General features: G+C 40.4%; 4 protein-coding genes across 12 annotated transcripts; 1 reads left to right on the plus strand and 3 right to left on the minus strand.

Annotated features, from left to right (window-relative positions):
- Positions 1–2,374: 2,374 nt before the first annotated feature.
- On the minus strand, positions 2,375–7,955 carry zgc:103559 (Allantoinase, mitochondrial). Its single transcript, XM_068319617.1, has 11 exons — positions 7,485–7,955; positions 7,251–7,402; positions 5,970–6,084; positions 5,745–5,891; positions 5,620–5,665; positions 5,293–5,386; positions 4,945–5,131; positions 4,725–4,863; positions 3,310–3,482; positions 3,162–3,194; positions 2,375–3,070 (listed from the first exon to the last, which is right to left on the minus strand). The coding sequence occupies exons 1-11, from the start codon at positions 7,629–7,631 to the stop codon at positions 2,921–2,923; spliced, it is 1,383 nt and encodes a 460-aa protein (XP_068175718.1). The 5' UTR covers positions 7,632–7,955; the 3' UTR covers positions 2,375–2,920.
- A 1,213-nt stretch (positions 7,956–9,168) lies between these two features.
- Positions 9,169–23,497, minus strand: boka (BCL2 family apoptosis regulator BOK a). 3 transcript variants are annotated; one of them, XM_068320245.1, is made up of 5 exons: positions 23,342–23,497; positions 22,791–23,130; positions 19,338–19,466; positions 15,710–15,873; positions 9,169–13,237 (listed from the first exon to the last, which is right to left on the minus strand). In XM_068320245.1, the coding sequence occupies exons 2-5, from the start codon at positions 23,002–23,004 to the stop codon at positions 13,112–13,114; spliced, it is 633 nt and encodes a 210-aa protein (XP_068176346.1). In that variant the 5' UTR covers positions 23,005–23,130; positions 23,342–23,497; the 3' UTR covers positions 9,169–13,111. The 3 variants fall into 3 exon arrangements, with proteins under 3 accessions (XP_068176346.1, XP_068176347.1, XP_068176348.1); XM_068320246.1 differs by having other exon boundaries at positions 22,791–23,142; XM_068320247.1 differs by lacking the exon at positions 9,169–13,237 and adding an exon at positions 13,244–14,287.
- A 1,434-nt stretch (positions 23,498–24,931) lies between these two features.
- farp2 (FERM, RhoGEF and pleckstrin domain protein 2) lies at positions 24,932–66,159 on the minus strand. 7 transcript variants are annotated; one of them, XM_068320511.1, is made up of 28 exons: positions 66,053–66,158; positions 65,129–65,351; positions 54,967–55,071; positions 53,947–53,989; positions 53,782–53,860; positions 50,935–51,032; positions 50,537–50,651; positions 47,730–47,877; positions 47,537–47,632; positions 47,299–47,462; positions 47,116–47,184; positions 46,938–46,995; positions 46,532–46,793; positions 41,635–41,819; positions 41,415–41,504; positions 39,467–39,600; positions 39,306–39,387; positions 38,988–39,225; positions 35,552–35,682; positions 35,410–35,478; positions 35,242–35,331; positions 33,982–34,002; positions 33,024–33,106; positions 29,445–29,563; positions 29,085–29,248; positions 27,070–27,177; positions 26,830–26,981; positions 24,932–26,728 (listed from the first exon to the last, which is right to left on the minus strand). In XM_068320511.1, exons 2-28 carry the CDS (start codon positions 65,327–65,329, stop codon positions 26,635–26,637), a joined length of 3,198 nt encoding a protein of 1,065 aa, XP_068176612.1. In that variant the 5' UTR covers positions 65,330–65,351; positions 66,053–66,158; the 3' UTR covers positions 24,932–26,634. The 7 variants fall into 7 exon arrangements, 6 of the variants coding, with proteins under 6 accessions (XP_068176612.1, XP_068176611.1, XP_068176606.1 ...); XM_068320510.1 differs by lacking the exon at positions 29,085–29,248 and adding an exon at positions 28,547–28,686 and having other exon boundaries at positions 35,242–35,478; positions 66,053–66,159; XM_068320505.1 differs by having other exon boundaries at positions 35,242–35,478; positions 66,053–66,159.
- Positions 66,160–72,183: 6,024 nt separating this feature from the next.
- On the plus strand, positions 72,184–85,632 carry hdlbpa (high density lipoprotein binding protein a). The gene is made up of 28 exons (XM_068318992.1): positions 72,184–72,268; positions 73,729–73,800; positions 75,913–76,027; positions 76,106–76,272; positions 77,597–77,812; positions 77,901–78,107; positions 78,194–78,409; positions 78,512–78,718; positions 78,807–78,914; positions 79,005–79,109; positions 79,295–79,373; positions 79,466–79,605; positions 79,689–79,793; positions 79,897–80,010; positions 80,114–80,200; positions 80,280–80,411; positions 80,488–80,706; positions 80,988–81,209; positions 81,298–81,516; positions 81,620–81,758; positions 82,143–82,291; positions 82,491–82,595; positions 82,684–82,818; positions 83,001–83,144; positions 83,261–83,440; positions 83,826–83,942; positions 84,042–84,182; positions 84,267–85,632. Exons 3-28 carry the CDS (start codon positions 75,952–75,954, stop codon positions 84,354–84,356), a joined length of 3,819 nt encoding a protein of 1,272 aa, XP_068175093.1. The 5' UTR covers positions 72,184–72,268; positions 73,729–73,800; positions 75,913–75,951; the 3' UTR covers positions 84,357–85,632.
- The last annotated feature ends 58,547 nt before the right edge of the window (positions 85,633–144,179 follow it).

Raw genomic sequence — 144,179 nt, forward strand, 5'->3', positions numbered from 1 at the left:
AGAGTTTCCCAAAAGTTCCTATCTGAAAGACAAACCCGACAACAATCATCAGCATTTTAACTTATTAGAAAAAAAATACTATTCATAATATTACTTGTGGATGTTAGAGTTTCAGCAGATGCTGATTGAGCTGATGTGGAGGGCTGTTATTCAGAGACCTCGGGGATGGTGGTTTTGTTTCTTATACATTCGAAGCATTGTGCTGTCAGTCGCCTCACTGCTGCCTGGGCCTGTCCTTGATTGTAGAATCCAATAGTTTTAAATCTTGGATCCAGCAGCGTCGACATTGTCAGTGCCGTTTGGCTTTCCGCAGTCTCAAATTTATTTTGCATTATACACACTAAGTTTCGTCCCAGCTGTTTTGCTGTTTCATGGGTTGTTTTTCTCGTAGTGTCAAACAAATACAACATAAGCATTTTTACCATTGGGATCACTTTTGACACTGACTCTCTTTTCCTCAGAGAGTTCGACCGTTGCCTGGTGGTCTTGACTCACTACAGTGCCAGATAGTTCCCTCTTGTTCGGTAGTGTTATCCAGAGAATCTGCATCCTTGTGAGTACCTCTTGTTGTTCCCAGTGAGCAGCTGAACTAACTCTTATTTTTCTTGTTAACTGTAGTTCGGTGCCTCATCGCCTCCTGTGAGCACCAGCCTCTTGCCACCACCAGGATACCTCCGACTGTTTTTTGTGTCCCTGCACATTTCTTTTGTAAATAAACCCTCTGTACTTTTATCTGCCTGTCTCCTGCAATTTGGGTCCACAACAGTCTCCAGGCAGCCCTAACAGGAAGTGTATTCACAGGTGCCAGTTGTGTGATGGGAAGATGGAAAGAGTACTTTGAAGAGTTGATGAACGTGGAAAATGAGAGAGAGCAAAGACTAGAAGAGGTGACTGTTGTGGACCAGGAAGTAGCAAAGATTAGTCAGGATGAAGTGAGGGGGGCATTGAAGAGGATGAAGAGTGGAAAGGCAGTCGGTCCTGATGATATACCTGTAGAGGTATGGAAGTGTCTAGGAGAGGTGGCAGTAGAGTTTCTGACTGGGTTGTTCAACAGGATCTTCGATAGTGAGAAGATGCCTGAGGAATGGAGAAGTGTGCTGGTGCCCATTTTTAAGAACAAGGGAGATGTGCAGAGTTGTGGGAACTACAGAGGAATAAAGCTGATGAGCCATACAATGACGTTATGGGAGAGAGTAGTGGAAGCTAGACTAAGGGCAGAAGTGAACATTTGTGAGCAGCAGTACGTTTTCATGCCAAAACAAGAGTACTACAGAGGAATAAAGCTGATGGATTTGCTTTGAGGACGTTGATAGAGAAGTACAGAGAAGGGCAGAGGGAGCTAACTGTGTTTTTGTAGATGTGGAGACAGCTTATGACAGGGTGCCCAGAGAGGAACTGTGGTATTGTATGAGGAAGTCTGGACTGGCACAGAAGTATGTTAGAGCGGTGCAGGACATGTATGAGGACTGTAAGACAGTGGTGAGGTGTGCTGTAGGTGTGACAGAGGAGTTCAAGGTGGAGGTGGGACTGCATCAGGGATCAGCTCTGAGCCCCTTCTTCGCTATGGTGATGGACAGGCTGACAGACGAGGTTAGACAGGAATCTCCATGGACTAGGATGTTTGCAGATGACATTGTGATCTGTAGTGAGAGCAGGGAACAGGTGGAGGAGAAGCTAGAGAGGTGGAGGTTTGTCCTGGAAAGGAGAAGAATGAAGGTTAGCTGCAGTAAGACAGGGTATATGTGTGTGAATGAGAGGGACCCAAGTGGAAGAGTGAGGTTACAGGGAGAAGAGATCAAGAAGGTGGAGGATTTTAAGTACTTAGGGTCAACAGTCCAGAGCAATGGAGAGTGTGGAAAAGAGGTGAAGTGTGTACAGGCAGGATGGAACAGAGGGAAAAGCTGAAAGGAGAAGAAGATATGGGCCTGACTGATAAACTGAAGACCGTACTTTCTTTCTGCTGTCGAGGCCTCACGAGGTGCTTTCAGAGGTCAGGTTCTGTGGCTATGTGATGATTCAGATAGTGAGTCAAGTCTTTCCAAATAATAAAACTTTGATGACTCACGACTTTATTTTTAAGGTCAAAAAAATGTATTAAAGGCTGTGGATAACAGATCTTCAAAAACTGGATAATCTTCCTCTTGATATGTTTATATTTCCAATAATTATCTAAAAAAAAACCCCTGCAAGCATTTTATTAGTATTTCCCCATTCAGCATCTTTACACGTACTATATACTGTCAGCTTTCTACTCCCATATTTTCTTTGGTCGTGACCTCTGCTGTGAATGTTATGTTTTGGACGGATCAATGCTGGCTTGTGTTGTAAACTACTTTGAGTATTCACACAGACAACAAAGGAAGAAGAATGGGAGAGCAACATTCAGCATTTTAATACTATTAGTACAGAAACATTTTTGAAATTACCATTAAATACAAGATGCATACTGTAGATTGAAATACAGTTAATATACTGTAAACATACATTATTTTACTGATGGACAGTTCTAAACTTTATTTCTAACAAAATACTTTAATTCTAAAATATAAGATAATGTTAAGATACACAAATTGATTACCAATTGACAATTAATGACGATTTGCAGTGATATGTTTTACAATGCGGAAACCCAATATATTTTGGTAAAATCAGTATAGGGGAGCAGATTAAGGTTGGTTTTTAATTTTCTTTTGAACAGCTCTAGAGAAGGTATTTTTCAGCATTTTATCATGCTTACCCTCCATGAAGAGGAGCAGGTCCTGGGATAATAAAGCCATACGGTTGTTTAGCCTTGGCATGAACATGATGCCTATGTATCATGTGGTTTTTAAAGTGCTCTACCCATAACCAACAAGTGTTTCCAGTTCACATATCAATTTTCAGACATGTTAATACTGCAGAAAGTTATTGTTGTTATTCATCACAGATGGGCTTGATTTGTCCTCGGAGGGATGAGGAGATGCTTCCCCAGAGGCTCAGGGGAGAAGGAACCCTCTCTGTGCACCAGCCGTCCTCTGACGATGGTGGCACATACCACTCCTTGCAGGGTTACACCCAGGTAAGGAGTAAGCTGAGGAAACGCATGATCAAAATACAATAAAACATCCGTTATGTAGGATGTGGTCCAAGCATCATCCAAATGATCCATTTAAAGTATTTACCTTGTTTTTATGATGTATGCTTGCTTCTTTAATCTGTATGCATGACAGAAAACAGATTTAAATTATGCAAGTATATGGGCTACAGTGTAAGAAGCCCTAATTGTGCAGTCAAATGTCAATTGACGACTGGTGCCTTCCTCATACTAACTTTATGTTCTCTCTCTGGATCCCATATGACCAAATCAGCATCATGGCCAGGGGTCAGGCTGCCCTTCTGTTTGTCAAGACTACACAGCTGAGCTGTGTTCTGGCTCAGGAGTCTCACCACATCACACAACTGAAAACCCCTTTTCCTGGCTTCACTCCAGAACAGAGGCAAACCTACAGATGTAACATAGAGAAGATTAAGATGATTAAGCATTCAATTTCTTTGAACATAACAATTCTATTCTAAAGTCATATTAGGACCGTCATTGCCTGAGGAGATGAAGGTGATCCACTGGGGATCTGTCGACGTTATCCTGGACAGACTTTGACCATTCTCTGTGTGTCTGTCAAGTAAATGTTTGCTCTGTTTTTAAAGTGGCCCTCAGCTCTTGTTTACCTCTTTGTGAACTTTGCACATTGTGAGCAACAGGGTGAATATGGTAGGAAGATGTGAACAATTAATCCATCCAAAAACTAAATTTCACAAACAGTCAATAAACTGTCACAATATTAACACACTGATGGTGTGTTAATGTTGATATTAATATTCAGAGCCAAAAACCCTTAATCATGATCCATCTACATCTAGGGATTTAGTAAGATTAAATGTAAAACATGAGAGAAAATAAGAAGTAAAGAATAAAACACTTATTTTTAATGATTCATTTTATTTGCAGGTGTAGTGATATCTGCTAACATGTTAAAATAGTCATAAGAAACTTTTTAAACCCAGCTGATCCAGTTAGTCAATCTTTATTTGGTTTTGTGTTCTCTTTATCTCCTGAAAGTACAATATTTACTCTTCTGTTAGCTTGTTGATGTTAGTTGGACAGCCAGGTTTTCTTTTTGTGAACCGTTTCAACAACTACATCCCCTGTTAGACTGTCATGATATCATTCATCAACTGTGCTTGTTTAGCTGGCTTTCTGCTTTTGGCTCTGTTTGATCGTACCAATCCTATGCATTCTCCATGACTTGATTATGATGGGAATCTGTGCAAATGTATAAACAAGTGCTGAAAATATTGGCTCAGAAGCCAATACAATTGGGTGAATGTAAAATTCTAAAACACCTAATCTACTAAAAATTACGTAAATTTATCATTGATAAAATAGGCTTTTGAATGCTGAACAGCATCTGGTCATACCTCTTTCACCTTCAAAGATTCACAGCTTTGAAATACCCTGCCATCTGGATATAAGGATTTATTTATGTAAGAGTATTACAAAAAGAGAGATGATGTCCAATCATCTGCAAGTGAGTTCTGACAGAACTGTGGGTACTAATGGGCCCTGAACCCGTTAGAAACACATTATCTAGTGATATAACCACTATTGATTGTATTTGCCGTGGAATCCAGTCTACGCTTTAACCCCTCATAATAACTGGAGGCGTGTGCCACCACTCAGGTGTTACCAAATTGTAGGGAGGAAATTCCTCCCCATGCATCCAAGAAGTCTCCAGTGTCCAGTTTCTTCAGATCCGGCGTACAGGGGGAATGATCCGACACCACCATGTCAATCTGCCCAGCTTTCAGTGCAGACCATAACTCCTCCTGTGGAGATAAAATCAGATCAGAGAACGATAAGGTTAGAGCTGTGCAGTAAAAAGTTGCTGCATACCCTATACTATTTACCCGGTTGGTGGATCCTCTGATGGGGGGACAGCACTTGAATTGTGTGGCCCCTGCTGGTATGTTCTCTGCAGACAAGCTAAGGTAGTGGTGAGTCGTCTCCACAGTCAAGGGGGCTCCAGCCCTCCGTGCCTCCTGGATCAGGTTCAGTGGCTTTGCAGACGACAAGTGAACTATGTGACACCGTACCCTGGAGGAGAGAGAGTCAGAATCCTGATGTGTATGTGTGCCACACACACACACACACACACACACACACACACACACACACACACACACACACACCTGAACCCTCTCCAGATGCATCTACTGCTGTATTAAGGTTATCTGTTAGCACACTGATGGTCTTACTGGAATTTGAGGCAGAGTTCTGTCACAGTGCGAATTGCCTCGATCTCCATGATGTCAGGCCTGGACTGCAGAAAGGTGGAGTAGTGAGCAGGGTCTACATGGGGGGGGTGCAGAACAAACATGTTTGTTTTTAAAGTAATGCTTTTCAGAAAATACAGTATAACAAGGAGTATAATTGTGACTTTTCTTTCTTCTGACCTACTTTCAATATGTTGTCAAAAATCATCACAGTCCATCAAAAATATCACATGTCAGTTAATTCCAACCAACTTTAAAATACACTCTTATTTCATCACATTTGTGCCAGGGAATATAAAATATTATTACTGCTGTTCTCCTCTGTTGTCTGCTGAACTTCCTTCTCAGCATGAAACTACAAGAGACAATGCAGATTAGTGCATTTTATTTCAGTATAATCACAGCTGTTCTGGAAGATGCATTTGGTGAGTTACCAGCAGGACACTTCCTGTGCCCTTCAGCTCCCTCATGGCTGTGTGGAGATCACAGTCAGTCACATGGGGGAACTCATCCACCCCACTGTGGATGAGGAAGCACTTAAAGCCTGCCACTCCAGCCTGGATCATGGGCCGAAGTTCTAACTAGAAGGAGACACTAGTTGTTGGTCTATGCTGTGGACCGTCAGGCTGAGAATGTGATAATTTTGTCCAAGCTGTCACCTGATTGCCAGGAATTACTCCCCCCCAGAAGGCTGTATCCACAAAACACTTCCCTGTTGCCTCCTTAAGCTTCTCCTGAAAATTACTGAGCGTGGTGGTCGGAGGGATGCTGTTACTGTTGAACAAAAGACCCAAAATAATTCATGGCAATTCAAATGTCACAAAATTGTTATTTTTCTTTAACGTAATTGCAAAAAGTATCCCGAGCTTCGGATGATATTTGAGAAAGTTTTACTGCCTCAAGCGTTAACTACAGCATAAATTTAGGCTCAAGGACAGAGACCACAAATGTGTTACTTCAGTTTCCTTTGACATTGATTTGATGCTTTTATTTTGTTTCTGTACGGATCTGTTGTTTTTGTATCCTGTTTTGCAAAGTTTTACCTTATTGAACTTATTTTACTACTTGTGTGATAAATCCTTGCTAATGAGTCAACTTTTTGAACAGAGACCATCACAAGCTTGCTGAACGAGCTCATTCAATTAGCTTTATTAATGTATTTGTGATAAAAGTGTCCATACTTTTTTCAATATTGGCATTAAATAAATTTGCCATTTGTGTCATGATTTATGATGCTGAATGGTGTCTCAAAAGAAAACACTCAAGAAAAAAATATTAATTGTACGTTTTTTTTAAATTTTTTTATTTAATTGACTCTGATTTCTTTATCTTCCTTTGATTTCTTTTCCACCCAACCGGTCGAGGCGGATGGCCGCCCAAAAGAGTCTGGGTCCTGTCCGGAGTTTCTTCCTCATCGAGGGAGTTTTTCCCTGCCACTGTTGCTTTTGCTTGCTCTGGAGGGTTCAGTTGGGTTTCTCTGTCTGCTTTGAAATGTCTGCTGCCATGATTAAGCGCTATATAAATAAAACTTGATAAACTTGATGATAAATTAACTATTTTGATGAATTGTTTGCCCAGCCCATCAAGTTTTCACTGAACATGAAACTAGGCAAACTTAAAAGTATTATCCCTGGCTGTACCCAAGCAGTTGACTACAAAAATACATGAATAAAACCACTGCAGACGCAGACATGAAAATCACAGAATCAAAACCAAAATATGAAGTAATCTTAAGAACGTCAGTGTCAGATATTAAATTTTTCTCACGTCTTTTTGAGTTGCATGAAACTAACCACAGACCCTCAGTTTTAAACCAGACCTAAAAACTGAATTTGTCCATTTAGTCTTTACTTTGAACAAACTTGGACGATCTTATATTACAGTTTGTTTACTCTACAACCTTTTTCCAGTGATAGTGGGCAGTTTTTTTTCCTACATACAGTGGCATGTCCACAATTGTGGTCACCCCTCCAGCTGCAGCAGCCTTGGTGGCGGTCCAGAAACCCTCCCAGGAGGTCCGGCCTGGTTCATTCACGTGAACGTGGCAGTCCACAATGCCTGGCATCACCACGTTGTTTCCCGCATCCAACATCTGCCACCATAAGGCAGAAGAACATCACCCTGAGCCCACCAGGAAAGTCACCTGATACAGAGACCTCAGAAAGTGGGCTTACCTCACAGGATAACACCTCAGTAACGTCCCCAAATGGGAGGATCTCATGGATTTTTCCATCTTTTATTACTATCACAGCAGGACGGACATTGTCACCAACCAGGACCCTATGGCTCCTCACTGCACAGACGACTGATCCAAGCTCCATGCCTGTCTTCACTGCGAGTTGAAAAGTACTCTCCCCATTCTTTTCCTTAATGATCTACTTCTGAAGCACCACCTACTTTTTTCAGTGTTTCATTTGTGCCTCCTCTTCTGACAATGTTTGCTTTCTTGTGCTGACACAGGCAACAGCGATAGCCTCATCTCCTCATACATGTCATTCCAGAGCTGTGTCCTCCTGTTCTGTCAGGGTTGAAGCACTTATTCTAGACTTTTCTAGACATTTATCACCTAGATCTTGAGCGCATGAGGAACAAGATATCCAGTGTTGTATATGAAAATATGCAGAACCATACGTTTAAGTGATCTGATTCCATTGTTCTAGTTTACCAGTGAATAACCATTTAAAATATAGTTGTAGCGTACGTATATGAAATGATAACATGACTGAGTAAATATCTTAACAGTCCCTTTAGATTTAAGTCTGGACATAGGTACAGACAGAAGATAACCAACTGCCTAAAAAGTAAATCACTTGGGGTTGAATAGTATGAAATATATACAGGGCCCATGTCATAAACTGCTTTGCAGGTTGGTGATAAAATCTTAAATTATGTATTAAAAAACAAACATGAAACTGATGTAAAGACGTGTAAACAGGTGTAATATTAATCTGCACTTTAGTTCCAGTTGGATTTAAAACTTTTGTTTGGAAGTGGCTTAGTTCAGTTCTGTCAGGAACGACAGTACCTGCAGAAGGCACGATAAAAATATCCCAATCAAAAAAAATAAGTGGAGTGCATGGAGATGTGAGTGACTCTTATTTGTGAAACAGCGCCATCTTGTGGTTACTATGTGTTACTTGATTTATAAGCAGTTCAAAGCAAACGTCAAAAATTAATATCATCTCAAGAAACATCACGGATTGTGTGACACACACGTCCGGGTTTTTCATTTTTTGCCTAAAATGGCACTAAGAAACCACTACTTTACATCGACAGCAGGCAGAACATTGTAGAACAAAGAATGAAGACCTAAAGGAGTGAAACTCCTCCAGGCAGTTCATACTATGGGTGGTTCTAGAACAAATAGAACCAGAGATGCTCTGGAGAGATGCTCCAACACATATCAGATGAACAATGTGCAGACAAAACTAATACCCCGAAATCAGCCAATAGACATACAAAAACTGGCTTGTGCTTGACTTGGAACCCCAGGTGGGGTCGATTTCTTATGCTTTTGCGGGTCATGGGGGTTGCTGGAGCCAATCCTAATGAACGAGAGGCTGGGAGATGCTCTGGACACACTGCCACGGAGCCACACCACACAAACCTCGCACAGAAAGGACTTGAACCCAAAACTGCGTGGTGCTGTGTGTCAACAGCACTACCCACTGCACCACCGTGATGCCAATATGATTGATTATATTTTAACAATGTATCTGTACCTTTAATTAAATGATTAAATAAATATCTTAAATAAATTATAAGATTTAGTAAATATCTTAACAAACCCACTTTCCATATCATAAATAAAGTAAATACAACAAGCCAATGGAGTTTCATTAGCAATTTTCTTCGCTTTATTCATTCTTGTGTTAGTGATTTTCCTATTAAGAACTATCTTTAATAATTCCTCGTCTATCACAATATCATCCTCCTCCTCCTCCTTCTCCAGGAGAGACTTTACCACCCTGGCAGCTGTCTCTCTGGCCCCTTCAGCCTTCACCAGATCACTCTGTCCATCCTTTGTGCTGTTCTCCATGTCCTGCATGTTATTCTGTGGCTCCGGATTGGCAGCCGGCAACTGTTTATCCACCCTGGTCACCTTGCGCTGACCCAATCCGTGCCCACAAATAAGCACCTTATGACACAAATACGCTACATGTGTCAGTCAATATTTCCTCCTATAAAACATACTTAAATTTTCCATCCATCCATCTTCCCCCGTTATCCGTAGTCGGGTCGTGGGGGCAGCAGCTTCAACAAGGAGCCCCACACTTCCCTTTCCCCGACCACATCCACCAGCTCTGACTGGGGGATCGCAAGGCGTTCCCAGGCCAGTGTAGAGATATAATCCCTCCACCTGGTCCTGGGTCTACCCCGAGCGCTCCCAGCTGGACGTGCAAGGAACACTTCCCTAGGGAGGTGCCCTGGAGGTATCAACACCAGATGCACCCAGGTATCAGCGATCTTGTTCTTTCATCATGACCATAGATGATGAGGATAGGATTAAAGATTGAGATGGAGAGCTTTGCCTCTCAGCTTAGCCACTCCGGCTGCCCCGAATTCTCCGTCCAATCTCATGCTCCATTGTTCCCTCACTCGTGAACAGGAGCCCAAGATGCTTAAACTCACTCCTTTACTTTTGGAAGGACCTCATCCCCCACTTGGAGAAGGCAGTCCACCGGTTTCCTGCTGAGGACCATGGCCTCAGATTTGGAGGTGCTAATCCTCATCCCCGCCGCTTCACACTCAGCTGCAAACCAGACCAGTGATTGCTGCAGGTCACAGGCCGATGACGCAAACAGGACCACATCATCTGCAAAAAGAAGCGATCCTCAGCCCACCAAACTGAACCCTCCTCACCACTTCACCAACTCCTCCTCACTTTCATCCTATTCTCTCAAAAATATGTCTATGGTATTTCATTAAATGGTGCTCAAAACATTTAGTAATCAAAATCCAAACCATATCCAGTTTGTATTTGAAGTTTGCGCATGTGCAAGAACATCCCGCTTTTTTAGGATTTTGGTGCGCTGGTCACTCATTCCGGAGTCGGGACCCCCTGCAGGTGGATGTTCCTCTCATCACAGGCTGGATTTTGAATTATTTGGGTAACTCGACCATGTTTGTAAGCCCAATTTACTTTATTCAAATGATTACGGTATATACCTATGGAGCCATTTAATTCTGTAGGAAGAGAAGCTAAGGCTGAGGTCCACCATGGACACCGTGTCGTGTGTGGCGACCAGCATAGGCACCAGATGTGTGTGTGTGTGTGTGTGTGTGTGTGTGTGTATGTGTGTCTGTGTGTGTGTGGGGTTCTGTTACCTCCACGTTGGTCTCTCAGCGAACTACTTCCGACTCACTCACAATGGTGTCTGGATAGCTGCTGTTAATACTGCATACAAAAATAACTCAAAAATGAATTTTAAATAAACGTCTTGTGAGCATCGGCTCACTGTTCAGTAAATATGTTCTCCACAAAGGATGTTCCAACAACATATAATTTCAACATGGAACTTTATTTACTATATTTACTATCAACAAATTTCTTTAAATTCACCATTAAAATGTTAATAAGTTAAATGTAAATTTTTTAAATTCATAATTTATGCAAAAACTGAATGCTGTGAAATGATCTATAATATTTATAATAAGTGTAGTACATAGTAAGTAATCCAGTAGTGAATAAATAACATAGCATCTCTTTTCTTTCTCTAACTACATACATACATCAACTATGTATGTATGTGTGCATGGTTGAACACATACTGTATATGCATGTAACTGTATAAAGTGTGGAGTGAAAAGACCATTTCCTCCGTAGGGGATTAATAAAGTGGGCTTTCTTTTTCTTTCTTTCTAATCTGTCATCTGATGTATATTTCAGTTGAGATGTAGACGTTTTTACTTATGATTTCTTACTCAATAAACAAAATTATTTAGCTTAAAATTTCTTGACAGAAACAATGTTGATAACATGTATTATATATGATGTTTGTACCTGGCAGGTTTACACATCTGATTTTCCACCAAGCTTCGGACCTTTATATTCTTTAGGTAAGTCATGCAATGATTAGTTTAAATTTAAAATTCATTTCATCAATAAAACTGCCAATTGTGCCAAGGGAATACAATTGAATTCAGGTGTGTGTAAGTGTGTCGCATGTCTCTCAAGATCTCATCATGGTCATTAACAAAAGATGGTTCAATCCAAGAATACTGTGCCTTTTTAAAAGTTTTTGCAGGTTGCCAAGAAGGTTTACTCATGATTTCTCATAAACATGTAGTTCTGTGAAGTGCCTGTACTGTATAATTCATTGCTTTTCCCATGGGACAGTAACACCATATTAGCATGAACAGCCTTACAGTACTGTCTTTTGGGACAAAGGATTATAATATTATATTTTATGACATTAAGTATTGTACAAATTACAAACTTTTTTTTACAAGTGCTTTACAGTTACATTGCTGCTCTAACTTTCAACCCTACCTGAATTGTCTTCAGTCTCGGTGTTGGTGAACGTCTCCATGAACATAAATACATTGTGGGTTTGTTTCCAGCTCAGAAGTTCAGAGATGTGGAGAAAAGAAGGAAGGAACGCTGCAGATGACACCAACAGGTACGACAAAAAGACCACAAGAATTCTGGCATCAGAGCAAACTGTTCACTTAGTCTGAGATTTGCTAAGTCTTTATAACGTGATGGGAAATCTGAATCTACGTGGCGATAATGGTACGCTCCAGTGTGGGTTGTGGCAGAAAGGGGAACTTTTTACTGCAACTGTTTTTGCCGTTGGCGAACGGTTCATATCTACGAGTGTTCGTATCTTGAGGACTACCTGTACTTCTTTATATAATCCTATTCCAAATCCTGGGCCAGATATTCTACTTAAAAATCCAACATCCTGTTTTCGTAAAGTTTAATCGGTTGATGATTCTAATTAAAAAACAAAATAAAACAACGCAACCAGACTGGATTAGGTCTGGTTTCACCTCTTGTCCAGGAGGCTTCTTTAGGTCCAACAGAGCAGGTTGGGAAATGGGGATCTGGGATAGATGCTGGAACTTTATTGTAGGTGGGTGAAAGATGGATGACTTAGACCCCACCTCTGTTTAAAGATGATTCCAATTTGACAAAGAAAAAGTTGATCACTTTTTGTCATTATTTTGGATAATTAAAATATGGACAGTACATTTTTTGGCCTTCAGCACACACAGGCACGGACACACACACACACACACACACACACACACACACACACACACACACACACACACACACACACACACACACACACACACACACAACCCCCCTCCCCCTTTCAACTCCCCCATTATATTAGTATTTGTCATTTATAATACATTCCTTACAGCCGGTCAGGACACACATCATCATCCAGGTGAGAAGTGGATCAGGAATGGCCTCAGCATCCAGAGGAACGTTTGAAACTCATAACATACAGCGGTTACCATATTCCACCACTAGGGGCAGTCAAAGCTAACAAACAAGCACTAAAACGGGCAGTTCTGCAGTTTGTGAAAAGCTAAAAACTTAAAACTGTGATTCTATGCATTCACATCAAACTTGTGCTGCAATATAACCCTTTTCAATAAATAGTCTCCCACAGGAGGCAGAAGAAGCATGAAGAGTCTGTTTACTGTGAGGAGATCGGTGTTCATCAATGAAGGCTCAGTGCAAACGAGTGTAAACATAATCCAAAGCAGTGGCTGCTTCAGGAACGGTGCTGGTGTGGGTAGTGCACAGTGGTGGTCACAGTCCAGCGTGTGATGCCTACTGTCACTTCTCCCTGAGGAGGTATAACACGATGGCCTTCAGGTAGTGTCCAAAGGTACAGACAGCAGACACCAGCCAGTGGGAGCGGAAGCTGGGGTCGGTGTTCACCACACATTTTGTTACGTCCACCTGTAGCAGCAGAGGAGACAAAGTCATTGACCGACCTCAGCAGAAAATCTGTGATGTCAGTCACGACATCAACATCCATCCCCTGAACCACACGTAGAGACATGATGGCACTGCTTTAATTTAAAAGTAGCCCCCTACTACAAAATCCACAATCTCTCTACAAAGGGAGGCCAAATGACATCAACCCTGAAACTGTTAGGGCAACATTTCAATCAAATTTTAGTTTCTTCTTTTAAATTCAAATTGACATGACATCAGTTCCTCCCGACATGAGGGCAGCAGCCTGTTCACTCTGTCTCTAAACTGTTACCTGTCAACATTTAGCTGGATGATTTCACCATCCACAAAAAGGCAGGCATTTTGTTGACTGATTTTGTTGACTGATTGTAACTATGCGACAGTTTTCAAATACAGTAAAAAAGCAAATAATCCAGGTCACTCTTTGTTGCCCGTGGTGGTTAGTGATTTGTTGAGTTAAAGGATTATAAATGTTGTGTAATTCTGCTCACGACTAGTTTATTTGGACCTCCTTGTTGGCAACCAATATATAGTTATTAATTTCTTTGTCAAAAAACGAAAAAATGTGTATTTTCTTCCCACATGAAGCTGAGGGTGCGGTTATTGTTGGATGTTAACATCAGACGTTAACAATTAAAGCCACACTTGAGGTAAATGTGCAACAAAAACACGTGATAAATGTGTTCCAGATGTCAATATTCTGAGAATCTGAAGTCATTTGTCCTCAAATGTCACCGTGACGCCGTCTCAGAGACGACAGCTCTGACATCACGTCACACAATGTTGTTTAGGTTTCCGACTTGATGACGTCGTCTCCCTGTGTAGAAACACAGCAGACTGACTTCAGATGGCGGCTCGTTTGTGGATACCAGGTCAGTCACACAACTGAAGGCTTCATTCTGTCACACTCCACTTATCTTCTGGGTTGCCATGTCTCATGGGCGTTCATGTGTTCACCGGTTGTGCTGGACTCAGACGAGGGCACGCTGCCAGGCCTTGTTCCTTTCTGTGCCGAGTTCCACTTCATTGTTTCTGTTTATCAGAATTCTTCCATTAAAGGTGGGGTGAGTTTGAGTTTCCCAAGTTGTCAAATACAATTAAATGAAACTCAGTGATACACTATCTCTGTCCAAAATTGTTTGCCCCACCTTCAGAATTCTGCAGAAGACACGTTTACTATACATAAAAAGTGGTGACTCTGAATGTTGGCTTTAATCAAGTTTAATGCCTGATCCATAAAAGCACACGGTTGCAAACATTCCCAATCACAACCTGTAAAAGCCTTTTGTTTGACCTAATACAACATATGTATACTGAGTGAATAATACCTCTCTACTATCTAGATCTGTGTTATTACTTTATAATGATATTAACAAGTGTGTTTAAGACCACAGACTTCCAATCAGGTTGTGTGTTCTCTTCTCCTCACAGGTTATAATACAATTAATGACTGTGGTCTGCATTTCCTGTTCTGCTGGGTGCATTCTTCCTGAACCTTAGTCCCTTCTTCTCATACCAGACACTTGCTTCTGTTGAAAGATTTGTGTAAAGTTGTCTGACACATTTTGAGAGAAACCGCTTCCCTCAGGGTTCTCGTAATGTTCCAGAAAGATTGAAGAAAAGTAACAGGTCCATCTCTTAATCTTTAGCTCTGAACAACCGTGTTTCCTCCTGTTGAACAAACAGCCGGTCTTCAGTCCAGTTTAGTAGAAGTTTAACCACAAAAACATTCAAAAAAGAGGAAAAAAATCTGGAATGTGTTTCCTTATCTGGATTCACTCCAAGATTCACCAAGTTCTTCTTTGAGTTATACCCAGCCCTTCTATCGTGTTTCATATTGTTTTTTCATGTAGTTTTCATACATTCTGCCAACAGACAGACGAACAAAGTGATCACTCAGTAGCAGCATTCAAAACTTTTACAGAGATCGTCAGCGGTAATTATATTTTAAATCAGATAGTTTATTTGTATAATATTGTAAGACCAGCAGGCATCTAAGCCTCATATCTTGAAAATATATCAAAAGTGAGTGCAAGTTTTATGAATAATTTGTAAGTCAGTTGAAATGAAATGTTCTGTTCTTAGTAATAAATGTATGATTAAATATTTGATAGTTATGATTTGTTTTGACTGTGCAATTGTTCACATTTGGGAATCTACAGCCAATATCAAGAAAAACTTGAACTGTTTCATCATTCAATAGCTGTTCAATTTGCCAAAAAATAATCAATAGACAACATCCCAGGCAGAGAAAAAGTAACCTGTTCAGTGTGTGGTGTTTCTATTTATATGATTGACTTCTCAGTGTGTGAAAGTTTGAGTGATCTTGACACGCTGCCACACCCAAGTGGCCACGAGCCACGTTCACTATCCTGGTGGAGTTGGAGGCCTTCCGTTCTGTCACACACTCCACTCACAAACAGCTGATCAGGTAGAACAAGAACTTTCTCTTACCCAGCCCCCCCTCCTTTTCAACCAGGTGGTCAAACTCTTGCGGACGAACTCCCCCATGCAGTCGACAATGGTATGGACCATAGCTGGATGACCGTGGCGAACGCAGTCTACAGCCAAGGCGCCGGCGACAGCGTACAGAGACACAACCTTCCCCCATGTGACACCTGACAGGAGACAGTCACAGTGGGAACCACACGTTTGTGTCACGCTATAGCACACATCAACATTTTGTAAAATCGTGCAAATGCAGATAAATGACAGTTTAATGATTTTGCATTGGTTCTTGCAAAAGTCTAAATCGCTCAGACTAGAATCATTTGAAGAGGCCTCAGAAGCATCCAGGCAGGCCAGGAAACATAAACACCACAAATGAGGCCGCATGCAGCCGTTTCACTTCACTAGATTACTGAGAAAATCCTTTCTTCAGCCTCATGTTGACTAAACTTTCTGCCGCCACACAGTTTACTGTCAGAGCTTCATACTTTTACTTCTTTTCAGCTTCAGACTAGCAATGTTTACATGTTCAACACAGACTGAGCCTCAACAACCCATGTTCTGTAGCCGTCACCTGATTCCTAGAGTCCTGTCTAGCTCAGCGTGAGTTTAGATAATAGTTTCTGCTCTAGAGAGCCCAAAAAGAGAAGAAAAATAACCTTAACATCCCTAATTCTACTGGTGCGGAGCACACAGTAGAATTAGTAGCAGTATTACAGACCAAACACTGAAAATTATGCAGTACTACAACCTATCTAATAGAATTCTATACAGATAAGTAAAGTTAGGCTTTTACTTATAGCTGCGCGATATAAGACATCGTGATGTTTTATATAGTAATAATAATAATAATAATAATAATAATAATGTCAATGGGTGCCAACCAGGGTGTTCATGTGTAAAATCAATGCAGCACACCTTAACCTTTCATTGTGCAACCCTGTGTCATAAAATTGACCATAAATGAACCTTGATACCTTGTGGTCTACATGAGTTCCACAGCAGGAGTTCAGTTGCCTGGATGCACAATAACATAAACTGAGTCACGCTCCTCATAATGAGAGAACGACAACTTTCTAGCAGCTTTAAATTTGGTTTTTACCCATATCTATTTTTACCTATTATGCTGCTGCAAACAAAAACAAACAAACAAACAAACAAACAATCTAGACTGACACAGAGTCGTATTTACACCACCAGTCCTGTTCTGTATGCATTCAGCCATGACTGATTCTAAAGATGCTGGATGTGTCCTTTATCAGCATCCACAGAAAAATCTATCAATTTTGGCAACAGCAAGGCAAAAACAACACAATGTTTTTTTTAAACCCTCCAATGTAAAAGTCAAACTGGGAAATTTCTCAAACCGGCAACTTGAGATGACATGACAAACAGCCCTTAACCCAACAATGCCTACTGATGGATGTCAAAACAAGGGCAAAGTCAAATGCAGATAGTGTAGAGTAGAGAGAGTAGAGTAGAGAATAACTTAAGGAGGTTCCATCAGGGAAATTAATTTCCCCGTCGCACTACACACAGCACAGTGAGTACACAAAAACACAGAAAAAGCACACAGAAAGCACCAGCACATAGAAAGTAGTACCAACACCAAATAGAAAGAGTAATAAATAACCCATTAAGAAAATACAAATAGAAATGCATAAATAGACATAGGAATAAAAAGGCATAAATAAACAGAAATAATAACAGATAACATAAATAAGCAAATGAAACATAAATAGAAGAAATAACTGCATGTATAAACAAATGGCTTTATAACATGTGGTCATATAGAAGACAGATAACAACCTGATGTACAGCAGTTTGCTAGGAAAAATGATAAGGTCTTGAATTTAAAACCAGGAAGAAACCAGTAAGAATGCAATAACACTGTGTGTAGATTGAAAAACTGCATATACAATACTGTAACAGTACTAACACAATCTCTGTGTTATCTTCCCTAGAATAAATATCCTCGCTTTGGCCATAAAGGAGACACTCAAGTTTCCCATCAAGGAACCGTTTCAGGTGGAATGAGTGAGACTCCTGCAGCATCAAAGCAGGAAAACTCTTCATCATTTCTGCTGTCAGAGCAGCACTTTGGAAGAAAATAAAGCTAAGGGCAAAACTGTATACAAGCATTAACTCTGAGTACTAGGGAAAATGTTATAAACATAACATGTAGACTGTTTCCTGTCATTTTCTGCTATTTGTCACTGCACAGCAAGTTTAAAGCAGGTTTTAAACTGTTTCCACTGAAAACAGACAAAAAATCAAGGGGCTATGAAACTAAAACAATATGCTTAAAATACACAAAAACAGAGCTGAGAGGATCGAAGTCTTAATACTTTCAGCCAGGCATTGCACAACGATGGGTGGATGGACAGATGATAGATGGATAGTTACAGACAGACAGATAGAGAATCCCATTGATTCAGCTTGTTCAAACTGGACATCCAACGTGTGTTCTTAACATATGCAGCATTCTATAACAATAAGAAGGTGATGACAAGCTTAAAAGCAGGTATATTTAATTATCTCCCCTGTCCATTGCATTCACACAGAACAGTGGGGTGGAATAAAAGCTTCGGCAGGTTCAGGATGAAAACACTGTCTGGAAGGGACTCACGACAAATAAACAATAAAATATTAAATAATAATAATATAAATTAAAAAAATCTTCCAGGGTTTAACACACTATTCATTTGATCTCTTCTTAATGTGTGACTATTAAGACAGCTTTAAATGCAGGTTTAAATAAAAACAGACGTCCCTCTCCCATCCACTGTTTTCCCTGTGGTTTAACACAGCGTAGAATTAGTGACAGAGTGGACACAAACATTAGTGTTTGTGGTCATAATCTACTGCCGCCCATGACTTCCTCGTGCCACAGGGACGATTTCACGTTACGATAGGTCCACATTTACGCTGTGATCGTTAGGAACCACATTTATAACGTGTTAAGTGACAGCCTTAAACTTCCCTGCGATTAGCTTTTCCTCTCGTGAACTCAAAAACACAACTCTTATTTGCACCTTCAATGTTGTGACGTAATGCTTTTTTTGTGTGCATGTTTGAAATAATTAAATATACTGTGCACAAAAATGACTCGGGTACTTTCCGTGGGGAATATACCAGCTGAGCTTCATGTCTGAGCTGGTCGGGGTCCAAACTGTCTGTAATAATCACTCACTCTACAACAAGTTATCCTAATATGGACTGAATGTTTTCCCTGTGGTTCCTTTCCTCTAAGGGAATAATCACTACAAAAAAAAATAGCTTCTGCCCTGTGGTTGCCCAGTACAAGAGGTACTTACATGAAGAAAAGAGGCCATAATGTTTATTTTCACAAGGAAATACTTGATGTAGAAATCCAACAAAAAAGGTTTTCAAGGAGCGCCAACACTCAAACTTCATGTATATTTATTGCATTTGCCATAAGCTCTAAAGTTCCTCCTTCTGAACAAAAACAAAGTGACAAACCTCCCTAGAAGGGCCAAAGCTCTTTCTTTTCAATTCTAAGTGAGTGTAGCTGAGAGATGGACCTGATAAGAGCGCTGCAGCTGCTTGCAGTCAGACAGGCCTTCCTGTGTGGCCCCGTTCACAACACAACCCCACGCTGATGAGGACCTACCTGTGGAGAAAATGTCTGCGGCCACAGCCAGGAAAGCATCGGACACGATGCTCTCGGACGCCACGGTGATGTTGAGCTGTCGCGCTACGTTGCGGTAGACATTGGGTCGAAGGTACTCCAGCTCATCACCTGCCCAGAGAGAACAAAGCTGTTAGTTATGAGCTGTTACAACCACAAACCAGCAAAGTTGCAGCTGAAGGAGTGAGAACAAAATACAGTATTCATTCATTCATTAATTCGTCGTCCACCGCTTCATCCGCTGTCGCGAGTCGTGGGGTGCTAGAGCCTATCCCAGCTGCCTGGGGGCGTGAGGCAGGGGACACTCCATTTGTGACGCCAGTGCACCACGGAGCCACACATAGACAACACTCACAACTACGAGCAATGTGGGACCCGGAACCGCCTTGCTGTGTGGTACACGCTACCTACCATGCTGCTCAAATCAAAAACAAAAATATCCTCCCAAATAATCAGCAACAAAAGCACCACTGTGTTCTGGTGTCTTTCATGTGATTAAAACCACATCAAGTTTTTTTAAGGTACTTCACACAGAGAACAAATATGACCCGGCGAGACAGAAGACTTCTCTGAGCCATTGTAAATGAAACCATTCACCATCTGTGTTGTCCAAAACAGATGCAGTCTCAGAACTCCTGATGAAGACTGGGGAATTGAAGATTTATATCTGTGTTGGTTTGTTTGTTGTCAGTTAGTTTATTTCTTTCTTAACGTGAGTAAGCCAAAAGAGGTTCATCCACAAACAAAGGACGAGGCAGGGCCCAGACCCCATCTGTCTAGTGCAAATCTGAATTTGGGGACATGTCAGAATTCCTTCATAACTTTTTGTTGAACATTTTTAAATGAGGAACTCCAGTAACTTTGGGTTATGCAAAAATGTTGAGGAGAGGTTAGATGTGGGCCAGACAAACCCAACATTTGTGAAGACTTGTCAGGCCTCGGTTGGAGGCCTGAGCTCTGCTGAGCGCCATTCAGATGTCATTAGCGTGTACTATATGTCAAAGGATTGAAAATAGAGACACAGTTACACGACATCAGCTCATATCCTGCACAGACACACTCCAATACAGTCTGGGTGGGCTTTCCAGAATCACCAGACTGCTGCTTCTATTGATTATTGATTGGTTTTGCTTGCACTCGACCTCCTAATCCTGGAGCTCCAGGACCTGACATGAAGCCAGTGAATGTGACCTCTCTCTGGCTGCATACAACTCATTAGCTGCTGCAGTGTGTGCAGTTTCTGACTTGTTTAGTCTGCATTAAGTGTATTTTTATTCCTTTTTATTTAATGTGACAATATATCTGATGTAAATGTGCATATTTGATCATACTGACATGCATTCATATTGCTGTTGTTGTGTCTGTTTTTTCAGTGAAATGTTGGAGATGACACTTCCTTCTGGCTCATTTCTCCCTTGTGTAACGTCTCAGCCTCCAGGTTCTTGTAGCTCCTTTCAGCTAAAAGCTCTTTTATGAAGGCTTTTGACGAATACGTCTGTAAAGCAGCTTCGTTTAGGTCTCTTCTCTGTTTTACTACAATAACAAGAGCTTTACCTTTTAGCTGAAAGTTAACAAGAAGTTCTAGACTCATCCAGTAACTTCAGTAATGTAGATATACATTCTGATATACAGGTAGTCCTCAAGATATGAACATCTGACTTACTAAAATTCTACATCGTAGGAACCAATGTTCTTCGATTAGGTCTCTGCTCAGAAGCATTAACTGATGCTGAACTCTGAATGTTTTGCTATTTGATGTTAAATGTCATTCAAGTCAACTGGGAAACTTAATGGAAATAAACAAAAAAAATCAAAAATAAAGGAGCATTTCTGACTTTTGATGACCAGGAAGCACATCAGAGTGTCATTCAAGTCAGTGTGGTGGAATACCTCAGTAGATTAGAACTTGACTTAGCCTCTATACCCCCGTGCATTACCCTCTACTCCTTGTATACGTCATCTAAAGCGCTGAACTTGTATAGATCTGAGCAGCACATTGCTGACATTTCTGCAGCTGATGCCATTCAAGGTGGCTGTTATCTGGGGGGATCAATATGTATTTTGACCTGAGTATGTCTGAGTGTGTCCTGGGTAATGAACTCACTCTCTAATAAAGAGTTAGAGTAGAAGTCTGTTTCTGTCTGATGTCTGTTGGTTGAATATGTAGCTATAGTTTAGCTTAACATCAGTTGAGGTGAGTCTGTCAAAAAGCAACAGAGCAAACACGTTTTCTAGAGACCTTTTTTTTTTAGCACTAATTTCAACTGTTTAATTTTCAAGCTTTTTAAATTTAATTTACAGCTTCTTATCCAGCAGACTTCAAAAGGAACACAGGCCTATTGTGACTGAATGCCATCTCCATTTTCAAAGATTCTGCTGGAATGTTGTTTTTTAAAAAAACAACAACACATGATCTTTGTTGGAGTTTTTGTGGAACTGCATCATCTCTGCCTCAGCTGGAGGTAGGCTGATATCAGACTGGAGGAGCCATCTGCAGTCTATCAGATTTCAAACTGGGCTAACATCCAGGAAGAGAAATTTGACTTGATGAGACTTCGCCTTTGTTTATCTGGGGATTCCTGGGAACCTCCTCTTGAGGTCTTCTCGTGAAAATGAAAACTAGTTGTACAGCGTGTTTCTAAATGGTAGAATGCCTTCTAACATATGAGCACTAAATGACATGTGTTTTACAGAACAGATTATTTCTAAGATTAGAGATGCATTGATTCCTTCCTGCAGACTATAAACACCTGTGAATGTTTGGGGGCCGGGTCGATGTGTGTGCTCCTTACACTATGTGTAGTGGTGTCGTCCAGTGTCCACATGTCTTCAGTGTGAGGACTGATGTCCAGATGTCATTTCAAAATCATCTTTGTCTCTCCACATGTTCAAACTCTTTGAATGTTACACATTGCCTTGATTGTTGAACATCAACATCAGTGGTTTTAACCTCCGCCGGCTACTTAACACATTTAACTACATTTACAGAAACAGTAGAATATGACTAGTCACACTGTACATGACATACGGAACATCTTTATACACTTTGGAGTGTGATCCGTTCAGAGGAGGCTTTGATTCACTTTCTTTAAAGAGCATTTCTCAACATTTTGTATTGTCATTGATAATCTGTGTAGCTATTAAAGTAGAGCTGTTTATGTATAACTGTTGTAGCTTAAAAATATTTGTCAGATTTAAAATGTATTTGTCAGAAAAGCACTTCCATGAAGAAAAAAAATCCCCGCTTATTTCTTCACTGTAGTTAAGAACCAAGCTGAGGGGATGTTTGAGCCACAATAAAACGTTTCAACAAAAAAAAAAATCAAACAAACATTTTAAATGGATTTAAAGGTCTGTGAGAGCTTTATAGGAATCTCTTTACACTCTAGAGCTCGCATGTTCCATTCAGCAGCAGTCCATGCGGACCGGACTCACCCAGCCACAGCAGAACCGCAGAGATCTCCCCCAGGGTCCCTCCTGATGCCGCCAGTCCCTGTTCGGGTTTAGACCAGCCTAACCCGGCCCGGTTCAGTCTGGAGTGGATGTAGTCCCGGCACAGCGCCTTGGCCTGGGACACCAGCTCCTTGTCGGTCGGTGAGCGGTCGAACACCTCCGCCGCAAACACAGAGGAGCGGCGCAACATCTCCATGTCCCCGTGACGCGCCGCAGGCTGCGCCGCTCACCTCCCCGCCTCCAGCGCCTCGCTCGGCGGCCTCTTGTCCCAGACGCACGCCTCCCCCCTCCCGCTCTGGCAGAGAGGACCTGTGAGATGATCCTGCACAACAAACTGGATGAATATGTGGACAGTGTTTGATAGCGTGGATCAATTTGTAAAACCTGCAAAACCCAGACTTGAAGAGAAGACGCAGAGAAAACGTTTGACACCAGGCTACAGAAGCTTTACGCACAGTTCGGATCCACAAAGTGACTTTACTTTTTTCTTTTTTTTTCTTCAATAATGTTCACAATAATTACAGAACACTTACTAAGATTTGACAGGCTGATGCTGCGCAGAGAGACTCATCCTGCACACGGACTGGAGTACCCCGACATGTCACTGCGCGCAAAAGTGGTTGAAGTCATTGAATTTAATGGAGCGAAAGTGTTCTGCGTCGTAAAGCATTCTCTCCGTGAACACTGACAGGCTTTCCTTCTAAGGGCACCTATTGTGTGGCTCACAGGCGGAGATAAGCGGGCTAAGCACCGCCCCTTCAACATGACCCAGGGGGGTGTCAGCATTTATCCAGAGCTGGGTTTATTAATGTCCACTACTGTAGCACTGGAGGACATGTGAGACACATTAAATAAGGGACACCTGAACTGACAGCAGAGGTGCTTCAATGATATGTTTATGTTCAGTACTAGTCAGGCCAATACACTGAACTACATTTCCCATAATGCAGTTAATGTCAACCTGTCCATACCAGGTACGTTTCCGTAAACCTGTGCCCCTACTTCATATCAGGTGATCGCTGTTATGATTTAGCTTCATAACCCAAACTGAGGTAACTCTGATGACATCAGTATGACGTCATATGGCTTACCTTTTCACCTTAACAAAAACTTACACAAAACTATCCCACAACTTTTTAAAGATCCTGAGTTTAGATGAAATAAATAGTAATGAAACATGCTATTGAAACACTTTGTTGGGAGTGGTGGCTGGATCTGGTCACATCTGGACTGTCAGGGTCCACAGTACCTCCAGCTCATCTAGTTTCTGCTGATGTGACACGAAGAGGAGTTGGATGACTCATGTGGTGTGTCCTGGCCCAACCAGTGACTGTCGTCCTCTAATGAGTTAAAGAAAACACAGGTTGACGTGTTGATACTGTCACCACGTAGCTTTGATAGTACATACACAAGTTGAGCAGACTCACACCTTCTCCACACCCTAACTGAAAATTATGTGAAAAGATTTCCTTGGCAGATGAGCTGTCATGCCATTTATGGGGGAGCCACCACACCCACTGCTTACGCTGCTCAGACATGCCTGAGGAATGCCCTGCTGTCTGTATGCCAGGGAGAAGGAACACTTGATTACACTCCGAGACTGACCCAAATCCAGGATTAAATTAATTTAGATTTAAATTGACAGACAGGATGTAGTTTGACATCTAAGCAGCGCAGTGTGAACCCGCTTCTCTGTGGGGCCTCTGGATTCCATCAGCGGTGCAGAAACATGCAGTATAGCTGAAGAAGTGTGTGTAAAAACCCCTCAGGTATTAGTGAGTGGGAATAATGTGTGTGTTTCAGCCATCAGCTCACAACCTGCCCAGGGTGTGTCGCGACTCTCACCCAGTTTGAACTGGGACAGGCAGCAGCAACACAAACCCCGCCAGGAATCAGCACTCAGAGTCAAGATGTAAATTTATCTGCATTTAACATTTATAGGTGGGAAAAAAATTATACTGTCAACAGCTGCATCCCTAAAGCTGTAGAAATTTTAATTAGCTGATCATCTGTAAAACATGTTGTATAGCCTTAACCTGTAGTTATGGTGATCAAGTGTAGTTTTAAGATGAATATTGTACCTAAATGTGTTTGGAGCACAACAAATGGTCAGCACACAGTCACAGAAAGCCACTGATTTTTATTAGATTCTCAATGGAATAACATGAGGACTACATGAGGGCCTCCAAGAGCAGGGCCCGACAACATGCTACACAATAAATAGGAGAAATGCACACGCGCGCGCACACACACACACACACACACACACACACACGTACACACGTACACAGAGTAAAGATTCCAGTCTTATACAGAAACAATAATACCATGGTAGCATGTAGCACACTAACTAACCGCCAATAGGTGACATCAGGGTCCCCAAGGAATCAGATTCTGTGTCTCTAAACCGTCTGTTACGGAAATTCCATCAGATGTTCGTCAGGCTCGATCCCACAAGGAAAACCTGTGACTTCAACACAGACTACAGTGTTTCCTCAGCGTGTTGCTCCCTACATGAGAACAGCCTACATCTGATTACATTTGATATTACAGAGTGAAATGCAGAATCAATCTGGCCCTCGTGCCTCCTGTCTAAGCAGAAAACCTCCTGTTGAAATATTTCTGACATCCTTCCATTAACATGCAATAAAAGCCTTAGAGTTTAAAAAACAAATACAGCATATGAATAGCTCTTACAGGTTAATTCGTAACACAGTTAAAGTGTGGACTTTGCTAATTGTTTGAAACCAGATAGTTTTGTGTCGCTGTTCAAGCAGGTGCACAAATTTCTCTTTACTCCCCCTTTGTCTAAAACCCAATGAAAGACCTTTCCACGACCTTCCTGCACACCCCCATCCGACTCTTAAGAACCTGCCGCCCCGTACCTTCCTTCACTACGTACCGGTTATCATCTGTATCACAGCACAGCGCTGCTCCCACCACGCTTCAGTCAACACTTCAAACAAAGAAATCAAGCGTCATGTTTTTAGTCAGCAAGGAAAGAAACTTGTTTCTTAAAGTCAAAAATAATCAACACAGGAAATGACTCCAAGCAACCTGCAGGGCATGAATTAAATCTCCAGAAGCCCCTGAGAAGCTAAAGTGATTCCAAGCCTCTGAACTTAAGTGTCAGGTGTGGATAAATGTTGAAATCAGTGAGAACTCTCATCAGTATGTCAGAACTGCAACAAAAGAGAAAATGCAGACTCAGGTCTGACGGTCGGTGCAGCTCCAGGTAGACGTAGATCCTGTGAGCTCTCCCTTTACACGGCTCTGAACACTCGTCTGAGTTTGTGTACCTCCCTCAAGTAGGAAACACACCAACCTTTGAGCTGAAGAGTTCAGGTTTAAAAGAGGAAACACTTCCCGTTTGCGACTACATCTAAAAACAAGTCATCATTCTCCTCCTTCTCAGCTGGTGAACGCCGTCATGATGCTTCTCCAGGAAACTCCAGAAATGTTCTCAGGACTTTGTGTGACTTTCCATCTTCATGAACTTTCATTTTTGAGTGAACAGTTCCTTTATGCCTTTTGGTTCAGAATTGGTCCCACAGAAGGAGCATTTCCCATAAGCCCATACGAACAGACCGAACGAGCTACACAAGCAATAAAGCTGATTAAAGATGATTCTTTCATTAAATCCTGTTACGATTTACATCAGTGATGAAGAAAGAAACAGACTATAAGTTAAATCTGAGAAATGTTAGCACAGTCTAGTGCAGCCTCCAAATGCTGCCGCCTGAATGTCCACTTGAACATCAGTGAGGAGGAGACTGGACCGTCTTTGTTAAGTCCTGGAGGCCCAGCCTCGGGGTACACGTCCCATTCAGTTTCCGTTCATCTCCACGGGACCTCCTTTGGGTATCAGCAGACTCATCCGCCCCGTCGTGCTGGCTGCACTCTTGATCACCTCCATCCATCTGCAGAGACAAGACGGTACATTCAGGTTTACAACCACTGCAACATTTAAAGGCTGTGAAAAGTGCAATAGGCTCCCTGAAAGGATAGACAAGACCCACACCTTTCAAACGTGTACTCGCTCTCTGCCCGGAAAAAGTAAACATGGGACTTGAACTGCAGCTTGAAGACATAGTCCTTGTGGATGCTGTCGGACTCTTCCGGGGTGCTGACGGTGTAGCCGAGCAGGGGGAGGCTGGCCAGTGGGAAGTCGTCCTGAAACAGAGAAGGAAGCACTTAATACTGACGCTTCAGGATCTAGTCCTCCAGCAGAAACACTACGTCTCAGGATGGGTGTGCCGACCTGGTGGGTTTTGTAGAAGAACAAACAGAAGTTGGTGAAAACCACCCAGAGCTTCTGCCAGCCGTTACTGTTCTTAAACTTCCTCAGGAGGTAACCTGACAGCTGGTTCTACACAGAGGGACACAGCAGAGGAGATGAGGGTTAGATGGTGACATCACAGTCAGACACCGACGTATTGATGTGGATGTCTGGTTGTGTAGATTACCCAGAAGGAGTGTGTGTTCATCTATCAAACTGATGTTTGGTTTTATCTTTAACAGGAAAGTCAGTTGATCTGTTGTTCTGGTGTTGATTGTTTAAACGACATTTTGAAGTCACCAGTCTCCTGAGTGTGACAGAAGCCACGCCCACCACGACAACGCCCGCATGCAGTTAGATCAATGCGAACGTTAGCCAAACAGGATGGAGAATGCCTCCTTACAATCACTAAATCAAGGCTTTCATTAAATATTTATGTGATTCTCACCATTTCTGCGACTCGTCAGAACAAACCAGATCCCTGACGTTCTGACACGTGTCTGGAAAATCTTGTGCTACCAATTTGTCTTAAACATATGTATTAATCATATCCGGATAATGTTCCCCTGTGAGGGTTTATAGTTCCATGTTTATCAGGCACATCCAAACTGTTAGATTCCACATTTTAATTTTTTTTTTATATAACTTTTTAAGTCAGGAAGTGAAATTTTGTTCAGATGGATGCAATAACAATGCCTGTTTTCCACTGAACTTTTATGTGATTAAATAAAACCCGACTTGTTTTAAAGGAAAAAGGAAAACCATCATTAACTACTTTGGGATGGAATACAAGGTGACGTTTCATATTCAACAAAAAGCTTCTGGAGCTTCACAGAAAAAGACTATTGCAGCATTTGCCTTACAACACAGAAAAAAAAAATGCTTCCATACATCTGAAGCCAAAGTCTGCAGAAGCCGTTTGAAAAGACATTTGCTACACCATCAGAGCTGAAACCCTTAGCATAGCCTCTTAGCTAATAACATCTGAGCATGCACAGGCTTGAACATGTGTACATGTGACGATAGATGAGATCAACAAGTAGCTCAGCTTTCACCTTCTACCTGAATGTGGGATCTAACGTCACCTTTTTGGCTCACCCCCTCATTGGTCTCATCTGGAACACGTTCTTGTGTTTGGACTCAAGGACCCTCCTCAGACGGTGAGCACAACAACACTGTTAGCTAGAAAGCTAAAAAAAATCTTTTAAAAACCAATCTGCAATGCATCATGGGAGCTGTTCTCCAGTACGTTTGGTTAGGACAATGCTGCAAAGCTGTTTCATGTTAAGCTTCAGCACATTTTGTGAACAAAGAAACTTCCCCTGTCTTTCTATTGCTAAGAAAGTGAATTAACAGAATGAACGTTTTTGGCTGAACCTGATTTCAGTCTAGACTTCAAGGAGACTGGTGCAATGACTCGACCCAATCTGTAATCCATCATGGCTGGTTGTTCTAGTACCTGGTTCATGTGCAGGTAATCAGTGAGAGACAGGTTCTGGTTTCGGTACCAACAAACATGTGTGATGGTGTTTGGTCTTTGGCCCTGACCGAGGAGATAGCGAGGAGGAAGCTCTGGTGAGACAGCCGGAGAGCCGAACACTGAGAGAGTAAAGAGAACAGAGAAACAGTGTGTGGAGATGTTAGCATGTTAGCTAGAGGAGGGAGAAACAGGAAAGAACAGGAAGGAAGTCCAGATCTGTGGGCTCAGAGTGTTAGTGTCAGATATAATGGCTGAACCCGCCCCGCATGCACATTCTGTGAAACATTAAACAGTCTTCCAGTTGACAGAAGAAACACGAGACATCAAAAGTCACTGGGAGGACACAAACAAGAGGAAGGGGTGAGGAGGAGGACAAACGATGACAAGAGCACCTGGAGATTTTTCCTTTGTCTCATTTCCAGGTGCACAAAATAACTTGGGGTGTGTATGTGTGTGTGTCTGCTGGGATCGTGTGGACGTGTAAATGTGTGTTTAAATGTGGGCGGAGGAGGAATACCTCCACAGCCAGGCTGTGATCAGACATTGACACACTGGTGTTGCGGTGCCAGCACACGTGCATGGTGGTATTGGCACGGTGGTGCGTCTGCTTGTCCAGTGACGTACGAGAGGAGTTCATGTCATCCTCGGACTCCTGCTCCAGAGAAACCTCATCGGATGATCCTGAGGGTGGAGGAGGAGGAGCAAGAGGGGGTGGGGGGGCAGGAAGTTTGGAGGCAAGGGGTTAACTGTACATTAGAATCTGTGGTGTATCCCAAACCAATCACCTGAGGACATCACAACATGTAAAACACGAAGCACACATCAGTCAGACACTGGTTACTGTTCGTCTACATCAGAGGGTGGAGAGAAGCCTTACGGTTGGAGTGATCCACCAGCCCAGCCTCAAGGAAGATGCTGGATTTGTCTTTGGATTTCTTGGCCATATCTATCGCCATGTTTAGATCCTCAATCCACTTCCCCATCTCCACTTTAGAGCTGAAATGACAAATGTACACACACACACACCAAATAACATGATGTCATTTTTTTCAGTTGAATTCACTCTCACTGCCAAGGAGGTTCTGTTTTCTCGTGTGTTTTTCTTTTTTGGCTGTGAGCAGAATTACGCAAACTCTAATTATCTAATTGTCATAAAACTTTATGGGGGGGGGGGTCATGACAAGAAACCACCAAAGGCTGTTGGTGTCAGTCCCATTAGGTGGGCGTATCAAGCATTTTTGTATCATTATCTCTGTACAGGTTTCTAAAATAAAGGCCACACATAAAGGAATGCTTCATGCTAGAAAACATGAGATGATTTGAAAATTCATATAAATCCTAAATTATACACTTGTGGATGTATTATATTATTGCCAAGAAGTATCTGAAGATATTAAAATGGGTGCTGCTTTCTAAACCGAATGAGTTGTGCTGGATAAATAAATGACAGGAGGCTGTTAGATCACCGATCAGCAAAAACAACAGTCTTGGTTTGAGCATCCTTCTCTATCAGTGATGGGTAAACTGGACCAGTCACCACATCTTAACCCTTTAGAGACTCTAGGCCACATTTCACAGTCAAACAGGTTGGCAGACAGACCGAAGCGGTCAGATGGATGACATGAATGCTGAAGAACACTGCAAAACACTGTGGACCACAAACCATTTTCTGTAGAAAAAAACTTACCCTGGACATAGACAATAATACAATGTTGTGCAATTTTGTCACCCGTTTCAATTGTATCTGTTAATATAAAGTTAATTAAAAAATTTTAAATTGTGTTTGGTTCAGTTTTGTGTTCTGTTGATATGTTCGAAAAATGTTTCATGTCCGCCATGAATTTAACTTCTACAACAATAAAAGTGACTTGAAATTAGACCAGATCAGACTGAATGCTCTTATGACCATCGATTACAGAACTTTTCGCACTATAAGGCGCACCTAAAAGCCTATAATTTTCCCACAAACCCGTAGTGGGCCTTATAATCCGATGCATGTTATATATGGATTAAAATTCATCTTAATATTGGTTAAACACAAGATCGCTGAAAAGAAGCCTGCAGTCTGGCCATCATGCCGTGTTTATGACCCCAGGGGCACCCTCAGAAGGTACTCTACGCCCCCTAACAACGGTAGTCAAGGGGCGTCGCCGAATTACCGGCTCTCACAGACCTGCTGTCTGACGGCAGAGCAGCCTTCGGAGAGCACCGGTGCCTGGCTACGATAACAGAGGGAATTTTCAACAATTCTATTAATAAAGTTTGGCTGACTGACTGATCTCAGTATTTCCCAACTACTGTGGCACCGGAAATAACCCACTTTAATGTTAATTGGTCTAAAAAATGCCATTGTGCTGTCAACTGGAATCTAGTGACGGTCCATTCTATTAATCTGTGGAAACACACGGAGAAACTGGCATGAAGGTGAATGAAAAACCCTCAAAGCTGAACTTCCAGCCTTTTCTGAAATTTCGAGAGCAGAGTTACTGCTAGAGCAGTGGTTCTTAACCTGGGTTCGATCGAACCCTAGGGGTTCGGTGGGTCGGTCTCAAGGGTTCGGCGGAGATGGAGGTCAAGACAAAACACCCGGCACGATGTTTTGTCTTGACATGATGTGTCAGGTGTTTTTGAAAAAAGTTTAAAAATAGACCATTCATTGAAGATGAGTTCTCATATGCGCTTTATAATCCAGTGCGTTTATAATCCAGTGCGCTTTATAATCCAGTGCGTCATATGTATGAAATAAAATTTTTTTTAAAAGGCCATTCATTGAAGGTTCGCCTTATAATCCAGTGTGCCTTATAGTGCGGAAAATACTGTACTTATGTCTTATATTTGAAGTTTTTAAAAAAAAAATGTTTTCCTAAAGAAGGGTTCGGTGAGTGAGCATATGAAACCGGTAGGATTCGGTACCTCCAACAAGGTTAAGAACCACTGTGCTAGACAAAGATGCCTGGTGTACTGCATTGATTTGCAAATGTAGTTCATACCTGAAACAACACGTTGGGGGGGGGGGGCGCATTTTAGGCATGTGTATTCTGTCTGGCAGCGACGTGCTGTGAGATTCACGGTGGTGAGACACCCAAGTTAGTCAGTTCTATGAGTAAAACAGAGCTGAACCTCACCTCCGAGTGGACTACTGATCGATCGAAACAAAATGTAATAAATAAACAAAGACGAACGTCGGAGCTTAAATATCTGTTTCGAACTTCAGATCAGGAAATAATCCACCCTGTTCGAACTGAGTGGTCTATGACTTCTGTTAGGATTTGGCGCTATAAAAATAAAACCAAATTTGACTGTTTTTAGATAATTTTGAACTACAGTATTTATCAGTACTTTTATCTGTAAATCTCAGCAGCTAAGGAAAAAACCCATGCGTGTTGACTTCTTTCTAAAATTGCAAAGTGATCAGGTTTCCTTGATGAGGCTCAGAATGGCCTCATTGTCATAACAATAGCGGCCGTTCACAGCTGATCAGAGGTACTCACAGGCCCCGTCCATACGATGATGGAAATTTTTGAAAACGCAACTTTTTTGTTGTGTTTACACCTTCCGTCCACACGACAACGAAAATATCCGGAACGAAAATGCAACTTTTTGAAAACGCTGGGTCTGCGTTGTCGTGTGGATGCTGTATCCGCAACTTTTTTTTATCCGGGGGGCGTGTCCCTGGGACCAAAACTGCTGTGACGTCATGCATGTGACCCAAATCTTCATGTACAAACGGAGCTAAAGCCGGCTAGTTTCTGATGTATAACAGCTCCACGTCGAAGATGCGTTGATAAACATGCTTTGCGCTTAAATATTTGTTTGTCTGTCTATGTGTCATAAAGTATATATATGTATTTATTTATTCATTCATTCATGTTCCTTGCAAAAGACACCGACGCCAGTTCTGGGTCAGACCGGGATGCGCTGTCTGCTGGTGGGAGAACTCTGTGATGGAGGTTCTCCTCCAGGAGGAACACCGTGAATTTCCACACGTCCCGGTCCTCTCTCCTGTCGTTCTCAGAGTTGTTCTGCTTATAAACGTGTTGATAAACGCACTGATGCGTTTACGTGTGGATGGATAGCGCAAATACAGCTACTAGCTTTTTTTAATCTATTTTAATTTTTTTATTATATGCACCTTATAATCCAGTGCACCTTATATATGGAATAAATTATAAAATAAACAATTCATTAAAGGTGCGCCTTATAATCCAGCGCGCTTTATAGTGCAGAAAATACTGTAGTGACTTATTTTACTATATAAATTAGTCAAACACACTATTTTTTGTTTAACTTTTTTTTTTTTTCTAACATAGTTTTGCAATGAAAAATGACTTCAAAAGTCATTTTATATTCAATTACATCATTTAATATCTATACCCAACATTGACATTTCTACAAATCCCTATTCCTTGGAAACTGTTTGGACTAACACTTGTCGACTTTTTTTTTCTCTTCTCACCTGGCAGCCACGACGATGGTCCTCTGAGCAGAGTAAATGGTGAAGCAGTGGGGGACGGCCCACTCATTTTCACTCTCCTCCACCTACAAACAAAGACAAATCCCCAAATCATTAACCACAGAAGGGAAGCATTCAATCGCAGCACATTAGTTGAGGAATAATACTTGGATCCGAGGGCTGTGGGGAGAATCTAAGGCAGTGACTGACAGATAAAATCTAGAAACCCTGAGCCTTCATGAACTTCACCACTTTTAAGAGATCTTCCATCAATCAGGCCTTCTTGCACCTCATCTAACATGCCCATGGTTGTTTTGAATTGATTCACAGAACTACAAGCAGCTTCAAGTACAGGTTCTGAGTAATTTAGGTATGATTTTGGTGAGTTAGTGCAGTGGTCCCCAACCTTTTTTGCGCCACGGACCGGTTTCATCTAAGACAATATTTTCACGGACCGGCCTTCATTTGCTCTATAATCGTTAATGACGCCAGGACAGCTGTAGTCTAATAATAAATCATCCGCAGTGGTTTTATGTGAAATGCAGACATCAACAGACAATAAACAAACAAACAAATGCCGCTTCGCAAGGACAGGAGTTTGGAAATGGAAACAGGGTTTGTGATACTTTTTGGGCGATCTCAGGATAATCTGCCTTGATTTTAATCCAGTACACTGGACCGGTGGTGGGCGCTTAATTTAGGGGTAACCTGTCACATGACCGAGACCGGTCAAGTGTGACAGACGTCACTTTTCAAAATAAAACATCTTTCCGAATCCAAAGTAAATAAAACGGAAGTAATGTAAATCATTTTTTAATTCTGTGCGGCCCGATACCAAATGACCCACGGACCGGTAGCGGTCCGCAGCTCGTGGGCTGGGGACCACTGAGTTAGTGTACCAGTGGGGGGAAGGGATGGGGGAGGGTTGGTCATCCAGGCTAGCAAAGCTCAGAGGACTTACCGGAGTTTCCAGCACTATGAGCTGCAGCCAGGAGTAAAACAGAGATTTATGCATTACATTCCTTATTGTTATTAAGGTCTCTTGTGTTGTCAAAATTACCCCTAGCAGCATTCTCATTACCCAAAATGCCACTGTCAACAAGGAGGGAAGTTGTCAGAGAATAAGGTTTAAGGATAAATAGACTGTTTCCTATTTATTCTCAGAGAAACAGGAAAGCTGTGCACTTTCAGTGCTTGGGGAATAGAATATTCACAACCACCATGAGACGGTGGTGGCAATCATGGCAACAAATACAAGAGATTCAAGGATAAATATGAAGAGAGAAGATTAACTCGCTGTTATCAGCAGCCTGTTGTAACCTGTAGCTGACAGGTCAGTGAGGCAGCAGGGAAAGTTAGCCGCCTTGATAATAGTGACAGTGTGTTGGCATCAAAGCTTCACTTTGAAGGTATGTTTGTGAAGACATGCAGACTGAAAGGATTTAGAGGTGCTGATCCTCATCCCACTCGTGTCACACTCAGCTGCAAACCGTCCCAGTGTACACTGAAGGTCCAGTTTTGATGAGGCCAACAGGACAACATCGTCTGCAAAAAGCAGAGATGAAAACCTTTGGTGCCCAAACCGGACTCCCTCCGGATCCGGCTGCGCCTAGAAATTCTGTCCATTAATTAATTAATTAATTATTAAATTGTTTATTAGTAATGTTTTTATGTTCGTTTCTAAAAAATTGTTTGCATTCCTATTTATTGTTCAGTAACATGATATCATGTGCTTTTAATGGTTCATTAGTGATTTTCTAACTCCAATATTTATGGCAGACATGTTAAGTCGAGTAAAATGATGTACAGGTATACTTGATTTCGATTTTTATGTTTGTTTTTTTTCAAAACTGACGTATAATTGAGAATGGTGTAACTCGAAGCGATGTAAGCCGAAGTCTACCTGTACAGGAAAATACTAAATTTCTCTGTTAAAGATACCTATAACTGTACACCTGCAAAATTTTAAGTTAACAACTCATTCTTAATATTGTGAAATTGCCCTTAAGAGATTTCGGGTTGTTTATGATGCGATTAGTGAAAGTCCAGCTCACTGAATGTCAGACATGTTATTCTTTGCAAGAAAATAAAGTTAGGGTGAAGTCAGGTTGTGAGAGCATTTTTATCTGGACATGAAGCGTCCTATGTGTGGGGAAATCAGATTTTTCCTCATCTTGTCCAGCATTAGTTAACAACAGAACCCATTCAGAGTGATACTCACTATCATGCCATGAAGGGGGAGCTGCCCGTGCACTTTGAACTGATTGGTGGCGGTCACACCTTTGCTTGTGTAGAGCAGCATGTCCGAGAACTGAAAGACAACAGCAATAGTTACATCCAAGCACACTGACTTGTTACACCTGAAGTGACCGAGTAGTTCTGTGCCAACCAGGAAGAACATCCTCTGCTGCAGTCCTTTCTTGGTCAGCTTGTAAAGACATCCCTCTCGTATAAACTCCTGCAAACACAAGAAGTGTGTCAGACTCTGGGTTACAATTTCCCTGCCTCCTTCTCCCAGTCGCTGAGCTCACCCTTCCAGGCGATGTGAGGTTCTCGATGCCAATTAGGTCTCTCTGCAGCTCGGTCAGCTTCTGGAAGTTCTCCAACCGGATGAGACTACTCTGGAGCTGAGTGGCGATCTCAGCCACTTCCTTCAGAGCCTCTGTGGGAAAAATAGTATGAATCCTGAATGCTTCCATCAGGGTGTTACAGTCCTGAAACAGGACGTTTTCTGAAACGCATTCAGAGATTATAAAATTTGTAGATATTTGTAATATAAATTATCAAGAATAATCATTTGAAATTATAACTATAACCAGGTATCACTCCTGTGACCAAACAAGCACTGCATCTACATTTACAATGCATACCAATGTAGCCACAAGAGGACACAAGCCAGTGTCTTATTGTGCCGGTCCCAAACCCGGATAGAGGGTTTTTTAAGGAAGGGCATCCGACGTAAAACTTTTGCCAAATCAAACATGTGAATCAAACCTTCGACTTCCATTTTGGATTGGTCGAGGCCCGGGTTAACAACGACCGCCTTCGGTGCTGTAGACCTACAGGCTGCCAATGGCAATTGGACTACTGTTGGTCGAAGGAGACGAGAAAAGTGACAGGTGTGATGTGTGATAGAAGAGTTTCAGCTAAAATGAAAGGGGAGGTGTGCAAAACTGTGGTGAGACCAGCGATGTTGTTTGGTCTAAGACAGTGTCACTGAGGAAAAGACAGGAGACAGAGCTGGAGGTAGCAGAGATGAAGATGCTGAGGTTCTCTTTGGCAGTGACCAGGAAGGATAGGATCAGGAATGAGTACATCAGAGGGACAGCACATGTTAGAGGTTTTGGAGATAAAGTCAGAGAGGCCAGACTGAGATGGTTTGGACATGTCCAGAGGAGAGATGGTGAATATATTGGTAGAAGGAGTTTTGAACTGCCAGGCAGGAGGCCTAGAGGACGACCAAAGAGGAGGTTTATGGATGTAATGAGGGAGGACATGAAGGTAGTTGGTGTGAGAGAAGAGGATGCAGAAGACAGGGTTAGATCTGAGCTTGCGCTAGCCATTCGCCACGTCGCCATAGGCATGTAAATTCCAGATAGGCTACAAGGTTTTTAGCCTGTGTAGCCACAGTGGCGTTATTATTAGGAAAAAAAGCCTGAAACTTACAACTTTTTTGGACTTGCGAAAATTCCCGAGCGATAACAAACCTTTTCACTCGCTAGCGCCGCTATTTCCGTCGGCATGCGGCGAAGGAAATAGCCGACAGAAATAGCCGAAGCATGCTGACGGAAATAGCCGAAGTGATCCGCATGCTCCGGATCATTAAATATGCACTGGGGTCATGACCTCCTCTCGTCAAATGAAAAACAAAGATTCTATTTTTAAAAAGCTAAATCCCGCAAATTGGTGTACAACAAGGTGAGGACAATCAATCGAAAGAAATTAAGAATCCAGTGTTATATAGTAGAGTTTGTGTTAAAATTCTAATTGAACAACAAAAGGTGAATGCTGAGAGGGGGGAGGAGTGGTGACAGACCGATCAGAAGGTAAATGAAAGATATCATCAATACTTTTTTGTAGTCTTAGACTTTTGTTCCCTATGACCGGCAGGAATAACCAGTGATGCATGTAAATGTGTATTCACCTCGTATTCATGCCTTTTTAAATTGAAATGAAAAATCATATCGAATTAAAAAAATAAACTAAACTATGGCATACCAATGGTGTTGGTAGTGATGGTCAAAGTTAAAATGTCTTCTATTCCAAGTAAAACTTGCAAGTAAATATTGAGTAATATTTTATATGACTATCTTCACATAGTGAATGCAAGTTTTCAATTGTTGAATCTTACATTTATACCTGCATAAAGTAGGACAGAAATAAAGATAGTCAAGCTTGAACTGTTGACTTTAGTGTATTTTTATAGGTAAACTGAACAGAAGATTTTGCCGTCAGAATGCGTCAGAATGCACCAGAATGCAGGAAAAAACCCCATTTTCTAAAAAATTTCCCCGGGGGAGGGCCCCTGGACCCCCCTGTGGGGGGGTCTCCCCCCATGCCCCCTCGCGATGAGTGTTGGTCATCCACACACAGCGCCACTGTCTTGGACGCAGGGTGTGGCTTTTTGTTGCTTGCTCAATTCTTTTACAATGAGCCACAGTGGCTTGGTCATACTAGCTCCTCCTGTTCTTGAAGGAAACAGCCGAAAGGAAAAGAAGAAGACGGTGAGTAAATTTAAAAACTCTAAACCCACCTCCATATTTTAGTTAAGCTTTGCTCATAACTAAAATAACTTTAGACTACATGTCTGCTTTGGCACACAGACAGAACCTCCAATGACAGGAAGTGTTTCTCTCGTCTTGTGTCATAATGATCAATATTGGAGGCAGCCACTGAGAAAACTTCTGTCACATGTTCTGAGCTGTTAACCAAAGAGTTCAAAGCGCTCTTTACAGAACATCAGAGCACAGACCTCCACCATGGCAACTCAATATCCTCATGGCCCCTAAATGCAACAAACATACAACACAATAGTTTGATCTGCATAATGTTTTGGATATGAACCCCAGGTAAAGAGAAGGACAGCTCACGCTGTAACGACTGACAGAAGGGTGATTCAGTGGACCTGGTCTGGTTTCAGTAAACCAGTCGCTCTCTAGCATGGTCCCTTCGAGTTTGTATTTACTTAGTCACAATCAAAAGTTCATTATATTCATGTAAAACAACCTTATAGTCACAGCTCCTGTGTGTTCTGCCCTCCTTCACCCAGCCTCATGTTCAGTTGTAACAATGCCAACATTTGCTGTGCTGTCAGGTGGAACCGCTCTCTGATGAAAGTCACGGGTCAGTGGCAGCCCGCCAGTGTCAACATGAGCTACTGCTCTGTCTTAGTGCCACAGCATGCAGGTTCTAAGCATATCTAAGCATACATTTTACTTTTGTAGCGGGTCGAACACAGCAATACTCTGGCTGTCAGTTTTGTATTTTGACACAAAAACTAAGAATTTCATGAGATTTTTACAGAAAGGAGCATATCCGTGTGTCTTTAATATATCAGGAACCCTGAGGTCAGCCATTCTGATAACATGTCTTGTTGCAATCTGGGTCTGGATAACACTCTTAAAGGAAATGTTGGGTCACGCTAGTGGAATGCACTCTGCTGAGCTAACTTCCATAAAATCGTTTGTTATCCGTCTGACAGAGGGACACCTCCCCACAATTAAATAATTGGTGCACAATCTGCCTCTCCATTCTTTTGATGCTGCACATCACTCATGTCGGCAAGGTGTCAGTGTGTGAGCAGCCAGAAGTGTGGGCGTGTAGGACTGACAAACAGTATGAACTGTGTGAAACTTACAACAAAGGTCCAACATGTCTGTCATGTAACTTAGACTCTATGACAGAAACATCAACCAAACTGACAGACGATCTCGAGGCATTTCAATATGGGATCCTCATAAAACCCACCCTTGCAGTCGTCATGGTCGCGGTGGGTGGGAGAATAATGCTTGCAGAGTCTCTCCAGGATGAGCTTGTAGTGCATGAGGCGCTGGATGGGCTTCAGGAGGAAGGTGTTGAGGGGCAGGTAGCAGACCTTCTGCAGCTCAAACTCTTTGTAGACGGTCTCCAGCTTCTTCAGCCTCTTGGTGGCTTTCTCCAGCTCTGTCAGCACCTCGTCATGCTTCTGCAGGTAGCTGGTGAATTCCTGATGACAGTAACAAACATGAGATCAAGGGCATCCTGCTTAATCAAACACGTAGATGAAAGATCGTAAAGCATTGTTACCTTCAGAGCGCACATGTTCCTCAGCATCACATCACCAATCCTCTGGTAGTCCCCTTTGACGTGAGCATTAGAGCGCCCCTCCCTGGAGAAAAACACAGATTTGGTCTTCCTGCCATCTTATTACAGGCTTCTGCGATCTCATCACTGAGAGAAACAACTACCAGAGAGCCAGCCTCTGGTCCAGCTCCTTGAGGAAGCCTCGGTGGAATTCATAGATCGGGTCGATGTTGGAGAAGAGTAAGGTCATCAGGCCTTCGGGCATGGCATTTTCTTTGATCACAGCACTGCGGAACCACTGGGGGCACAAGAGGTACGGAAGACTACTGATGGGGGAGTACTCAAGGATGAATACGATTTAAAGTAAACAGAAAAATTACCATTGAGGACAAAATCAGTAATATTTGTTTTTGAGCATACATAAAATTCGATTTGTTCTACCTAGAGGTTCACAGTGATTGACTAAAAGTTGTAGAGTAAGCAAAACTTCCTTGGGACATTGATTATTTGAAGAAAAAGTGATAAATATTTCACATCTTCATTTACTTGCATCCTCTTCCTTCTGGTTTCATACTTCATATCTCATTGTTACATATATGAGATATGAAGTATGAAACCACTTACATATATCTGAGGTAAACTAATGATTTTTATCAATGACTCTTCTCTGGGTGAAGTTTTAGAGTCAAACAGTTGTTTTTAATTATTTCACTGTAAACACAACAAATCAAGCGTCAGCACAAAGAAACGTTGAAGCTTTAAGAAACCAAGCCTTAAACTAATTCATCAAAAACATGTGATGTGACACAACAAACCTAGATGGATCACAGACAAGGAATACAAGCGTTACAAAGTGTGATGGACTATAATAAATTAATAAAGAGAGGAGATTTACAAACAAAGTTCCTGTGGAAGATATAATAGATAATAGTCTATTCAAATTTGGAGCCACCGATTTTGATTCATGTCCTGCAAGACAAATAGTTGACTCGATATTTTCAGTGACTGATTAGGACATTTTTTACACTATCCTGTTAAAAACTCTATGTACTTGTTTTGTTTTACTATTTATCCAGCGGGCAGCCAATCACTGGCTGTAATGGCTGGGCTCAGCATCATAATGCTTCTTCTATCCAGAGCCCAACACGCAGTGTGAAATAAGACGTCTGCAGGCAACACTTCTTTACTTCCTCAGCAGATGGATAGAACACTTGGTTTACTGTAAGTCAGGTGTTTCTCTTCTTGTTCCCTGTGGTGGTGTTTTTTAGTTAACCAAGAAATGAACTGACTCTACAGGGGAAATTTCTGTTACACAACATCTCAACCTTTGCCAACGTTACAGGAACATTCCCAGAATCGGACCTAGGATCACTGTCAAGAAGCAGCAAAGCCTCCATCAGCTGAAGGTCGTAATATTGGTGCTAACACAATGATGGTGTCAGTGTTAAAAAGGGCGCAGTTGACGTCTGGGTGAATAAGTGTGTGAAATCACAGGCTCCAGAGGATACCTACAACACTGACAAATCTGGCACATTTTCCAAACAACGTCAACAAAGACATGTTTCTGAAAAGTGAAACCTGGCAAAAGATCATCTGAACCTTTACAGGAATAAGCGAGAAGCCAGTGATTTTATCAAGATGGCATTGTTGGTATGAGATCAATGTTTCCGGCAGGGAGTGTGGTTCCTGCGGGGCTAGGAGATGCGGATTTAGAGAAATTAGATGTCAGATTAAGATATATGATTGAAAATTAGTCTATTACAGTTCTAAGCCTTATGTTTAAAAGGTGTACAACAATTAAATTTTTTTAATTACCTCTTTATCTGAACAGTGCTTATAACACGGTAGTAAAACAACGCTGCAGTCTACAACATTTCACCATTGATTCATTGGTGCCAAACTTATGTGCAGCAGCTCTATTTCCTACTCCGACATCCAGACGGATTACCTTTAACTTAACAGCTGTGTCATAAGGCTTTCTTCCCATGTTTCCCATCATGAGGGGTGTATATGATATGCAAAATGTCTGTTCAAAACACAATCACACTACGGCAGCGTCTTCTACACATTCTCTCTTCCACTCTCTGCCAAAATGTTGAAACAAAAACTCACCACAGTTATGACCTCAAGGTCTTTCAGGTACGTCCGCTCTGTGGTCAGAATCTCTTTGGCAATGAAGTAGGCCTTGTCGGTGGGATAGCGCTGAGGTAGAGGAGGGACATATATTTGAACTATCCAAAGAGACACATGCAACAACACTGTGGAAGAAATTCAGTGATTTATATGCTTAAAAGGTGTTGTGAGGTGGAGGGGTGGCATTTGAGCAGTGTACCTTCCTCCTGCCCTCCTCCTCCTCCTCTAGCCTGGCATTGCTGCCCACCTCACTCAGGATGGGGCTTTGCAGAGGCGACAGGGCCTGTCCTGGGAGACTAAGGGTCGACATCTGGAAGGAGGGTGACATGCAGAGGGGACCTTTGGGGTTGAGAGGCGAGAGCTGAGGGCTGTCAACGGCTGAATCTGAAAAACAGAAACAAGTAACACAAATAAATAAAACTGGAGGAAGGGAAAATTTATTTTAAACTCTGAACAGGACAACGATGATAATTAGAAACAGGTGGAGCTCAAGTCACCAATGCTGACAACAAATGTGAAAATATTTAAAACAAGGCCACAAGATGCTGAATCCAGCAAACATACTGTGAGCTTTTTTCAAACTCTTTTCTCCAGAATAATCTCATTTCCTGTCAAAAAAGTGTTGCGCATTTGAAAGGAAAGAATTCGAATGGTCCATCCGTACACATTAGGACAAATGAGACAGTGGAGTAGAACAAGACATAACTAATGCTTCCCACATTTTCCTTCCGCCATTGTTTTCAAAGCCCTTAACAAGGAGGACAAATGATTTATTGCCAACTTCAATGAGCCCGTCTCATTTCTGAGAACTGGCTCTTCTGCTTTTCTTCTGCAAGTGAGCTGTGCTACAAAACAAACCAGCAGACAAAACAAGGAGAGGAAACGCCCGGCTATTCTTTTTGCTGAGTTGCAGGTCACCACAGCTGTTCTTCCACTTCTATTAAAGAGGAAAAAAAGTAGCGGGGGAAGGCTGGGAGAGAAAAAAAAGTCACTGCTCGACCCGGATATAATTGCTCAGGCAAAGACTTATCAGGAATGCGGCTTGTCTGGAGGGCAAGGGCTGCCTCTAGTTTATCTGACGTGCCCCACAGGGAATGACACCAGAGGGAATGCAGCAAACAGCAGCTCTGCAGCAGGAGAACCAGGGTTCGCACTGGAATGACTTGGCACAAAGCCTGTTCAAACAGGGAGAACACACTCGGCTGGAATTAAGCTGTGGAATCTTGTGTACAAGTGAGACCCCACCCCCAACAGCACATGAGTCTGTCGCCTCGAATGCTAACAGGAAAGCTGACTGTTGCATATGGATCTTCACTACAGAACACTGATCATTCAGATTATAACAGGACAGAAGTAGTAGTATGTGATTTTTCTGCGAGTGACACAATTCATGGAATATAGGAATGATTTGGGAAACTCTTCACACTGACAGCATTATGAGGCCCTCACCTCTCATGAATTGATAATACTATTACAAAATGATCGACTAAAAGGCAAATAACTGATCTAGATTCCGTACAATATTCCATTTTGGACAAGAAGACATCTCTAAGGTCTTGTTCAGGCAGGTTAACAATCACATCCCCATCTTTAATTTCAGTCTGCGTCCCAAAAATAATTTTAAGTCTGACATTCATGGTACCCAAAAGTGATTGCTTTATTCTTGAGAGTAAAAACATACAAACATGAAGTACAGGTTGTTTATAATGAGTCATATACATGTTCAGGATTAAGTGATGATTACTTCATTCCTAATTGCAGTTAGCTTAGCTGGTTATAATTGTCAGCCCGTTATTAATTAGTTAATTGTGATGTGGGAATAACAACAAGGCAGAAAAAGAAACTCTTGTGGCTGAAAGCCATCCTTCAAAATGACAATGAGAACCGGCGAGTTTTAAAGTAAATTCCTAAAGAGTAAATCTCTTAATTTTGATAACCAACTTTTCCATTTTGACATCTATTGAAAAACATCCCAACACGAGAGTAATGAGGAAAGTACGCCTGACATGACAATAATAGCACCCTGAATGCAAACAGCACAAGTAAGAGATTTAAGGCACTGAGGTGCAAGATTACCCGCCAAAAGCCAAGTGAGATGGTGTTCAGTGAGCTCAAAAGGAATTAAGACTGGACTCGGCAAATCAAGTCTATCTGGATGATAGAACATCAGCAAAGTAGCAAGAGACAAGTGATTAATTTGATATAAACATTATATAAACTGTTCATGTTAAGACACATCACACACATTCCACTGAGGAATAAAAGTTGAATAATTAAACAAGTTAACACTTTGTACATGCTCCGTTTTAAAGACTGACTGCATAACAGAATCTGTTATTCCTATACGACATTTAAAAAGAACATCACAAAAATCCAGCTATTATAAAAGAGAAATTCATTGCCGATGTGCAAAGACCCCTGTTTTCTTCCAAAAAACAGAATTCTGTGTAGTTGGTACCCTGAAGATAGCTAAAGTCAAAACCCCAAACCTTGCCAAGTGCCACATGTCAGAAAAGAAAGCGATATCGATATCAATGTCCAGTCTTTGTAGGGGATGCTTCGGTAAAGGTCTAAGCTGCTATGTCTAAAGGGTTCCTGGTGGTTCCAAACTGGACATTTACGAGTGTTGAAAAAAACAACATTCTAAATCTATTAATTAAAAAAAATTATTAAGACATAGCCCTGTGTCACACACAATTACATAAGCTTTAAGTGTTGCTCCTGAAGAACAAAGTCCTTCATCCACATCAGGCGATACATTCATTTTGTTTTAGTAAGTGGTGTTAACAGCATACTTCATGGCTCACTAGTACACTGCTTACATTCTTCAAATTAGCTCAAAATAAAATGTTAACGATGTTAGTCTTAAATCAATGGATTGATTCTTTTTTCATTTTTTTTTAGCCTTCACACATAAGGAATGAACTACGTGCCGACATCTCCTTCAGCCAGCAGATGTCAGTGAAGCACACAAATGCAACAAAAAAGTAGCTCCATGACAAGTCAGATGCCAGGAGGCCGGTAGGGACCACTGAACCTGTTAGTGACACTTCCTCCTTATATTGACCCTGAGATCAGAGAATAATGAAGCCCTACACTACAGTACCATCTAGAAGGACCCCGCAGATCATGAACACTTAAAGACAGAAACTAATTATTACTGCTAATATTACCTGCCATTAGGTACTTTGAAAATAAACACTTTTTTAAGATTGTTTGTTGGGAAAGTTAAAATATAGACTATAACACTATATTACTTACATATTTTACTTTAATTACATCTTATTTATTTAGTTTATCATTTTTCATTAAATTGAAACAAATAAGGTAGATAATCAAACTGGATGAAGGATGCGTAAGATTGTTGTTCTCTGCAATGAACAAAGTCAACTGGAGGAAGCACTTGAAGATGTTTTGCCTCTGACTCAAGAGTCTTCATCAGTGACTCCAGTTGATTCTATTCATAGATCTACCATGATCTGGACGACTGAGAACTTTCACACACTGTTGTTCTGACATTCTGTGTATGTTTTCAGCAAACAGACAAAAATTGATGAGATATTTCTATGCTTAAGAATACACATTCACTCTAAATACGCTTAAGAGTGTTATTAAGACAGCTGAACAAGAAAAAAGGAGGAATATTTCATTCTAGAATCTCGTAAAAATTATGTCTAAATGTTGATAAGCTTTGTTTCAATGAACTAACAGGGGTCATTAAAAGAGCACCACAACCTGACCATGGCATGGACACAGCAGGTCAAACACTGACGCACACAAAGAAAAATGTTTCTGCACAAATCCAACTGTTTACTGTAGAGCAGCAGATGTTCTCCTTCTCCTCCTAACTGAGAGGGTTGGAACTCAGACAGGTAACAAGTGTGCACCACAACCATGTCCATCAACCCAGATGGGAGTGCCCCATGTTGGATGTGAGGACAGCAAAACACCAGCGGTATGTGTTTTAGCTTTTGTGGCCTCATACCATGAAACTCGTCATTGGCTGCTTTTAATTTAAAAAAAGTGTGCATGTGAACATTTCAAACACCAAGATCAAGTTTTATGAATTAAAAATTGCAATTGTTGCTTATTTTTCATTATTAACTGCAAGGTAACAAAAAGTTTCCTCTTTTAGTTGGCCTACCTTGTATGAGGAAATCAAGTGCTAAATGTGATTTACATTTTGATATGGGGGGGTGCTGAGGGGTCTGCGAGTGCCAGAGCCTGCAGATTGTGGCACTGGAGGAGGAAACCCTCTATCCCACTGCTCCCAGTCAGTGGATTATTGTAAAACAGGTTCTGCTCGGGGGGAAGGACGCTGTCAGAACCCCAGTCTGAGTCTGAGTCTGAGCTGCCGTTCCCGGACCCCTCGGTGGCTGTGGGGGGGTAGCTGAGCTGCTCCAGCTGCTCTACCAGGTCACTGAACTGCACAGCAGAGCTGCTCTCAGATCGCACCGAGTACGCTGGGAAGTTGACCATTGAGCTGGCCTCTGACTGGATGTCAGACCCCGGCAGGCGAAGCGAGGAGGAGTCGTTTCCTCCGTAACCTAAAGACATAGACTCGCCCGCAGAACTCAGCCCCAGGTTGTCCAGGGAGCTGCATTCTGAGCGGTTGTTCACTAAAGAGCTGGTCTCAGAATGTCCGACAATACTATCAGGGAAGGGATTGGTATTCCCATTCAGGTCTTCAATGCCCACACTAAAAATCCTGTTTTTGCTGAGGTCAGCTTCCTCCACATAATCAAACTGAGCTACTTTATCGTGTAGCTCAAAAGAGAAGGCCTCAGCACCCCCACCATAGAAGGACATCTCAGTGGGATCATCATCTATGAACTCCTCAGTGACATGTAGCGGCAAGCTGGACATTGAAAACATGGGGTTTTGTTTCGTACGCAACAGCTCCACCTCAAACGCCTCAGGTGTAAGAACCCCCTTCCTCTTACCCCCACTCCCCACCACTGAACACCCAGTGCCTCTTCTCCCACCGTGCTCATTATCCTCATTGCCATTTTTGGAGGGCTGTAACTGGGAAGTGCCACTGTCTAAACACACAAATAAGGGGCTGCAGTGTCCTGCTGCCTGATTACTAGGGGCACCTTGAAAAGCGTAGTGAGACGGGGAAGCAGCCTTGACAGGTTCTTCCTTCGGAGGGCTGGGCGGTCTGGTAGCTTGCAGAGGGGACTGAAGTTGCTGCTGTTGCTGGGGAAGTGCTGGAGACTGGCTGAGTGCAGGCAAAGGCTGGGGCTGAAATTGGAGTTCTGTTCGCAGGGGATAGTTAGAGACGTGCGCTGGGTAGAAGGACACAGTGGGGGAGGAAGGAGAGCCGAGGGCCCTGAGACTTTCATTGAATGACAAGCTCTGAAACACAGACAGTACAAAGAACCGAGTGAGAGGAAATATTGAAAGTAAAAATGAAAAGAGACTTAGTCATCATTGTATAATATGTGGAATTCTTTTATGTCATCTGTCATACAAATGCACCAAGCCTGTAGCACCACTGACCTGTTTTGGCACATCTGTTGCTATGGAGCGAGCAGACATTCGTACTTTGCTGTTCCTCCTGGACAAATAATAAGGCTGAATTACTATCACGAATGCAGCGCTGAAACATTCCTCGTCAAAAGCAGTCGAGGCATTCCTAAGGCAAACAATTTGTCTCTGATAGTGTGCACACACACACCTCTGATACGGCGTTCTCTTTGCTCCGTTTTCCCTGACATACTCCACAAGCTGCTTCTGGGTCCTTCCACTGAGTTTAGAGTTAAAACAGAATAAAACACAACTGAAACATTTTCACTTTTTTGTACAAGAACAAAATGTTCCTTTAACAACATTTAAAAATGCCACCTTTAACATGAAATACCTGTATCTGAAGGACGAGCCTCTAGAAAAGAGGATAGCTTTGGATTTGGGTTGTGGTTGGTCGAATAAACGGAAAAATGAATGATACTCTACACAAATCTTCCAAAAGATTTTACACTGGTCTCGACTGGCCATCATAAACTCAAGCGTGTCCTGATGGGGACCCTGAAAAGAAAAAAGACAATAAAACAATAAGCATTCAGCTTCTCAAAGAAAACATCCTCTTCATTAATACATACATGAACTTCTGGGTGCAGCTTGATCAAGAACCGTTTTCTTTTGAAGCTCAGCTTGCGAATCTTGGACCAATTGAAGGTATTTATCTTTGTGTGGCCCTGATGCAAAGGAAAGTTGAAAGAAATAATCTTTATTAACACTGGTAAACAGAGGCTGCAGCGCCAAAAACACAGCTGGTATGAGAACTTTTGTCACCTGAAAAACCTGAAGCCCCATATGAGAAACAGCCAGATTAATTTTGGTGCCCTCTCGGTCGGCTGCCGGGTGGAAGCGGACGCCGTACATCTCCAATTTGCGGACAATCTCCAGGATTTGGAAATCTGATTCAGCTGGAGTGTGGCCCCTAGAGTAGAGAGCAACACACACCAACATGCATGAATTACATGTCCTTCTCATTCACAATGTCACTTAATAAAAAAGTGACTAACTTGTATGTTCTAATTTCCCAATTTCCTAAAACTAATTTCCCTTCGGGGATCAATACAGTATATAAAATAACATTTAAAAAAATAATAACAGTTCCAAAACAGAAAACTGTACGGTTGTATATTAATTGGAAACTTCCATCTACAAATGAATCAATTCCCTTTTATTCAACAAGGAATCCTAAGAGACAAATATGACATAGTTCCTCAAGGCTCAGTCCTCTGATATTTCTATTAAATCTTATCTATAAAAAGATCTTATAGTTCAATTTCTCTTGAGTAAACTTATTTGTATGATTTATTTTTTATGCCAATCTACGATTTTGCAAAACGACTTGTATTACCTTCATAAATGAAGTTTGATCGATTCATCAAATGACATTTATGTAAAGACTGCATAATTACATGTTTTCGGAATGTCTTTAAATCCCTTATAACTTTGAGGATTTGAAAGGCGTTCTATAAATCCATGTAATTACAACCAAACAGCGTGTTAGGAACACATATCCATCCAATCATCACCACATTCTAATTTTGTTTATCCGTTAAGTGGTGAAATCTCCTTATGCCCTCCTCTGCCCCACTGGCCTCATGGCTAATAGACCGGCCTGAGCAGGGGATTAGGCCAGAGAATTCAGCGCTTGTATTTCTATAGTGGAAACCAAAGGAAGAGATTAGCAAAGGTCCTTCATGCAGCCTAATACACTAGGTTGAAAAGAACCACTACTGGCCAAAGGATAGTACCACATTAACAAGGAGGCTGGTGGTGGGAAAAGTGCAGCAACTGTGTGACATTCAGCGCTGTGCAATAAAACAAAACCTCTCGTTGTGGTTGTTTAGCAGAAAACTTGGCTCAAACAATAAACATTTATTTTTAAGCCACATTATAACATGTGCTCAAATATGTATTCACAATCCCCCAAAACTGATTTATTAGATGTTATTTGTGGTAAACAAATATGATGTGTGTAAAAAGGTTGGCGGTAGCCTTACATACTTTATTCTTACAATCCACTTTTATTTCATTTAGCCAAAAGTCTTTAAAAATTAAACCACTGTGTCACATCAGTCAACTGGCTTCACATGTGGTCAGTAATATAAACTAATTACTCATTTCTACTCTGGCTACTGTGAACACAGATTGTCTACCCATAGGTTAAAAAAGGAGGACCTAAAGGAGGACCATTTCTGTTAGCTTCAGTAGCTTCCATGATTAAAAATAAAGCTGGGACAAGTAAGAACGACACTCAGATTAAAATCAGGTATGGGTAATTTTTTAAAATTCAAGAATAAAAATGATTACTGTAATATGTATGATTATTGTTTTGTCTGACTGGCTGATTCCTAGTTTTTATGCGACTTGTATAGTACTATCGCTAGCTGGTGGCGGTAACATGAGTACAAGATATTTGTAAGTGCAACAAATAAAGAATAACACACTGAATACAAAGCAGTTGAAAAGGGTGTGGTGCTATCACATTAGCAGAAACACCACAGCAGTCTAAAGGCTTGATGTGGGCTTTGTTTAATAAAGTCGATGACATTGAGGTGCAGTGCAAATGTTGCCTGGTAAGACTATCTTACCATAAGTCAGTGGTTCTCATACTTTTTCAGTTGGGCCCCCTTTGAAGGAAGAAGAGCATGGCAGCATGAGCTCCTCTGCGCTCTTGGAATGCGCAATTCTGTAAGCAACTTTGTAGGAAGCTATCTGCTTTCTGGTTTACACCAGCAGTTGTTTTTAACTACTTTTCTGCTTTCAGTATTCATCAAGGTCCCTCTTGAAAACCTCCGGTGGTTTACTCACGAAGCTCGGGTGAATGGTCTAAAGGTGTCTCTTCCATTGATTTGGTTTCATGCTGTCCTCTGCCAATGTTTTGAGACATTACACTAGAGGTCTTTCTTCATCCTCCCACATTCACAGTGAATCAAGAGATATGCATCTTTGTATTTTCTCGCCATGGGTTTTGGAGGTCGAGAATGATTGTTCACTAGGGTGACGCTGTCTTGCTGTTTGTGTCGGAAACATCACCCAGTTTTCTTTTATCCCCTATCAGAAACTTCTCCATTATTCAATTCTGTATTTTATTGTCGTGCATTGCTAAAATGAGACCGAATTACTGCAAGACCAAAACTTCAGCCTGCTAAATTCTAGTTCCAATTTGAAGAAAAAAAAATTGTGCAACCCCAACCCCCCTGAGAAAGGCTGCCTGAAGTCTATCACCACAATATACGTTAACTTGAGAACAAAGCAACGTGGAGAAGACAGACTATCCACAAAGCAACAATCAAATCAATAACTAGCTTTGTCTACAGACAGAGTAATGACAGATGTGCAGAACAAAGTACAACTTTTATTTCAAAGATGATAGCAGAAGACCCTTACTGTTTGTTGAGCTTAAATTTACAGATCTAAAAAAAAAGTCACTGCAAGACTGGAGGATTGATAAAAATAATGCAGTGTTGACTGCTAAGACAACCTACTTAAAATCCTGACTGTACATTATCTGACAGTTAGATTGAACCAATCACTGAATGAACACATACATGACATCACAGGTGAGGTGTCAATACACTTACACGTGTCTGCGGTGGAGCTCCATGATCTTCTCTTGCACATTCTCTTGATAAGGCATCAGCTTGTTTGTCCTCAGGAAGTCCCTGTCTGCTACATCATCGTAGTCTCCAATCTCCGCTGCAGGTTAAAGAGTCAGACAGGTCTGTTTGTACCAAGATTAAGTGTACAGTACAGTATGTTAGCAGCATGTGCGTGTGTGTAACTGACAAAAAAGAGGCAAAAAGCATTTCTTCCATTATTCTGTCTATTCTATCCACATCAATGATGACAGGCTAAAAGACCGAAACATCTCTTTATATAAAATTATCAAGTGAATGTTTGTTTCTGTTAGAGTTCATGTATTTACAGATTATTGCTCCCTAATGAACAAACAAATATAAAAATGACAGTTTAAACATACACTGGACGAGGTGAGAAGCCAGCAGGGCACCAGTATTTTCTGTGCAGATCAAGTTGCCTTCCATCAGATCTCTTTTCATCTGTAGTGAGAACAAGTACCTGGAAAAAACAAAAAGGACAGGAACCCATCTGTTAGTGTTCAGAAAAATATTGTGTTCTTAGGATTATGTATGACACAGAAATGTAGTTCATCAATTCATCTCAGTTTGATCGTGTATCTGTGAAAGATACCTTTTCAAAATGAAAGTAGGTGAAATTCTTAGAGAGTTCCTGCTCTATACATGATTTCTCTCCTGTGCCCAGAGCAAGGCTACAGGCCTGCCCATATGTCATTCTCTAACAATCTATAGTGCTTTTAGATATCCACATCATTTGTTGCTAAAAACTTCACATTCTGTGGTCTATCATGGCTGGAATTGATTACAAATACATCTAGTTCACCATGACTGTAGTTAACACTTGTCTGTAGAGTGATGTGAAGTATCACGCCTGCAGGTGGGATAAGGCAGGAAATGGTCAAACTCCACAGACATTAAATGGCACATCTTCTTTACATAGCAGATGTGTACATCAAGTTTTATGAGATAATACTTCAAATTTATGGCCTAGAAATCTTCACCTGAAAAATCTATGAATGAATTTAGTTTTAACTGTAATCAAGGGAAGTGGAAAAAAGAAATGTCAAAACTTTGAAGCCAGCAAAAGACACCTCTTCAGTTCTTGGATCAAACATGTGCGTGAGTTATGCTCTGGAAATGAAACATGAAGGACCAATAGTCCATTACCTTTTCCCCTTCATAACTTTATCTTCTTCTTTTCCTCTCGGCTTTTCCCTTCAGGGGTCGCCACAGCGAATCAATTGCCTCCATCTAACCCTGTCTTCTGCATCCTCTTCTCTCACACCAACTACCTTCATGTCCTCTTTCACTACATCCATAAACCCCCTCCTATTCTTCCTCTAGGCCTCCTGCCTGGCAGTTCAAAACTCAGCATCCTTCTACCAATATATTCACTATCTCTCCTCTGGACAGGTCCAAACCATTTCAGTGAAACCATCTCTGACTTTATCTCCAAAACCTCTAACATGTGCTGTCCCTCTGATGTACTCATGCCTGATCCTATCCTTCCTGGTCACTCCCAAAGAGAACCTCAGCATCTTCATCTCTGCTACCTTCAGCTCTGTCTCCTGTCTCCTGTCCTCAGTGACACTGTCTTAGACCAAACAACATTGCTGGTCTCACCGCAGTTTTGTACACCTTTCCTTTCATTTTAGCTGAAACTCTTCTATCACACATCACACATGTCACTTTTCTCCACCCGTTTCATCCTGCCTGTACACGCTTCTTCACCTCTTTTCCACACTCTCCATTGCTCTGGACTGTTGACCCTAAGTACTTAAAATCCTCCACCTTCTTGATCTCTTCTCCCTGTAACCTCACTCTTCCACTTGGGTCCCTCTCATTCACACACATGTACTCTGTCTTACTGCGGCTAACCTTCATTCCTCTCCTTTCCAGGACAAATCTCCACCTCTCTAGCTTCTCTTCCACCTGTTCCCTGCTCTCACTGCAGATCACAATGTCATCTGCAAACATCATAGTCCATGGAGATTCCTGTCTAACCTCGTCTGTCAGCCTGTCCATCACCATTGCTAACAAGAAGGGTCTCAGAGCTGATCCCTGATGCAGTCCCACCTCCACCTTGAAATCCTGTGTCACATCTACAGCACACCTCACCATTGTCTTACAGTCCTCATACATGTCTTGCACCACTCTAACATACTTCTCTGCCACTCCAGACTTCCTCATACAATACCACAATTCCTCTCTGGGCACCCTGTCATAAGCTTTCTCAAGATCTACAAAAACACAATGCAGCTCCGTCTGGCCTTCTCTGTACTTCTCTATTAACATCCTCAAAGCAAATACTGCATCTGCAGTACTCTTTTTTGGCATGAAACCATATATGACAGGAAAAATTAGGTTCCTCATTACTAGAAATGAAGGGGCTTTAAAAGGTGTAAAAGGTGCAAGTCATGCAGTCACTCTTAAAGAAATCTAAACCCTTGATACGGAGTCACATTATGAGTTTCTAGGTCTAAAAGTGGCAATTTATTATGTCTTTCAATTTTTCTCAGCAACTTCTGAGAATAAATTCAGCATCAGAATCTTGATCAAATATTTCTGTCTCAAACCAAAACATTCATAAGACAAAAGCTTGTTTTATTATTTAGTGACTACAAGACAAAATGTAGTTTAGATCCATGTATGTCAAGATTAATAATATATGTAGTGACTGATGGAGAGCGTCATCAAATTATGCAAAGACAATCACTAACTAACCAAAAGCAACAAGCGGAGGGTGGACTGAAATGTTTACGTAAAAACATCTTCAACCTGATAACATAAAAAAATCTATAAAATCAATGAATGGCCATCCAAGATTAGTATTACCAATTTATAATCTCATCCTGTGAAATCGATCAAATAGCATATTAGAACGTCTAATTAAATTAAATATTAATGTGATGTTTGAGTTATGCCTGAAATGTCACACAAATTCTTGCAGCACCCACTATGATAGCACCTGAATACATTATGCTGAGCTGGATTTCAAATGAATCTTAAGTTATCCTCTTTCAGGTAATGTACACCACCACTATGGAGTATAAACTGTGGACCTAAAACCTCTCCCAAAGTCCTCTAAAAAAAGCAAAAAATCATTCTATGGTGTGTCTTTAAAGGTCAATGTACAAATAGACAAACAATCTTTTCATGATAGTCTGTTTATTTTTTTCTTGAGATATGAGATAAAGAGTAATGTTTAGTAAAAAGTGAAGGTCACTGACCTCGTGTACTCCTCCTGAAGCTGACCGGGGTCTGGAGGGAAGAATTTCACTGATAATCTAAAAAGTGTATTTGCTGGTCCTGAAAAACATGAAAACAGATTATCAGCCAAACAAGACACATCTTCACCATGTTCTAACCTTAACCAAAATACTGAGCTCACATACTTCTGACTTGTTTTGCAATAGGTTTTGTGGGTTCCAGCCAAACCTGAAGAGATAATAAGAAAGTATCGGGGATTATCTTTATAAATAAAATAATGAGAACTACATCCCTCGTTTTACCTTTTCATATATGCATATACAGACATGTTAAGGCAAGTAACTTGAACATATTGACTAAAGTGAAAATCGCAGACAGAGCAAATACCATTAAGTGATTCCACAACTCTTTGATTTATATATAATATTAACTGTAGCTTCTAGACACAGCGATCTACTACTGATGATGGTTATCAAATAAAAACCAAACGTTTAACACAGCAGCAATTATCCTGTCTTCTTAAAACTACTGGATTTGGCTTGAACAAAAAAAAGTAAATATAAGCATGATTTAAAAATACAGAATTCAGTTATAATGACTCGTTCTTTGTCTTAATTACCTTTTTTACATTATTTCAGCTCATGCCAGCCTGACATGGTGCAAATCCACCAGGCTAAAAATATGTGAATGTTCCTTTACAGAGCAAATGAAGTACTACATTTATGCAGGAACTAATGAACTGTATGTGCTGTACAGCTTTTCACTGTTTGACACCATTAGCATTGTCTTTGAACAAGACATAGAGTTTGTTTTATCTCTCTTCTCAGCTGCTTTACAAAGAACATGTAGGTGGTCTTGAATTCCACTTATGTTTCTGGAAGAATATAACAGTGGAAAGTCTGACATTTGTGCATGGCCGGTTGAGCCGTTGAAGTTAAAAATATGCTTGGATTACATACTGCTCGTGTCCAGTAAAAACAATACTACATCACTGTTTGCGCTGCTGTAGAACGCTAATGGAGTTTGCAAGATGAACCGAGTTCATCTTGTAGCCTGAGACACGTCATGTTTTCATCTCAAATGCTGGCTGCCTTTGCTGATTCGGACATCAATGACATGCATCGTCAATGTGCATGTCAGATTCTCAATAGTCATGTGTGTCTGCTTTAAACAGCTAATAAATACACAGTTTATGGTGCACATACCCAGATCATCTGCATGTTCTGAAACTCGAGGCCAAAGTAATCACTCTCTATGAGGTTGCCTCTCAGGGAAACCTCAGAGAGGAGCGTCTGTCCAAGAGCTTTAGGCTGAAAGACAAACAGAGTAAAAGGAACCATTACTTGCATCACTTGGACCAAAATAAGGTCTTAAAACGCTTAAAATGGCATCATTTATACTCAATCAAGTTGTACTTGACTGTAGACATATGTAATTAACAGATCATAGTAAAATCTAATTTCTACTGAGGTGAAGAAGGACATGTTCTGTAGCAGAGAAAATATCTGGCATCTGCAAATAATCCACTTTATTGAATGTTTTATAGCCACCTACGTTCCATCTGTCATTTCAAGCGATTTTCTTGATTTGGTTGAACAAATAAACTGCAAATATACATCTTATTGCAAATTTCTACTTAAAAAAGCCTTAGCCAGCAAAATCCTAAACAGGAAATCTGCCGAAGTTTTACCTTCAACGGTCAGGGCTTTTATTTTTTTTCACTCAACAAAGAGCTAATTACTATGAACTAAGAACACACTGTACTTGAGGTTTGGAACCCCAGTCTACGACTTTCTGAGAAAATTATAGCCTAAGACATCTGGTTGTAATGTAAAATAGTATTTTTAAAAGCCTTATAAAAAGAGCTGCTTTGCATTGGCTAAAGGAAAGAATCAGAGCACCAGGAGATTTACTGTAGTCTTCTCATTACTTTGACACAATCATAAGGTCCATATTTACAAAATCTATGAAGCGCAGGTGAGACCTACTGACACAACATACATAAATTTTGGAATCTGCAGTAAAATGCCCTTTTTCTTGTATTTAAAGTGATTACACCAACTTTCTGGCTTGTGTTGACTCAAACATACGAGTCAGACAGTGTTAATAAGTATTCAGAGTGCATCAGAGGATGAAAGTCAGAAAAACGTCCAGGTAGTCTGTCTCGTCTTGACTTCTTCAGGGAGGTTAAAACGTTACAAATTAGACAAAAGCTCCTCACACACAGCTTGTTCAAGGTGGGACTGCAGCGCGTGTTCTGCACCTCACCCTCCTGCATAAATGTTTAAAAACGTGGAATGTGGCATTCGTTGCCCTGATGCCTCTGAGACAGCAGCAGAGGCAGCACAATGCAAAGTCTACGCCTATACAAATGGAGCGAGCTTGTAGCACAGGAAGCAGTGGGGACATTTTGACGATGATTTTGTACTACGTGTGCTACCCATAACCTACAGATGCATAACACACAAACCTCCACACACACACACACACACACACACACACTACATTTGCATGAATAAAATTTTTTAGTCATCTCCAAAACAGATCGAGGTATCCATGTTCAGTTGACAATACTTAGTTCATAAAACATAATTTAACAAATTATATGTGGTAGAAATTACCATTGCAGCAAATGGCAGATGTGCAGCTACAATTTTTTCAAGATCTAGAAACATTTTTAAGTAAAACTTTAGACAAACAGGCCCCACAATGCAATGGTGATACATCCAGGGTGTAGCCCACCTCTCACGTGTAGCCGGCTAGGATAGGGTCCAATGTGACCCGTGACCTGTGATGCAGACAATGAGCTGAAGAAAAGACGATAGTGATCATCTCATCTTCAAGAAGATTAATTAATGAAAACTCCAGACAAACAGATGACAAGTTCATAAACAGAAGAACAGTGACAACTAAGCTCCCTGCATTGTATGCCAGGAGGATGAAAGCAGTGAATACAGCCAGCAGCTAACTCAAAAAAAAAAAAGTTTTCAAATTGGGGATATAGTTTGAGGTCCGCTAGCTCAAAACTCAAAACAGACCTCTACCACCAGACGAGGCCACCCTCACGCTACAGGATTCAGATTGTAGAGTCTGGCTTCAAGCAAATAATGAAAATCTCCACAGATTATCTACTCTTGAATTAACATGCACACAATACACTATTAAACAAATAAGGCATACCACCACTGCAGGATTTCATTAAGCCCGTTGTTCATGATTGCACCAGCACTCATGAAATCTGGAGAGGCAGCAGTGTCATGATCAAAATGACTGGCAGCAATCAAGTCGCTTTTTTCTCACAGCGAGAAAACAGATGAAAGACTGTAGAGCGACTCTGTAAGTTTAAGAGCTGCCTGTCCTTCAGGAGGAAGTAGAGGTGAGAGCAATATCTTAGTAACATTCATCACCAGTATATTAGCCAACCTTAGCTGAGAACCCCTACTGTTGCTTGGCATCACCAGTTGTGGTTTTATTTTTAACACAATTTTCCATTTTGGGTGAAACAGTCATTATGTAAACTAACACTTAAAACAGTCTGGAACTTCAAGAAAATCAATATGTGATTGGTGCTCAGCACCATTTAACCACTACTATATTACATTGTCAAACCCTTTTCCAGCACCTGGAGGTTACAATGTGCTCTTTTGTTAATGGTGGAAGCAAACAGTCGATGGGTGTATAGGTCTGTGTTTTGGTCTTCCACATTTGAATTTACTTCAACTAGCTGATTGCCACCCTAAATTCTGGCATATGTGGTGTGAGCACATCTGTGATATGATCACATGCAATTTGTTCACACCCAACTTGTGGCATTGACTGCAGCCTCATCTCAGCTCTAACGGTAAGGCAGGTCATTAGGTCACCCAATCAATCTCTGAAAGCCGCAGGGATTATGACAAACAGATGTTTCTTGGGAAACAAATCTTCTGTGTGTGTGTGTGTGTGTGCGCGCGTGCGGTAGCGACATACAAAGGCAGGCTTTAAAAAGCTTCCAGCTACAAAAGAGGAGAGCCCTTCTAATACACTGAAAAAGAATAAGGAGAAAAAAAAAACTAAACAAGGGTAGTAGCCCAGATAGTACCCTGCCCTTTCAAGTCAAAGGCTTGGGCAAACCTTGCCTGACAGGTTAAACGCAGTTCCCAGCACCTGATGCTCCCCAACTATCAATAAATCAGTGAACTCTCGTAGAACCTGCTACTGACAACAAGGTTGTGTTGGGGCTTGTATGGAGTACAGTGGGCTGAACACTGTCGGTCTAGCTACCAGTTCTCCTGGGGATACACAATGAAAAGCTCTGCACACCTTCAACCAAGGTGTGTGGCTTGACATTTCAAAGATGAACAAACATGTTGACACCTGACTGATGACTTTAACTAGATTTCTTTTACTACTTGGCTTCAGGAGTCGCATATGGGACAGTTGGCCAGAGTGAATGTTGGCAGATGAACACAACATGTTGGTAATCAGGATCAGCTGTTTTTAGTTTGCCTTCTGCTCTGGTCACCTGTGCAACCCACATACTGTATTCTCCACGCTAAGCTCGTCATGCGAAGTAAGAAATAAATGAGTTAGGTCAGAAATCAGTATTATGTAGAGGTGAAATAAGCCCTTAAAGCAGGGCTCGAAATCTTTAATATTTAATAATAACTTTTTTTTCTTGGTGGAATTGGTGCTCCCAAATTTAGAAGTTAGTAGCACCAGCAAAGAGTTTAGGAGCACCTACCCAAAATCAAGGCAGTTACGGAGCGATAGAGACCACTCCATCCATCTCCGTTCCATGCACCTCTCTCCCTTGCCCAGGAAAGCAGCTGCAGCTGCGCTCATTGTATCCTGGCAGGACCGCGGTCCCGCTCAGACTGTTTTGCGCACATTCTCCAGCAGGTCCACACTCACGTGTTCGCATCAAACAAACTTTCGCGGTAGTGCGTTTGAGGGTGCACACTCAGGGCCTACATGTTTTCCCCACATCCACACAAAACTGTATGAGAGATGCTCATCTGAGGATGCTGCGTTGGTCCGCCTCCGGGTCAGAGGCCAAACCGAGGCACAGGTACCAGGCTGTCAGGCCAGCCCGGTACCTGGACTGAACCATTTTGGTCATTATTGGATTGTTTTGTATTTTAAAACATCACTAAAAGATGTTTTATGTTGCCCCAAACTCTACCATGCCTTTAGTGAACATTTGTTTGCATTTTTCTCGGTCATTTTGCCCTCAGCTCGGAATTCAGGAGATAATTCTGCGCAAAAGATCCGTGCTTTGTTTCGTAGTGGCGCTTCATGTTTCCACTTTTAATTCATGCTACATCTTCAGACCATATGAGGTAAAATGGTTTTGAACTGCCTGACGGAGGAATAAACAAATTTCGTCCACTCATTGTAAACCAGCGTTTTTCCTTGTTAACCTCCCTTCGTTTGAAGCTATGCTGTCTCCCTTTTTCTGTGCTCCGCTGTAGCGGTAAACTCACAGCGGTAGCGGCAGCGCGCTGTCTCACTTCCTGGTGCACTGACAGAGCAGGGTAGAGAAACGATCTGATTGGCTGAACTGAGTGGCGCTATTACCGGATTAACTGGAGGAGCAGCGCCCGCCGTCTGTAGCCGCGAACTACAAGTAAAAATGCGCCAAGAAAATCTACTCTCGTGAATTTATCATGGAGTGGTCATGGGTCCGGACAGAACCATTGCGGTTCGGATCCCGGACCGCGGTCCGCCATTTGGTGACCCCTGCTCTATGGAGAGAGAGAAAGAGCGAGAGAGAAGAGGAAAAAAAGGGCGCACCAGTCGCACTGATTAACATTTGGGCCCATATGCGACCAAAATGGTCGCAATTCCGAGCCCTGCCTTAAAGGAACAGCCATCACATTAACTACTAAGAGGCAAGTGCTCAGCTGTAGTGCTTACAATTTTTTACTTTTTTTTTTTATATTTTATTTTATTTTTATTTTATATACTGGTTTGATCCCCGAAGGTAAATTAACAACGCACACTCTAGCTAATGATTCAAATGCATACATAGATATTTGTGAGTACAGGCCCCTGTATCACACACACACACAAGGGGGCCTGAAGGCATGCAAGGGAGGTAGAGTGGCAGGCAGTTCTTTCTTGGTGCGCCTCAAATGAGCAATTTGTAAAGGGGACGGCACATTGCTCAAGGGTGCCTCGGCAGTGCTCCGTAGGAGAGCTGACACCTCCCACTGTCAGCTCACCTCCGGGTATTTTTTTTGGGGCGGGAGCAGGAATCGAACCGCCGATCTTAAATCATAGTACGACCCGCTCTACCGCCCGCTTTACCACTGCTGCCCAAATGAGGAATAATGAGGAATACTCTAAGAGTGCTCATGTTTGCATGCACAAAAACAAATGCCCAATTTAGCTCCATTACACATAATTACATTCCCCAAGAATCCTATGAATGAGCGCTGAAGACAACATTTACAAGACATAAAACACCAGCATTGTTTTCTTGGGCCCCGTCCACACGATGCCGGAACTTTTTGATAACGCAACTTTTTGTTGTGTTTACGCCTTCCGTCCACATGACAACGCAGATATCCGGAACGAAAACGCAACTTTTTGAAAACGCTGGCCGAGGTGGAATTTTTTTAAAACGCTGGGTCTGCATTGTTTAGTGGACGGTGTATCCGCAACTTTTTAAAAACGCTGACGTCTTGCCTGTGACGAAAACCGCTGTGACATCATATTTATGGGCCCATGTGTACAAACATGATGCATGTATGAAACTTTTTGATGGCAGCGTTCTTGCAGGCGTTTTGTGACAACAAAACACGGAGGATTCCTATTGGATAAAATTTGACTCAATACTGCCATCACATGGTTTGGCATGCTTATAGCAGTCTTTGAAAACGCACTGATGCGTTTACAGCGTTTTTTGAAAACGCTGTCGTGTGGACACAAATGCGTTTTCAAAGAGTTGCGTTTTCAAAAAAAATCTGTCATCGTGTGGACGGGGCCTTACTTTGCTCCAACAGGAATGCACTAAAACATTACCACCGAGTTACAGGAGTTTCATCAGTTTCAAGTGACAAAATCAAAAAGGGGCTACTGCTGGAGGCAAGTGGTTGAAATTCCAAACTTTTTGGCTGGGCTTCACTCCTGAGTGTGTCCCCTCCCCCATCACCCTGCCTCAGACTTTGTACTGGCCATAACTGTTCCCTCTGAACTGCTCTTATAACACCCTCAGCTCCCCCAACACACTTGGACGTCAACCTTTCTATTTACATGCTTGTTTGCTAACACTAAAGCAAAGCCAGCTCACATTCCCTCCTACCAGTGCCCCCCAACTGTATGCATTTTCAAACAGCTATGTTCAATAACCCACTCTCAGATTTGAGAGTTTTCAGCTGGAAGTTAAGGCCAGTAAAGGGGTTGGCTGAGCTTGATAAAAGGAGCCTGTGTTTCTCTGGCCTGCCGGCCCTGCCTCCATGTCCAGAAACCACACGGTTGAGCTTTCCCCTGTGCAGGCTGAGGGAGGGGCCTGTAGACAACAGCCCTGCAAGCAAATGTCTGCTGATGACATGCATGATACCTGCAGCAGATGAAGGCCACAGATCAAGGCAGTAATCCTCAGATTCAATTTGTCAGCTGTAGTTCCAGATGATAAAAATTGTTTGACCATAAATACACTTGTTCTATGACATTATGTTATCTTGGGTCTTCATTATCATGAAATAAAATCTGCAAGGTACTTCTGGTTACAAATAATGCAACATAAAAAAGCTAGGAACTTAAATATGCATAAAAGAATGTCGACACATGGCGGGTGAGGGTTATTTGGGATTCGCTGTAGAGTGTATAGTGACTGTATGATCCGAACAAATAAATGCCCCATTTTATTTGAGTAGCAAAGCTACCAAAATACCACAGCGAGTGGTGGCAAGTGCTTGAAGGCCACAAACATTTCAAACAGTAAACACTGTCCACAGGATTTTTTCTTGTAAACTGAGAATGAAAGCATGAAGTGGTGAAGTGACCATGTACAGGGATAATGTAGAAGTGTGTGTGTATGTGTTTTATGGAAATGCACAGAGCTACCCAAAGTCTATCAGAAATAATTTGCAAACTCAGAAAAAATGTGTTTGTGTATTTGTGCAGAAAACATTGAGCTAGTATTTAGCTACACTTACATGAAGTCACAAGAACAGAAATTTCAATCTAACTCAGATCCTGCACATAAACTTAATCAAATCACAGATTATAAGCCCTTCGGTCTTTCATGACAGAAAGACAAAATTATATATAAATTCAAAATTATACATAAATTATGACGGTAACTACAAGTTGTGTAACAACAGGTGTATGGTATTCAATAGTGAAACCCAAAGTGTAAGCAAGATATGACACATTACCCCATTTAGAAAAAGCCCTTGTATTTATTTTAGCATACGGAGTGAAGGAATGAAAACTATAATTACAATGTAGGTCAGGTTTAGCTGCATCAGTGAGTTTTTTCAAAGATTGTTCCAAACGAACATAAAATTAATAATATAGTACAATGATGTTTTAATGGACATTAATCACAAATTATCCAACACATATACAGTGGTACCTCTAACTTACGAAATTAATTGGTTCCGGAAGAAACTACGTAAGTAGAAAATTACGTAAGTAGAGACCCCTTTTCCATGCAAACACACTATTCCATTTCAAGCCCCCCAAAATTCCGACATAAATGTTTTATAAAGCATAAAAATGCATCAAAACATGTAACAAATACATATTACAATTAGATTATTACACAATACATGAGAGTTGTGCATAACATAAAAAACAAAAAAGAATAAAAATGATGGTCATTTAACCTTTTAACTGCTGTCCCCATTGTTTTTTGCCCTCTTTGGTTCGTGCGCTCCTATCTCACGATACCGAACAACAGAGTGAATTCCAGTCCTCCTTTTGAACTTCTCCAACCACCCACGCAATGCCTTAAACTCTTTAAACTTCCTTTTGTTTTAATAACGTGGCCATTGTAGATGCATTACGGCCATATTCTTTGGTGAGCTCAACCAAATGCATCCTTTTCTCATGCTTTTCTATGATCTCTTGTTTTGTTTGTACAGACAAAAAAAACTCTTTTCTTCGTCTTTTCTTTTCCTCTTTTCACTGTCACTTTCTTGGGGTCCATTGCGAATACGTACTCAAAAAGTTATTATATTTGCGCAAAACTATCAGAACACCTCACGGGTTGAGTGCCGATTGCCGAACACACTCCAGAAGCACCATTCTAGCTCCACGAAGAGGTGGAGTGGCATCACTCTTAGCCAGTGGGATACCAGGAATATACGTAATAAGTAATAGCCGATGGCAGAGCAGCTATGAGAATGCTGTGTTCAGGAACCTGTGGGAGATTTGAGTATCAGCCGATACTGTGTTTTTACATTACGTAAGTCGAACTTTCTTTCGTAAGTAGAGGTAATATTTTCCTGCTGAGAAATTTCGTACGTAGAGCTATCACTGTATAATGGTGCAGCCATCTTGCAAATAGACACAAGAACTACCCTATTGTTCTCAACAGCCAATATGGCCACAATATGTTAAGACTCTGCGGTGCACTGGTGTCGCCGCCGGAGTTTCCCCCGCCTCACTCCCTAAGCCTGTGTTAATTTACCGTACACTACATCTGTAAAAAGCACCACTTCTTCCTGCACTAACTAAAATTGAGGTCACTACTATTTCATTCATTATGCCAACTGTTTTTGCCTCATTTTGTATTTGTTTGCATTTTTAAGATCACTCAGAAAAGCCAATGTCCCTGTACTGCAATGTATCTGGGGAAATGGTAATCTATTCCATCTAATAGTTTTTTAATTTAAATCCAAGAGATATATAAAATTTAACTTGTAGCAATATAAATTAAAGAAATTACAGGAGTTTCTAAATAACTATAAGTGCCGCTTCAGCACTCTTTTTATTTTTAAAACATTTTTTTATTATTTTTTTATTTTTAATTAAAAATTAAAGCACTCTGTTCTTATGTGCAGAAAAAATTGTTATAAATACTGAACATTATTTGAGATCTGCTCTGGTAATCAGACCAACTAAACTGGAACCATGGAAACAGAAAATCACATAAACAAAATCCTTACATAGGAGTAGGCACCACCTTCAGTATGTGGTTGTTCTAAAAAAAACAAAACAAAAATGGCTTAAGAGATATATTTGAAAATAAAACAAATGAGAGTCCCATATTCTATCTTCACAGTCATGGCATGAGATAATTAAACTTGTGTCTGTCACATTCTATTAGCACTAAACTTTAAGACAACATATGGTGCATAAGATTATGAAACGTCTGACTCAGCTGTGCCTCCACTCTGCATCTGCCAGAATCATCATTGTGGTTACGTAAGGATTGAAGGCAGATGAATCCTTTGTAGTAGTTAAGTCATAATGTAAATTAAATTCTCATTCATCACTTAGTCAATTGCCTGGTCATTAACTTGATTGTTTACCCATTGTAGAAGCGGTCCTTTGATCAGTTGAACATTTCCCCTACTACAGACGGGACAGGAAACTAACTCTGATACAGTGACTTCCTTATTGTTTCCCCTTTGCCCTAAGAAGAGCTCCAGCAGCGGTAAACATAGGAAAGCAGGGAACCAGAGTGGATCTCGAAGTGTGAGCAGACCACTACCCATTTGTAGGGATTACCTTTCTGTAAAGTGGTTAAATGGAGAAAAAAACCAAACATCATTCTCATTCCTGAATATCTATTCACTCCAGCTAACTTCAAGATTATAATTTTAAAGTAACTCTGCAAAATTTCACTTTAAGAGTCTTGCTATTCATGATGTGTTCACATGTACTCATGGAAGTGATTATGGATGATGAAGACCTTAAAAACCTTCATTTTGGAAAAAAACAAATGAAAAATACCATAGCCTGCTGTCAACAATCACGAACCAAATATATCTGAACACAGCGCAACTTGAATATTCCATTATCCTTAGTCTGCATTGGGAAAAACACAGAAATCAACCATTTCGGTTGACAAATATGGAAACTTGAAAATACCTCAATTTCCATTAGTGTAAGCATAAGCCCTAGTCTAGACTGATCATGCTTTCCATTTTCTTCACTGTTCAAATTAAAAAAGCAGAAATACCACCTAAAATTTTATGCAGACCCTGGTAAGTTACACTTATTTACCTAAATAAGAAGCCTTAAGATGAAGGGATTTCAGCCAAAGCCATGTAGCAGCTGTCACAAACCCAAGCCACACCAGAGCAGGATATAACCTATATAAGGTAAGATGCAACCTGCTGAGCCCTAAACTGCAGATATATTCCAGTACAAACAGAACAGATGGGAAAAGAAAGAATACAAGAATCACTGATGAGGATGACTCACGTCTATGTCAAAGAACTCCAGGGAGTCGTCCAGACCCTGCACACGGATTTGTATTCCTCGGCCGTGGCTTCTGCTCCCGCTGACCATGTTGCCACTCAGACTCTGGCCCGGCTCCAAAGTGCTAATACCAGCATTGAACTGGGCTCCCAGCCTTGTGCCAGGGGTCTGCAGGACCCGATATGATCCCTCGATCTCCCCCATTGATGCTCCGAGCAGCTCCCTCCTGCAAACACAACCATCAACGCTGGCAAATGCTGAAACAAGTGGAAAATGTTTAAGCTATTGCAGCTTTTATTATTATTATTATATTATTATTATTATTATATTCTTATTATTTTTATTATATTATTATTATAATTATTATATTATTATTATCATTATTTCTGGGTGAATGTAGCATATTGACACCGAGTCATGACTGGTTTAACATGTTTCTGCATGTTGGATTAAAAAAAAAGTCGCCTGACTGTCTGAAAGCGGGTTGAGAACACCGTGGGCTCATTCAATACGCGGATGACGCACACATTTGTTTTAAGTGGGACCAACAGCTAATTCTCATTTTAGCTAGCGCTCTCTCTGTGGCTATGGACATGTGTGTGTACGACGAAGACTTCTAGAGATGAAATAAAACCACAGGAATAAACAGATTTAACGCACGAGTAAATGTGGTGGATGTGTAAGCCAAACTGGGTCAACAACTAGCAGAAGTATCAAAATTTTAAATGCGGGGGGAAAAAAACAAGGACAAAATTAACGAACCAGAACTAAAAAACAAGTTAAAGCCAGGTTTCTGTCGAGAAAGGCAGTTCAATAGTTGACGGACAAAAACCAGCTAAGGTTTAAAATGAATTAAACAGAGCTTTATCAACGAAAAAGCTGTCATGAATTAGAAGCTAAATAAACCCAAAAAGCACATAAACTTACCGTTTGAGCTGCTTCGAAACTACACGCTAAAAGTTTGTTCGCTGAAGGAGACGCTGCTCCAGTCCATGGTCGTCGTCGTCAGCCGCAGAGCGTGCGCACTCAGGTCGGCCTGTGATTGGTTAAAACGGTCGCGCTCGTACTGCCATTGGTTCAAATGTGCCTGAGGGTTGTAGGCTGACGAGGAAGATTTACCTTCCACTGCTTTAAATAGCTTAGAAAGAACTTGTCCACCCGAAAAATTACATGTTGTGGATTTTTTTCAGTAGCAAGGCCTCTTGAAAAGTAAAAAAACCAAAACAAAACAAAAAAAGGTTTAAGCGTGTTTATTTAGCAGGCCGATGGCTGTCAACGCATAAAATGCTTTTTTAAAATCCAGATAAATGGGAGAATTCAGGATTTCTTTCAACTATTTTTAACACTGAGAGATGGGACATTTTTCATGCACTCTTACTCTTATTATTCATAAACTTCATGACAGATTGCAATGAAATAGGTTAGAAGTCTGAGGTATCCATCATGAAAGAAATCATTAAGCTAAAGATTCAGATCCAGTAGATCCAGATTAATGAATTGAATCTATAAATGTTTTCCTTTCTTTAAACAATTTGACACAGGGCCCTTAAAACTTTTATTCTTAATTTTAGCCTCCTTTTTTCCAATTACATGTTGACACTTGACAGATTTTCACAGAACACCTGTGAAAAGGTACATGTATACCTATGCCTTAAGCAGAAACCTTTCAGTTTCGGAGTAAATGCAGATATATCTGCATCTCTTCCTCACATGCTGAGGTATAGAGCTTGGTTCCACATATGATTTTTAGTACCATGTATTTGCTTTTTAATTTTTTTCTTTCCATTAACAAATAAGACAGGTGTCTGTTCATGTTTCTCTGAGCATTTGTTAATCTCTCCATCAATTTTCAGTCACCGCTTATCTGTTGATGGAGAACCTATTGCAGCTGGGACATCCCGGACAAGTCGCAAGTTCAACACAAGACTTGTTGAGACAATGAATCAAAATTATTTATTTATTTTTTCTAGTTATGGGAGAGACATAGTGTCTAGAGTCGTTTTGCCCTCTTGAGGATGTATTGTTGAAATTTTTGTATGTTTTGTATATATCTCATTATATTACATATAATACTGTATATCCCCCATATCTATGTCATGATTTAGGTGCAGTTCATAACCATGAAGTCATTTTTTTAAACATTTAATCAATGACTCACCAGCGTTTTCTTTCACTACTTTTCAACATACTTCATCTTTCAGCAATTACAAGCAGTTAAGTTTCAAAGACTGAATGAACATAGACTGAATAAAGGGAATGAATTAAGAACTCAAAGAACTATGTACCCTGAACAATGAACAAGCGATATTGTTATTGATGATAATATTATAACAAGTGGGAATCATCGCCCACTGAATGTGTTCAAATTGCAGTGAGCCAGAATCAGTTTGAAAGATGAAACCTGATCCAACAACTTTTGACATGTGCTCAGTGTGAACAACAATACCAACTCCTGGATCATGACATTCCATAATAGTTTCAAGTGTGTGCACATCATTACCGACATACACCTGTGTCTCACAAAGGACCATATAATACAATTAACATTACTGTAAAACAAAAGATACTGCAAAAGACGGGACTTTGCATGAAGCCTGCCTACCTGCCTGTCTGTTTGTCTGTCTGAAGACAGACAAACCAAACGGGACAATCGTCATACATCTTGGATATGCTGGATATGGTGACGCATTCGCAGCTCAACTGACAGACAGACAAATGACAGACAGGCGGACAGACATACGGACGGACGAACAGAATAAGCAGGAAGACGGACACAAACCAACAGAGTACCCAAATAGACTAAACAGGAAAAAATACAATAAATCAGGTAAAAAACAAACTCAAACGGACTACAGTAACTCATTCAGGCGCTTCTGCAGCATTCTGCCACTAGGACGTCCGACTGCTACAGTATTTGGAACCCACAAAGCTGTACGCAAATAAAAGTGAATGGAACAGAACAATTATAAAAAATGTGCATCACAAAACTAAGAATTCAGAATTTCATCTGGGGTAAAAATGTACAGTACTCAAATCTGTTCCATAGCCGGGACAAGTGGGCGTGGTCTCAGCGACATTCGGATTAAACTCATGGAGACATTCCGTTCTATTTAGCCATCTTAATTCAGATTTATTGAAGGAGGGACAGGGGGTGGGTATGAGTGAAGAGGCGTTTGACTGAACGTTTATTCCGAACCGTTTCCTGCCTCAGCGCTCGACCGAGGCTCTCCAGTCTCAGCCTTCATTAAAACCACAACGTGTTCCGCCATCTGCTGGTCAGTGGCCGACATGTGACCCAGTACCCGCATGTGAACCACTGGCTCTTCTTCCACCTGAATACCTTATCTTATCGTGATTTGTGGAGTGCCTATTACAGTCCAGGCTGAGTGTTTAAATGTTTTTAAATGTAAGATGTCGACTCAGAACTTCGAATCGAAGCTCGACCAATCTTCTTTTTGTACTTCTAGCGCCCTCTGCTGATTCAGCTGAGCCCACGCAGACTGACCCACTGCACATTTGTAAGTCTGAAGGTATACCACACACACACATGCACGCACGCACGCACGCACACACACACACACACACACACACACACACACACACACACACACACACACACACACACACACACACACACACACCTTTGTAAGGCGATATTTCTCAGACATATATCCAGTATTCACACTTTTTAAAAAATGGATTAATGCTCCTTTCATACTTAAGGAATACAGAGTGAATTTCTAGCTGACGTCACCTCCAGCAGTGACAAAGCAGACAAAGCAGTGAGTAAACCTGTGTGTGTGTGTGTGTGTGTGTGTGTGTGTGTGTGTGTGTGTGTGTGTGTGTGTGTGTGTGTGTGTGTGTGTGTGTGTGTGTGTGTGTGTGTGTGTGTGTGTGTGTGTGTGTGTGTGTGCATGCTTGTCTGTGTCTCTGTGTGGCTCCGCAATGTACTCGTGTGGCGCCTGGAGTTTTCCCCGCCTCACGCCCTCAGTCAGCTGGAATAGGCTCCAGCTCCCCGTGACCCACAACAACAGATAAAGTAGTTGAAGATGGATGGATGGATGATGACAGCAATAAAGCCATTTGGCTTCAATGAATGAATGAATGAATGAATGAATGAGCTGTTAGTAACACCATTGGCTTAATGCAAGAAGGTTCAAACCTAAATGAGCTCCTGGGACTGCATGGATTCCCTCTGTCTTCTTTCCAGCAGTTCCAGGTGAACTGGTGAGTTGTTCAGAGGCATGTGAGTGATCGGCTCTTTGTCTTTTTGTGAGGACATGCAGGCGACAGGTGACTTGTCCAGGGTGTACACCCAAGAACGGACAGACTCAGTCTTTCTGTGACCCTAGAGCATATGTGTCAAACTCAAGGATGAGCCCTGTGGCCAAATGTGGCCCGCCATCATCATTTTATGTGGCCCGTAAGAGCATAAAAAGGTAAAAAATAAATAGATCAGAAGCGTGCCGTGAGGAGAAACTACATTTTCCACAATGCAGCAATTTGGCCCATTTTAACTCGAGACCAAAACATTTTGAACAAAGTTAACGTCCTAACTTGTGTTTGATGTTATTTTTCTTCATTCACTTGGATAGTATAGTCCTTCATTGATGGAGTTCTGTGGGTTTCATAACCTGACAGATTAAAAAGATTTATGTTATTACGCAGCAACAAGCAAAGATTTTTTTATTTAATATCAAGGATTACTATAGTTACATTCATTTTAAATTTCATTGAGTTACATTTATAAGTTACATCTGGCCCGATGTGGCCCTCGGTGAAAATGAGTTTGACACACAGAGAATAAAAAAGTTCAGAAAATTAATGAATAAATAAAAATTCCAACAGTCAAGTGGCTAACTACTAATAATGATAAAGAATTCCCAGGTTTGATAAAGTGTCAAGGATGGAGGCGCATGAGGTCAGGACTATGCTTTTTACTGTGCATTTGTCTTTTTCTTTTTTAATGTCAAACACACTTGTGCCCTTATGTTATATAACTTGTCAGTTTTACATTTCAGAGACTACCCCAGCTGACACTGGGCTGGAGGTATGGTTCACCCTGGGCTAGCCTCCAATTTGGCTCTTGCTGTTTATTCACACAAAAGAGATATACACTCAAATTTGGGCCTGTGGGTCATTATGTCACCAATTCTCCTATATTGAATATTTTGATGGCGGGAGGAAGGTGGAGAACCTGGGTAGAACATGCAAGCTCTGCACAGAAAAGTTTGAGGTTCTCAGTTGGCATCTGAACCTTCTTGTTGTGAGACAACAGTGCTGCTCAGTGCTCCACTGTGCTGCTAAGATTCAGTCAAAATATTTTAATTTAATAATGGGAATTAATTAACTGTGCTGACAAAAGGTTATGCTTCATTGTAGGTTTTTTTCTTACACTATTAATCTTTAATACAAACTAATCCATTGATGCTTTAACAATAATAATATAACATGCATGTTAACCACCAGCTATAAAGTGGGTAACAGATTAGTGACCTATTCTTATTTATCTTTATTTTGTTTGCATCCAACCAAAGAATTTCTGGAGGACTTCCTCCTGATAACTGACAATAAATTGACATTTGTACTAAACATAATCTAATGATTTTATGCGTTTGGGTCATCTACATTCAATCAGTACATTACACAAACTCACTGGAATGTCGTCTGTTAGCGATGCTTACATTCATGAACTCTCAGAAACTATTACATTAGACAGTATACAAAGTCCCATCATCTTATCAGTCAAGCATGAAAGGAAACACTGGGTATTCATAGATGGTAAAGATGACTCCTTCAACCTCCCCACTGAAATATTGTAAACATTTAAATTATTGTAATTTCTCAAGGGAATAAATTTCCCTTATGCTGCTGTACCTATTTATTTTGTTTGTTAAAACTGTGGACTTCGTGATGTTGTGCACTTCAGCTGAGGAATGACAAAGGCTAGAAAATGTAGCCCCTCTCATCTTTTTTTTTTTAGAGAATGCACCTCTGCCCTAAAACTGACTCAAATTCAAACAAAGTTAGATAACTTTCCATTTGCAACATATCCTTAAAAATAGAATAAATAGAACAGTAGAAAACAACAATATGACCTTAAAATGATTAGATCAGGGGAATTCAAAAACAAAATATAATACTAGTTTTTAAAATACTAATACTGGTGCCTGTTATGTACATCCATCCGTCCATCCATCCATCCATCCATCCATCCATCCTGGTTACTGTCATCCCCGTGTAGGGTCGTGCCACCTAGAAGTTAGAACAGGGGCGGCTCACAGGGTCACCAGTATCCATGTTGGTCAAAAAGTTTGGAGTGTGAACTGGCAGTAGGAGTTGTCAGGTCACCTCCCAAGCACTGCTGAGGTTACGGGCCTGTACCCACTATATATACATGCATGTGACTAACCACCACTGTGTGCTAGAGTGGACAAGCAATTTCCCATGGGATTGTTAAAGTTGATAACATTCACAACCTGTCCCAGCTGATGAAGGTGAGTGGTGGGTACATGATGGAAAGGTCACTGTGTCATTGCAGTTTAGAACTACTAATGTTGTGTGTTCACACAGGCCTCAGGTCAGAAGATGGAGCTGAACTGAAAACATTCTCGTTGTGAGACTGCTAACCACAAACTCAGTAAACGTGCAGGAATGTTTGGTATGTTCTTATTGCTTTCTGAGAGCCAATCACCGTGGCCTTTCTGGATTTGATTTTTTGCAGGAGTAGTTTGTCCTTTAAGGCAAGGCCAAAAACATGCAGAGAAACCACCCAAGACCTCTAGAAATCAATATAAACATTTTGCACAAGTTCTTTTTGTCTTTGTACATTCTCTCCTGTAAAATTGGTTCTGAACACATCCTGACTTTAGGACAGGTTTCTCATATCGGGGCAATACAACATTAATTACACTATGTCCTATATTTCTGTAGGCACCACGTGAAGTCAAAGTTCGGGAGTTACACAAGAGTTCGACGTGAAAATCAGTTGTGGATGTTTGTAATCGGACTCTCCGACGTGACGTCGGAGGATGTGATTGGTGGGCGGATCTGGTATATATCCGTCACACTTCGATCCCACCTTCTCGCCAGTGGAATCATCTCAGCTTCTGCACCTTCAGGGCAGACGAGTACAGAAAATAAGTGAGTAACACTGTCTTTTCTATGAGACGTGTGCGTGCTGGTATTAGAAACGACATATACGTGTTCTATATGTTTATCACATAACTGTACTTGTTAGAAATACACGCTGTCGTGGAGCCGTGGACGTTACAGTGTGTTGTGGCCTGACTCCGTGTCATCCGTCCGCGGCTCAGCTGTATGCCTACGTGGACTTGGCGAGCTAGTCTAACAAACTGCAAGCTAACATGAACTCGCTAGCTAAAGCTAAGGTTAAACTTTTTAAAGGCATTGTAGCCTTTGATGGTTTGTAAGAAAATGACGTTCAATTCAAGGTTATGAAAGATATTTTTAATTTACAATCCACTGCTAATGTCTTTTTTTTTTTTCCCTGTGGAATGTAGAAGGTACAGGCTGAAGTTGTGCGTGGGGCTGTAAAGTGAGCCCAGCTACGTGTTAGCCGAGCAGCTACGTGTCACAGCGGCAGACACCATAGGCAAAGTTTTTAGCAAGTTTGCTAACATGCTAGGGCTTCGGAGCTAATGGCAGTACAGTAATCCATGCTACAGGGATTGAGCTAACGAAGACACTACTGATGAGACGAGGCGCACACAATTACTTCGCAACCAACGTTGTCTGTGTGTCGCTGACATGTTAATCTTTTTAGACATTTGTATAGTTGAGATAGAAGCGAGCCCACATGACGACAGCTAGCATAAGTGTAATGTCTCGCTGGCAGCTACTAAGGTTAATTTGATACCATGTTAGCACTCACACTAACCAGACACTTAAATCTTAATCTGGGATTAGGTTTTCTATTCTGTAGGCCCTAAGGTTGTCCTCCTACAGCTAACGTAAATGCAAGTTTAGCTTGCTTAACCAGTCCATCAGCATTAATCTACTACCAGTCGGTCACCATAAATGAACTCCTGGGTTGGTCAATATAAAGTAAAACTACCATCAAATGTCGGTGGACTTCTTTCTTGGTTGTTTTTCAAAATTTTTCTTATTTGAAGCTCATTTTTTAAGCAGTAGTTTTAGTCACCAATATAAACTCATCCCGGCTCCCAGTAGTAGAAGAGAGTCCACCAAGGCTGCAATGAGTTGTAATTCACATATTGGCTGAGGAGGTATTACTTCATCTTCTGGGGTAAATAGAAGTAATCGGGCAAAAGTTGCCTCAATAATGTGGGGGGAAAGGTCAGAAGATATCTCTGCTTCAGCACAAAACCCAAAGTAGAACACTGTTAAACATTATTTGGTCCTTAATTCATAAATGCGTATAAAAAATTGCGTGAATGTTATCTGCCTCGAAATATCAAGCTAGTATTCAGAACAATATGCTGTAAGGAACAGCTGTGGTTACTTTAAACTGTGCCTGAGATCAATTGGAAATGAGATGAACTGGTGAGAGCAGTTTCATTTTAGAAATGGTATCAGTGGTTACTTCAGTATGACCTGATGTTTTTCATGTCGGTTTTTAGGCAAAAGCTGGCAGGCTGACGGGAACTTACATCTTTACAGGACGGATTATCTGGTAACTGACCATTTAGCTGGTAAGTACAATTATTAGTATTAAGGCCCTGACATGAGAGATGTGTAATGGCAAGAATCTGGCAAAACAGTGTATTACAATATAGTTGTATTGTAATACAATATTGTTTGATGTTGAAATTCAACATCAAACAATATAAGTTAAGTTGAAATGTGATCCAGTATTGTTTCATAGACCTCTGTTATTGTATTTACTCAAATATGCGTGCATTATCTTGTTGTAAATAACTAAAAGGTTGAAAGAAGAATAAAGCACTACTACCTAACCTTGGATATGTAACATCAACATGATCGAAAAAAGACAAACTTGTTTTGGGCTCATGGTCTTTTAAATCAGGCGTTCATCCTTGTTACTTTGACATGAAGGGTTTTCTAAAAGAAGCAGTCCTGAAGTGTGGTGGAAACATCATTTTCATAGTACTCTAGCTCCCTCTCAGTGTATTTAGCAGTGAGCACAAGGGGCATGATTTTATCTTCAGTCTCTAAAAAGATTTGGTTTTTAAAAAATACAAGTAGTTTTGTTATTATGCAGTAGAATTTAATGTAAATATTTGTAATTTATTTGATAAAAACACACATTCTTTTCTATTAAGATTTGGTTACCCCCCCCATCATGGATTTGTTGGTCATCTATTGCCAAACAGCTGGGTACAGCATGTTTCCAAAATTCATCCTGTGTATTGTGCTTCCGCAATTCATTTGTTCAAGTTCAATCCAAACAATGTAGTGTTTTCTTTTTTATAAAGGTTCTTTTTCAAATCTTTGTTAATATGAAGGAGATTCAGATTTACAGGGTCTGCAAACGGTAATTAGTGCTGGACAGAGCAGCCTTAAGATTATGAAGCCTGACAAGAAGGGGGCCAATAACGGGGTTTTATAAAACCGTAGGAGAAAAACAGCCTGTAAACCGACTACAAAAATATTAAAGCTTGAAGGGAATTTCCTTGAATTTAAATTTTTATGGAAAAAAAATATTTGAATAGCAACAAGTTCTGTTCTTTCAATAAATTTCAGGTTTGCTTAGGGGCGAAATCCACTATGAAACAATTCACATTCCTTTGTTTTTTTTAATCAACTGGGCAGACCATGGAAGTGGTGATTTGTGATTTACAGATGGATTCATATAATTTGTAATGAAGCGAAATCAAATTTCCATCCCAGTACCTTTTCAATTATTTCCTGTGTCAACCGGCAAAATAAATGACTGCCAATGAGTCAGTCAGCATTTTCAAGTATATTTAATCAAAAGATCAAAGTAGCTGGAGTTATCTTTTTTATAAACGTCATGGACAAGAAAGTTGGCTTTGTACAGGACATTTTAGATTTCTGTTGGTGGAGCTATACTTTAATCCAATCCAACATGGATGTTCAGCGGCGGAAAAATCCTCTTAACCTTGGTGCCTACTTACTACTCAAGTGCTGAATAGCACTGAGCAAAGACCGACAAACAGAATACAAACTGGTTTCTAACACTCAGACAAAATGCACCTTTGCCCCTCTATGTGGCCCCTACCCCAGTGGATTTTTTTTCTTTTCAGAGATTGTCATCATGTTAAAGTCGTCATATAGTCTGAGCTCACTGTCATTCAGTGCTGACGTTGAGGTTAGATGTGTGACAAGCTGTGATAGACATGGCCTCTATTGATCGTGGATTTAGATAGTGGGGAAAATCCATGCGACACTTCAGAGGGTGACTGTTTGCCATTGTTTAATTATTGAAGTACCGGTAGTTTTCAACACTCATGTATAATATTATGGTAAAATGGAATTTCTTGGTTAAATAGGGAATTTTTCAGATCCTGTACATTTACACATGAGCAGTGTTCATGTGTAAATGTACAGGCAGGAACAGACATGATGATCTGCGATAAAATTCATATAATTGGGCATCATTTAACACAAAATCTGCTGTTTTAATCTCTGGTCATTTAGATGAAAAATGGAAATGTAAAAACATGATAGATATTTTTAAAAAATATCTTTAACACAACCAAAATTGTTCCTACTTTCAAAATGTTGTAATAGTGCAAGAATCTTTCAGTCTAAATTTTCTATTTCTATAAATTTTTTTCTGTTTCTACTGTGAAATTTATTCACGTTAACTTTTCTTTCAGTGGCACACTCGGACTCTGTGTTGGCGTGGGATTTTAATCATGAGCTCAGTCGCTGTACTTACGCAGGAAAGCTTCAATGAGCACCGCAGTGGGCTCCTGACAGAGCAGAGCGGTGGTGAGTATTTGGATTTATAAGACTACACTTGATATGGAAATTCATTTGTTGCCATGAGCTGACATTTTTTGCTTTCAGCTGCTGTGGCAGGAACCGGTGCTGGAGAGGAGGAGGAATCCCTTCCTACGTACAAGGATGCCTTCCCACCTCTGCCTGAGAAGGCATCCTCACCTGAGGGGACCCAGGAAACCACCAACGCCTGGACATCCAAGATCCGTCCTCTCAAGTCTTCTATTATCACCCAGGTATAACATTTTCAAAGACAAAACCACGGCTTGGAACATTTACTACTTTTTTGTAAACACAGCAGGTAACTTAAAGACTGAGTTTTGCATCTATGCAGTTTTTCATGGAAGTTGGCATCCACTTCCTTGTTGTTCATGTGGTAGTTTCCTTCATTTCCACAAGTACATTTAACTTTTCCCTGTAAATATTAGATGACCTTTTGGTATTAAAATAGTAACATAAATGTTTGTTGATGATCAGAAAATGTTTAAATAGCAACAATTAACATTACCTTTGCTCATCTAATTTGTAACATTACACATATCAATTTTGCTATTTGATGGGTTTTAGGGAATACTCTAGGTCAGCAGCAACTGTGGGACAAAATCACAGGAATAAGTTTCCAAACACATGTTTTTAAAATATGTTTAGCAAAAGAAATGCCACAGATTTTCTTTTCCATGTTGTTCCCATGTTATGAATTAAAAGCTCACAAATGCAACAGCTTACCAACTCAGGAAAATGGGACGACCCCATGACCTTTTTAACTTTCTACAAAGGCTGAACTACATTGGATAGCGTCAAGCGAAAGTAAAGGGAGATTAAAAAAAAAAAAGTTCCACAGACAGCTGCCTTTTTGGTTACATGTAGGCACCTTAGTTTTTTGTATTACATTGCAGTAACTTCAATAACTCCAGGTGGTGGAGAAATGAAAATGTTTATGATGGATTTTTACTTCCTTAATGTTTAAAGCCAAAGTTGTGCCCTTTGTTCTCCCACAAGTATATTCATTTCATCAAGCTGAGGCAGAATGTGGGCTGTTGATACTATGAATTATCTGAGGTCATCAATATTGAACCTTATCCAAAAAGAAATCGGGTGCAAGCTGACCTGCCCTGACAGGCAGTGAACAGTATCTGTGCCCCCCCCCCCCAGATAAATTAAACGTGTTTCCAATTCCTTAAATACTGTCTTTGGTCAGTGATTGTACTTAAATGAATGTACAATTACCCAATGCCACTGTTTAATTAAAAAAATATTTTAAATTTTTCTGTGAATTAGTTTTGAATTTACAGTTAATATTTCAGGCCTATCATTAGTTTTTCTAAATGGTTATTAGTTGTTTTGTAGTGTCATTGTGGAAAACCACATTTCTTTTTTCCCACAGGCATTGAAAGATAATTTATATTGGAGGATTTTTACTTTTCATATTTTGGTCTTTTCAGGTGTAGTTTCGACTTGGTGTTTTTGTTTTAATATGATAAAGATCTCAAAACAGTCCCGATGGTAACAATAATTTGTTCTATTAAATTAATATCTTTTTTGTTTTTCCACATGAATCAGGTTTTCCATGTGCCTCTGGAGGAGCGCAAGTACAAGGACATCAACCAGTTTGGGGAAGGAGACCAAGCGAAGGTTTGTGTCGACATCATGCACAAGACCGGAGCTCACCTGGAACTCTCCTTGGCTAAAGATCAGGGTCTCTCCATCATGGTTTCTGGAAAGTTAGAGGCTGTGATGAAGGCCCGCAAGGAGATTGTATCCCGACTGCAGACTCAGGTCGAGAGAACTATCTTCAGTAGAAAATATGTCTGGCATAATTAGTTTGAAATGTGACGGGGACATTTTATATTTAATCCCCTATCAGGCTTCAGCTACTGTTGCCATCCCCAAAGAACACCATCGTTTTGTCATTGGCAAAAATGGGGAGAAGCTTCAGGAGTTGGAACTCAAGACAGCCACCAAAATTCAGATTCCACGACCTGACGACCCCAGCAACCAGATCAAGATCTCTGGTACCAAGGAGGGCCTTGAGAAGGCAAAGCATGAGATCCTGTTGATCTCTGCTGAGCAGGTAATGAGAGACGACTAGCTTACTTCAGAGATATGGCAGCTTTAGGATACACTTTCACTGCTTTCTTCTGAACCCCTTACCCTTAGGACAAACGTGCTGTGGAACGAGTGAACATCGACAAAGTGTATCACCCATTCATCACCGGTGCCTACAATAAGCTGGTAGGAGAGATGATGCAGGAGACTGGTGCCCGCATTAATGTCCCCCCTCAAAGTGTGAACAAGACAGAGATTGTCATCACTGGGGAAAAGGAGCAGGTGGCCCTTGCTGTGGCTATGATCAAGAAGATTATTGAAGACAAGGTATGAAAACCTCAAACACATTGGTTAACATTGTTAGTAGATCGTGGTTGTGAGGGAGGTTTAAATGTGTTAAATGCTAACATTCTATCCTTTGTGATGCAGAAGAAGAATGCCACTACTATTGCTGTGGAAGTGAAGAAATCTCAGCACAAGTATGTGATTGGCCCCAAGGGAAACACCCTGCAGGAAATCTTGGATAAAACTGGCGTCTCAGTTGAAATCCCACCAACCGACAGCAGCTCAGAAACTGTCATCCTCCGTGGGGAACCGGACCGTCTGGGTCAGGCCCTCACTGAAGTTTATGCCAAGGTGTGGTAGAAATTTCAGGGGATCTTTTTCCTCGGTAATTTGAAATTGCTTTGAAGGAGTAATTTTAAAAATGTATTTCCCTTTGCAGGCAAACAGCTACACTGTTTCCTCGGTTTCAGCTCCTTCTTGGCTTCATCGTTTCATTATTGGCAAGAAAGGGCAAAACTTGGCCAAGATTACACAACAAATGCCCAAGGTGTGTTGGAAGAAAATTTTTTGGCCATGCTTCTTTAAAATGCTCTTAAAATATCAGTTGTGACTATATTTTCATGCTAATTTCATTCAGGTGCATATTGAGTTCACCGAGGGAGAAGAAAAAATTACCCTGGAAGGTCCCACCAAAGACGTGCAGATGGTTCAGACCCAGATTGAAGCCGTTGTTACGGATTTGGTGAGTATTTTTTTTTCCCTGTACCATTGGGTGTCGATAAAATGCCAGTTTTTCTATAGTTAAGGGTTTTGAGCATTGAAATGGTTTTAAAGGAGTGCTTTAAAGTAGACTAGGTTCTACATAAGAAGATTCACACAGTAAAGCAGCAGTTAAGATTCCTGATTTTCTCTACTTCCACCCAAAAGATAAGCCGCATGGACTATACAGAGATCAGCGTGGATCCCAAATTCCACAGACATCTGATTGGAAAAGGAGGTGTTAACAGTAAGTACAGAGTTAATGTGAAAGACCACGGTAGTGAATGGCAACAAAACCTGGACTTGTCTCAGTCTATACTTACTGATTTTGATTTCTAGTCAACCGAATCAAGGAGCTGCACAAAGTGACAGTTCGCATCCCTCCTGACAATGAGAAGAGCAACCTGATCCGCATTGAGGGGGATCCCCAGGGTGTGCAGGAAGCCAAGAAGGAGCTGCTTGAGCTTGCGTCACGCATGGTTGGCACAAGCTTTAGTTCAGAGGCATGATGCTACAAATTAGGTCTTGTTGTGTTTCTACTAAAAGATGCGGTCTCTTACAGGAGAACGAGCGTACAAAGGACCTGATCATTGAACAACGTTTTCACAGAGCCATCATTGGCCAAAAAGGAGAGAAGATTAAAGAAGTTCGTGACAAATTCCCAGAGGTGAGTTTGAAACAGTTGGTATTTGTTGAATGAAGTGTTGTTGATATGCGGTATGTTTCTACAAAGCTCACAATCTATTAATTGTACTTAATATTTGTTGCAGGTTATCATCAATTTCCCTGACCCAGCACAAAAAAGTGACATTGTTCAACTTAGGGGCCCACGAACTGAAGTGGAAAAATGTTCCAAGTTCATGCAGAAGATAGTGGCTGAAATGGTACATCGCTACTCAAAAATTGACATATCCAAACATAAATGTGTTAATTCTTTACTAGGCTTCCTCAGCTACGAAGTCTTAAATTTTCGTGCTTCCTTTTCAGGTGGAGAACAGTTTCTCTGTCTCAGTCCCCATCTTCAAGCAGTTCCACAGAAACATAATTGGAAAGGGAGGGTCAAACATCAAGAAGGTACCTACAGAAAAATTGTAGTTAAAAGATGTTTTGTGTGGATTGGATTTTACTTTTTTGTCTTACTTTTGCTTTCTAGATTCGGGAAGAAACAAACACAAAAATCGATCTACCTGCTGAGAACAGCAACTCTGAGATGATTCTCATCACAGGAAAGAAGGCTAACTGTGAACTTGCACGAAATCGCATCTTGGCAATTCAGAAGGAGCTGGTGAGTTTTTTAGGCTCTTAAAATCTTGGGGTCTATGTCTAGCTGCTATGTTTAATTAATGTTTCGTTTCCTCCAGGCAAACATCACTGAGGTAGAAGTATCCATTCCCTCCAAGCTACACAACTCCCTGATTGGGTCAAAGGGTCGCTTTGTGCGCTCCATCATGGAGGAGTGTGGTGGTGTGCACATCCACTTTCCCACTGAAGGCTCAGGGATCGATAAAGTCACCATCCGAGGCCCTGTAGAGGAGGTGGAGAAGGCCAAGCAGCAGCTGCTGGCTTTGGCAGAGGAAAAGGTGTGTGTGTGTGTGTGTGTGTGTGTGTCCCTCAATTGGGAGGAGTAAAATGGCAAAAACGCTTACTGTGGCTTTTTCTTCATGCATCTTGAAAAACCCTTTTCACTGTTACATATACAGTATCTCTATTTAAAGCTGGACTTTGTGTTTGTAGCTTCAGTTTCACGTTTAGTAAACGGTAGAATACAGGTGTCTTCATTGGTCATCATTGAGTTATCATTTTGCTGACCAATGCCTGATGTTGTTCTGTCACTAATGTTTTCAAAAACAATTTTCCACAGCAAACAAAGAGCCACACTGCTGAGCTGCGTGCAAAGCCAGAATACCACAAATTCCTCATTGGGAAAGGCGGTGGAAACATTCGCAAAGTTCGTGACAACACCGGAGCCAGGATCATCTTCCCCACCGCAGAAGACAAAGATCAAGAGCTCATCACTGTGATTGGCACTGAAGAAGCAGTGCGGGAGGCTCAGAAAGAGCTGGAGGAGCTCATCAAGAGTTTGGTAAGGGGTAACCTATGAGATGTGTGATGAGAAGGTTCTGGGTCTTACAGATAAATGAATGTCAAAGATATTTACTCTGTGTTGACAGGACAATGTTATTGAAGACACTATGAGCGTCGATCCAAAGCACCACCGCTACTTTGTGGCCCGCCGTGGTCAAGTCCTCCGGGACCTCGCTGATGAATATGGAGGTGTGATGGTGAGCTTCCCTCGTACTGGTTCTCAGAGCGAGAAGGTCACCCTCAAAGGAGCCAAAGAATGTGTTGAAGCAGCCAAAAAGCGCATGCAGGAGATTGTTGAGGACTTGGTCAGTAGAGACGCTTTTCGTTTGCTGAATTTTTTTTTTAGCATCTCCCACGTTCTGGTTCAAAATATTAACAATACCCATATGTGAACGTTTTTTTGTCCAGGATGCTCAAGTGACCACTGAGTGTGTGATTCCTCAGAAGTTTCACCGTTCTATCATGGGCCCCAAGGGCTCTCGAATCCAGCAGATCACCAGAGATCACAATGTACAGATCAAGTTCCCAGAGCGTGAGGACCCGCAAGGTAAACAAGTGATGATTGGAATGATGACTTTGGAACAAAAGGTTGTTTTTTTTTGTTGTGTTTTTTGTCAGTGTGTAGGACAAAAAACAAACAAACTCACAGCAATCACCGATAGCTGTGTAGCCGTTGCTCATGGCTATCGGTGATTGTACATCTGTATGTAACAAGGTCCAGTCTGTTAAATCAAAAACCTCTAGACAGAATTAAGAGGAATTACCCACAAGTTTTTTATAAGTCCTAAAGGTGAAAATTATTTTTTTCAGTTTGCTTGTTGACATTTTGGAACTTAACTAAATTTTATGTCAGGTGCATCTATACATGTTTTCTCTTTCCTTTAACAAAAAAAGTTCTCACCAAGCTAAATCTCATTCACTCTTTCTACAGCACCCTCTGCAGAAGCCCCTGTTCAGGAGAATGGAGAGGCTAATGGAGAAATAAAGGAGCCTATTGATCCAAATGCACCCAAGAAGTGTGATGTGATTGTGATTTCTGGTCGGAAAGAGCGGTGTGAGGCTGCTGTGGAGGCATTGAAGGTATTTTATAATCTAATAAAGGAAAGAATGAAAAATCTTCTGATACTGAAGTCACAAAAATATTGCCTTGAGGTTGGGGGTGTTGTGAATGAGCCGTGACTTTGACCATGGACATTTGATTCACGATTTCACGCAATTTCAGAATTTTTAGATGTCTCCGTGAATTTGATCCTGAAACTCCTGACTGTCTTTTTGTTAGGCTTTGGTTCCCGTCACTATTGAGGTGGAAGTGCCTTTTGAGCTTCATCGCTACATCATTGGACAGAAAGGAAGCGGAATTCGCAAGATGATGGATGAATTTGAGGTGCATATCACAGATTTAGTGTTGGCACAGTGATGCATGATATTTCCCTGTCATGCTAATTTCTAGTGATCTCACTGTTTACCTCCAGGTTAATATTCAAGTGCCTGCTCCTGAAATGCTGTCTGATAAGATTGCTGTCACTGGTTTGGCCAATCACCTCGACCGCGCCAAAGACGGCCTCTTGGAGCGGGTCAAAGAGCTGCAGGCCGAGCAGGAGGACCGGGTTAGTGTTACGTGAACCTTGACTTTTGTGCCAGTGTACTGAGAGTTGGTGTGTACTTGGGCAGCTCTTATGACTGATGGCAGTTATCTGAGGTTGCTCTGAAGAACACCGGCACAATAACCTTGAATAAGGAAATGATTGTTAACTTTCCTGGTGATGTTTTCTGCCAACTTCCTCTACAGGCACTCAGGAGCTTTAAACTGACCATCACTGTGGACCCCAAGTATCACCCCAAAATCATTGGCCGCAAGGGTGCGATTATAACAAACATCCGCACTGAGCATGATGTCAACATCCAGTTCCCAGAAAAGAATGATGAAAATCAGGTACGACATTTCTGTGGAATCAACAACTAGTGTGACGATCATCGTACAAATTGTTCTGAGGGATGAGACATTGCTTGTTTTGACCTTTTTCTCATATTGAATTTGTTTCTCCATAGGATCAGATTACAATAACAGGGTATGAGCACAAAGCCATAGCAGCACGAGATGCCATCCAGGCCATTGTGGATGAGCTTGAGGAGATGGTCTCTGAGGACATCAACCTGGACAGTCGGGTCCATGCCCGTATCATTGGAGCCCGTGGCAAGGGAATCCGCAAGATCATGGATGAGTTTAAGGTATGTCTGCAGTAACACACAATATTAAAGAGATGGAAAAGAAATTCTGAGTTTTTCCCTTCATCTGAATTAGTATCAAAATTCCCTGTTGTTCCCTTTTCCATTCTTCCAAGTTTTGTTGAAATCTACATATTTTCTGTAATTCTGGTAAAAAATAAACAAGCATGGGTTGTTGTTTTTAATTAATGCTGGCTTTTCCCTGCAAGTCTTGGTGTACGAGGTGAGGGTTGGACTCATCTAATGTGTTTAGGGTCAGCTTAAAAGTCGAGTTAACAAAGCAGACTATTTAATTTACTTTTTGACTTCGTTGTTGCATAAATTAATTTTAAGAAAAAGTCGGTCTTTCATGTGGTTTAGGATTCCTTTTTTTTTTTTTTCCCTCTAGGTTGATCTCAGGTTTCCCCAGAGTGGAGCTGCAGACCCGAACCTTGTAACAGTCACAGGTCGCCCTGAGCTTGTGGATGAAGCCATCGACCACCTTCTTAACCTGGAAGAAGAATACGTAAGTTGGTTGAAACTTAAAATTTGGTGCAGATACTACAAAAAAATTCTGCAGTCTTTAAAATTTGCATATTTGTCTAATATGTGCCACTTCTGTCAGATGGCAGATGTTGTGGAAAATGAGGCAAAGATGGCTTACATGAGGCCTCCCGGGGGTAGCGTTGCTGCCATGGATGAAAATCGAGGTCCATCCAAAGGTTTTGTGGTGAGGGAGGCTCCTTGGACCACTGCCAACGAGAAGGTGAGGACTTGCATCTGTTCTCACTGAATGGAATTGAAAATTGATCACAAATTTTGTTAAAAACATTTTTTTTTCTCTTTTCAGGCCCCTGATATGAGTAGCTCTGAAGATTTTCCCAGCTTTGGAGCCCCAGTGGCAACCAAAACCTCTCCCTGGGGGCCCAAGCGCTTCTAAGCCATGCTGCTACAGATGGCAATCACCTTAACCGGGCACAATCTTCTCCTTCATTGTCCCCCAGCTGACCTGGTCTGACTGCTGACCATATAAGTCTTCAGTTCTGAGAATGCTATCCTCTGTCTACTTAATTCTGGCCTGCTCTTGCAGATTCATCAGTCTAAAAGTGCTTTCACATCCTGTAATTGATCTGTGAGCTTTGTATCTGCATTAAAAGATACTGTTTTACAACAGAATTGAATAATGTTTGGTTAAGTCTGCGGTCTGCATTAGACTGACGAGTGTTTATAAGACCTGGCATTTCATTGTGATTTGAACTTTTATACCAAATTAGGTGGTGGCCAAACATCAGTTTTTTGCGCTGCCCTTATCTTAGTTGCCTTCACAGGGTCGGGTAATGGAATTGAGTTACTGCTGGTCATGACGTGCATCAGACATGATACCTGACCAATGATGGACCAGCTGTTTCAGTAACCCACCCCTCTCCTGCTTTAATCATGTAGCTGCGTGGAAGTTGTCGGTTAGCGCTCAGGCACTCTGTAATGGTTGTTCTGTCACATCACCTTTTGCTCTCTAGTTGCTGTGCTTCTGTGGATGTGGTCAACTAGTGGCACGCACCTTTTAGCCTTATGAATTGGTAAACTTTACTAAAGGACGGGATGCAGTCTCGGCCACTTCAGAATGGCACCCACTCAAACTGCCAGATGCTTGGAGGTTATGCCAGAACTAAAACTCCTTACAACACTAGGCCTAAGCTCCAATGTATCAAACCTCACACTAGCTATCAAATGAACTATTCAAAAGTACATCACTCCATGAAATCTGTGAGTAAAACAGAACATCTTGTGCCATATCTGTCGAGTGATGTCACGTGTTATTCATTGTTTGTACTGGGTCAGTGTCCAGACCTTTTGTCTTCCTCTTGCTATGCAGATTGTTCTGTTAAATAGCAATGGCCCTTTTTTTTATCAGCCTTACAACTAGAAAGATACAAACCAGGAAGAGATGATGTCTAGGTACATTTCTAATGGACAGCTGGATGTTAACTGTTCCTCTGAAAAGTCATGGAACATGGCTGACCCCCAGCTATTGTAATGAGTATAATTTGAAGAGTGCAGATTTAGCTTGCTAGCTGCTAATTCAACATCTACCATCAGCCTACCTTGGTTTATATCCTCCTAGAATTGAATGAAAGTTTATGCAAATACCATTGAAGTGAACGGTTATGGATGACACTGGAAAAATTGTCCAAAAAGTAAATAAAAATTGAAAATCTCGTGTGTCTGTCTGATTTGTAAAGATATATTTTATTTACTTGACGGTAGTACAATGCAGAATGAACAGTCTGAAAATGTCTAGTTCAGTTGGTGACTAAATGACTAGATGGATGTTGTTCTGAGGTTAGCACTAAAATCAGTCATCAGAATTTGTATTTTTTTTGTAGGCCTGAGGCATCAGAAGAAAACATGCAAGGTGACCTAAATGGTTTAACAATTTTTCCCTGCCAAACGATTGCATCAATTTTCTTGAACTCCTCATCCTGTGCAGGGTTAGAGGATGAGCTGGAATCCAACCTAGCTGACATTAGGTAAGAGATGGAGTACAGCCAGTAGAACTTATTTGCTGTATCTGGATGCCTAATCAGTTCAGCTGACTTAGAAAGTAGCTTCATGGTTACCGTAGAAAAATATAGTTCATCCATCTTCCACCGCTTATCCGTAGCCGTGTCGCGGGGGCAGCAGCTTCAACAGGGAGCCCCAAACTTCCCTTTCCCTGGTCACTTCCGCCAGCTCTGACTGGGGGATCCCAGGCCAGTGTTGAGACATAATCCCTCCACCTGGTCCTGGGTCTGCCCCGAGGTCTCCTCCCAGCTGGACGTGCCAGAAACACCTCCCTAGGGAGGCGTCCCGGAGGCATCCGTAAAATGTGCCCAAACCACCTCAACTGACTCCTTTCCACACAAAGGAGCAGCGGCTCTACTCTGAGCCCCTCGTGAACAGCAGTGTTTCTCACCTTATCTCTAAGGGAGACAGAGGGTAGGAACAAGGATTGAACGGTAGATGGAGAACTTTGCCTCTCGACTTAGCTCCCTCTTTGTGACAACACTGCGGTAAAGCGACTGCAATCATGCTCCTACTGCCCCAATTCTCCGTCCAATCTCACGCTCCATTGTTCCCTCACTCGTGAACAGGACCCCGAGATACTTAAACTTCTTTACTTGTGGAAGGACCTCACCCCCCACTTGGAGAAGGCAGTCCACCGGTTTCCTGCTTAGGACCATGGCCTCAGATTTGGAGGTGCTAATCCTCATCCTCGCCGCTTCACACTCGGCTGCAAACCTGACCAGTGATTGCTGCAGGTCACAGGCCGATGACGCAAACAGGACCACATCATCTGCAAAAAGCAGTGATGCAATCCTCAGGCCACCAAACTGTAAAGCCTCCTCACCACGACTACGCATCGATATCCTGTCCATGAAAATCACGAACAGAATTGGTGATAAAGCGCAGCCCTGGCGAAGGCCAACAGCTACTCGGAACAAGTCCGACTTACTGCCGAGAACCCAAACACAGCTCTCACTTTGGGTGTACAGGGATTGGATGGCCCTGAGAAGAGGCCCCCTCACCACATACTCCCTGCAGTACCTCCCACAGTACAGTATACCCTCGGGGACCTGATTGTACGCCTTCTCCAAGTCCACAAAACACATGTAGACTGGATGGGCATACTCCTAAGCCCCCTCTAGGATCCCTGCGAGATTAAAAAGCTGGTCCATTTTTCCACAACCAGGACGGAACCCACATTGTACCTCCTCAATCTGAGGTTCGACAATCCGCCTGACCCTCCTTTCCAGGAGTAAACTTTCCCAGGGAGGCTGAGGAGTGTGGCGATATGTTGTCGTCACTGCCACCTTTATGGCAGCACACCCAACCCCATCGGTCTGCCCTGCGGGTGGTGGGTCCACAGGGGTAAAAAGACAGTTATATGATGAAAAATAAGAGTGAAATACTCAATAACAAAGTTACAAAAGTAAAATCATCCAGAGCAGATGGCACAGGGCCACAGGTGTAGCAGGTGTTGACAGAGGGGGCTATGTGAAATTAATTTTAAAATGTATATGGGACTTTTAAACAGTCCCAGTAGAAAATTGAAATAAGTGAATGTAAATAAAAAAACAGGATCCTAAAATAGGATGAAGATATTCAATATATACTGTATAACTATCATTAAATAGGACTGACTCAAACAGTGAATTTACTGTTTGCTATTGTTGTCTACATTTTTAATACCTTGTGTTTTGTCTGTCTACTTTCATCCTAGTGATATAAACACACCAGCAGTTCTGTGCTCTTTTCTTCATCTGTTTAATCGCAACTGCTGTATGAGCCCAGAGTGTGATCCTGGCTCTCTGTAATGTCTACACTGCAAATGAAGTCTGATGATAAGTGGAAATGAGTCCTGCTTTATGTGAATGCTGCAGGCACAATTCTGTTGTGTGTTTTAGGCTTCCTCACATGGACATGGCAACAGCAAAAAGGTTTTACACACACACACACACACACACACACACACACACACACACACACACACACACACACACACACACACACACACACACACACACACACACACACACACACACACACACACACACACACACACACACACACACACACACACACACACACACACACACCTGCCCTACTTCTGGGGGCAGACCCAAAGGTCTGACCCTAACTTTAAATAGCATGTTGCTAAGGAATTTTAGAATGAGGCACCAACTGTTTAAGTGTAAAAGCTAACGCTGGTAGACATGTTCAGCGAGTACCTCTCCTTCCACTGGTATGTTATCAGAGCTTCAATAAACACACTCTGATCCTCCTTCCCTGAGCTTCTTCAGACGCACACACAGATTCTCAAAGTCCTCCAGACAACCAGAGTAACTCTCATTGTGAAGATTGTGTTACCTGAAGTGTGTTAGTTACAGTTTGCTGTAGTTTTCCACTGATACTAATAGCCTTCTTTGTCTGAGGGTTGGAGTGTCAGTACTGGTACTTTGGATGAAACATGTTTTTTTTCCCCAGCCTCTCGCTGCACACCTCTGCCTCATCACTAGTTCTCCTCTTCTCTACTGCCACCTGCTGCTTGTTGGGCTTGGAAGTACCCTATGAATGAAATAAACTGAAGGAACATTCTGAAAGCATGCCCTTAATTTACAATTCCATCAAACGTGACAACAATAATGTTTCATAATATTCGTAGTGTATTTTCAGCTATATACTCTAGCTGCACAGTAAAGTGTTGATACATTAGCTGAGGTTAGCATTCCACCACTAGATAATGTTACAAAAGATTAACACATCCATGATTATAATTCCACATTTCATTAATTTTTTTCTATCAAATGACAGTTTGTTGTATAACTAATTAAAATATCTACAGTTTGCATACCTAGACTTTTAGCTTCGTTTAGTTTGATTAAATTTAGGGTTTATTTTAGTAAATTACACAGGTTTTTGTTCAGTTCAGACAGATCAATAGATCAACAGATGCAAAGAGATCAAGTGCAGAAGCTAGCTATTTTACTAAACATGGCAGGAAGAGATGTCTCTGCCACTAAGACGCTGAAACAAAAGAAAGTAATTTTACACAAGAAACATCGGAGATCTTATATCATAGATCTCATATCAACCACTGTGTTTATCAACTACAGTACTTCATGAAAATCTGAGATGAAAAGAGAAGCTAGAGTGGGGGAAGAAGGGACAGCTTCTTCAATTTCATATTCACATATGCACAATAATTGACAATAAAAGATGTCGTAACATTTAGTCATAATCAGTAACAAAATGCAACAGGGAAAACCATGACATTTAAATTATTGTAATGCCTTTATTTTCACAGCTTCGTCTTAAAAACAATCATGTAAAGTTTCAGGATTAGATGTCATCTGTAGTAAAATTGATCTCATGGATAAATAACCAGACAGAGATGATTCAAGTGTCAGGCAGCCATCATACCTGGTGTCTCCCTGATCACATTAGCTGTAGTTATCCAGTCTCCTTGCCACCCAGAGCCTGTCTCAACTCCTTCCTAAAAGTCATGCAACACTCGTCCCTTTTTAGCTTCCACCATTTCATCCCCTGCACTGCCTTTGCGCTCTTCATCATCGTCACCGCCAAAGTCATCCTACACACCACCATCCTATGCTGTTTGGCTACACTCTCGCCCACCACTGCTTTGCAGTCACTGATCTCCTTCAGGTTACACCGTCTACACAAGATGTAGTCTACCTGTGTGCTCCTACCACCACTCTTATAGGTCACCCTATGTTCCTGCCTCTTCTAGAAAAAAGTATACACTATAGCCATTTCCATCCTTTTTGCAAAGTCAACTACCATCTGTCCTTCTGTATTCCTCTCCTGGATACCAAATCTGCCCTTCACCTCCTCATCACCTCTTTTTCCTGCACCAACATGTCCACTGAAGTCTGCACCAATTACAACTCTCACTTCTAATGTGGATCACGCACTCCAAACGTTAGCGGAACAAATCACGAACATTGAAAAAACACACCCGGACTCATTTTTAATCATCCTGGGGGACTTCAACAGAGCAAAATTAAACCACGAGTTCCCTAAATACAGACAGCATGTCACCTGTCCGACGAGGGACAACAACACGTTGGATCACTGCTACACTGTAATTAAGTACACTTATCGCTCGGTCCCCCACGCAGCTTTGCGACACTCTGATCACTGTCTCGTCCATCTCATCCCAGCCTACAGGCAGAGACTGAAAACATCTCGGCCTGTGGTGAAAATGGTCAAGAAATGGACCAATGAGGACAAACAGGAACTACAGGAATGTTTTGACTGCACCGATTGGAGTGTTTTTGAAGCTGCTACGGACAACCTAGACGATTACACGGACACTGTGACAACCTACATTAGCTTCTGTGAGGACCTGTGTGTGTCAACCAAGACGATTACACGGACACTGTGACAGCCTACATTAGCTTCTGTGAGGACCTGTGTGTGTCAACCAAGGCCTTCCGCACATACAGCAACAACAAGCCATGGTTCACAGCCAAGCTGAAACAACTGCGCTTGGCTAAGGAGGAGGCCTACAGATCTGGGGACAGGGCTCTGTACCAGGAACACACTGACAAAGGAGATCAGAGTAGCTACAAGGAGTTACTCTGACAAGCTGGAAAAAAACTTTTCAGCCAACAACCCCTTTTCGATGTGGAGAGGTCTGCAGGACATCACCGGCTACAGACGCCCCCCCCCCCCCCCCCCCCCCGCTGAGGCCAACAAGAACCTGGCTGACGACCTCAACAGATTCTACTGTAGGTTTGAAAAAGACTTCACACCCACCATCCCCCATTCCACTACCTGCAGCCCAGATCACACCACCATTCACACCTCCACTCCCCTCATCAAAGACTGTCTGCATCCCATCCCCTTCATACCCCATGCCCGCCCCACCCCCAACCCCCCTCAGTGTGACTGTCCAGGAGGTGAGCCGACAGTTCCACAGACAAAAGATCAGGAAGGCGCCAGGCCCTGATGGTGTCTCCCCCTCCTGCCTCAAGGTCTGTGCAGATCAGCTGGCTCCAGTCTTCACACAGATCTTCAACAGATCCCTCCAGCTGTGTGGGGTACCCTCCTGCTTCAAGCGCTCCGCCATCATCCCGGTCCCCAAGAAAACCTCCACCACAGGACTAAATGACTTCTGGCCTGTTGCTCTGACATCCGTGGTCATGAAGTCCTTTGAATGCCTCGTGTTGACCCTCCTGAAGGACATCACAGGACCCTTGCTGGACCCCCTGGAGTTAGCCTATCAGGCAAACAGGTCAGTGGATGATGAGGTAACATGGGACTGCATTTCATCCTGGATCATCTCGACCACCCAGGGACATATGCACGGATCCTGTTCATAGACTTCAGCTCGGCATTCAACACCATCATCCCTGAGCTGCTCTCCTCCAAACTTCACCAGTTCACAGTCCCCTCCTTCATGTGTCAGTGGATTACCAGCTTCCTGACAGACAGGACACAGCAGGTGAGGCTGGGGGCGATCACCTTAGACAGTCGGTCAGTCAGCACCGGCGCCCCTCAGGGTTATGTCCTCTCTCCGCTGCTCTTCTCCCTCTACACCAACGACTGCACATCTACACACCCAGCTGTCAAACTCCTGAAGTTTGCAGACGACACAACTGTGATTGGACTCATCCAGGACAGTGATGAGTCTGGACCATCACCGTCCAGACTCATCACCGTGGTGGATTGGTGTAGTCGTAACAACCTGGAGCTGAACATGCTCAAGACTGTGGAGATGACAGTGGACTTTAGGAAGTTCCCCTCCCCTCTGCTCCCCCCCACCATCGCTGACAGCCCTGTGGACTCTGTGGAGAGCTTCAAGTTCCCGGGGACTACTCTTTCCCAGGACATAAAGTGGACTCTTCACATCAGCTGCATCATCAAGAAGGACCAGCAGAGGATGTACTTTCTCAGGCTGAGGAAGCACGGTCTGCCACAGGAGCTGTTGGTCCTGTTTTACAAGGCAGTCATTGAATCGGTCCTGTGTTCCTCCATCACAGTCTGGTTCGGTGTTGCCACCCAGAGGGACAGGACAAGACTGCAAAGGACAATCAGGTCTGCTGAGAAGATCACTGGGACCTCCCTGCCCTCCCTCCAAAAGTTGTACTCCTCAAGAGTTAGAAGTTGGGCAGGGAAGATCATCTTAGACCCATCACACCCTGGACACAGACTGTTTAAAAGTCTACCCTCTGTTTTTCTAACATACAATGGCAATTAAAGCTGATTCGGATTCTAGGTATGCTCCGCATCACTTCGTCAAAGTCCAACCAGAATTTCTCCTTCTGCTCCAGCTCACATCCTACCTATGGAGCATACCCACTAACAACATTGAACATCACGCCTTCAATTTCTAGCTTCAGACTCATCACTCTATCTGATACTCTTTCTATTTATTCTTTTAATTACTAGTTTATAAACTAAAGCTGTTTGTTAAAAAAACACATTGTCCCAGTTTGTGACCCATGTCTTTATGAGACAGATGTGTAATAATACATTAAATAGACCTATAGAACAAAAAAATATTTTCTCATTCTTAGATTATTATAAACCACAAATTTAAATAGTCATCCAAACACTTGAAAACAATTCACAGTTATTACAAGTGTATCAAAAAGGTAAATTTGTAAGTCAGTATCAAATATTTTTCTAAGTTTACTTCATGTCTATCAGTATCAATTTTAGAATGCTGCCTTTTGTGGTTTATGTGTTTATGAAGGCGAGTGGAGATGAATTTATTTCCCCCCTCTCCCTTGAATGCTGATAGAGATGCACTTTCAACATTTATGAACTGCTTCTGTGCGTTTGAAAGGAACAACGTAAAGCTCTCACCAGAGCTGTAAGGCATAATCATGACACAATTAAGATAATTTTCCAACGACTGCTGGTGGCAAGAAAAGCAATTTTTACGCCTTGTAATCGAGTCTGGCTGTCAGATTAAGATAGCAGGTGATTTGAGGGAAATTGTCTTGGCTAACTCTTTGGAGTGGGATCCAGGTAGCCTCAGGTGTCTCTTTGCCCATTCACGTTGCCCGTAAGGTGACACACTTTTGATTTTGAAAATGAAAGAAACATTTGAGTGGTGGATTTGTGTCTCTGGGCATTTGTCATCTTATTACCTGTCTCTGCTGCCATCTACTTCTGCATCTTATGACTTAGAAGAGCCAAGTGGCTTGTTATCTGGGTCTTACTCTCTCTCTCTTGCCACCCAAAGACAAACTTAAAATTCAACACATACAGTATGAGATGCCATGTGTGGGAATGTCAGGGACTTCAGATGTACTATTTAGTTAACAATACAATATAGTCTCCCAAAATAAATACTGTGTGTGAAGATAATACAGGTTTATTTCAGAGCTCAGTAAATACATTTTAATTTTTAGTGATCACATAAAAAAAATAAGTAATAAATATTGTGATCAGTGGCTTTGAAAAACACAACAACAACAACAACAACAACAACAACAACAACAACAACAACAACAACAACAATAACAACATTTGAAGTGTGCTGCTTCACTCATGCCCCACCCCTCCTAAAATTCTGTTAGAAATCACTGTACTTTACATAGTGAAGAAAAATATTGAAAATTGGCCAGTATTGCACAATTAAAAAAAACACTGTGTATCTCCATTATGAGTAATGGTCTCTTCCCTGGATGACACTTGATCTCTCCACATCATTTCATGGAAATCCATCCAGTAATTTTTGTGCAATCCTGCAAACAGAACCCTCCCCCCCCCCAACAAGCTAAGAGACGCAGATTAAGGCAGAACCTTGTTGGTGCAGGTACAAAATTGTTTTTGCTCTTTGATAAGTCAATCCAAATGCAGCTCATATGTGACCTGTTTGCATGGGAGTCTTACAATACACAACTTCATCAATAACACAGTCTTAAACTTCTGTGTTCTCCTGTCAGTTATGCTAACTCTAGCAATGCCATTTAGCTTTGTAGCCTCTTTGGTGCAGGCTCATATGGCTGTAGTTCATCATTTATTCTTCAGTTTAAATGTGTTATGAGTTACCAAGTCAAAGTTATCTGTGTTCCTACACAGCTACCATTAGCCTGGTCCACTGGTTCACTCACAAAGCTTCTTGTTCATCAGCAGCTGGTTCAACCTGGTCCGGGCCTCTGTGGAGCCGCTAAACCTCAGTGTTCAAGTTTAGGAGACCGAGCACCAGCAGCTTTCACTATGTGAATCAAATTCACTACATGTAGAGCATTAGATTTTTTATTTTTTATTTTTATTAAGTTATACAAGGAAGTTTTCCCATTTCACAAATGACCTATCGTTTCATAGCAATGACCTTTCAGTGTCGGAGCACGAGGATTCGAGCTGAGATCCCTCCGTCCACTAGATGGCAGGGATAGACCTGAATTTGATTTCTTCTCCCACTGGTTCAGGCTTCAACACTTGACATCCACGTCAACCTTCTGCGAATTTAGATTTAAAATACAAAATTAATCTGGCCCTTCATCTTGAGCCATATATACTTAACTATGATTCAGTTAACAAGCTGTAAAATACTGTAAAAGGAAAAAAAATAATGTGCTCACTGAATGTATTTAAAAAGCAGATATATTATTAAATGTAATTATTATTTCGTGTGAAGGTTTAGCCATCTGTATAATCTCAGCATGCGTATTTTCTTTCTTTGAAGCTTTGACAGAAATGTATGTGAATGCATTTTTAAATTTATTATCCACCTGCACCTCATAAGTTTAAAAGTATTTTGTATATGCATGTACTATATTTCCATTTTTCAAACAAATGAGCAGCATAACAGCATCATACAGAAGTAATGAAGGCAATGTGTTGTGTTTGAATTTTATATCAGTGGCATCATTTATCTTAAAGTTTTCTGTAGTTTCGATAAAGAAAATAAGAAAATTGTGTGAGTGTTTTCTGGCTTTGATGGCTAATTTTAATATTTTATTACCTTAAAAAATATCTGTGTGCCTCTCTGGGTCGATTTGGATTTGAAGGCCCCAGCAGTAAATGGCAGAGACAGACTGTGGAATCCTCCGCTATCCAAACGGGCAGAGCTCAATCAAATGATGAGAGGCAACGCACTCACATGCAAGTAAATACTATGTTCCCTGACACACTCCCCAGAAAAGGCTTGGCTGTGCGAAATTTTGCTGAACTTAAAGACTTCTGTAAAAAAAGGAGGAAAAACATCCAATTTGCCTTCTGATTTGTCCTGCATTGGGGTTGCCTCGGTCAAACTGACAATCGGTAACCACATTTCAGGGCAATCTTGACAGGACATGAGCTCCACATCTTTCAGAAGAGAAGGAGTCCAAACCTCAACTATATATTTAACTGTGTCAGCACTTCTGCACTTGAAAAAAAGAGATGGAGCGCTAAAGGAGAAGCATGAAGAGGCTGCTCTAATGCTGGGACTCTGCTGTAATGACCAGTAGAGGTCACATGGGGCATTTAAGCTACATAAATGAAAACAAGACTGTTAGTGCTCTTCTTGTGTGGTTTCAGTCTATCCTCTTCATACTGTCAATCAGTTTGTATTTAACTATATGTACTGTATATCTATCTGCGCTCTATACACAACAGCGTTGCCATGTCTGTCAAGTTAGTACCGGGTGTTTTAATACGCTGACCAACACCAGATGATCTATTACTTTAATGATCCGTTACATAAGTTTAAGACCGACTACTTATGGATTCTAAAAAATATATTAACCCCTCTAACTGACGGCAATATCCATCGACCATTAAAATGCAGAGACGTTTCATTTTTTGTTGCTCGGTGTAACAGCATTTACACAAGCTTGCAGTAATCAAAGAATGCCAGGGAGAGGCAGCTGCTCTGGTACTTCTTCTGTGTCTCATTGTGAACCAGTATTTAACCTTGACTGTATGGATGAGATGCAACAGGCTTCAGTACATGTAGATCCTTATCATAATCACACGGTAAGAGTAACTATCCAAAGTAACACAATCTACAAAGAGAAGGAGTCTTAGACGGGTTGGAGGATGGATTTGAGCGGTAGTTCAGTTTAACTCCTCTTTTAAACCAAAGATCTAATCCTTTACTGAATCCCACCCCAGCGTTTTTGAACCTCAACTTAACAAAAGACTTGGTTCACATTAACCCTGTTCATGTTTTGTACATCACACACAGACAATCTTGTGCCCCCCTTTAAGACAAGGCAGAGGTAAAACCTCCATATCCGATGACTTTGGGAAAGAATATTGTGTCAGTGTAGGTTCCAGGCCATGACTGTCTTGCAAATGACTTGTTGTGTCACAACATCAGTTGAGTCATCTTCATCTCAGATTTGGGAAAAATACAGCCTGTGTGTTCATTTGAAAACAGCCTTCTAGTGCTGAACTACTAACTGCACACTGAAGACAAGCCAAGCACTTTTTCACAAGATAGCAGCGTGGTCTTTAATCATTTCTGAAGCTGTTTGTTTACATCTGTGATGTTTGGAGAGTAGAGGTAAGATCTTAAGACCGAGCCCGAGTCCAAGAGCAACCCGGCCCGAACTTCGGGTCGGGTTGGGCTCAAAAAGTCAGTAATTACGTTTGGGTTGGGTCGAGTCGGGCTTTAATACCCTCAGGCTCAGGTCGGGTTGGGCTGGATTTTTTAGGCCCGATCTTACCTCTGTTGGAGAGTCTGTTAATAAACCCACAAAGTGATAGACTGAAAATATATATGTCATTTAAGTGGTTAGAAATGACCGATTAAACCTTAATTACTAAGCAATAAATATAAATCAGCCATCAAACCTCAAAGGAGCAGGAGTGTTTCTAGTTGTGTCTTTTATAAGTTTACAGCATATCAACCAGATCAATTATTTAACTGAAGTTGCTCCAGTTCTGCAGTGAAACTCATTCAGGTGGAGTTTCTCTGTGTTTTAAGATGTTTTACAACTAAAACAAAGTGCAGAGATAGAAAAACATCTCCAGGTGTTAACCATGCGTCAACTTGTTTTAAAGAGAAGCTCACCACAACCATCTGAAGCATAGACGAGACGACACTTTGATGGTTTCTGCTGTACTTCTGCCTCATTATGTCAGTGGTTATCATGTTGATATAAAGTCATAGGCTGTAGTTCTATATCATTATGTGTTTATTTCTAACAATAACAAAAATATTATTGGCATTGTAAATTGTAGGTGTAACAGCATTCAAAAGTAATTACCAACAATTTTTTTCATGTGTGATTAAATTTATTTCTGCAATGTTTGAACACAATAGATGTTCCTGTGACCACTAAACCTGCTTAGACTTATGTTTGGGTTGTAATACTATTAGATGTTACTGTAAATATTAAATATGTTGACAAGGGGATTTGGAAAACTATACTTATGCAGAAATGGATAAAAATACACCCATTAGACTAATTATGATTTCATGACATGTGATTTATATGAAAACACTGTGATTGACCTGGAAGATGGCCAATGTTGTTTGCCACCATTACTAACAACATGCAAAGAAATGCTCTTATGTGTTAAGCTTTATTTACTTTAAAGCTCCATGCACAAAAGTATAAAACTCCTGCAGACAGTTACCTGTATCGTGACAGCTGATCACAGTGATCTTCATCCCTTGCGGCTGAAGATGACCATCCTGCATGAGACCTGGCTCTGAACTGCCTGTCTCAGTGTGAACAGAGGATTGCTCGGGGTGAGACGGGCTGAGATGTGACATCTGTCCTGCTATCCTGATGCTGGTGTGTCTACATTGAGTACTGGGCAGTGTTTTGCTTAGAGTCAGAATGATTCCACAACAATTTAAGGAGACTTTCATATGTCTTTGTCTTCCATGCAATTGCTTGAAGTAAAAAAACAAGCCTCTTGGACAGGCACTTGCCATCAACTGCTTGAGCATGGCATGAATTTGTTTTCCTCTTGGCATTCCCGAGCACCTGTGTATCTTTTTCTTTATCTATCCACCTGATTCCAGCAGTTTTCTAATGTGCAAAGAGTTTTTCCTTTGAACACCATTCACATTAGAACAAAGGGAGACAGAGCAGCAGCACAATACAAATGAATGCTTCTTGCCACTGGGAAGGGAACCTCTCCAGCCACGACAGCAGGGGTAAAGGTGGAGCATGAAATGCTCAAGTCACCTTTTCCCCGACTGTGAGGGGAGCAGAGCATTCCTGAATGGAAGTACACCATCATTCAGGTGGCCGCCGAAAACCAGCGATGTCCGTGGCGCCCAGCCCTCATGTGTCAATAGGTGTCCAAGGAAAAAACAAACGAAAAAATCCTTTGGTCTTGTCCCGTCAGGGGTCGACCCATTTCCATTTTAGATCACTGTTTATTTTTGGCATCTTTTTTTGGCATTCCCTTCCTGCTGCAACTCTTTGCATTTATCTGGACTTGGAACTGGCCTACAGTTGTCACTGGTCGTGCCCTCGTAGGGTGGCAGATGCTGGTGATTAAACCTGGTGCAGCCTACATGCTAATCATGTGCTCTACCACTGAGCTACATCCCCATCCTGCTAGGAAACCATAATATCAATGTAAAATATTGTCTTGTCTAATTTTTTATGTAGCAATAAATACATTTGACAAGTCAGGCCTTGACTGTACATGCAGACACTCTTAGGGGAATAATATCGAATAGAAAGAAAAGTTTGTTTATGGTAAAACTTCACAGAGCACCATTCACTGGGATAAAATATCATGCAGTTATCACCACTGCAGGTCTTCTTCTAGGAAAACCAGTGCTGCCACCTCTCTCGTCCTGCAGATGGTGGGGAAAAATGACTGCAGGAGAGAGGATTTGGTGGGGTGCTTTCATACAATGACATTGTCTGGACTACAGGCTCCTCGGTGTGCCGCGCCTCAGCGACAGCCCTTTAGTATTTCCTGTCAAACAGAGCATTGTTGCTTTTAGTTCACCTTAAGTGTCTAGACAGTGGTTTTCCTGCTCCGTTGGTTCTCTTGGATTGAGGCCAAATCTTCACTCTTGGAGGTGATAAGAGTCTTATCTTGCTGTTAGAGGGGCTAGAGACTGGAGCAGAGCTCAAGTGAGTGTCACTCAGGTACGAGTGTGGGCACCTTCAAGAGCAGCAGGGATAGTCCAATGGCTTAGAGACTGACAATGAAACGCACACACACACACGGCCCTTACATTCACTTCAACTCATTCCTCCAAGTTTAGATGGAAGTTGAAACTTTTACATCTTCCTGTTGTTTAAAAGGAAATCATCTTGAGTTCATGTTTGTGTGAGCTCTGCAGAGCATGTGTGCAATTCAGGCCTTGTTAATCATTGTTAATGGTTTGTCTACACTACTAAACCAATGCTACACCATACAAGAGCATGTGAGCATTACGTGCACAAAAATTTTCTAACACTAACACCGTGACAAATAGTGTGTGATCAATGCTAAACAGCTGTTTCCAAACTGAGCTTTTTTGCTTTCCTGCTCCGCAATGATAATTTATGATATTGAGGTCATCTATTGACATACAATGAACAGCCCGCATTCTTCCCTACAAAGGGCAAGAGGGTAATATGATGTCTATTCAGATGCTTCCTTCTATGTCTTTGCTGGGAAATATTGTGCGTGTTGTGAAAGGCCAAGGTCCCTCAAGTAAAAATCTAACTGAGGACTGTGTATTGGTCCTTGTCTGAAGTCCATTGTGGATAAATTCCCCAGCTAGGTAACACACGCACGCTGCTTTTATTCACAGCATAGTTGATCCACAATATTGGCAAATGGCTCTTAATTCGGCTCTATGGAAGGTAACTCTCCAGCTTGAAGTAATTCAGACTCTTTTCTTCCCTCCTTGTGTTGCAAAATGAAAAAGAGTCAATAGATGTGGATGATTTATTCAAGGGAATAGCATTAAGACTCTGGAATGAGAAGCGTGACTGCATTCTTCTGTAAAGGATGCGTTATTTTCTACAACACAAGGCAAAATCTGTGGCTGCTCAATTCATTCTGTACTCACAAAAGACATGGATAAAAGGGAGGGAGAGGAGGAAAAAAGTTTTCACAGACAGGCCACATGTTTGACTGCTTAATGTTGTAACACAGGCTCAAGCTGACTGATACTATATGAAAGTCTTTATGTTGAATATTAGTATTGACTCAGGTATTCTTTTTATGATTTAATATGAAAGTGAATGCTTTAACTAAATCTTTCTTTCAGAGTGAATACAGAATGAAAAAAGACTGATTACACACCGACAAAGACAAAAGTGCAGTCACTTTGTCACTGAAAAACATTTAAGAAGTGTTCAATAGACATTATTTAAGTTTTTCTATGGCCAGAAAATTGATGAGCAGTTTTTGACCTTTGACCTTTGACCTCTCATTCTGCCTTTGTGTTACCTAAAACATATTCATAGATACCAGTAGTAAAAAAAGTGCATGTTTTCGGAGGTTTTAGGAAGCTGGAGAACCCAGAGAGAACCCACGCTGACACGGGAAGAACATTCAAGCTCCGCACAGAGCAGGACGCAAACCTGGAACTACCTTGCTGTGCGGCGACAGTGCTACCCACTGCGCCGCCATACCGCCCTTATTGATCATATTTGTATTATTTTGGCACAGTGGGTAGCACTGTTGCCTCACAGTAAGATGGTTCTGGGTTTGAGACCTGTTCTGTGCAGAGTTTTTTATGGTTCCCTCATGTCTGTGGGGGTTTTCTCCGGGTTCTCCCACCTCCAAAAACATGTATCTTAGATGAACTGATCACTCCAAAGTGTTCTTAGGTGTGAGTGTGCGTGTGAGTGGTTGTTCATCTTTCATGTGGATGTGCTGGTAATGTGTTCGGAGCATCTCCCTGCTGCGTGAACTTAAATCCGCTGGGATAGGCACCAGTGGAAAAAGCGGTACGGAAAATGAACAAACGCATAAATGGATGAATTATTTTCGTTTGCATTTTAAAAAGGATGTGTAAAAAGAGGATAAAAATTCAAGCTCTAACTAACTCAAGGTCTAAGTTGATATTTGATATTTAACTGTAAAAGTAATCTAAACCTATCAGCAAAAATAAATTTGGATCAAATGCCCCGACATTAAAGATGATAAATAGACTGTACTTGTACAGTTCATACTGGGTTGGCAGAGACTATCGTAAAAGGTGCCAACATCTCATCGGGGGCCAGCTTTCATTTAAACATAAACACCATATAATCATTTCTAATTAAGTCTCTTGCATCGGAACGTTTCTGAGGATCATACCACCAACCTTCTGATAAGTCAAGTGCTCTGCCTCCTGAGCCACAACCACACCAAAATGTCTGTAATACTTACTGCATGAATAACAAGTGGAGTTCTGTCATGCCTGTATGTTCAATCTGCACCGTTACCCTGATTATGTTTGTGCTCTGTGCTCCCTGTAACCCCTAGAACACAGAGCAGAGAGGAAAAGCAGGGGAGGGGTCTGTCGTCCTTTATCTACTGGAAGCAGTGATATCCACACTATTATTACTACGTGTGATGCTCAGCCGAGCTGGTTAATACGGATTCTTCGTTGGGTTGTCTAAAAATGGTCTAGAATGTCGGACTGAAGCTGAGGCAGTCATTCACATTCGAGTCTCCAACAATCAAGACCAGAGCAGTAACCTCACTCACTGCAGCCTGTCTTGCTTTTCATATGGATGTCCTTAGTGAGAGAACAAGATTCCACATGGACAATTCGTGACATTTAAAAGTTACATTTTAGCCAAAATTACAGTTGTTTTGTAGGTCAGTGTTCTTCTCATAGATTCTTATTTTAGCAGGCAGTCCTAGTGATATCATTGAAATTAGGTGACGTTTAATTAGGATAGCAGTAAACATCACTGGTGTCGACTGTGTTTCTTTTATTTATTGAGGCCCTGCTGTTTTTATTCTGGCCGCATGAGTTGTATAATCAAACTGTTTTGATGCTTCAGTCGCTCTGACATTTGATGGTGCAGCCTGTCAGGCCTTGTCTTGGATTAAGGGCAGCATCAGGCAGACATATGTCCTTTCTGCTTTTGTATTGGTTGGTTTTTTTATCTGGGCGAAATATAATTTTTATCTCACTTCATTCAGAATGACAGTTCCTCAAAATCGCTCCACACCAAGGGATATTCATTACTTTTTGTAGACCTGCCTGGGTAGCCCGTCAACTTTTCATCTCCCTTCATCTCTCATCTATTTCACTCTCTCAGAAAGCCTGTTTTTTTTTCCTTAGCAATTTTCCTGCTTTACTTTGCTATGACCTTCCTGCTTAAATTGCTTGGCTTGTGTTATTCACAGTTTGAGATTTACAGAGAATAATATTGCACCATAGGATTTCCCACACTCTTAGGTGCCCAATAACTTGTGACAGAATTTCTGTGACCCGCTTGTCTGTATTTTCTCAGCTTAGGTCGAAGAGATGGGGGCTGTGGTTCTCATCCGGCTTTGCTGAACAGAATGCTCCACCCAGCACATGTAGCCAGACCTGCACATGTAGTTCACAAGAGAAGATTCATCCAGCAAGGACAAATAGTAGTAATAAATTCTATATTTCATTTTTGGGATAAGAAAGGAAACTGAATGAGTTGCCACATGCTCGTGTGTTGAGTGTGTCTGTCTGTCTGTGTGTATCGGCTCCATATATAGTAGGGGAGGAGAGGGACAAAGAGGTCAGGGTGACTGGCCTTAATGGAGTACTTTGCAATGGTGGCGTGCAAAACAGAGAAAATTGGTGATTTAGTTCATTTAAGACAGTGAGCGCTTATTCTTGTCTTGTTGCCACTGCACAAAATATCTAAAAGGGGATGTGCACAAGTAGACCTTATTTAAGTTTCTTCCCCTCTTTCTTGCAAAGAGGCTTTCACATTGTCACTCTCTCATTTGTGGCACATAATAGTGTCTGGAACTCTCTGTGGTCTTTTGTCAACTGTGGGACTGGTTGTCCATTTGCAGCATCTAAAATACTGGGAGGGCTTTAATCTTTCTTCATTATTTTCCAATTTTGGATAAATGCGCTCATAATACCTCCCTCCCCGTAAAAATGAAACTCTTTGACTCCATATCCCTCCTTTTTTTCTGCTCCAGACTTCTCACTTGCTTTCATCTTTTACATGGCACAAATAAGTAGTCCTTGTATACGGTCCAAGTGTGGATATGAGGGATAATTGAGTCGATAAACATTAAGGTCAGGGTGATATCATTGTTCAGGGTTATTCAGAAGCTGGTAGTCTGATGTCAACGGGTGTATTTCCATATATTTGTTATTTGCCGTAACAGTGAGACTTGACCCAGGAGGGGCTACTTCACAAACTGTGTGGATAGTTAGCAGGACATTAAGGTCACACTGCCACTGCTTGCCCGTTACAGCATTTTCTCTACAGAGCCGCATCTTATAATGCAACTTGTAACTGCTGTGCAATTTATTTTGATATCTGAGATGTAAAATTTAAGATGTATGCCCACTATAATTGGGCACCAGACTTCATTTATGATATGAAAATTTGTATAATTTGTGACATGCTCGGTGGAAATAGGCCAAATGAAATATCAATGTGCCTTGATCTGACCCAGAGAATGTTGCCACTGTGACAGATGTGATTGGTTACGAATATGCACATCAGCCCGTACGGTTGGGGCTCTGGGTGCTGGTCACTTGCACTTAGTACTTGGCTAGAAGAGCGCAAATAAGAAGCCCCGAGTGACACTGCTAACACGGCCATTGTACCTTGGTTGCACACAGTTAAAAGTCAGGACTTATCAGAAAATTATTGCACTGGTAGGAACTCTGAGGAGGTATTTATACATGCATCAATATATGAATACACGAAGAAATGGAAGCAAATTATAAAACTGGCTACAAGCTAATGCTGCTCCTGCTGAAAGTTGTCAATTCGAAATAAAGTGCAAACCAGCCGACACCCATTTAATGCCCTTTGATAGGCTGTTCATACATTTAAAAAATATTTCCCAAATATTTCAAATGAAAATTCATTTATGAGCCTTATAACTACAAAATATATTGTAAGATTGTTTTTTTTAATATATATATTATATGCTAATCTGCAGCATGATGATCTGCAGCATGATCTCAAGACAAAAACCATTTTGTCATTTCAGCTGGTTTTGAATTTTTAAAGCATTAACTTTTAAATGCAATTCACAAAAATCAGCCAGTGTTGATTTCAAGACAATTTTGCATCCGGTTTTTTGCAAATTAAATTTTTCATAATTCAATCACAAAATCCCTTCTTGCAGTTTGACAGTACTGACCCTCTTTTCAAACATTGGTAAACCTATCTTATTTAAATTAATTGGAATTGGCAACAACATTCTTTCAGCACTAAAAGCTTTCTTTTGACGTTCCAAGGAGTATATAGCTATGTTTTAGTTTAATTCTGCAACACTGTAAAATCAGATCCTGATCACTCACAAAATGTCCCATTTTAAGGTGGATATTTTTGATGTGTTTTTGAGTCCACGTACTATATCAAAATAATTTTATAATATGCTGTCATTGAATAAAATAAGTTAACTGCACTCAGTCACAAGTAATTAAATTAGATAGATTAGGTAGATTAAAGTGTTTTATGTAGTCTGTCCCATCTGCATATGTGCAAACACGATACCACTTTCTTGTGGAGGTCAGGTTTTCTGGGCACCTCACCTCGTAAAAAAAAAGAGGTGATACACACACACACGCACGCACGCACACACGCATGCACGCACGCGTGCACACAGACACAGCATATAGGTAAATAGTCAACCTAAATTAAAACAGATGAATGAATCTAGATACAATTATCTTGTGAAACCACTTTAACTAATAAAATAATGCAAATTCAAAAATGTTTTTAAATTGTTGCAGAAGCTGGTTGAATTTCTTTACATAGATACTTTGGTAATAAAAAATACATAACATGTTGCTATAAGTGCTGAATAATATAATCAGTTTATCCGCAGAAAAGTAGATTTTTACTTTTCATACAATACATACATCTTTGTAAAAGTTCTATGCTCCTCCACCACATGAGTTCTACAGGAACCATTGTTGGGACTGGTGGCACTTAAATGCAGCCACAGATGTTATTATCATTTAGACATGACTGCTGGACTTTCTGAATGTGTGGATTCTGCTTCTTCCAACTTCCTGCTGCCAATGCACGACTTTAAAAAGCCAGCATCTCGCCTGTGACCTTCACCAACATGTACAGTGACATTCCAGCAGCACTGATCACCTCGTCCCAATGGTCCCTTAAGTTGGTCCTTCTGATGCAGATGTAATAAAGACATCAGGCGACTGCAGTCGACATGACACTACTGAACCAGAGCTATCAGAAACATCAACAGCAGTAAATACACCATGTAGAAAATAGTAGTTTCAATTACTGAACAGGTGAAAATATAAATAGAATAGGTCAGTGGGAAGTAAGAGATGGTTTTGTTTTTATTTTTATAGGTTGGAAAGTAAGTTTGCAAAACCATAAATCTCCTGCTATTTTGCAAAGCAATCATGAATCTATTGGTATTGATCAATAATCCTCCCGATCCATCACAGATATATTCTCAGCTCTGGGATAGTAAATCTGACTCATTGCCTTTAAAAGTCTCACAATGGTATAATACTGTGGGGGTGAGATACTGTTTGTGTAAATAATTTTCTTAGGATTCTTAATTTTCATAGTTTATTACAAACACACACAAAACATTTAAATCAGGAACCGATTCAAGGAACAGCTGTGAACCTTTTTGAACATTTTAAATCAGGGTAGAGAAATACACGGCTGTGCTCCGATTTTCTGACTTGAATCCTGCAGCCACAAATCATCAGCATCAAATATAGCACTGAAATGTAGAGTAAAACCCTGTTAAAAGGCCCCTCTAATGAGATGTGTCAGAGTCCCTTTTTTTAAACCTCATTGGATCATTTTGCTCTATGAGTGCTTTAAGCTTGCAAAAATAATTAATACAGTTAAATGTACCAGTGTTCATTGGTAATGTGTTGCGTAATGCTCTACAAAGCATGAGAAACAGGGCATGTATTCACATTTCCACTGGTGTCTGTCAGGAACATTTGTGCCTAAAAATGTCTGCCTGACACAGAGGCGTATAAAGCCATCATGAGAGCAGAAAGACAAGGTGGAAATGATCAATATAATGTGAAGGTAGCAACAAATCAAACAGAACTAAAGCTGCTGTGAAGCAAGGAAGGAACAGGAGGGGTGAAACAGTTTAGAATTAAGCATTCATTGAAAGGAGGAGAAGAAGAAAAAAAAAGAGACAAATCTGAATTCCTGGGTCCTAATCTTTCGCTCCAAGCGCTGCACTGCTAAGCTCTGGTTTGGGATGACAGGTCCCCCACCTGGACAAGCTTGGACAATGTCTGTGCTATGTCTCATTTCTGTGGGAACAGTGCTGCACAGACGGCTAATCACGTCCGGAACCAAAGGCACCTGCCCTATCTGCCTCTACATTTGGTCGGGAATCTTTAAAGAGGCTAAACCTCACTTTCATGCTTGTCTTTTATTCACGGTAAGTGCTTATCGAAACCGAGCTGTTGCCACTGCCCCATCTTCCCTCCCACAAGCTCTGAGAATGCTTGACGTAAGTACAGCCAATCTGGGTAAATACGAATCTCTCCTTACTGTCACTGCTGGCATATTATGCCCCTGAGGGAACATTCTTTTCATAATATCATAAGCTGCTTAGCGGTGTGCTTCTATTTAAGGCATACATATTAATAGCTATAAGGAAATCATATTTGAACTGTTCCCTGCAATCAATGTCTTTGGGTTTGCTGTTATACTTTGTATAAGAAGGTGCTAATAACTTGAAGGCACTTACAGTGGGCAATCTAATCCCTTTGTATGATAAAGACTCGTGTTGGCAGGAGAGTGTGCCAGATCATAGGACAAGGTGCTGCAGAGGTTTAGTCCCTCAAATCACAACCTCTATTCATTCCTTTCTTCTTTTGACTGGGAAACAGAAGAAAAATGAGACCTGGCAGCCAAAGTTACCCCTCTAATACAAAAAGTTGTGTGATCTGCTTGACAACACCTGGTTCAACCCTCTCCTGTCACATGGAGGCTGCTTTCCTTGCAATGACCTCATTTTTCAACTCGTGGTGACTGCATGATGGAGAAGACCTTCGGGGAAAAGATGCATTTTAAAGGCCAATGTCAGATTGGATAATTAATGTGCTGATAATATTCTTAATTGTGTTGTGTAAAATGTAAAAAAAAATGTTTTGAATTATTATTTATTTTCTAAGCATCATATCCCAGACATATTTAGTTTAGAATAACACAGAACAGAGAACAGCCATGTTGAGACACACGTAAGCAGAGAACAGCCTTTCAGCTCTTCTTTGCAAATTGCCTACAACTCTGACATTTGTTTTAATCATTTATTCGCAATCAACTCTGCACTGCACTATGTGATAAAACAATTATATATGACTGTAAAAATCAGAGGTGTGTGTTCGTTTGGATAATTTAGACCCTTGGAGCTGTGCGAATATTAGATTGTTTAGGAAACACTATTGAATATGGATTATGTATGAATTCTAAACAGGAAAATACTGTATCATTTTGTTTACATATACAGTATATGTGTACAGGATTTTAATGAGCGAGAGAGAGAGAGCGAGAGAGATTATAATTGCAATGATTGTGCTTTTTAGAGTATTTCCAAATTTTCTGCAGTGAACAAAAAATACAACGTGTACCAAATGATGCTAGCTGTTCGATCAAGTTTCTGTTTTATTACACAGTACAAAAGCATCAGTTTTTCAGGAGGGTGACTGAGACTTTTTCAGCCATGAGGAGCACATAGTGAAGAAGAATGCTGACAGAAAACCTATCATTCTAATAGTCAAGGATTTTTTTTCTTTTAGAAATATTTTTGTACTGCTTTTTCTTCATTTCAGTGACACCATATTTCAATATTTCTGGATACTTCCACTTTATAAAAAAAAAAAAATCAGGTGGAACATGATAAAACTCCCCAGTGTTGCTGTGTTGTCTGTATAGAGAGAATGAAAATATTTTATCTGTAAAGACTCTATGAACTTAGGAAAATATGCCAAGAAAATAATTTCTTTTTAATATTGATAACTGTTATAAAGTAAAGTAATATTAAACAAGTCGTGCTCGCCTTGTAAGATTGGAATACAGCGGTGCCATCATTACTAACAATATATCCACTTGTAAAATTTAAGAGGCGAAAGGTTGAGATTTGCTGCTTTAAATAAACCTAGCAGAAGCTCATGTGGAGTTGGGTCGGCTGTGTGCATGACTGAAGCCGGCTTGTTTGGCACAAAAACAATTCCAGTAAAAAAAAAAAAAAGTTGGCATTGTAAACAAAGAGCTTCATAGCGAGCCAAAAATCTCATCTACAATTGAGTCACATTCAAGAAAAAACCTGTCTGATGATTTCCGTGTCAAAATGCACTTGATTCCTGGATCTTATGCTGTGTTAAAATAATGATGTTATAATTCAGATGTGCAGATCAACAGAGCAGGAGAACGCTGGAGTACACCCTACCTCCAGCAGGGGGTGCTGGCTCACAGGACTTCTGGTCGGTTAGCTTGAGGAAGAAGTTGGTGGCCTGTGCTGGGGCACAGCTCCCTGAGCCCAGATGAGTGCTTCAATTGTAGGATATTTCCTCTAAGCCTGTGGTTGACAGCAACACAGTGCACTTATTTAAAGCAATTTCAAACATGTCTTGTCTGACAAGTTTTAAATCCTACTTAACACCCCGTAACAGCTACGAGTTTACTGTCAGAATTAAAGAAGAGAATTCTCAAAGGGAGAGAAATTATCACTTTTATTTTGTTCACTGCTGTTGTTTATAAAGAACATGGCAGGGATGTTTACCTTGGGATGAATATATTATTACCATTCTACTCAGTGTTTTTCATGCCAGAGAAAAGACTGTTTAAAAGTTAACCTCATTTAAAAAAAGTGCTGCTATTCCAGCTAAAAGAATAAAGGTGAGCCTGAGCCTTATTGCATTCAGGCATAAAGCTCACACAACATTTTTAATGGGAATAACAAAGCTTTTATAATTTCTATTTCATAATTTACTCAGGGACTAAAACAAATACTTGATTGTTTCCTTGCCTTTGTCACAATTGTCAATGGTTTTTTTCCCCACACATTCACAATCTTCTCGGAGGTAATTCTTTTATAAATGTATTTGCGCTGTATCTGCTTTGCACCAACACAGCCTTTTATTTACATTAAGACATAGAGGAGCAAATCTAGGCCTGCCTCAGCAGCGACTCATGACGTGCATTCACAGATGGGCTTTCCTGCTCAGATTCCTCATTCTTTATCAGTCCCCAAAAGCAAAAAGGAAAAAAAAAAAACACAACAAATCACCAAATGTAACAATCTTCCCCCTGTCCTCCTTGTGATTGCATGTTAGGCAGTGTGGTGATAAGCACACTGGTACGTGTTGTTGCTGTGTGAAAGACACCCTTTATCGGCTCATACCTCTGACTTGTGCTTAGTCTAGTCAGCCGGAGAAATATGACCGAAATCTGATAGGGGAACGGTCCCATCTCAACATCAGCGCAAGTGCACGCCGAGCAAGTCAATGTTTATGCTTCCCGGGCCTTCTGTTCTCCAGGGAAAAATGTCAATAGAGTGTCACAGGGAGCATCTCGCCAATAAGAGGGTGTCTTCTGACCCGATCAGCAAATACATCAGGATGTGCAGAAAGATAAAATACTCTCAGTTGTTATTTGTGGATTAGAATTCAGGTCCATGTTTTGCATATTTGAGTGTCTGCTCTACTTTGTAAAGCATTCGTGCAAAGGGCAGAATGAGATCATTTGCGTCTATCTAATAAGCATGTCTCTCTGTCTCCAGTTGTGATAAGCATGATGAGGGTAAGCTCAGGACGGAGTGTCTTTAATTACCGCTGTGAGAGGGGTCATCAGTGAGAATGTCACACACTGACGTCTTCCTCGAGAATGACTTCATGATGACGGGTACCGTCAGAACAACTTTGATGCTAGTAGTGTTTTTTTTAAAAGACGTGAAGTTTGAGGATGATTCTATTATTTGAAGATAATACACACACATGAAATTAGGATTCTTTTTTCTTTCCTTTCTCTGATAACCTGCTAAAGTTTCCATTTATCTCCTTTATCTACCAACTATGTTTGCAGAGCTTGTAGATTTATTAGTGTTGTTAGTATTATTTTTGTTGTTACTGGAAAACTGTTGACAGTTTTGTTATTTTATGTTAAATAAAAATCACAAACTTTTTGTTTTTGGCAAAATTTAATACAGCACATTTTATGTAGTTGGGCTCACTGAAAAGTTTAATCAATACAAATTCAAAGTGCTTGTCAGGACAAATTTAGATGTTGTTAAATTAATGACAATTTGATGTGACTCATCACGAGTAGGTTAATTGATATGATGCATAATTTTAAGTTGCATCCACTAAATACAAAGTTCCTTCGTTGATGGAAAAGGACGTAACTGTCAAATGAACTAGCCATCAAGTTGACACGACTTCATTGCCTCATTGAGCTAACTAATTTTATTAGTTTATTAGTTGATGAATCAACTAATGACTGTTCTTCTTCAAGTCACACCCCCTGACTTTGTACCGTCTGCTCAAGCACCTTTGATTCCTCGGCTCATTCGAGGTTTGTCACAAGTGACTGGGGGGTCTCAGAGAACAGGCTGAACAAAGACATTTGTTTCCAGCTATATTGCCACCATCAACTGCAACATCTTGCTTGTTAGCTGTGTAGAGTGAATGAGAATGTGGATAGGGGTATTTGGAGGTGGAAGAAAGGAGATGCTATCCTCGCTAAATGAGGGAAGATTCACACAGCATAATGAAGGCTGGACCCATGGCTTCACAGCTGATGTGTATCTAAAAGGGCCTGGTAAATACTGTTTCTGAACAGGAGGCGTTATCTGCAGATATACATATCCCCTGCAACCACCGGCCCCCATATGAGGGCCGAAGCTATCTCCTGGATCACATTTATTCCTGGTTTTATCTGAAAGGGTGGATAAATGTGAGACTACATAAATTTAACTCTTTGAGAGTTTTGTGTGAAAGTCTCATGGACAGAATAGGATTCCACAAAACCAGAAATGTAAAGGATATTTCAGACAAGTCGAGTTGTCTCTCTACATTATTAACACCATTGTCAAATTGTGAACCGCACACACAGGCAGAAAGACAACACATCTGCTATTGTTAAAGCGGACAGCTAGAGGTTAAGTATTGGATGCAATAGAAATGAAGCTTCCAGCATTCAGAACATTTCATTTCATAAAATAAGTCACTTTACTGGGATTGTTCAATCTTAACATTCTCCCTATGTTGGCTACCGGTGACCTACAAATAACATGGCACTAAAGCGGCTTTCACACATTTTAGACCCTGGAATACAAAGGCATTTCTAGCTTTACTGATGACCATTTACACCGCTGAAACCAATGCAGACAAAGTATTTCAATGTGCACAAACACTTGAGCTGCACCGGTCCACTCAGTGTTCAGCGTGGCTTCATAATGAAGAGATTGTAAGGACTGTGTCTTGTAAGGTAGAACATAATTTATATCAATACAAACTCCTAAATCCCATTAATGAAAAGGATGAAAGAATTTTATTCAGGGTAACGAATCACATTTATTAAATAAATGGTTTAAGTTCACAGCAGATCAAGTCTAGTGTGTCTTTCTTATTTATCTGAAAGGACTTTCATGAATGATTTTTTTCAGCTTTGGCCTTGTGAGGTAGCCTTAAAAGGACTTTTGTTTTATTAACTTCCTCTGTATGAATAGACAAACATTTCTTTAAATACTTGTATTTCTGAAGTTTCTGAACTCCTTCACTGTAATGAGAAAACTTGCAGCCTGAAAAGACTGACCAGCACGCTCCACCAAGTCATTTTCCAAAAAACGTTGTGGATCTCCTGTGGCCTTGGTTCAGAGTCAGCAGAAGAACCAGTGACTGGTTACATGAGGACATGCACATTGCAGCATTTTTCTGAAATAAAAACGATGGTGACTTGTTTGGAAGCACAGATTGATTCCATTCTGCCCATACGGTTTCATCATATATTGGTTTTTCTGACACAGATTGACATGCTTGAATTTCTGTACTTGGTAAATGAAGACTGTTTAAATCTCTGGTTTGACATCTTTTAGGTCATGTTTGCAGCTTTAAAGCCAAGCCCAACTGACCTTTTTATTCATTATAGTTCACACTCCATTTACTAAGATCATCTACAGTAAGAAATTATACGTCTGAATTGCATTTTTTTTAATTGAGAATGGCCTCACCACGTCAACAAACATTTCGTGATTTTTTTCTAAAATTTATTACTCCATTTTTCTATATTTTGATGGTAAAATGTTTCCTGTCAATATTTTACTGTATTGGATGTTGATGGATTTATGTTGTTGCTGCATTCATGTCCATTTGTAGCATTTCACAGTTGTGGATGTTACAGGTTGAGCTCACTCAGACTACTCTGTATTTTCATCTATAGGAATGCATCATATTCCATGTCAGGTGTCACCAACTGGTGGTCCAAGGGTTACATCTGGACAGACAAAACTTTTAGACATCATGGAAAAAGACTTGCTAAGAATTACTATACCACCAAAAGGATTTTGAACAGGTGTGATCAGGGCAGCTCAGCAGAACATCCCTAGTCCTCGGACAACTTTCTACCATCAGCTGCTAAGTAAACAAGATCCAGCATTCAAGTGACTGCAGTGGAGGATGAGTCCCCAGACCCCCTGCCTACAGCGCACAAAAAACAGCTCATCTTTGTCACTCCAATTCAGTTGCTTCCAATTGTAGCTGTAATTTTAGTTGACGCGACCCCAGTAAATTAAGCTGAACAGATTTATTTGTTTATTGAAAAAAGTAGAAAAAAATCAACTATTTCCAAAACCAGAATCCCCCATTTTGAACAAACAATCAAACAAGCAAGCAAGCAAGCAAACAAACAAACAAATAAAACATATAAATTTAATTCTTTAGAAAACTTTTACCCTGCACATTTTTATGCACTTCACCCAATTGCTTTTAGCTGCTGTCGACTTCAGTGGTCTCATGACAATATTTCTTTTAGTTGTGAAAAATGTTGAAAGACCATGTTAATTATAGATTGGATCGTATTGACCCTTACATTTGGAAATTGAATCCAATATTTTTCTTAATCTCCTTTTGTGTTTCACAACAAATAATTCAAAAAAATCTGTTAATAAATATCAGTTTAATATTATGCTACAAAGACCTAACTTTTTGTAGTTTTCTTGGAATGTTTTCTAACTCATCGCATAGAGTTGTACTTATATGTTGTACAAAGGGTTGATAAAATTGAGGATTTTCAGATGTTTTGCTGCCATGTGGTTTCAAAAAGCCCATGGCCAACTGAAGGTCCGAGACCTGATGGTCTGGAATCCCAGCTGTATGCAACAAGATGCAAGGAGATGTGGAAATTGACAGACATAAATAATGAGTAAGCCCAGTCAATCCCTTTTAGCCCAGTGGAAATCACAGTATTGGTTGCAGGTAGCCAAGACCTTGCCATTCAGTGCCAAGGCTTTGGCTTAAATGGTGCAGGTTGTGTGTCCTCTACGGGACAGATTGTTTCCTTTTCTCCTGTCACTGCAATTGAGCTATAGTGAAGGAGGAAAAGAGAGTAGGAAAAAGGTCAACTGGATGTGAAGCTCCTATTATCAGCAATCTTCCCCTGGCTTCCATAAGCAGCTTGTTTCTAAGCTGCAGCCTAGCCAAGCATGAAAAGAATATAATTTCCGCCAATCTCCTGGTAGCATGGGTGCACAGAAAGCCATTGTAAGGCCAGCAAAACAGCCACAATAGAGTCACTGGCCTTCCTGATAAGGATCTGCATAGGTAATGCCAGGGCAGCAATGAAGCAATTTTTGCTCCCTCACATTTAACTTAACTCCCTGACTCTGAGCACTGCTCTCTGTCAAAGGAGGAGATGGATAGCAGCTTTTGTTGTGTATAATTACGAGCAGTACACACTGAACTAGCCTCTTCACACTTTATCTGCAAGTTTGACCCCAAGAATTGTTTGCTTTTTAAACTTTATAAACTCTAAGAATATGTCGCCAGGAGGTGGAAAAATAAACATTCAGTCTTTTTAAAGTGAGGAACTGATCAAGAACCTGATGCCAGGAAACCACCCAGACTGACATAATTGGACTACACTAAAACTGACACAGAATATGTGCATTACTCATTTGACTGTATGATTTCAAACATAACCTCTTTGTATTACTTGTGTGCAATTAGGTGAAATTTAATGCACTAAATGCCCATAGCTGTGAGTGTGTGCATGCGTGTTTGTCTGTGTATATGTGTGGCTCTACAGTGTTTGGGAGATGAATTAATTAATAAATGAAACAAGAACAAACAAGGCAGTCAGAGACTGCAACATCCCGTGACACCTCTGAATTCAACATTTTACCCTGACCTACACATTTTTGTGCCTCTGGCTACCTGAAAATGTTTATTTTTGTTTTGTGATTATATCTCATCAGGTTTCAGAGATGTGTACCTAAAAAGGTATGCAGCGCGCCGTTGTTCCTTGCGGTTAATGCGTTCCAGGAACCACATGAGAAAAACGATATAGTGACGATCTATTTATCTTATTATTTACGGTAATTTAAATGTTTATGAACCCTCACCATACTGATATTAAACCACCGTCTATCTGTATTACCTGTATCTTTTCCCACACTCTTATCGACTGTTTAAAGCACTTTTGTGTCTCACGGAAGTGCGCTGCATTCAGAGACTCATAGAATGTAGCACACTTTCAGATGCTGTCAGCCAATAGAATGCACGTACAGTATCGTGTGACTACCAACCAAAAATCTGCGATGAGGTGAAGTCGCGAGCGTTAATGGGCAAGGGACTACTGTATACCTATCTACCTTTAGCAGGAGGGAACACAAACACCTCCGGGTTGTGGTCTGCAGGAGCTGGTGCCTCATCTTTATTCATTCTTTCTTGAAGTAAATAGAACATTATTAAACTCTGCAAAGTAGTAAAGAAAGGACATTTGTTAAATCAAAAAACTACAACAAACACAGACCTCTCTCTACAGCTTTACTGGTAATCATAAATTAAAGTCATATTAACTATTACAGCATCAGTGCTGAACCCTTTCCTAGGTTCTTGTTCAACCCAGAGGTAGACAGATGTTTGTCAGGGGGGATTGGCTGCTGGAGATTCTCTCAATGCACTGAGGGGGATCAAACCTGGTGAAAGCAGAACTTCTGTTCACACTGATGAATATTCACCTTATTGCAGCTCTCTGACAACATATAGGTGTGTAAAAGTGTCTGAAATGTACCAGACATACTCAAACTCAAACTGACAGCTGAGAAAGTATTGCAAAACCGACGTGCACAAGCAATGCATTGTTTTCAATGTCGAGAAGTGTCTGCAATGTAGACCGGTCACATTTTTGATAGCTAGACTAACAATGAGGAAAACAGTGTGTGTGAAGTACAGGTCGTCTAGGTCTGGTCCACAGTATTTGACTGGAATAACACGCCCAAGCTGCAAGTGGTCACAAGCCAGTGTCTTATTGTGCCAGGTCCAAGCCTGGATAAATACAGAGGGTTGTGTCAGGAAGGGCATCCGAAGTAAAACTTTTGCCAAATCAAACATGCGAATCAAACCTATGACTTCCATACCGGATCGGTTGAGGACCAACGACCGCCATCGGTGCTGTTCACCTACAGGGTACCGGTGGACATTGGACTACTGGTGGAGAAGAAGGAGGAGGAGGAAAAACATCAGAAGACAGGGTTAGATGGACACAAATCATTCGCTGTGGCGACGCCTGAAGGGAAAAGCCGAAAGGAAAAGAAAGAAGAACACCCCATAGTGAACAGACCTGGGTCACAAAGTTCAATAGAAATCAGGTCTGTAGTTTATGATTACGTAACTGAAGTTAAATAAAAGTCCTGCCTCACCAGCTTATAGAATGACTTGGCTTCCTAAATGTAATAGGATTTTTCCCGACTCATGCAACTTTCTCCCACCATGTTTCATTAACAAGAAGTTTTGTGTAATCTAACTAACATACAGGCCAGTCGACCAACAACTAACCAAACGGATAAAAGTGAAAACTTAACCGTCATAAAGGTGGTACAAACAACAATACTGGGACATTGCAGTTTTATGCTAGTCATCAACATCATTCAATTGGTTTATTAACCAATAAGTTATCCCCACAAAGTGAATTCTTCTTATATAATTAGTAACAACATCACTTTTTGAGCCTAGTTTAAAGCCTGTGATACAGGTGACTTGATATATTCCACAATTACTACTTATTAAACATGCTTTCATCACACCAACACAGCCTACAGGGCCCACAGATTCATTGTGAAGCTCTCCGGTGCTTTCAGGGGACCCAGGTGATCGGTGCCTTGTGCCATCTGAGACTCCACCTGCTCCTCCTGTGTGCTGAAGTTTTGTCCCGACTCTGCTCTGCTACCTGACGGAGAAATTCATTGATCATGCTTGCATGTCATGTGAACACAAAGGCCGAAGCCATAGTAACTTCATCTACTGAGACTGCCACATTGTGCCATGAAGAATGTACTGTATCTCATAGAGTCCAGCACTTTCATCCTTTTTAATTAAACAGGCACACCTCACCTGGGACTCTGCTTCTTTCTTTATTATTGTTGTCATATAGCTGCAAAGCCTTGAAGATTATAGAATAACCAGCATGGATTTGGGGAAGGGCCCACAGAGGATACCAATGCACAGGACCCAGAAATGTCTACTTTGCCTATTCAGTTCAAAGTTCATATCCAGAATTTAGAGAGCATCTAGAACCAATATTATGTTATTTCAGAGATGAGATTACAGACAGATTTTCTTACAGCGGGAGACTTTTGGTACATCTCTCTCTGTCTTACCTAACTTTAGTGAACACGATGAGACTGATGCAGTGCAATTAGAAGTTATGTTATAACAATAAATATTTCATTTCCAACTTAAACTTTTTTAAAATTTTGCCATGTTACAAACTTTTTTTTTGCTTTCGTGGGTGGTGGGGGTTTCTGGAGCCTATCTCACAACTTCCGCGCATTAGGTGGGAAGACCTACGGACAAGTTTCCAGCGAATCATGGCCATGATTGTAATACGAATGACATAGAATAATGAGCCGATATGGCATTGATGTTATGTGTTTAGCTGTACTACTATAGAGGTGGACAATGAGATGGACCAACATCCTTATCACTTATGAGCAAAGCTGTCCGAAAGAAACATAATGTAAAGTCTCAGTCAATAAAAAACTCTTGTCCTGTCTGAAACCTCTGTATAACCATGACTGGTGTAATCACTGAAAATTTGTAATGACACATTCATTGGTACCATTAACTCTATTCTGCACTGTATTGTAAGTGAATATGGTGCGAATACATTACTAATATGTGTCACGCGTGTGGTACAAACTGTTACTTGTTTGGGTTCCTTTCTATAATGTTTCAAATTAATTTCTAGTCAAAACTTTTTTGCTACATTTGGAATTAATAAAATGATCATGAAACCTATGAAAAGTAATTCAGTGGTAAGGAAATGATGTGTTGGGCTACATAAAACATAATAATTGGATCAGTGACTATGGGATGATAACCCAGAACCTTGTTGCTATCTTAACACACTGTCTCTGTACTAATCTGTTGCTAAATTAATACAAACATGATGCTATAAATGGAACATACTGTATTGGCAAACATAAATGCTGATTGCAGAAAATATCCGTAGCATCTGAAGTATCTGACCCTTCCACAGCTGTTAATGTCTCTGCTTAGAAAGATGCTACAATTACATTTTTGTGCTGCCCAGAACGTTTTCTCAAGGTTGGCAGTTGTGTAGATTTCTGTGGAGTTTTCTATCTATTATATGAGAGGACGATCAAAACATTATGGGATGTGTTTTGATGCTGTGACCGAATACTTGATTGTAAATTTAACCTTAACCATCCTTGACACACAACAATAATGTTCTTATCATGTTTGCTTAAATGGAAAAGGCGGAGCTACACACCTGTATGTCTGATCGCTAGAATATCAATATCAAATATCAAATATCCTTGTAAGCATAATCTACATATATGTAGATAATTTACTGACTCTGGTATTTAGAGTAACTTCTACAGTGTGTGAGCAGATTATCACAAAGACTTCTTTTGGAGATAACTCACAGACAAAACACTCAGAGGATGTGGAATTATAGCAGGAGATAAAATTCTCCAGATATGTAAAGTATCACTTCCAGCTGTTGTAAAACACATCAGAGCTGTCTACAGTTAAAACTCTGTATTGTCTGATGCAAAGGTGTATATAATAGTCGGCTGTGATTGTAGCCACAATACAGATGCCATCTCGTCTCTTATCCTCCAAAAAATCTGAACAGTAGCAGGAAGGTGAGCTTGAAGGGTGAGGAAGAATGTTGAGATTACATTTTTGCAGTGATTGGACTCTTTGAAAAGGAATGAACATCTTCGAGTTTCATGAAAGCCTTTTTATTTGCAGAGAATATTTGGAAGGTGTAGGAATTTCTTACAACTACCAGGCATGACACCACGGAAGGGATGAGAATTGTACTGGTGTTAATGGTTCTACTGGCGGAGTAATGAACACATGTTTATCACACTATTTGGGCTACTTCCAATCCAGAATACAGCTTCCCAATAGATATCGAACTATCTATTTATCTACTTCCCATCCCACTGTCCATCCTTGTCAGGTGTGGGTGGTAACTAATCCATGGAAGTTCATCATAATGCAATGAAGACCTCAGTGAAGCCTTGAGTGAGAAAATAAATGAGGCCACAGCCCAAAGTCCGCTGTACACTATCCTAGGAGAGATGTAAGAAGGTCACAGGTTGGTCAAGCTCCATGACCTTCTTCTTGGTCGCCCAGTCCCCTCAGTCAGGAGGAATGCAGAACATAACCTCCTGGCCATGAATGGACTGCAGCCATTTACTTGTGGCTTAGAGAGTAGAAACACTGGTCAGAGCTCCCTAATCTTCACCCATAATGGCTATCTGAACTTCACAATCAGGGAGCTATTTGGGGGGTAGCCAAAAGACAAGGATGAGAAAAATAGCTTTAAAACTTTGATTACAGCTGAACAGTTGTGTGCTTACATTTCATTTGTTTGGTTTGCATGATCTGACCCAGGGTCAGTGTCATCTTCTCCTCTGTACAGAATGAAAAATGAATGAAAGGTGTCTATTGGTTCATAAAGTACAATGTTTTTTTTTTTTACAGTATCTTCCAGTTGTCATTGGCAGTGATTGGTAATGTGGTCTTAACCACATTGTGGTCTTAAGACCACATTACCACTTAAGACCACATTACCAATATAAATATCAAGGGCACCACAAAAAATGCAGTTACAATGAGCTCAAAGTCACTTTGCAAGGGTGTTTGCCAGTTCCCCATGGGGTTGATACACAGAGACACAAAACAAACAATCATACAACAAACATTCATACCAATATTCAAACCGTTGTGCAGAAAGTAAAAGTATGCTTCATGTATTTTTGTCACCATATATAAAAAGAATGATTAAAAGTAGTGTGTCCTTAAGAGTAGTGTGTTTAAAGGATATCCATCTTCAACCGTTTGGGCTCACTACATATGTGAAGACTGTAAGGCCATGTTTTGGTGTTTTTAAAATTTTGCAAGGACAAACCAAAGTGAAAATGAGACTAATTTTCTGACATGTACAGTGAATGAAAAGCTAATTTTGAGAAATGATGGCAATCCTTGACCCTTTCTGCAAACAGCAACAAAAGAGTCATTCAGGTACAGTATGTAGATGTCTTACAATTATCACTGAGATATTTTTTTTGTCCTCAGCCTCACACAGTATGTACAATTTGTCTACTTTTATTTCCTCACTTTTACTGTATTGCAGGGTTCACAGGAAGAGGCCATGGTTTTGTGTCAGCATTATAAGAAGGAGCAAAACAATTTTAGAGATTAACTATTTTTTAACATCAGCATAGGCAAAAATACTCTGCACTCAAATATCATGTGCAGCATGAAAAGCCGGATTCTCTCACATTGGCCTGTCTGGAATAGAATAATGCTGATTTGCTTGAGGTAAGGAGACGCAATGACCATTTAATTAACCTTTCCTGCCTCAATCTGCTCACAACAATTTTGCCTGTGACTTCCTTTAATAGTTTAATGACCTTGCTGTCAGTAAAACTGAGAGGGAATGAGTCAAGGTATGATTTAATTAAAGGAGCCCATATGTTTAAGAATGTATGTTTGGAAACATAGAAGCACTGGGGTTCCTGGGAGTGACACAAGTGACCTTGCTGTTGAGTTTCAAAATGACAGCGTGCAGCGCAGCGTAAATAATTAGATGAGAAACAGGAATGTAAAACACTATGAACAAGGTAGCTGTGTGTTTGTCACTAGTTGGTTTTGTAATCAATGTCCAGTAGTGCTGACTTTATCCACAATATGGTGCTAGTGTCCCTTTCAGAAAAGACACTGCTTCCATATGCAAATCAGATGCGTTAAAGAAAACAAAAATCTGATGCTTTCATACTTCTTTATGTTAGCAGGCATTGTGTGAAGATTTAGTCCATTTTTCAAGAAGCTCAGTGTTTATCCAAGTTTGGTAATAAATATTACGGTAAATTATGTTATAGACTGTATGTACAGCATGCAATGAATTTGACAAAAATACAAGTTAAGAAGGTTTATCAGATTGTGAAATATGAATGAACTTTACTTCGCTGAAGATCAATATTTTATCAGTATTCAAAAAAAAAAATCTATTTCATTTTGATTTGTCCCTGTAGAAGCAATTCAAAGCAAAGAGCTTGTGAACAACTTCAACACAGAAACTTCAGTACATGAACAATAAAAGTGAAATGTCACTCAGAGAATGCAAGACAAATAGGTTTCTGTATTATGCTATTGTAAAGTTGACCCTCATAACAGAGTCCATAGACTCCATCCTCACGGAATCTGGAAACACATTAAATCCAGATTCATTTTTAGTTTAATAGATAGTAAAGTAGAAAAAAAAATCATTAGTGGTTATATTTCTGCAGGACCAAGTGCAGTAACTTTGGAAGACACATCTGATTCAGCACCAAACTGAATGAAAATAGTTTCACCTCCTGCTCTCAGCTCATGTCTGTATCTTACATTCCGCATTTAACATTCATCAAAATCTGTTCGTACCTTTTTGAGTTAGCAGACAGACAAACCAAGTGGGTCAAGATTAAAGTGGACCCCAGCAGTTCATAATGGTGCAAAACTGCATCTGCTAGTTCCATATTTTATATTGCAATACCTGTTCAATTAGATTGCTCTTAGCTCCAGGAGCAGGCACCACACTCGCTGACTGCATAATACACAACACTGATCCAGTCAACTGATTGTGTCAAGTATGTGTCAACTTAGATCATTTCTTTTACGTGTCTAAGACATAATTAATTCTTGCTAATTGTATGGTTAAGTATAGTTCTGGGTCAAATGTTATAATAACCTGCAGCAACCAGGAGCATGTCATCCACTCGACTCCCCCAGATGATGCTCCACTCAAGAAAAGGTTAAAAATTGAGTGGAGTGGGTTTAAATATACTTCATCTAAGACATCTGAAGTGGTTCCAGCAGAGACATCATATAAGTGTTGACTCTGAACCACAAGACCTTGTGCCTTTAACATCGGTTATTGACTGTGAATGGATGTTTTAAACTTATGTAACAAAACCTGATTGAACCCAGCAAGGATTTCACTTGGACATCAATCCTGGATGAATAAACATATGGGTGTCTGTTCATCATTTGACACAATCTTACAGAAAGTATCTAAAGTTTTTTTTATTTTTCTTTTAACTACATTCAAAACTGCTATTGTTATTAATGATGACTGCTATTTAATACTGACAAGCTGCTTGCGGTTAAAAGCTGAAGATATTAGATATCCTCTATTTTTTTTTCTTGCCAGTGACAGCACACCATCACTTTTAGCTTAGCAACTACTGTGAATATTTTAGCTTAAGTAATAAAAAAGTATTTTCTTACCATTTTTGGTAGTCCATCCTTCTAGAGAGTCACATCAGGAGGTGAACGGACTCTTTTTATTGGTCACTTTCAACTTAAAAAATGCTTAAATCATTGCCATCTGTTGTTCAAGAGAATGATGCAATAATATTTTATGGTGATACACAATACAAGAACCTTCATCTGACTTTTAACCATCGCTGGACTTAGGAAATAGGGATTTCTCTCACAACGGTATAAAATAATCTATATTTACCATCAAAAGGTTGTGTAGAATATCTGAAGGTTCTTCAGATATGCACCTGCTGGACACTAATTTTCACTTGCTTATCTTTAAGTGAGGCACCGTCTCTTCGTCCCCCTTCACAGTAGATGCTAGCAGCTCAGAGAATGATAACTAGCATGGTCACCTGTGACAGCTCAGCTGACTGTCGTACACAGTACTGGTCCACTGATGAGAGTGAAATTACTTCATAATAGTAGGGGTGTTCCTGGGTTTATATAACGATATGATAATCCTCTTTTCACACAATGATGATAATGATCATTATTATAGCAGGGGAGTAGGGGGCGAGGAAACTGCGCGGAATGGAGACTTTGCTGCATAATCCTCCTGCCTTGAAAGGTTAAATACGGATTTGAATACTATGATCCCCCACTCTGAAAATGATAGTTCCGTATTTGAAGCAAATGTGCTCATTGTGCACTTTACCTTGTGGAGCAGCATGAGTGCCTCACTTTACCAAAGAAGACATGCTTGCAGTGCTGTATTTGCAAAGAAAACATTATGACGAATGACTGACTTGAGAAACGCACTATGAGGAGAACTGCTGTACTTTCATTTAATTATGGCTTTACTAGCCTAAAGATTAGCAAAGCGGGCTTTGAACCAGAACCACTGGTGCGGAAAGTTGCTGGAAATAAATGTGGTAAAATATATAACACAAGGAACGTAGGATGTTTAACTATGTCTTAAATAAAAATGTGTTTCATTAAAAAAAAAAAATCTTCAGTGCATGTATCTGTATATGCCAGTTGGCTTCAACAACCGTCCCTGACTATAACATTTACATGTGTAGCCTGTTACTTTTGTCAGTGCTATTATGAAGACATTCAGTATGGTGATGCTAGCAGCCAAAACAAACATGTTTGTATTTAGTTTTGCTCACTTGCTCCTACTACTCTTTTCTAACTATTAGTTTTAAGTAGCATCGGTGGTAGCAAAATTGTTACCGCTAGTAACTTGACTTCTGTCCAAAGAAAGAAATAACTCCGAGAATCTAGTCACACTAGTGTTTGGATAAAAGCATAGACTTAAATGTGGTACTTCACCAAAGATTTATGCTTGCTATGATCGTGATCATGATGACATCATAATGACAGCTGATGCATGTAACTTCCTAGTTGAAGGGAAATACTGAGGCATGCAGAGATGGTGACTTCCTGTTAGTTTGTCAAACAGCATACGCAGCATTGTGTGGGTTCAAGCCAAAAATCTTACCTTATGAGAGGATGTACAAAGACAAAGACAAAGAGGTTTATTTGTCATTATACAGGGATGGTACAATGAAATAGGAAGTACAATGAAGTAGGATATTTAAAAGAATTTTGAGCTTCTTTAGAGTCATTTTCAAAACTTGTGCTCATCACGACAACATCATGATACAAACTAAGAGTCACATGATACCTTAAAAATGTGCTTTCACAATTTTGGATACTTTCATCTTGACGTCCAGGATGTCAGATTTCAAAAAATTTAAAGCTCAAATATTAAAGTATTTAATTGAGGTACAATTATATTATATATATATATATATATATATATATATATATATATATATATATATATATATATATATATATATTCTTAAATGCAATGTTTGCAATTAAGCCTTCATTAAACTGGCATGACGGACTGACCTGGGTGAATGGAAGTTGTGGCTCTACGCCAGGTTCTGCAGCGGTCACGATGTCAAAGTTTGTCATTTCAACATCCAAACATGCTTTATGAGACCTCTGGTTTTTGAGACCTCTGGTTTCAAGAGAAATAGCTTACATTTTAGGTGACCTAGATTTATGTGTGAATAATGTGGTATTTTAACCTTTACAATCAGCTGCACAGAAATTGTTAAATTAAAATTGGTCAAAATGTGTTAATATGAAAATAATTGATACGTTATGACAACATATTCTGTAGTATATATATCTTTTTATGCCATATAGTGTATGTCTGATTTATGAAGGATAGTCCTAATCATGCTGTAGGCCGTGAAAATCATTGATACAGTAGATTTAGTAGATATAGTAGTAGATTTATTAGATGTAGTAGATGACAATGACCTTGATCTATTTACACAGAGAGAGTTACTGCTTAAAATGTAGTTTAAGAAAATTAAAAGGCAAAATCGATAGCTGTGGTTTTTAACTTACCCATACAACATGATGGATGTTCTACCTGCAGAGCCACAGTTTGGATATTTTCATATGTGTGCACGTTAGCCTATGCATACTGTATGTGTGTGTAATGTGGGGCTGGTCTGGGCGAGACAGTGAGGGAGAGAGTGTGCAATAGGGGCTGTGTAGTTTGTGCCAAATTTCAAACATGATTTACATTCTCAATGTAATGTATTAAAACGTTGACAGGGCAAAAGGGATTCACAAGATGCTGCATTAGAAACTCAATTTCTGTGATGAATTGCCTGAAGCCACTGAATTACAAACTGCTCCCTACCACCTTCCCCCGACTCACCCCCTCCCATGGCTCAGAAGTTTTTTTGTGCGTGTCAAAATCTTCTTAAACCTCTCTCTTAATCTGATCTGCTGAATGTAAGAGGGTGAAAGGATTTTCAGACTAAAAAGCATTCATTTTTCGTCTTGTTGTGCATTGCCTTTTCCAAGTGCTGGGTCAGTAATATTCAAAACTTGCTGCTTTGCTCTTCCTTCTCCCGGCACCACTCTGCTTGTCTCGGGCTTATGGATGTCCTTTAAACACCTACTCTTTAGTCATTATGTGTGACTGGTGAAAAGATGCCACTATACTAAACTAAGTGTAAGCACTATTAACTAAGTAGTATGGATTAATGGTGACAAATATTTATATGGTGTGCTAAAGGGGGTTATGGACAACTATGATCTAAATATACATACTCGATACATACAGTGAATTCACCCAGCTGCATGTACTAAATAAGTCACTTTTACACGTTGCAGTGATTACTCATATATACCTACGGGGACATGGAGAAATATGTTCAAACGAGTGAAACAATGTTTATTGGACATAATATGCAGGATGTTTAATGGTAATCATGGCCAGAATTTCTTAAAAATTCTTCCCGCATAGAAAGCAGAGTAATAACATTCATTATTCTTCTTGTACACACGAGGAATTTTGCAGGACTATTAAAGCGTTAAGAGTTTTCTGCAAAAAAGGTTCAGATCAGCTGGTATCTTCTCACCCAGAGTTAGGGGAACCAGCAGATGTAGTGAGCTTCTAGGAGCCTCTCGCCTGTAAGGGTAGTTTAATAAACATCTGTAGAATTAGGTATGGGCTACTGCTGAGCCCCAAAATTCATCCTATCATGATTCTGGCATGCTGATTTAATTCAGAATAATTTAATATTCACTAGAATCCTTATGGCGGTACGGTGGCACAGAGGGTAGAGCTGTCGCCACACAACACGGCGGGTCCGGTTCCAACTCCCGCTCTGTGTGGAGTGTGCATGTTCCCCCAGTGTCTGCGTGGGTTCTCTCCGGGTTCTCCGGCTTCCTCCCACCTCCAAAAACATGCGCTTCAGGTTAATTGGCCGGTCCCAAATTGCCCGTAGGAGTAAATGTGTGTGTGCGTGGTTGTCTGTCTTTGTGTGTGGCTCAGCGGTGCACTGGTGTTGTGCCCGGAGTGTCCCCCGCCTCACGCCCTATGCCAGCTGGGATAGGCTCCACCTCCCTGTGACCCGCTGCAACGGATAAACAAAAGAAAATGGATGGATGGATGGATGGATGGATAGTATCCTTATTCCACTGAAATATGACAGACAAATGGTCACCAGCTCAGTTATTCTAAAAAGTTAAGTTCATTATTAATGTTACAGGCATATTTAACATCGTCCTATCTGTTTGAGAGTAACAAACGAGGCGCGGGACTATGTTATTAATGTGACGTCTTCAGCAGCAGAAGTACTGTTATCTCCAGTTTGAGAAGTGGCAGTTCACGGCGTTGAATGGGAGCAGAAACAGGCTGAACTCTGAGTTCATTTCTCAACCTTAGAGTTGGTCTTAAAGCTATTGAATACTGCAGCATATTCTGGTCGGTCCACTTCTCTTAGTTGACATGTTTAAAACATACCTGCTGTTGTTTGTAATAATAATTATTGAAAGATTAATTTAAAGCATGTGACAAACAGCTGGCTTTATTGTTACTTCTGCATTTGATTTATTATCTATTGGCAGGATTACTCAGAAGTTACCAACAGAGTCTGAGGTAGAGGGTCAAACCAAGGAACCTTCCCTGACAGTTTGAGATGCAAATCTGTACAAGCCCACAATGCATTGCTTATGATTTGCTGCCTCTTCCGAATGTTCATCAGGACGAGAGACGAACAGTGACACCTACAATTTTCTTACCAGGAGAGGGCGCCAAGCTCCTGTAATGGTGTGCTCCATTACAGATAAAGTGTTTAGAAAAAGAAGGGAGATTGAAATGTGGCCACTACATTGAAAGCGGAGCTTCCCACACACACACACACAAACGCACGCATGCACGCAAGCACACGCACACGCACACACACACACACACACACACACACACACACACACACACACACACACACACACACACACACACACACACACACACACACACACACACGCACACACACACACACACACACACACACAGTCCTCAAGATACAAACATTCGACTTACAAACATTCGTAGATACAAGCAACTGCGCTACTGACTACTACAGCTCTCTTTTCTGCCATAACCCCCGCAGCACTGCTCCATAGTGGAAAGATATGCGACGACCTCTCCGATGAAAACTCTGTCGCTCTCCGACAATAGCTCCTCCTTCCTCCACTTCCTTCATTCTAAATAAGAGGCCCACAAGCTTTTTATCTTTAACATCAGACAATATTTTCACGGACCGGCCTTTAAGGTGTGGTGGATGAATACAACATAATAAAATGGTACGACCAGCATGACTAAGATTTTTCATCTAGGTTTTTCTTCTGTGTCCTCATTGGCTCTTTTCACCCTGAACAAAGAAACTTTCCAAAGACGTTTGATTTTGGTTTCTTCGTCAGCTTGGAGTTTGTGGTAATGTATTCTTTAGTGGTAATGTATTCTGTGTTAGCGGCTGGAGCAGCCCCTATAAGACGGTAATCATATGACCGAGGCAAGCATCTTGTGTCAAGAGTCATAGACAGATGTGAAGGAGAGAATCCAGAACTTTTCCAAAAAAACAAAAACAAAAATGAAAAAACACCATCATTCAGAATCAGATAATAAATAAAACAGAATTAATGTAAGCTCTGTATTTTTTTCTGTGCGGACCAATTGACCCACAGACTGGTGCCTGTCTACAGCCTGGGGGTTGGAGTCTAAAGGTAAGTTAATTTATGGTACTACAGCATTTTACTTTATTATGTATTGTTTTTATGTCCTGTAATTGTTTCTGTTTTAGTGAATAGTACTTTCATATTTAAGTAGTAATGACATTTAAATGACCTTAAATAGATTGAAAATTTATTAAAACGACTTAAGAACAGTTCAACTTACGAAAAACCAACACACACACACACACACACACACACACACACACACACACACACACACACACACACACACACACACACACACACACACACACACACACACACACACACACATGCACACACACACACATACACACAAATTGAAATAGAACAATAACAATATAAATATTGACTTGAGTCAGAAGATAAACACAATAAATAACTGGAGGAAGAGAGGAGTTTTTCCACTTGCATGTCTGATTCATTGTTCTCTGGGTCCGTGTTTTATAAGGGTGATGGTGCCGGCCTGTGTGTTTGTGCCTCTCATCATTGTTCTTGTTGATTTACAGCAGCAGTACAATGGCGTAATAGGAGTTTGGCTTTGCTGCTTGAGAAGAGGTTTTGAGTAATGCAAGCAGAGCCTTTTGTTTGTGGGCTTGATTGTGAGGAGTGCGGAAGCCTTGGAGCTGTCATCCCAATAAAGAAAGCTCCTCTGTACAGCCTTAATGCCAACATCCAATCAAAAGAGAGGGGAAAACAGATTTAGTTCACTGCTGTTTGCTTTTCACACAGAAAGGCCATGCATTAATGGAAATCCAAATATTCCAGCATTACCAGAGGATGATAATGTAAATTCAAGTTAATATTGGTACAATGTGTGTGTGACAGTTTGCCATAATGCGCTCTTCCTGGATTAGTCATTCATTAAACAGGTTTGCCATGCAAAGCCACTGTCAGATTTTTGTCAAGGAGGACAGAAAAAGAGAGAAAACAGTGCCAGCAGAAGCTCTTACAATTAAATTCTGCAGCCTGATTATGGTGACCAGTTTAATCTCAAGCATGTGAGTTCCTCTGAAGATCTGGAGCAACAATTCTTTGCAATGATAGAACAGAAATACAGGCAAAACAAAAGGCTGTATTAAAGCGCTGTGTTTGGTTTAAAAGAAGATGGGTTGCATTGTTAAGAAAATGATGTTGTTCACATTAGATGTTTTAGAAAAACAACATCTATTTATACCTCTATTTTACTCCTTCAATGTAGCATCTATTCAGTTTTCTCTATTCTATAAAATTCAACATGAGACAAGAATCACATACAATTGTGTTTAGTGAGCAGAGATCCTGCAGAGATTTATTGCTTTTGTTTTGAATACACATTTATTGTCTTAGAATAGTAGGACACTGAGCACAATACTATAATGCTGGCTGCAGCTCTAAGGAGAACCAGTTCCATAACTCCTGTTCAGTATTTTCATACATTTGTCTTCAATATGTTCAAATGCATCATTTAGTCCTTTATATATTTACATCTAATTACTTAAAAAATTCATACATAAATAAAAGTATAGATTTACTTTAGGTTCAGCTGTTTGATGACGAATGACAAATCAGTCACGAATTTAGTAAAGAAAGTTTTTAAAAAAATAGAAAAAAAATAGAAAAAAACAGAAATCAGACGGAAATAACTCCAATTGATTATAAAATATTTTACTAAACACTATAGTATATTTTTATTTATTTAATTTTAGCTGATAGCACCACTGTAGCCTCTAAGCAACAGTAGTGAGCAGTAGTCCATTTCAGGAAGCTGGATAAGGAATTCTTCATCACTAAATGTGACCTACAGTAATCAGAAAAGCACCCCAACACCTGCACCAGACATCAATGTATGATAAAGAAAAAAAGTTAAAAATATCAATAAAAGTGTTTTCTGCAAAATGAACACTTATATTTTACACATCAACGTTTGTTGTTGTTTTTTTTACAGATCATACTGTATTAATTTAAGTTAAATTATATTAAACTAAAAGAAAGCCATGCCTATCATTTTACAATTTGACTACAAAATGAAAATGGCAGTTAAATAAAAATAAAACTGGTCCAGCTTAAATAGTTTAGCTTCTTATACTGTTCTTTATTGCTGCATTACAACCATCAAATGTTCTGAATCTAATCAGATGTGTTTTACTTTTAATAAAGTAAAAACTTTTCCAGCTTTAATAGTTAACTATATGTTGCAAACTTTATCAGAGAAAACATTTTAAATAAAAAATGTTCTGTGATCATGATTGAAGCAAACCTTTGAAATGATGATGACACTGAAGTCACACAGCCCAGCTATATGTCTGCAGATGTTCAGAGTTTTATGAGCTGTCATGACCACCGTATTTTTTACTGACAGCAAACAGCAAACAGGACAGCCAGAGACTGAGCAGTAAAACCGAAACACTGAGGAGCAAATAGGATGAAATGTTCCACAACTGAGGGAAACTGTTGATGTTCACCTGAGACCTGGTGAGAATATTTTCTTACCAGGTCCTGGTAAGAGTATTTTCTTGTAGTTCTATGACACCAATCACAGCTTTTTTTTTATTTTTTATAACGGCATCAATTAACATTTTAAATTACACAACTTCAATTTTTGACTTTAACTTTTGAATAACATATTCTGAATGAAGTTGTTTATTTAATTTATTGATGAGCTTGTTCAGCATTTAAAAACAAAATCAAAAGCAACTCACACTGCAGAAGTAGTCATGCTATCACAACGTCTGGCCTAAGTACCACTTCCCATCATCCTATTCATTTGTGAAACAGATGTTTCTCTGCGGCCACGTCTGTTTGGGTGGAGGTACAGCTGGTGCCCCTTGCAGTTTTTAAGAAATAAGCAGCTACGCCAGTTTGGATTAAAACAAGTCATAAAAGTTTGTTTGACTGCTTTTGTTGACGTCTTCAGGACAAATAAAACTCCATACATCCCCTCATACAATTCTGGCTTTGGAAGTGCAATGTTTGTCACTCTCAGGAATTGATAAAAAAAAAGATTGGTCTCTGGAGAAGGTACTGTTACTGTCATAAAGGGAAGGCCATGTCCACATTATTATTTTTCTCATTGCGGGCAGCAGTGTGCAGCTTTTCAGAGCACTTTAATCTGCTCTCCAGTCAGACATGTGGGACTTGGCCTTGCCCCCCTGTCACCCCCAGCAGACTCACGGTGGTAAATATCAGATGGGGCGTCTGTCACTGCAACGGAATGATACCATCAGCATGCAGAACAATACCCAACAAAAGAGGAGTTCTTCAACTGCCAGAAGTGGCCCAGAAGTGTGTTGAAGGAGCATCCAGACCGACCTGACGTTTCCATACCTGATGGAGGCAGAATGTACATCTAGTGATTTTGCAGACGTCTGTTACACAATCATGTTTGCATGGTTAAATTATTTCAAATTTCCGACCTGAGTAATAGGGAGGCTTCTTGCTTTTCTACATGAAATGGTCCATATAGTTTTGTATTTTTTTTTAATTTTCAAAGTTATTTGATTGATTGATTTTAAGAAATTACTTTTAAAATTTTTGATTCAGTGTAAAAATTTTATTTATCTTTTTCCTGACACTTTGATATTTCATATAATTTTTATTTTTATTTTTATGGTTGTAAATTGATTTTTAAAAAATCTTGGTTGGATAAAACATTGATAAAACCACTTTGGCTTTTTCTAAACTAAATATTGTCTGTCTGTCTGTCTGTCTGATGGAAATAAAAAATTTTGTTCTTATGTCAGAGAATAAAATGAACAACAAGCAAATGTGAATAATTGTTTCCCCTTCATATTGACTGACACTTATTGTTATTCCTATTTGAACAGCGTTTAGTTATTAATCAGTCAGGTCATGTGGTGAGTGCTGTCACGGGTGGAATGGCTTTAATATGGACTACCCCCCTGGGACAAACTTGGTCATTAACTCTAATGCCATTTTCTGCTACAGAAACCTTCCAGCCTCCCTCCTCATCCCCTTCATTGATTCCAAAATCAAGAGGCAAACGGCTCCCAGGACATTTGAGCACACTCAGTGCCCCTCCTTGGAAACTAAAGAGCTGAAACAAGTCCTTTGTCTGACCTCTGACCTCCTATTTCTCTCAGCATGATCTCAGTCAGCCAGAGGACACGGCGTCACTTCGCTCACACTGACTCTCCAAAACAGTTGATTCCTGTTGTGTGTACATCATTTACAGAATGAGGAGGGAGGGGTGAAGGGCATCGACAGAGAAAGGCAAAACGCCAGTGATGAAGATGAGGGGAGGACAGGTCAGATGGCGAGCTATATCTTTAACATAGCTGCTATTGATTTTAAATTCCCCCCATGGGACAGACAAAGTCGGATGCACACTGTGAGTCCTCAGCATCTCTGTCTGTGTTTATGTGTGTGTGGGGATGATGGCGGTAACAGCAACAGACCCAATGTGTCGCACACAATGCCCATTGCTAGTGATTTTACAGTATATCTAATGAAATCTCCCACAGGAGGCTGAGGGCAGGCATAAATGTGTGTGCTGCTCCTCAGATCCCATTTGGTCTAATGCTGCTAGCATTAAAAGTCAGATGGAAATTCAAATACATTTTAGATGAGAACAGCGAGGAGAAATCTCCACCAAGGCTGAACAATCCAGTTTAGAGTCATCATTGTACTTGTAAGTGAGGAAAATGTTGAAAAACACCCCACCTAGACAAACCAAACCTCCAAACTATGTAGTTATCTATGTATGTATGTATGTATGTATGTATGTATGTATGTATGTATGTATGTATGTATGTATGTATGTATGTATGTATGTATGTATGTATGTATGTATGTATGTATGTATGTATTTATTTACAGTGTATGTATATATTTTTTATTTATCCATTATACTGTGCCAGTCTTAAACGTTTCAATGATCCTGCTGACCAAACACACAACTGACCACATAGCTCTGCTAAGGTTACAAAATATCTACTGGACCAGCTTCAAACCTACTCACACCTTTGTCTTTCTGGGAGCTGTCACTATAGAAGTTCAGTAAAACATATGAAGAAACTAACAAACTAACAGATGAATGGAAATATAATGTCTATTAATTATCACAGTGAGGAATGGAAACTTCCTGACATGATAATGATATCCTTAACTTGTGTTTTTCAGATTGTGAACATTGTTGCGACCCAGCAATGTCAGCAAGCTCACTGGTGATTTAATTTGTGCAGTGTGCCTGGATAAGCACCAAACACACCCAAAATACTGAATGCAGTGGAGAACATTTGAGGAACACTGCTTTTACAATTATGTTCGAAACCAACTGTGTGCCAACTATGCTCAACAGCTGCAACACCATTATGGCTCATATTTTGACTTTCCACCTGACAGTGACGGACACCTGCCAGTGGATACATCTGTCAGACCACCACAGCATAGTGGTTCAGTGACTCTCTGAATCTGTGCAGTCTGCTGCTGCTTAACCGGATAGCTGTCAAGTCTAAGTATCAGGTATAACCCACGTATAATTGTATGTTGAATAATAGATACTTCATAAAATTTTAGGAAAGGCCACGTCCAACCAATGTCTGTTTGTAGGGGAGACAGACTTGTCTGAGTGGTTCGTCTCTAAACTGCATCAGTACATGGCTTACATGTGAACCCTGATCTGTCTTGGTATCACATTTTATTGGACTAAAATTGGGAAGTTTTATGAAATTAGAGCCGACTAAACAGACTGGAAGTAGTTAATTGAAATGTGTTGATTCAAGAATGAAAAGCATATTGAAATGTGTAGTTTTCATTAGGTACCAATTCACTATTGTGTATTTAAGAATTCAGTGAGAAATGCCTGTACAAGGACCAACCATATACACTATGGAGTGGTAAAGAAAGCATTAAAGCCCTCTCTGAAAAAAAGGTAAGCACTAAGTCATTGAAAATGATGCATTTAAGAGAAAAAATATTACCATTTGAAATGGACTCAGCTGTTGTCTGTTAATTAGATGTCCTTGAGAGATAGGGGCCGCCTTTAAAAGCAACAATAGATCTTTTCATCATTTTCTATGGCTCTTTTTAGGCGGTCCCTTCTAAGACTGTTCAAGGCAACCACTAGCCCATCTTTGAAACGTCCATTTTTTTTGGTCTTCATTGTTTTTTATCATTTAAAGTCACTGTTACCTTATTCTCGATATTTCCATTACATGGCTCCTTTACAACAATGCCATTTATTGAATGACAAGTTTGCACTGTATTATTGGTCCATTGTGAACAGGTAATGGTTTTGGAGACCACAAAAGCCGCTGCTCTTGTCTGCACAGACTGTGATCCTCTCATGTGGGCAGATTCCTGTCTGTGGTTATCAATAAGGTTTTACATGAGCATTAGTTCAGTCATTACAATTGATAAATTCTTTCTCTTATTGGTTTTTGATCAGTGCAGTGCTCTCATGTTGGTACTTCAATGAAGCTACAACACACTGATAACCTCCTGCACTCTAAATTTTAATTACAGCTAAATTTATTTGTTGTTGGTATTTTTTGTTAGGTTTTTTAATTTGAATAACAGATATCAGCCTCACTTTAAGTCTTCTTTCTCCTGGTGCTATTTCAATTTTCTATTGAGTCACTGCTATTTCAGGCTAAATATTTCTGACTGATGCTACTTCAAATTAAAACTATAAATCATTAAAGATGACAATTTATGCAACATTACAAAAGGTTATCTCAGTAAAATGTACCTATAATGTTCAATAGTAGTTAACCGTATAATACTGTATGTGGTTTCTTTTGCCAATAGACTTGAATAACCCAACTTAACTTTGCTTCCTAATGCACATCGTTAGTTATATTTTCCACAATAATAAGTTATGCAGTGAGCATGAGAGAGACGAACGCTGACCACTGAGTAGGACTGATCCGTAACTTTATTATTTATATGAGTTTTAATATGTTTAGAACTTAAATAAAAAGGAAAATAAAAAATGTAGCAGTAATATGTAACATTTTCTTTTCTTTCATTTATTTTATAATGTCAATAGACATTTTTCTTATTTGGTCTAAATTGTAATTCATGCTCCAGTTTAATGATAGTGCTTTTGCTGGAGGTACACTCTCTATGTGCATTTATGGTCAAATGACTACTACCGATTTAGATAAGTAGTTAATTTGGTAAACATCATATTTTATGCACTGGTCATATGCATGTTTTTATTTAAATCTGTGATGTCATGTCATCCATCAGAAGAATACCTTAAAGTGAAAAGTACAAACAAGTAGTACAATAAAGAAAAAAGCTATTTATTTGTCATTACACTACAGTCCATCTCTGGTGAACAATCTTCATGAAGCTCATATTCCCCACTGTGTGTCAGACTGGTTGAAATTGGTTTTATATTTCATAGGTCGTTATATTTATTTATATTTATTTGAATATATGTTGCATCCTACAGAAAGTAGGAATGATCATTTGTAAACCACAGAAACTTATCGTTAGTTACACTCTAGATTAAAAATAATGATGCTATCAGAGACCAGAAAAAACAACCACAAAAATAAATAAATGGTACATTGTGTGTACTATTCAGGATAAAAAAACAATAAATCTGATAAATGGTTCAATTCTATAATAATTTTAGGGGGCCTGCTCAGGATGAACTAACTTCCGAGCAGTGGACTGAGAGGGCAGACTTGACGCAGCAGTCTGGTGTGCAGAAGAGTTTCCCTTTCCCTGAATCAGTAGTGCACAGAGCAGGTTAACAGTCCTGCGCCCAGGGAGATGAAAAAGCATAAATTAAAGCGTTCCCTCAAGGAGAAGAGGGGGTGTTGGCTTACCAAAGCATTATCAGCACCAGTTGAGAAGCACGCAGAGCTCAGTTTCATCCTCATGTTCTTTGTTAACACAAAGGGGGTCACCTCAATATGAAAGGAAATATAATAACACAGAGGCCTTCACACAATGGCAGACTGCTGACAAATTCTCACTTAATTCTGCCCTTATATTCACCACACGCTAAAACTCTTCCAGGGAGACGCATCAAGGCTGCTGCGATATGGTGCAGAAAGAGCTGCGTGGAACACCAAAAAATTTACACACAAAAATAAAACACGTGCACACACACTCACTTGAGAAATGTTTTAATTATATACAAAAGAATGTAGCTAATAAAGGAGGGAATTAAGGCGAATGCTCTGAGAGATTGCGGGAATTTGGCCAAAAGGAAATGAGTTGCCTCACAACCTCTCTATCCCTCTCTCTTGCTGCCTCCCCTCCCTCCCTCTCTCTCTCCATCTCTCTCTCTCTCTCTCTCTCTCTCTCTCTCCCCACTATTAAAAAGCCTGCAACTTCAAGCAGTTTTTTAATCAGCTAAAAAACATATGTGGCTTTGCAGCTAAGACAGCTTGCCCAGGCGCTGATAAATGCCTATCACTAATTTGCATACGGTAGAAGCTACCCTTTAATCAGAACCTCTAATCCCTGACGGTATTAATGATTTTTTTTCCTCCCCGTATAGTATCATGTTTGCTAATTCCAAAGTGATCAGCTTCTTGTATGCGTCTCTTTTTTTGTGCTGGCATAATGGCCGAGTTGAGAACTTCTGTTATCCTACTTTGGCACATAATTAGGACTACAAAGGGGGACAAATCGTGCTGAATGGGACTCACAAAGAAGAGCTCCTTTTTTCAGCCCCCTTCTTTTCTGCTGAGCTCTCGTTAACAGTTGTGTCACTTCATATATAGCTGCAGAAATGGGGAGAATTTGATGCCAAATCTTGAGTACATGACAGCGCTTAAGAGTTCTGCTCGGGCACAAAAAATCTAAAAATTTACCATGTAATTAAAATGTCTATCACCCGTCGGCTGGTTTAGGGGTTGCATTTTCTCCGTAAAGTGGCACTCTAGGCTATAAAACATTCCTCTTAATTTCTTCACAAAGCACCTTGCAGAGTATTTTCATTTGACCTTATTTTTTTGTTTTCACTAAAATCTCTCCCTGTACTTGTTAAAATGGGAAAAAAAAGTTTGCTGTTTCTTCAACCAAACTACATTTGTGGTCAGACGAGATAACTGCATGTGAAATAGCGCAACAGGAATTAAAAATTCCTGATATTTGCTGAAGAGAAAGGTTCAAAATATAACGTTGCATGACAATATTGTTTGTGTTAGAACTGTATTGAAAATGAAAGGGAAAAAGAAACAGAATGTCAACTAGGTACACACGCCGGCTGATTTATACAATTCATTTGGGCCATTACTTTTCATTAAAGATCAAATGAAATGGGTACTTACTTACTAAGAGGCCTTTGGGGAGCTGAATTGCAGAGAAGAAAGAAGATTAAACTTTACATTCATCCCCAAATTTAATTCAGAAGTAATCAATCGCATAATGGGCCAGCAACTGTAGCCGCGGTGATTGAAATGAAATTACCATATTTTTAATCTTAATTTTCCACACTGTTTATCTGACACTGTCAATATAAAATACAAACAGATAATGAAATAGCATTATATTGACACTACAATCATCTCTCGAGCAGCCCTCTGTGATTAAACCGCTGGAATGTTTGATTACATTTTGTTGGCTGACATTACAAATGACACGGATGCTTCGCCGAGACTTGCTGCCGGCTGGAAAATGAGCCTATCCATCAAGGACTCCTGGCAGCTTCTCCCTTCCAGTCGATGGCTACTGCCAACGGTCTGGGCACCCTTCTGTCAAGCCGTTTAGCACCCTAGAAGAGATGGGAGGAGGGGGTGTTAGGGGGTGGAAGGAGGTTGAGAAAGATGGTGAGTGGGGGGGCTGGGGGGCTGGGGGGCAGGGGGTGAGACGAGTGATTCACGGCTCCCTTGCTCTGCTAATGATACAAAAGCAAAGGAGTCACAGAGTGAGAGAGAGAAAAATATCCCAGGCAACATATCGCCCATGCAGGTGTCTCTTGGCGTACCATAAAGGGACCATAAAGCTCTCACAAAGCAAGGCCCACAGTCTGCAAATCAACAACCGGCTCCTGCCCCGGATTAGGACTGCACTGAAGCCATCAAGACCCGTCCCCTATACCTGATGCCATGACGGGCCTAATTACTTTTTAAGGGGCTCATCAATTTGTTCTTTGGAGGAGGACTCCAACAGCAACAGGGACAACGTGGATATTTTATAAAATATACGCAACAGCTATTAAGTTTATAAAACAACTTACATACTCAAGTTAGAAATGACCTGACTCTTCTCCAGTCAATAATTGCTGTTCATAATTACCTCAAATTTTAAATTTTCTTAACATGATGCCTCCTGACTATTTAGTTGTTGTATTCCTGGAGTTATTTGATGAAAAGGATTTATTAGGTTGTGTCTCTGCTCTGCCAAATGTCAGTAATTATAACAGTTTTTAACGCCAGAGTGACCTTGGAAAACATTCTCAAATTAATTACTCTCTCTAACATTGACAGAGAGGCTCTGTGTGGAAAATTGAACATAACCACATTATCAGTGCACCAATTCACCATACTGGATAAAGAAGAGTATGAATACAGCTGTGCATGTAGCACACATCTACCGTATATGTTAATAATATTCAACCTATGGATTGATGAACTTTTAATTATACATTATCTAAAGATAAAGTAAGTACATCATTAGAGTGAAGAAATGATATTTCACTTAATGTTACATGAATTCTATGAATTCACTTAATGTCACAAAAATACTAATTTCTTCTGTATTCCATGGACACGCATCATTAAAAAATAAAACCCAGCACACCAAAAATGTTCAATAACCAAATATTTGAGTCACATTTTAAAAAGTATATCATCCATACATACATACATTTTCAGTACCCATTTCTTCCACTGTCGTGGGTCGCGGGGTTGCTGGCACTTATTCCAGCGGACTTGGGGTGTGAGGCAGGATACGTGATGCCAGTGCAACACAGAGCCACATGAAGGATAAACATGCATGCACGTACACACTCACACCTATGGGCAATTTGAGAACGACATTTAAATAGACATCTGTGCATTAAATTTTTTAAGACTAGAATATTGTAGTTCCAATGCTTTGAACCAAAACTTATTTGATCAATCAGTTAGTTTGGTGGACTTTATTTTTTCAGGTTTTGGTAGGGGAGTACAAACACTTCCTGAAAAGGTCAATCAATTCAATTCAACTTTTATTATATATAGTGACTTTTCTAAATATGTGTCTGTGTAGGTTCTCAGTCATCCAGGTCATGGTTATCCAAAAGCTGTTGAGTCGATCCACTGGACGTTAAGAATGTTCTTGAAGAGGTTCGTCTGTCATCCAAGAGACTTCTTCAGTTTCTAAATATGCGTTATAAGAGCAGGTATAGACCTAGTCTTTTCTCTACAGAAGCAGCAAGTATATATATATATATATATATATATATATATATATATATATATATATATATATATATATATATATATATATATATATATATATATATATATAATATATATATATATATACACATATACACACATACATACATATAGAGTATACACACATACAGTATTTTCTGCACTATAAGGCGCACTGGATTATAAGGCGCACCTCTAATGAATTGTTTATGTCATAATTCATTTCATATATAAGGCGCACCGGATTATAAGGCGCATATAATAAAAAATATTAAAATAGATTTAAAAACTAGTGGCTGTAGTTGCGCAATCCGTCCACTAGCCAGAGCATTCATGACTGTGAGTACCTTTAGTCAGCTGTGAATGGCCCTATTCTTATTTCAATGAGCCATTCTGAGCCTCATCAAGGAAACCTGATCACTTGATCACTTTGCCACCTTAGAAAGAAGTCAACACGCATATTAAAAAACCTGACATTAAAAACTGGTTGAATTCATTACGAGTCCACTCAGTTCGAACAGGACGGGTTATTTCCTGATCTGACCTTTGAAGCAGCGACGTTCGTCTTCGTTTATTAAATATTGTTTCGATCGATCGGTAGTCCAGTCGGAGGTGAGGTGCAGCTATTTGCTGTCTAAGCAATTTTTAACCAGTTTGTCAGACTGCTTACTTACTGGCAAATATGACGCTGTTTTACTCCTAGAACTGACTTTAACGTCGGTGTCTCACCGCCGTGAATCTCACAGCACGTCGCTTCAGACAGAATACACAAGCCTGAATGCGCCCCTCCGCCGCCCCCCAGAGCTATCAACTACATTTGTAGATCAGTGCAGCACTTTGTCTCTTGATATTTCAGAAAAGGCTGGAACTTCAGCTTTGAGGGTCTTTCATTCACCTTCATGCCAGTTTCTCCGTGTGTTTCCACAGACTAATAGAATGGACCGTCACTAGAATCCAGTACTGACACTTGACAATAGCATTTTCTAGACCAATTAAATTTAAAGTGGGTTATTTCCGGCGCCACAGTAGTTGGGAAATACTGAGATCAGTCAGTCAGTCAAACTTTATTTATAGAATTGTTGAAAATTCCCAATGTTTTGCTACGTTATTGCATCCGGTCACCGGTGTTCTCAGCAGGCTGCTCTGCCGTCAAACAGCAGGTCAGTGAGAGTCGGCACCTCGGCGACGCCCCTTGACTACCGTTGTTAGGGGGCGTGGTACGGCCTGAATACTCTCTGAGGGCGCCCCTGGTGCCATAGTGCAGCATGACTGCCGGCTTTTTTTCAGCGATCTCGTTTTTAACCAATACTAATATTAATAATAATCCATATACAAGGCGCATCGGATTATAAGGCGCACCACTGGATTATGAGAAAATTATAGACTTTTAGGTGCGCCTTATAGTGCGGAAAATACTGTGTGTGTGTATATATATATTATATATAATATATATATATATATAATATATATATAATATATAATATATTATATATATATATATATATATATATATATATATATATATATATATATATATATATATATATATATATATATATATATATATATATATATATATATATATATATATATATATATATATATATATATATATATAGGTATATTTTAGTGGTTGTCTTCCAGTCTGAGACCAGTGCATTGAATAAGCCCTACGTACTTTCTAAACACAATATCTTATCGAATGTTTAAAGGACACAATCTCTTTTGTACTTTTAGTACTGTGGTTCCCAAATTTTCACATCACACATCCACAAAAATGAAAATTAGATGTCTAAATAATCTGTAAACCAGTAACACAAAATCTGAGACAGCAGGTGTGTTGGATAAGTGAAAAAAGATGAAGACTGCTGATATGATCAAACAAACCAGTGCCTGGAAAACTTCGTAAATCTTGTTAAATTAATCTTGCACACAGGGGACAGTGAAGAAGAGAAGTTATTTCATTAGTGTGGCCTGGTTTCACAGAATTCCTGAAGAATAACCTGTGGCGTCTCTTACCTGAATGCAAAGGTTTCCAGTATTTGTGGAATCAGTAGTGTCAGCAGTTCTGAAGGTCATGCTGATAAGACCTCAGATTTCCACCTCAGAATTGCATTGTGCTCTGACCTTGAAGGCCCCTGAAGTCGATCAAACCAGCATAACGGCCGCTTCACCACAGGACAGACAAGTTCACAGAGATGTGGAATAAGTGAGGATCAGTGCTTAGGCTGGGACCTGGTGAGCCAGAGCCCACCAACACACTTGGATTATTGTGGTCAGAAAGAAGCACAAACTGATCTCACTTTCCTGTAAGTTTGTATGATTGCCCATGCGTGACGTGATGTCTCACATGATGGTGTCATTATGTTTATTTATTATATTAATTATTAAACAGTTTGTAAATGTTATGTGTAATTGTAAGAAGATATTCATATTAGTTGTTATTGTTAATTTATCAATAACCGTGACATCTGAGAAGCAGAAATTACAGGTTAATTAATGGTTAGTGATATAAAACCGCATTTTCATTAACATTAAACAAACATTATGACAAAAGCAGAATTTTAAATTTTGAAACAATAATAGTAGAAAAGGTAACTATTTTTAGTGGTTTGACAGAATATGTCCTTAAACTGCACACACATCTGTAAAAACCATATATCTGACCGGGGATCTGTTTTCGGTACAGCTTGTGTACTCTCTGTACTATTAAAGATATGCAGATATGATTTTGGTTTACTGTAATAATCTCTTTATGAAGTTAATATTTCATAAAATGATCCAAATTTGTTTTGTTATCATGAAGAGTAAAGAGGTATGAATGAATGAATAATTTGTCAATCTTCACTCCCTATGGAGTAAAAAGCTTTTGCTGATGAGGTCTGAAGATGAGGATGAAGAAGTGAAGCTAAAACCTTCAAGAGTAAAGTCTCAATTCTTTAACTACATGTTTATAAATAGTGTTTTAATTAATTAAAAAGGGGCTTGGCTTTGTGGTTTATTTATAATTAACACTAAAACATTGAAATATATTTTTATTTGAGGTTCTATGTCCAAAGTGCACCACCTGGAAGGCACAGTTTAAAATATGGACATTTATTGTTATGAGACGAGACTTCCACTTCAGGGAATCGTGTTCAGCAGAGTTGGGCAGGAAACTCTCAATCCTAACTGAACATCTTCTCTCTCCTAAAAAGACCTCAGCCCGACGTTCAAACATGGTGTCAGCACAGCAGGGAGAGACAAAGTAAAACCTACACACTCTGTCTTTGTCAGTGACTTCACTTCCCATAACTTTTGTCAGCAAACAAACCAAGAGAAAGCCATCAGAGCCTGTATTCAGCCTGTTTCTGTCTCCTGATTCATTATGAGATACAAAGAACCGACTGACCACTTGTCAACATGGTCCAGCAATCTGCAGCAGATACACATACTGCGTAACTAATCACACCTTCAGCTGATGTGTGGTGCGGTTTGCACCATTTCTGGAATGCATCAACCACCTGAACCACATGCTAACCCCAGCTTGTCTCCTGAGTTTTTGATAATTGTGACCATGATGACTAAAACCAAAAACTTTGGATTTAAACTAAGACATTTTTTTCCATATAACTTGCAGAATAAGGATCTTGTGTTCCAGTAGGCCTGGTGACTAACATCGAACCAAAGTGACAAACATGTAAATTGAGTTGCATTGTTTTCAAAAATGTCCCATTTACACCCCCCCCCCCGATCTGCTACCCTGGTAGGTAATGTGGAAATAAAATGAATGGGCGAAGGTAAGGCAAAGGTTGTGTTTGTGGTAGTAAAAAGTAACATAACCGTTGATACGAGATGGGATGCAATCACAGCCTCTGGTCTCCTCATCACACACTTTGTATTCTCAGCCATCCGGACAAACCATCAAGCATCTTTACCTCCTCCTAGAGCGGTTTTCTGAGAATATAACAGTCCTGCACTATTTCAGGATTTGCTACTTGTGGATATTTAATTGGTGAGTATTCATAAAAAGTAAAAGCCAGATAAGGCTAAAGATGTTACCATTACTAATAATTTCAACAATGCATTCAGAGGCCATAATGAATAACCTTGCTAATGAAGATAATGTCTTATTAATTAATGATTTATAATTGATTTCTGTCTTTAATCAAAGGTTATATACTTTCCACATAACACAGAGAGAACATTGATCTCTCCAACCAAAGCTACATACAGTAACAGCTATCAGACAATAACATGACCCCTCAGAGAAAGGCCACGCTGTTGCTCTGTGGGTGTGCTCACAGTAATGCTTCTACAACATAAAAAGCTGTGTTTTTTCAATCCTCTTTTACAGCTCATCCTCTGGAAGCTCCTGCACACAGAAACCCTGTCTTGCCTGTGTAACCTGTTGATGTCTTGCTGCTTTTATGCTTTGAAACCTCCGGAACACTTTAATTTTTTTGTGGATAATTGTGGTATTGTTTCTGTTGAATTATTTAGCAGATGGAGGATAATTTTACACTAACCTTGAACATTACAGTCAACAGTATCTTATAAATAGTGTAGTAGTAGAGAACAATATCAAGCAAAAATCTGCTACTACGTTTCAGTGTGTTCTCATTTGGTGCAGTAAAAATCTAATAAGCAAGGTTTTATTCAAGGATGACATCCGTACAAAACCTCAAGACACTTGAAAGAAAAAGACAGTGTATTGAGAACGGTTCTCATTTAATTTCATTTGGTATAGTCCATAATTAAGATGTTTTATAGCAAAGTTTAGTTTTTCTTGTTGAATTATCCTCTAAGCTGTACTATTGCAGTGAGTTCTGATGACCTGGTTGTTGTGCTGCTGACCCAACCTTTGGAAACAATTTTGATTTCAGCATCTTGCCCAAGGACAGTCAGACACGTACAAGAAAATGTGGGAATTCAAACACCAATCGTAGACTATCTGTCCACCTCGTGAGCCACAGCTGACCTGACAGAAGTTGGATGCATTCTTATCCCAGGTTTTAAAAATATTCAGGCTCACCAGAGGATGGATTCTACTAACTTTGTTTCTCAAGATTTATTGGCAAATGAAAGCGATGAAGACAACAGTGCAAACGTTATTTCACTACAACTTGGAAAGACATGTTCCCAGGCAACAGCGGATGTTTGCAGGTATGTCCAGAAGAAGGCCGCCCAATGAGACTTTGTGTTTGTATCCTTCACTGATCACAGATATTCAACTTCAGATCCACGTTTTAGCACAGGAATTTCACTTCTTTCTGGGCATTTTGATGAT

Source organism: Antennarius striatus, chromosome 7, assembly GCF_040054535.1.
Source record: "Antennarius striatus isolate MH-2024 chromosome 7, ASM4005453v1, whole genome shotgun sequence".
Lineage (NCBI taxonomy): Eukaryota > Metazoa > Chordata > Actinopteri > Lophiiformes > Antennariidae > Antennarius > Antennarius striatus.

Excerpts from the sequence above, each read along its gene's own strand:
- hdlbpa (XM_068318992.1), top strand. The coding sequence starts at position 75,952 with ATGAGCTCAGTCGCTGTACTTACGCAGGAAAGCTTCAATGAGCACCGC. Across the intron at positions 76,273-77,596 it reads AGTCTTCTATTATCACCCAG|GTTTTCCATGTGCCTCTGGA; the intron begins GTATAACATTTT and ends CACATGAATCAG. Across the intron at positions 78,719-78,806 it reads TCACTGAAGTTTATGCCAAG|GCAAACAGCTACACTGTTTC; the intron begins GTGTGGTAGAAA and ends TTCCCTTTGCAG.
- zgc:103559 (XM_068319617.1), bottom strand. The coding sequence starts at position 7,631 with ATGGAGCTTGGATCAGTCGTCTGTGCAGTGAGGAGCCATAGGGTCCTG. Across the intron at positions 7,403-7,484 it reads CTGAGGTGTTATCCTGTGAG|ATGTTGGATGCGGGAAACAA; the intron begins GTAAGCCCACTT and ends TTATGGTGGCAG. Across the intron at positions 3,195-3,309 it reads ATCCAGAGAGAGAACATAAA|ATTAAAGAAGCAAGCATACA; the intron begins GTTAGTATGAGG and ends TCATGCATACAG.
- boka (XM_068320245.1), bottom strand. The coding sequence starts at position 23,004 with ATGGAGATGTTGCGCCGCTCCTCTGTGTTTGCGGCGGAGGTGTTCGAC. Across the intron at positions 19,467-22,790 it reads TGCGGTTCTGCTGTGGCTGG|GTGATGAGCTGGAGTACCTT; the intron begins GTGAGTCCGGTC and ends CTCTCTGGGCAG. Across the intron at positions 13,238-15,709 it reads TGAAAAGGAGGGGGGGCTGG|GTGGACGTAACAAAATGTGT; the intron begins GTAAGAGAAAGT and ends CTGCTGCTACAG.
- farp2 (XM_068320505.1), bottom strand. The coding sequence starts at position 65,329 with ATGGGGGAGATCGAGGGATCATATCGGGTCCTGCAGACCCCTGGCACA. Across the intron at positions 47,185-47,298 it reads GGCTCGTCCTTCAGATACAG|TGGAAGGACCCAGAAGCAGC; the intron begins GTATTTCATGTT and ends CTCTAAACTCAG. Across the intron at positions 41,505-41,634 it reads AGGAGGAGGGCAGGAGGAAG|CGCTATCCCACCGACAAGGC; the intron begins GTACACTGCTCA and ends CCTCTACCTCAG.